The sequence below is a fragment of the Cetorhinus maximus genome, chromosome 11 (genome assembly GCF_964194155.1).
Source record: "Cetorhinus maximus chromosome 11, sCetMax3.hap1.1, whole genome shotgun sequence".
Lineage (NCBI taxonomy): Eukaryota > Metazoa > Chordata > Chondrichthyes > Lamniformes > Cetorhinidae > Cetorhinus > Cetorhinus maximus.
In genome coordinates this window covers 119148630-119270976 of record NC_135889.1, presented here as the reverse complement: position 1 = coordinate 119270976, position 122347 = coordinate 119148630, and the positions used below count along the sequence as shown (strand labels likewise).

At 45.3% G+C, this 122347-nt stretch overlaps 1 protein-coding gene across 1 annotated transcript; it reads left to right on the top strand.

Annotated features, from left to right (window-relative positions):
* The first annotated feature begins 662 nt into the window (after positions 1 to 662).
* On the top strand, positions 663 to 64501 carry wnt10a (wingless-type MMTV integration site family, member 10a). Its single transcript, XM_078551402.1, has 4 exons — positions 663 to 1164; positions 4874 to 5136; positions 30710 to 31083; positions 63438 to 64501. Exons 1-4 carry the CDS (start codon positions 1103 to 1105, stop codon positions 63906 to 63908), a joined length of 1170 nt encoding a protein of 389 aa, XP_078407528.1. The 5' UTR covers positions 663 to 1102; the 3' UTR covers positions 63909 to 64501.
* The last annotated feature ends 57846 nt before the right edge of the window (positions 64502 to 122347 follow it).

Here is a 122347-nt window from a genome sequence, read left to right as displayed (position 1 = left end):
CAATCTGTCTGGATCGTGCATTCTCTCTGCGCCTTTCTCTCATACTTGCTGTGTGCCCGTCCTCTCTGTGTGACTATCCCAGTCCATGTTCCTCTGAGTCTCAGAACCTTCCTCGCAGAGTCTCTCTGTACCACACTGCTCGCGAATCTTTCAGCCCCTGGTGACTGTCTCTCTCCTGTCAATGTCTCGCCCCTCTGTTTGTGTGTGTGTGTGTGTGTACCTGTGACTGTCTCTCTCTCTCTCTGCGACTGTGTGTGACCCTCTCCACCTCCGCCTGCGCCACTTTCTCTCTCCCTCCTTCCTTCCTTGTGCCTATGTGACTCTCCTTGCTCTGTGTGTGTGTGTGTGTGTGACTTACTGTCCCTCTGTGTGCGTGGGCGTCTCTCTCTGTCTCTCCTGTGTCTGACTCTCGCTGTGACTTTTCTCTCCCCTCGTGTGTCTGACCCTTTCTCCCTATGACTCTCTCTCTCTCTCTCTCTAACTGCCTCTCCCCCTGTGTGTGTGTGTGTGTGTGTGTGAATGTGTGTGTGTGTGAGTCTGCTCCGCTAGGGGTTTTTTTTTGGGGCGGTTTCTATCTTGCAACTTAAATCCAGTGACGTGTGAAAGTGGGCCGGTGTTTAAGTGCTCACTTTATGATACACTGTGTTCCAGTTAAAGGAGAACGCAATAACTTCACTCCTCACAACAGGCATTGAAACTGATTGTAAAGAGACCCACAGAGGAGACTTGGTGGAAACGGCAGTCATACAGAATGCGACAGCAGTAAGAGAGAGAGAGAGGGAGAGAGAGAGAGAGAGAGAACGGACCTAAAAAAAACCAAACATTGATCTGACTGAAGTGTACTGATAGGAAGGAGAACAGCGAGTCAGGAGGGACATTAGAAACAGATTTGGAACGGGACAAAAACTGGAGTGGGCAGAGGTTTCATTGGACAGCGAAGGGGGTCAGATAACCGTCCCTCAGAGGTTAAAAGGAAGATGTGTAGGAAATGACTGCATGTGCTTGGCTTGGTCTGGAGAGAGCTGTATGTGAAGAGTAGCAGGAAAGGTTACTTGGGGTTCGCCTGGAAGAGTGAGGCGTGTTCACTGATCGGGTGCTGAAGATGGGACTGCTTATCTCTCCGTGTACAATCGCCCTTCTCTCCTTAACCTTTTCCGTGCACAGGTAAGCAGGACATTTCATCCTCCCGTGCACTCTGGCTTCGTTAGCCAGAGGTCCTTTTAACTGTGATTACACCCACCCGTAACCTGAATCTTGCCTATATTAAATCGCAATGTTTGATCATAGTTTATTAGCATTTAATATTCAACATTCAATGCGGTCTAATTTTAATAATTGTCACTGTAATATTCAACATTGAATGTTATCTAATTTTAATATTCAACATATAATGTTGTCCAATTGTAATAAATTTAATGTTAATATTCAACATTTAATGTTGCCTGATTTTGATAACTTTAATTTTAATTTTCAAGATGTAATGTCTGATTTTAATCAGTTTAATGTTGTCTGATCTTGTAACTAACACAATTTCACGTTATTTCATTTCACGATTTTTCGAGGTACCTGAATTTCATATAATTTGGCGTCTCATAATTCATTTTCCTGGTTAACTTGTAGAAATTCCACAACTTTTAAAAACTATTATTATTTGGATTTGTCCCATATTTCCTACAATTTGATACAGCCCTAGTACTCAAAAAGTCAATTAAATTCAGGCATTTGAAGGTTAAGTTAACTTGCCAAGGATGGTAAGTGTCATTTCACTAACATATTCTGCATTACCTCTTCTTGCTCCAAACAGTAAAGTTATCATTCACATTGGTGCACAATAATCGCGGTAACTGGGACACTCCATCCCGCCCCGCCTCTGGGTGGGATATATTGCCTCCTTTAGGTTTGGATTAATTTTTAGATTAATCGAATTTTCTTTAGTAGCCAACCCCCGTGTGTCCTCAAACCGGGCAACAGCTTCTCTAGTCAGTCTAGAATCTCTGAGCTCTTCGGGTATTGGGGTGGAGTGTTCACGCTGCTCGAAATAAAAGCATTCGGCCCATCGCGCCCGTGCCAGCCCTTTGAAAGAGCTATTCAAGTAGCCCTCCCCCCCTCCCTTGCCCCTTACTTTCTTCAATATTCCCTTTTCAAGTGTCTCTCCAATTCTTTCGGCAAATTACTATTGAATCTGCTTCCAGCACCCTTACAAACAGCACATTCCAGATGTGCCTCTCCTCTCTTAGAGGTTGTCAGAGGTGGGTTGAAGCCCCCCCCTCAGCAAAACCATCACCTCCTCTCCTCCCCTCCAGGGTGTGGAACTTTATCGAGCCTCCGTCTCTGTCCTCCTCTACATAGCGAGATCTTGGGCTGACAGACTCCTGGTTCGGTGGTTTAGAATTCCTGTTAACCTTTTACTCCAGTCTCTCCATTGGTCGCGGTTGTGTTAACCTCTAACAGGGCGCCCATTGAAACCTCCGATAGATCCCTCCACAATCAGCAATTCGCCCGGTAAATTACAATTTCTTAATTATGTCAGTCCCTAATGAGAACATCCTGATTTTAACTTTCAGCGTCCCAATCGACCTTCCCCTTCTTGCTTCGTTGTTTCCCGATTTACAAACGCCAAGTTCCTCACTCGGAAATAAATTCGCCTCCACTTTCCCCCTTTAACATGTCAAAATGACCCATCCGGCTCTTTGCAGGATAATGTTTAGCCCTGAGTTTAAATTCCCTGTCCATTGTCCTAACTTCTCACGTTTGGCGTGTTACGATTCTCGTGTAACTTTCACCAATTTAACATGTAATTAGGATTTGGCAATCTCCACAAGTTCGCTTCCCTCCCTGGGATGATTTATTCATGGCTTTAACCCCACAGCCGCCAGTTTTCACGAGTTCACAGCTCGCCCGAAACCTTCAAATGATCTCTTCTCACTCCCGTTCCCCACCTAGCCTCCAGCTCACTGCATTAGCCAGTCTGTAAACGGCACCGTCCCGCAGCCCAAGAGCCACCAACCATTCCTACACAGCCGAGTTGTCACCCCAGTCCCTCCAACCTCCTGCATTCCAAACCCCGGAGGAAGATCCTTATGTCACTACACGAATGGCACAGAGGCAAAACGGGAGGGAGGGAGGGATGTGGATAGACAGAGCATCAGACACACACAGAGATGATAGAGGATTAAGGTAGAGGAGAGTAGGTAGAGGACAGGGTAGGCAGGCTCACACTTCCTCAAATAAACAGCCAGGCGGTTGGTAGTGGAGAGAGGGCCAGGTGATGAGTGGATGATGGGCGGATGGTGAGATGGAGGAACATAGGGATGGAGGGAATGGCTGTCTCTATGGGCGGAGGGAGGTTGCAGGATGGTTGCACAGTCTTGGGTGGATTGGCAGACTGGGAGATGTTAGAAAAGGACACCTTTCTATCACAGAAACTGAAAGAAGCAACTGGAGCCCAATAAGGAATGGTCGCTGGGTCTCGTTAGAAGAGGAGTTCCTGGTTAAACGACTGAGCAGTGCTTGGAATGATAACCAATATGGCAAAAACAATTGGATAACATGTTATTTCATTTTTTCCTTCTTGTACTATGGCCTGTGAGTGAGAGTGAGAGAGAGAGAGAGAGAGAATCATGATCTGAATTATAATCAGTATATAACTGTTGTTATATAATTCTGACACTCAAAGGACATGGTATTATGTACAGAGGATGTCTTATATCACAGATGATTGCAATGTTATTTGAATATGTTTAATCATCTACTGCCTATCTCATGTCATTAGAATTCCAGGATTAAAGATCCCAGTAGTCGAATCCAAACAATTAGCAGCCCATTCTTCCACCTCAACCAAGGTCACCAAGATTATTGCAGTTTTAATCCCGACATCGCTGTGATCTGTCTCACCCTCTGTCCTTTCTCTCTCTGTTTCTGTGTTTGGTTCAGTCTTCATCCTCTCCGTTTCTTCTACAATGCTGGGTCATGGGGATATGCTGACTGAATGAGTCAAGTTCTGCAATTTATTGCATGCGCGTTTGGGATAATTTTCCAATGTTTTGAGGGTGGAATTCGCCAATTCTGCCTACTTTTTCCACGAACGTTGCTAGCCAGCGGTGCTGCTGAGGTGTTGGCGGCCCTCTGGTTTATGAATCAGATGGTTGTGTGTTCGAGTCCCACTTCAGAGATTTGAGCACACAATCTAGGCTGGCACACACCCTGCAGTACCAAAGGAGTGCAGCACTGTCAGAGGTGCCATCTTTCAGATGACATGTTAAACCCAAACCTGGGCTGCATCTGCCTGCTTGGGTAGGTCTCATGGCACCATTTTGAAGATGAGCAGGGGACTAATCCCCAGCTTCCTGGACAATATTTATCCCTCAATTAACATCGCAAAAACAGACAGTCATGTTATTATCACATTGCTGTTTGTGGGATCTTCCTGTGTGCAAATTGGCTGCTGCACTTCCTGCATTACAACAGTGACTACACTTCAAAAATACTCCACTGGTTGTAATGTGCTTTGAGACATCTGGTGGTTGTGAAAGGTGCTATATAAATTAAAGTCTTTCTTTTCTCTTTACTGTTATCTCATTTCACATTGATGGGAGGTTGCAAATTGGTTGCCTCATTTCTTACATTACAGCACAGTCCACACTTCAGAAAGTACTTCAAGCACTTTGTTAAGTGCTTTGGGACATCCTTCAGCGCTATATAAATGCCAGTTTTTAAAAAAAATCATTCTTCATACGTTATTTCTGTCTCTCTTGGAGGGTTGCAATATGCAGTGAGATGACATTTGTGATGTCAAAGGTTTATTTTGAGCCTTCGTGGTTTCTGTGCACTGCTGAATGGTAACACTGATTTCCCACTCTACCTTTGCTGACAGGGTTCGGTGTAACGAAATCCTTGGGTTAAAGATCCCAGTGGACCCTGTCCTAACCGCGAACACGGTGTGCCTCACGCTGTCAAGCCTGACTCGCCGTCAGTTGGAAGTCTGCATGAAGAATCCCGATGTGACAGCTTCCGCGATCCAGGGAATCCAGATCGCCATCCACGAATGTCAGCACCAGTTCCGTGATCACAGGTGGAACTGTTCCAGCCTGGAGACCAAGAACAAGATCCCCTATGACAGTGTGATCTTCAGCCGAGGTACACAATTTTGCCTGTGTGTTTGTGTGTTTAGGCAACTATTCCCCCCCCCCATTTTATTTCGCATTGTGAACTGGTTGAGAGTTATATCTGCTTAAAGGCACAGTGCCTCTCATCCCATTCTGTGTAAGTACAGTAACCTCCCAGTGATCATCACCTTTCGGGATAGTCTCCTGAATCGGGATCATTCAATCACAGCTGGGATTAGCAGCAATGGTGGCCACTAGCAGGTTCAAAGTGGCCTTTGACACGAGATCCATTACATTTGATCTTCCTCCTCATCAGTTCTTCCATCCTCATTGCCAATTCGAGACTTGCTGTATCCTGCTTGACAAATTTCTTTTAAAATTCTCTATCACGAGGTTGTTTTTCCTTTGAAGTCAGCTTTTGTCAATTCCCCTATTGTATAATAATCTTTATTTATATAAAGAGAGACTTGCATTTATATAGCACCTTTCGTGACCTCCAGATGTGCCAAAGTCCTTTACAGCCAATGAAGTACTTTTGAAGTGTAGTCACTGTTGTAATGTAGAAAATACAGCAGCCAATTTGCACACAGCAAGGTCCCACCAACAGCAATGTGTTAAGGACCAGATTAATCTGTTTTTGTGATGTGGATAAATATTGGCGAAAACACCAGGGATAACTCCCGTGCTCTTTAAATAGTGCCATGGGATCTTTTACATCCACTAGAGAGGGCAGGCAGTTTAATGTCTCACCCGAAAAGCTGCACAATTCCAACAGTGCAGCGCTCCCTTAGCATTACACTATAGAAGGACCAGGCTAGGCTTCCATTCTCAAGCCTCTGGAGTGACTGTATTATAATATAGTCAGCCATATCACCTATGGATTTCCCAGAGACTCCCCCTCCTCAACAGCCCCCTCCCGCCGACCCGCCCCACCTACCTATACTTCCGACTCAGAGGCAGGAGTGAAACCATTCAGCTATAGCTGACTCCATCATCATTTCTACATCTAAATTTTTTTTTTCTCGCTAATTTGGTTAAGAAATGTCAATGCTGGAGATGAAAATGGAATAGCTTTCCACTTCGGGTGTCAGAATCGAGCGATCGCAATGCAGGCAGAGGTTGGTTGGAGAGTAACATTTCATCCATTTTACCTCGCCCACGCCCTGCCCTACTGGGAGAACTGAATGCCAATATGTGCCATTCTGGGCCAGTTCTCTGTGGCTGTTCTATGTCCATAAGTAACTCGGCCAAAATTGCTACTAAACTCATTTCACATAGGATCCTTATAGTTAGTACAGCTGTGCGACAACCCCAAAGGTGAAAAAAAAACTATGTCCCCCATATTCCCTTGCAAAACCTTTCCACCTCCCCTCCTTTTAAGATGTTCCTTAAAACTTAACTCTTGATTGCCTCTCCTAAAATCTTCTTTGGCTTGGTAAATCCTTGCTTATTGCTCCTGTGAATCACTCTGGTACATTTTACAATGTTAGAAGCCCTTTATATAAATTTAAGTTGCTTCTATAGTCCCCTTCGCACCATATACCCGTAATGTAATTTTCTCATGCAAGCTAATTACTATGAGAGAGATCTTCATGCAGTGAAGCTGACTTGATACAATTTAGGTCATTGGAATAATTGTATCTAAATGTATTGGTCTAGTGTCACCTATTGGCTGGCCTATATGAACAATACTGCAATTTGACCCATTGAATCAGTGCTGGCTCTTTCAAGGAGCATTCCTATTGGCCCTAATCCGCCATTCATTCCTCATTTTCCTACAAATGTTTCTCCCTCAAGTATCTATTCAATTCCCTTAAATTACTATTGAATCCGCCTCCAGCAACCTATCAGGCAGTGCATTCCAAATCCTAACCACTCTGAGTATAAAAGGCTTTTCCTCATGTTATTTCTGGCTCTTTTGCCAATCATCTTAAGTTTATGTCCTCTGGTCTCTTCAGCCACTGGAAGCAGTTTCTATTTATTTGTACCCGGATTTTCAGAAGGCTTTTGATAAAGCCTTCCACAGGAGTTTGATTAGCAAAATTAAAGCACATGGACTAGGAAATAACATACTGGCATGGATTAAGGGTTTGTTAACAAGCAGGAAACAGAGAGTAGGAATAAACGTGTTATAGGCTGTGACTAGTGGGGTACCGCAGGGATCAGTACTTGGGCCCTAGCTGCTTGCAATATATGTCAATGATTTGGACGTGGGGGTTAAATGTAATATTTCCAAGTTTACAGGTGACACAAAGCTAGGCAGAATGTGTGTTGTGAGGAAGATGCAAAGCAGCTACAAGAGGATTTGAACAGGCTTAGTGAGTGGGCAAGAACATGGCAGAAGGAATATAAAGTGGAAAAATGAGAGGTTATCCACTTTGGTAGGAGGAACAGATGCTCAGAGTATTTCTTAAATGGTGAGAGATTAGAAAGTGTGGATGTACAAGGGGATCTGGATGTCCTTGTCCATAAGTCACTGAAACCTAACAGGCAGGTGCAGCAGGAAGTTATGAAGGCTAATGGTATGTTGGTCTTTATCACAAGAGGATTCGAGTGCAAGAGCAGTGAAGCCTTGTTTCAATTGTATAGAACCTTGGTTAGACCACAACTGGAATACTGTGTGCAGTTTTGGTTCCCTTACCTCAGAAAGGATATTATTGTCAGAGAGGGAGTGTAACGAAGATTCACCAGACTTGTTCCCGGGATGGCGGGACCATTCTATGAAGAGAGGTTGGGGAAACTGGGCCTGTATTCTCTGGAGTTTCGAAGAATGAGATGTGATCTCATTGAAACCTACAAAAAGTTTAAAGGGATGGACAGTGTAGATACAGTAAGATATTTTCCCAGGCTGCAGAGTCTAGAACCAGGGGACACCATTTCAAAATAAGGAGGAAGCCACTTAGGACCGAGATGAGGAGAAGCTTTTTGACTCAGAGGGCTGTGAATCCTTGGAATTCTCTACCCCAGAGGGATGTGGAAGCTCAGTCACTGAGTATGTTTAAAGCAGAGATTGACAGATTTCTAAATGCCAATGATGGAAAGAGATATGGGGATAGTGTGGGGAGAAAGGCATTGAAGTGGATGATCAGCCATGATCATATTGAATGGTGGAACAGGCTCGATGGGCTGAATGGCCTACTCCTGCTCCAATATTCTATCTGAACCCTTCATCAATATAAACACCTGCATCAAATCTCCTCTTAGCCCTCTCTGCTCCAAGGGAACAGCCTCAGCTTCACTAGCCTTTCCACCTAACTGAAGTCCCACATCCCTGATACCATTCTAGTGAATTTCTCCAAAGCCTTCCCAAAGTGTCGGGCCCAGCACTGGACACAATACTGCAGCTGGGACCAAGCTAGTGTCATTGATACATTCGCCATAGCTTCCTGTTTTTGTACGCCCTGCCTCGATTTCGAAAGCCCCGGGATCTCAAATACTTTATCAGTTGCTTTGTTAACCTGTCCTGCCGCTATCAAAATTTGTGCCCAAGTACCCCCCCGGGTACCTCTGTTCTCCGCCCACTTCCATCATCTCTCCTTCCGTGTGATAAACAATTGCTACCATTCCCAATTACTGTTCAGTGAGTTGTTTTCTAATACTGATTCTGACAATGTAGATACAGCACTATGCCAGAACGAAAAATAAACAAGGCGTTGACATGATAACGCAATCAGCATTCTGGCCCTGTAATCAGCACTTTGAGTGACAATTCGCACTGACACAATTGTTCACTGAATCCCACCAACCTAGGTGAGATAGAATTGAACAGTGCAATAAAAAGTAAAAAAAGTAATTGAGAAGCCTAACTGAGTGGTGCAGGAGAGTGCCAAAGGAGCATTTTACATTATATAGCTGTACTGCTATAAAGCATAAAAGACTTTCATTAATATAGCACCTTTATACAGTGCCTTTCACAACTTCAAGACATCACAAAGTGCTTTACAACCAATGAATTAAGTTTGAAGTGTAGTCACTGTTGTTACACTTTTCACAAACATCAATGAGACAAATAACCAGTTGATCTGTTTGCAGTTGGTAGAGGCATAAATATGGGCTAGAATAGCAGGAGGACTCTCTGACATGGTATCTTTTATATCCACCTGAGGGGGCAGATGGGGCCTTCATCTGAAATAAAGTTTCCTCGGTATGACAATAGAGTGTCAGTCTGAACATGGGAGCTCAAATCCTGGAGTGGGACTTGAACCCAGATACAAGGGGTGAGAATGGTACCATTGAGCCAGGGTGGCATTTAAGGTAAGCATTGAGGAAAACTGTTCTTAAGCTGCATGCTGTCGGGCAGACAAGCTATGCCAAGACTTGAAAAGCTTTAGTTTATGATCGTACCATAGCAGACATATCAGCATTCACAATTTAATTAGGATTAAGGTCTGACAGTGATTTCAAAGACCTGGGAGCAGGGAGGGGGTATTAGTTGATGTAATGAGCTTGAATTCAGCTTATCTTGTTGGAATGCCATTTCTCACATTCTTTCTCTCCTCCCTTTCTCTTTCCTCTCTCTCTCTTCTCTTTCTCCCTCTCTTTCCTCTCTCTCTCTCCCCTTGCTCCCTCTCCCTCTCTCTCTCTCCCTCCTGGCACCAGGGATACCATGCGCATCCAGTTCCCCACTGGACAGGAGCCCAACATGAACCTGTCACAAATTGGCAACCCCAATCAGCAAACCCATAGAGTTAGCTGGAGCTTGAAATGGAAATGCTGTTCTGGATAGCCAGAGTTCTGGTGCTCTGCTGGGATGGAGCTTTACACTACAGCTTGGCAGTAAGGCTGGGCATCTGACATGGAAACATTTCCCAGGACCAATGCTCTTCACCCGAATGAGCATTAAATATTAATCAGAAAATGTGCTTAATGAAAGGGTAGGTTTGTGCAGTGGAGGAGGACGTCTGGCAGTATTCCAATTCCACTTGACCATGATGTGTTCAGCCAGCTCGCTTTATCAACACAGCGCCATGGATAAGTGGCAATGTCTTAACAAGATCATTAGAAAAGGCAATAACATTAGACAGTAGTTCACATGATTATCTGTACTAGTGGATTGTGAGAACGATTTTACAGTCTTTGCTGGCTAAAGAACCATCTGGTATTTTATCTTTTAGCAATCATTTTGTGATATTAGTTTATAGTAAAACTACATTTACAATGAATATCTTTCTATATTATCCTTATCTGGGAAAACGTTTATAAAATACCTAACTAAAAATATAGAATATGCGCATAGATATCTGACACTTTATTTGTATATGTGCAGGAGACACTATCTAATATATATGCCCAAAAAGGGGCTTATTCTGACTTTATGCTATATTGTAAGTCAGGTGGGACTGAATCAGTGACCTGTTTTAGATCTCTCACCATTTTTATTTCCATTGAAGCTCCTTGGGATGTTTTATTACATTAAGGACACTATATAACTGCAAGGTGTTTTTGTGATGTTAATTGAGGGATAAATGTTAGCCAGAACACCAGGCAGGACTCCCCCTGCTTCACCTTCTGTAGAGCCAAGGGGGTCTTCAACATCCACCTGAGATGGAAGACAGGGCCTCAGTTTAACTCCTCATTTGGAAGATGCCATGTCTGGCAGTGCAGCACTCCTTCCGTACCGCACCAGTGTGGCAGCCTAGATTTGTTCTCAAGAACCTGCTGTGGATTTGAATCCACAACCTTCCGACTCTGAGGCGGGAGTGCTGCAATTGACCTTAAAGCTAATACACAAAGATACATATATATCTGAAAGGAGTGTGATGGAATCCTTTCCACTTGCCTGGATGAATGCAGCTCCAACAATACTCGTGGAGCTGCACACCATTCAGAGCAAAGCAGCCTGCTTATTGGCACCCCATCCTCCACCTCTCATATTTGTGACATGCAGATATGCAGTATCTAATGTGTATGCAAGCATGTATCCTCTGATATTTGCTTTTGCATAATGTCTTATATCCAGACCCACACAGCGTCCTTTTTATTCATTCACAGGATGTGGGTGTCGCTGGCTAGGCCAGCATTTATTTCCCTGTCCTTAATTGCCCTTGAGAAGTTGGTGGTGAACCTCTGCAGTCTGTGTGGTGAAGGTACACATACTATGCTGTTAGGAAGAGAGTTCCTGGATTTTGACCCAGTGACAGTGAAAGAACGGCGATATATTTCCAAGTCAGGATGGTGTGTGGCTTGGAGGGGAACTTGCAGGTGGTGGTGCTCCCATGCATTTGCTGCCCTTGTCCTTCTAGGTGGTAGGGGTTGTGGGTTTGGAAGGTACTGTGAAGGAGCCTTGGTGAGTTGCTGCAGTGCATCTTGCAGATGATACACACTGCTGCCACTCTGCATCGGTGTGGAGGGAGTGAACATTGAAAGTGGTGAATGGGGTGTCAGTCAAGCGGGTTGCTTTGACCTGGATGGTGCCGAGCTTCTTGAGTTTTGTTGGAGCTGCACTCATCCAGGAAAGTGAAAGTATTCCATCGCACTTGTGACTGATATATATAGTATATATATGCATATAAGCAGTGCCTGATGTATGCACACTCGATGTTTCAGATTGCTCTGATTGTGCTGTCTGTTGTAACAATGGTATTTACAATTTTTGACACATCTTTGCTTAAATTTGAAATTATCTTTCAGTCTCTTACTTTCCTGGGTGAAGTGGACTTAAATGTCTTACAAATTATTCCCGCGTTTAGACATTTCCTCAGCAGGAAATCAACACCAACTTGCATTTATGTAGCACTTTTAATTGAGTAAAACAACCCAAGGCACTTCACTTAATAGGAAGGTGGTGGTGTAGTGGTTGACAATCCAGAGACCCAGGGTAATGCTTTGGGGATCTTGGTTTGAATCCCATTGCGGCAGATGGTGAAATTTGAATTCAAGAAAAATCTGGAATTAAAAGTCTGATGCTGACCATGAAACAATTGCTGTAAAAGCCCCTCTGGGTCACTAATGTCTTTTAGGGAGGGAAATCCGCTGGTCTGATCTCCATGTGACTCCAGACCCACACCAATGTGGTTGACTCTTCAATGCCCTCTGAACGAGCAATAAATGCTGGCCTAGCCAGCGATGCCTACATCCCACGAATGAATATAAAAACTAAAAATAAACGTTCTTTGGTTCTTGAACCAAATTTGACACCAAGGCAGTTAAGGAGATATTAGGACAGGTGAACAAAATCTTGGTCAACGAGGGAGGTTTTAATGAGCATCCCAAGGGAGGAGAGAGAGTTAAGTACATGGAAAGGTTATTCGGGAGTAAATTCCACAAAGGCGCTATATAAATACAAGTTGATGTTGTTGAGGAGGCGAAGCCATGTAGGGATTTGATGAGGTCTACGTTCGTGGGGGCGATGAGAGACTTAGATGCACAAGAGGCCAGAATCCATGCACATGTGGAAATTAACATCTGGTGTTTAGAGAATAGTGCAAAGGGACAGGGGAGCTTAATGCCATCCACAAGCATGACTTGGTGTGAAATCGCATGTTGCAATGTACCTGCACTGCAATTTTCCCAGTTAGGTCCAACCACCAGCCAATGTCAACATGCACTGTACTTTAAATTTACTTCAGGCTAAACATTGGGTTGGCATCCAAGTTTAATCAATACTTTTTATTGATATACTTACCAATATTCAGCGTTGTCTACCCAGCTTTTGCCTCTTTAGGCCTCTCCCTCCTCTGCCGCGTTTGCTCCCTCTCTCTCATTCTTTCCCTCTCTCCCCCTGTCCCTCTACAAGTATCGTGGAGTAGGAACACTGTTTCAACTGTGTTGCTGCATTCAGCACATTCCCATTTGCCACTAAGTGATTCTGCTCTCTTTGGCTCTCATGTTCCCTGTTCTTCTTAATCAGAAGTGACAGATTCCTTAAATGTTTAATTCATTTTCCCACTTTCTGCTGTTGTCAGTGCATTCGTGCATGTGTGCCTGTTTGAATTATTTGTTAGTCTGCCATTCTCACTCCCTCCTACCTTTTCGGCCCCCACCCCTCCAGTGCAAAAAAAAAGCAGCCCCTGCCCTGAGCCCGAAACATTGACCCAGGGTCCAGATGGGGATTTACAAATTGGGAGGGGAAGAGGAAGTGGCACAGAATGAAATACCGCAGCGAGAACCAGCGAAATACAGGAGTGACTCAACAACAACAACCAGCAGAATCTGTTTCCACCGACAGGAAAGTTGGTAAAACACAGGGCAAAGATTTAGGATCATTGGTTAAAAACTCCGGGGTGGGGTGGGGTGGGGGGAGGAGAGAGTGGTGGGAGCGAGTTGTTCTTAAAGCAGCTAAGTTGACATGATCTGGAGTGCACTGTCGGAAAGGGCAGCGGTAGCAGATTCAATAGTAACTTTCAAAACGGAATGAGAGATATATTTGAAAAGGAGATATTTGAAGGGTGATAGGGAAAGTGTAGGCCAGTGGGACTAATTGGATAGCACTAAGATGCAGCACAGACACGATGGACTGAATGGACTCCATCTGTGCTCAGTGATTCTAAGGACTTGCGTTTATGCAGTAAAACATGCCCGAGGTGCTTCACTTGACTGTAATCAGGCAATAATTAACACACCGGGACAAATTGGGAGATATTAGGTCAAGTGACTGAAGTCTTAAAAGAGGAGAGAAGTGGAGAGGCCCATCACCATCTGTGTCAAACTCTCTCACTCTAATGTATAAAAAGCACACACCCAGTGACTAACTCCATCCTATTAGTCCTGATCTAAATCTGAAATATTTCCAGCAGAGTTCTGATTGCCATGTTGTTGTTTTTTTCTGCGAAAGGGGGAAATCGCACAGCATTGGATTTATTTATTAAATTTTCCTTGGCCTTGAAGTCGTGCTGGGCAAGTTCCAATTTGCAGCAGTAGTTTATCTGGAGTGTTTCCAGCTGCTGGCGGACACCAGGTTCACTGCTAAATTATGATCTCCGAATAGAAGTGCCAGGACTTGTCAGGCAGGCAGCACTAGGACCCAGGGGGTGCGGTTGAGATCCGCTGGGGGATCCAGGGAACTACCTCCTCTCGGCTAGTGAACTGTCTCTTCACATAGCAGTCAGGTGTACAACAAAAACCTGCATTTATTAGCGCCTTCAAAGTCGTAAAATCTTCCAAGCCGCTGCACGGGCGTGATTATCAGTTAAGGGTTAACGCTGAGCCACATAAAGAGATGCTAGAACAGGTGATCAAAAGCTTGGTCAAAGAGGAAGGTTTTAAGGAGTCTGAAAGGAGGAGAGAGAGGTGGAGAGGTTTAGGGAGGGAACTGCATAGGGCCTAGGGAGCTAAAGGTACCTACGCCAATGGTGAAGTGATGAAATTTGTGAATACGCGAGAGGCCAGGATTGGAGGAGCTCAGAAGTCTCGGAGGGTGTAGGCAGTTACAGAGGAAAGGAAGATTTTAATTCCACACCTTTGGCGGCCGTGCCTTTAGCTGCCAAGGCCCTGCGCTCTGGAATTCCCTCCCCGAACCTCTCTACCTCTCTTTCCATGTCTAAAACACCCTTTAAAACCTGCCTTTTTTTCTGTCCAAATGTTTCCTTAAGGGGCCCAACAGGGCCAAATTTTGTTTGATCACGCACCTTGGGAGGTTTTAATATGTTAAAGGCGCTATATAAATACAAGTTGATGTTGTTGAGGAGGCAAAGCCATGCAGGGACTTGAAAACAAGGATGAGAATTTTAAAATGGTGGCATTGCTTCACTTACAGTCAATGTTTTTTTTTATTCATTCATGGGATGTGGGTGTTGCTGGCTGGGCCAGCATTTATTGCCCATCCCTAGTTGCCCTTGAGGAGGTGGTGGTGAGCTGCCTTCTTGAACCGCATGTGGTGTAGGTACACCCACAGTGCTGTTAGGGAGGGAGTTCCAGGATTTTGACCCAGCGACAGTGAAGGAGCAGTGATATATTTCCAAGTCAGGATGGTGAGTGACTTGGAGGTGGTGGCATTCCCATGTGTCTGCTTCCTTTATCCATCTAGATAGTAATGTCTACGGGTTTGAAGGAGACTTGGGGAGATGCTGCAGTGCATCTTGCAGACAGTACATACTGCTGCCACGAGGTTCCAGTGGTGGAGGGAGTGAATGTTTAAGGTGGTAGATGGGATGCCAATCAAGCGGTAAAAGCAAAATGCTGTGGATGCTGTAAATCTGAAACAAAAACAGAAAATGCTGGAAAAACACAGCAGGTCTAACAGCATCTGTGGGGAGAAAAAACAGAGTTAACGTTTCGACTCCGTATGACTCTTCTTAAGGCTGCTTTGTCCTGGTTGGTGTTGACCTTTGTGAGTGTTGGTGGAGCTGCACTCATCCAGGCAGTAGCCCTAGGTATCCTCAATACTGACTCCAGACCCCATGAAGTCTCATGGCATTCGGTCCAACATGGACAAAGAAACCTCCTGTGGACTGCCCTTAACGACCTCCTTCAGCTTATGAAGCAGTGCTCCTCCATGATGAACATGACTTTGAAGAAAGACTGAGGGCAGCAAGGGCACAGTGTAATGCAAGGGTGCAATGTCCTTCACTAGGAGTGGCTTAGTAGCACCACTACTGACTGAGTCCTGAAGGACATGATTGCCACCCGAGGCTTGTGGCAGGTGGTTGAGCAAACCAACACAAGGGAAAAAAGCAGATGCATCTGTCCTTGAAAGTGTTGGTAGAAGTGACCACTGCACAGTCCTTGTGGAGATGGAGTCCCTTCTTCACATTGAAGATACCCCCCGTCATGTTGTATGGCACTACCACTGTGCTAAATGGTATAGATTCGGAACAGATCCAACAACTCAAAACTGGGCATCAATAAAGAGCTGTGGGCCATCAGCAGCAACCACAATCTGTAATCTCATGGGCCAGCATATCCCCCTCTCCACCATTACCAGGGGACCAACCCAAGTTCAATGAAGAGTAGGGACAGCATGCTAGGAGCGGCACCAGGCATACCTAAAAATGAGGTGCCAACCTGGTGAAGCTACAAACAGGACTACTTGTGTGCTAAACAGTGAATGCCGCAAGTGATAGACAACTAAGCAATCCCAAACCAACAGATCAGGTCAAAGCTCTGCAATCCTGCCACATGGTTGGTGGTGGACAATAAAACAACTAACGGGAGGAGGAGGCTTCACAATTATCCCATCCTCACTGATGGGGGAGGCCAACACTTGAGTGTCATAGACAAGGATGAAGCATTTACAACCATCTTCAGCCAGAAGTGCCGAGTGAATGATCCATCTCGGCCTCCTCTGGAGGTCCCCAGCATCACAGATGCTAGTCTTCAGCCGATTCAATTCACTCCACGTGATCCACGTGATATCAAGAAATGGCCGAGGACACTGGATACTGCGATACTGCAAAGGCTACCGGCCCTGACAACACCCTGGCTGTAGTACCAAAGACTTGTGCTCCAGAACTTGCCGCGCCCCCTAGCCAAGCTGTTGCAGTACAGCTACAACACTGGCACCTACCCAGCTATGTGCACAATTGCCCAGATATGTCCTGTCCACAAACAGTGGAACAAATCCAATCTGACCAATTACTGCCCCATCAACCAACCTCAATCATCAGCAAAGTGATGGAAGTTATCATCAACAGTGCTATTAACACAGCATTTAACACAGCAACAACCTGCTCAGTGACGCTCAGGACCACTCAGCTCCAACCATAAGTAACATAGCCCCAAAGTGACTGCATGAATGCGTCCACTCAAATAGCCATCTATCAATTTTATTCATACGTCTATCCTGATGTGGCAATCTTTATCTGCAGACAACTCTCTAGTTAATTATCTACATGTATCTCTCACTTTGTATACAAATCTCTCTAACTGTGTCCAGCTGTCTGGATGGGTCTGGATATTCCTTATACATTTCCATGTTTGCACCTGCCTGTCTGCCTATCTTTCTATTCTTGTAGCTAGGTAGATGTATCTTTCTTTCTGTTTTAATCTGTTTATGAAATATGAGAGTCTGTGTCTATCTGCCTCTCTACTTGTTCTCGTCTCTCTAACTTTACTTCCATATTTCTGGCTCAATATGATCGTAGCTGTCTGAGATGGAATGAATAAAAGATGCAACTGCCAAAAATCTAAATTTAAAGGCGGAAAGTGCCGGAAGCAGGTACAAGCACCTGGGGAAACATGAGTCAGATTATTGCTTTAGATGCACACCCTTCACCAACAGTGGAACATGTCTTATAATGTCATAGAACTATGGAACTGTGCAGGTGGACAGTATGGTACATGCCCATTCAGCCCATCAGATCAGTGCTGACTCTATACTGGAACAATCTAAAACAAATTCCACAGTCCCGGGCTCTCCCTGTAACCCTGAAACTCCCTCACCTTCGGATAGTTACATTGATATGAAGACATTTAAGGAAATGTCTTCATCATAGGAACATAGAACTTAGGAGCCGGAGTAGGCCATTCAGCCCTTCAAGCCTGCTCCACCACTCAATAAGATCATGGGTGATCTGGTTGTGTCCCAACTCCACGTTACTGTCTGCTCCCCATGGCCACCCCCTCCCCCCACCCCCCACCCCCCCACCCCAAATAACCCTTGGCTCCCTTGGTCTATCAAAGTCTGTCTGACTCAGCCTTGAGTAAATTCAATGATCCGGCCTCCACTGCTTTCTGGGGAAGAGAATTCCACAGACTAACCACCCTCTGAGAGAAAACAATTCTCCTCATCTCTGTCTTAAATGGTAGACACTCTCATGACTATTGTATGTACTCCCCACAAGTATTTCAACACACCACAGGAAGCTTATTGAAGTGCAGACATTTTTTATATGTGAATGCCAAATTACATGGAATTTATATTATTATAAAAGGCAGTTCCACCCACATGGTCTCTGCCATTTTTTTATGCTCCACATAAACCATCTCCCACCCATCTTTATCTAACCCTGTCAGCATATCTTTCTATTCTTTTCTCCCCCATGTACTTCACCCAGCTTCCCCTTAAATGCATCTAAGCTATTCACCTCAGCCACACTTTGCATTACAAATTATTTTATCCATCAGGAATGCTTTAGCCTCTGGTCACTTCCTGTACGTTTAGACTAACAGGCCGTTATTTGGATGGTTGCAAATTTGGTGCACCCAACGCACTGTTTTAGTGGTTGGGGTAGGGACTATATCAACGTTTAAGATGAAGGGAAAAGAGGTGAAAGGGCATGGGAAGAGGATGCGTAAGGCGCGATTCAGACTATTTGATCGCTCGGAGGGTAAGCATGATCTGTTTGGGCTGAATGGCCATTTTCCTTGTTGTAACCTGCATGTATTGTTTACTGGAATGCTCATTTTGCATACCACACAAGCAGTTGCCGTAATGATTGTTTTCTTTTATTAAGCAGTCTAGGTGAAAGACCAAAGCCCATTATGCAGAGCACCACTAAGACTCATTAAGGAAAAGAGGTGGCGAGAAACTATAATTAGAAGGAGAGGCATGGGAACTATTTCCACTGCAGCAGGGATGGCAAAGAATAGATTTAATAGCGGGTTTTGAAATAATGATGGGTTTTTATAAGGTGAATAGGAAAAGACTATATCCTCTGTTTGAGGAGACCATGATGGGGGGTGGGGCAGTGACGAGGGGGGCAGGGGTAATTATTTAAAATGCCACGAGGGGCTAAAGAAGATTACATAAAATTTACAGCACAGAAACAGGCCATTTGGCCTATCCAACATGTGCTGGTGTTTATGGTCTGCACAAGCCTCCTCTCATCTCCCTTTTCTAACTCTGTCAACATATCCTGCTATTCCTTTCTCCCTCATGTGCTTATCTAGTTTCCTCTTAACTGTTGTGTCTATGCTATCCACCCAGTATTCACCTAGTATGCTATACTCATTGTGGTAATGAGTTCCACTCTCTTGGTGGAGAAAGTTCTCCTGGTTTACATATTGGATTTATTAGTGACTATCTACTAATGACTATCACTTGTCTGGATGAGTGCAGCTCCATCAACACTCAAGAAGCTCAACACCATCCAGGACAAAGCAGCCCGCTTGATTGGCACCCCATCCGCCACCTTCAACATTCATTCCCTCCACCATCGACACACAGTGGCAGCAGTGTGTACCATCTACAAGGAATTCACCAAGGCTCCTTAGACAGCACCTTCCAAACCTACGACCACTACCACCTAGAAGGACAAGGGCAGTAGATACATGGGAACACCACCACCTGGAAGATCCCCTCCAAGTCACTCACCATCCTGACTTGGAAATATATCGCCATTCCTTCACTGTCGCTGGGTCAAAATCCTGGAACTTCCTCCCTAACAGCACTGTGGGTGTACCTACACCACTTGGGCTGTAGCGGTTCAAGAAGGCAGCTCATCACCACCTTCTCAAGGGCAATTAGGGATGGGCAATAAATGCTGGCATATCATGTGCGCCCACACCCCATGAAATAATAAAAGAGAATTTCTATTTATAGCCCCTAGTTTTGTTCTCACCCACAAGTGGAAGCAATCCTCTACATTTATCTTATCAAGGCCTTTGGTAATCTTAAAGATCTCTATCAGGTCACCCCTCAGCAGTCTCTCCTCTGAAGAAAAATCCCAAGGCTGTTCAACCTTTCAGCAGCGAGTTTCAAAGAAACATCCTTACCCAGTGGGTTGCTGGAACACAGAGTGTTTTGCCACAGGCAGCGGTTGAAGAAGAAACCATTGCATCTCTTAAGGTTAATGTGGAAAAATATTTGTAGCAGAGTAGCTGGCGTGGGTAAAATGGGCTGAATGGCCTCCTGTGCTGGGGACCTCCGTGATTCTAGGGAACAAATCAGGATGTGGTGGTCAGTTCAAGCCAAGTTTCTAAGAATGTAGGAGGAGAGGAAGGTGAGATGCTGCATAGTCCTGGGATCCTGGGCAGGTGTGAGTTAGAGCAGGAGAGGGTTATTATGAGTCATGATTGGAGCTGTTGGAGAGGATGGGAGGGGAGGAAGCACTGTAGGCAGCTCCTGGAGGAGGTGTCTTTATGGGATGTTGGCTGTGTTATTACTAAACGTTAACAAGTTCAGATTATTCCACTAATCGATGGTGTTTCCCCACCCCGCCCACCCCATAAACTACAGTTTCATGTGCTCTGTCAGTTCTTTGAGGGTTATCCCTGGAGTGGCTATTTGACTCTGAACAGCATCACACTGTTGATCCTGCATTCACCTGACCATCCAGTAATCACCGAATAGAGATCAAGATTTCTGCGCCCCGATCGATTTCTTTTCCCTCTTCTTTGTCAATGGTTAGTGAGGTCAAATGTAGTTCCACAGCAATGAATACGACACAGGCTGGGTACTGCACCTGAAGTAAAGGAAGAAACTGTTGGAAATACTTGTTCTATGTTGCTGTATTATCTGTTAATATCTGTAAAGAGCTCAGAACTAATTAGCTTATTAATTGTTCTGTGTAAGTGTTCCAGGGGCTACATTTCACAGCTGCATTGGAAACTCATGTGTTTGTAACAGAACCAGTTCAAGCCAGCCTTTCCTTTGTACAAAGAACATCAGAACTAAGAACTGGAATAGGCAATTCAGCCCCTCGAGCCTGCCCCGCTATTCAATATGATCAGGGCTGATCCCATTTCGGCCTCAACTCCAACTTCCCGTCCTCTCCCCATCACCTTTCAACCCATTACCAATTAAAAATCTGTCTATCTCCTCCTTAAATTTATTCAGCGTCCCGGCATCCACTGCACTCTGAGGTCGTGAATTCCACAGATTCACCACCCTTTGAGAGAAAAAAAAAGCAGTATGAAAAATATTAAACATGAAGAGCTCTCATCTTTCCAAGCTTAACGTGTGATTATTGCCAACTTCAGGGATCCTAAAGGCAAGAAGAACACAGAACGATGCTCAGCAGGTCAGGCAGCGTCTGTGATGAGAGTGGACCGGAGTTAGGGAGAGAAGCAGAGTTCATGGGCAGGATTTTGCCCTTGGCGGGGGTGCTCGTTGGGGGTCCGCGGGGGGCAGTTGGGAAGCCGACCACCGCCTGCTATCGGCTCTGCACCGCGGTTTCACACGGGTGGGCCAATTCGGGCCTGCCCTGCGTGGATCGCGAGTGGCGGCGCTAAGTGGCTGCCTGTGCGGGCGGGGTAGGGGAGGGAGAGCCAGACCTGGCGCGCAGTTCATGCATGCACGAGAAAGAGCACTTCAATCTCCCTGAGACAGCTCCGTGCCTCAGGGAGACTGAAGTGCTGCGTAAAATAAACAACGGAGAGAATAAAAATTTAATCAACGTGTCCCCTCACGTGACTCTGTCACGAGCAGAGACATGTTTTTCATTCAAAAATAAAGTTTTTATTTAGTGTTTATTTGCTTTAGGATGTAAAGACCGCTTGGCCTTTTCACCTGCCCGCCACCCGTTGGGTTGGATGGGCAGCATAAATTTAAATTTAATTAGATTGTTAATGGCCTTTAATAGGCCTTTCATTATCGGCGGGTGGACAGCTGACTCCGCCGCACGAAATATTGTGAAACAACGCGATGGGGCCGGGATACACGCCCGACGTCATCTCGCGTCATTTTACGCTCGGGTGTGTCAGGCGCCCGCCCGCCCACCCGCCGAGCGTAATATTCTGCCCAATGTTTCAGTTTGATGATTTTTTTTATCTGTACTCTCCGTGGGTTAGCCTTATACCCAATTTGGTAAATTTACTGCAAATCATTTTTGTCATGTTGCCACGTGCAAAAACCATAATGACGCATTTCAGTGCAGCCTGCAGCAGAGGATTTTATGCTTGTCAGTAAATTTTAGAAGGGTTGTCAAACCCTTTCCCAGTTAAGACCACACCCCTTTTAGGTTTGAAGAATATAGCCAAAGTGTGAATTATTGGGTAACACAGAAATGCCTCAAAGTGAGTTCCGAAGAAGAGTCATATGTTGGACTTGAGACGTTAGCTCTGTTCCTCTCTCCACAGATGCTGCCAGACCTGCTGAGCTTTTCCAGCATCCACAGTATTTTGCTTTTATTGTAATGCCTCAGAGTGCTTTTCTTGCAACAAATTAATTTGAAGGGCCGTGATCTTGCTTGATTTCCTTAGGCAAATGTGTACCTTATCAGAGAATCACAGAATTTTACCAGCACAGAAGGAGGCCATTTGGCCCATCATGTCTGCACCGGCTCTCCGAATGAGCATTATGACCTAATGGCATTTTCCCCGTACCCCTGCACATTGTTTCTGTTCAAATAATCGTCTAATGCTCTTTGAATGCCTCGATTGAATCTGCCTCCACCACACTTCCAGGCCGTGCATTTCAGACCCGAACCACTCGCTGTCTGAAAAAGTTTTTTCTCACGTCACATTTGCTTCTTTTGCAAATCACTTTAAATCTGTGCCCTCTTGTTCTTGATCCTTTTACAAGCGGGAACAGCTTCTCCCTATCAACTCTGTCCAGCCTCTTCATGATTTTGAACATCTCTATCAAATCTCCTCATAGCCTTCTTCTCTCCAAGGAGAACAGTCCCAACCTCTCCAATCTGTCCTCATAACTGGAACCATTCTTGTAAACCTTTTCTGCACTCTCTCCAATGTGTTCACATCCTTCCTATAATGTGGCACCCGGAACTGTACACAATACTCCAGCTAAGGTCTAACGAGTATCTTACATAAATTCAGCATAGCCTTCTCTTGGACTCTATGCCCCTATTAATAAAGCCCAGGATACTATGTGCTCTATTAACTACTCTCTCCATCTGTCCTGCCACTTTCAATGATCTATGCACATATACACCCAGGTCTTTCTGCTCCTGCACCCCCTTCAAAATTTCACCCTTTATTTTATATTGTCTGTCCATGTTCTTCCTACCAAAATGCATCACCTCACACTTCTCCGCATTGAACTTCATCTGCCACCTATCTGCCCACTCCACCAACTTGTCTATGTCCTTTTGAAGTTCTACGCTATCCTTCTCGCAGTTTACAATGCTTCCAAGTTTCATATCATTCGCAAACTTTGAAATTATCCCCTGCACACCAAGATCTAGATCATTTACATATATCAGGAAAAGCAAGAGTCCCAATACTGACCCCTGGGGAACCCCACTACAAACATTCCTCCAGCCCAAAAAGTATCCATTGACCATTACTCTCTGCTTCCTATGTTTCAGCCTTTTGTTCCATGAGCAATAACTTTTCTCACAAATCTGTTGTGTGGCACTGTGTCAAATGCCTTTTGAAAGTCCATGTACACCACATCAACAGCATTACCCTCATCGACCTTTTCTGTTACCTCTTCAAAAAACTCCAGCAACGTAGTTAAATACGATTTCCCCTTCAGAAATCCATGTTGGCTCTTCATTATCAACCCATATTTTTCCATGTGACTACTAATTCTATCCTGAATAATTGTTTCTAGAATCCTGTCCACTACTGAAGTTAAACTGACTGGTCTGTAATTGCTGGGCTTATCCTTACAACCTTTTTTTGAACAAGGGCGTAATGTTTGCAATTCACCGGTCCTCTAGCACCTCCCCTGAGTCTAGGGAAGACTGAAAAATTATGGCCAGTGCCCCTGCAATTTCTACTCTCCCTTCCTTCAATATCCTTGGATGCATCTCGTCCAGTCCCGGTGCCTTGTCAACTTTAAGTGCCAACAGTCTATTCAACACTTCCTCCTTATCAATTTTGAACCTTCTAGTGACAGAGTTTCCTTGTTTGTCTACCTCCTTGGTAAAAACAGATGCAAAGTATTCATTTAATACCTCAGCCATGACCCCTTCGGCATATGTAAATTCCTCTTTAGGTCCCTAATTGCCCCTACTCCTCCTTTTACCACCTTCTTACTATTTATATGCCTACAGAAAACTTTGGGATTCCTCTTTATGTTCGCTGCCAGTCTTTTCTCATAATCCCTCTTCGCTTCTCTAATATGCTTTGTCACCTCCCCTCTGACCCTTCTGTATTCCTCTTGGTTCTCAATTGTATTTTCTACCTGACGCCTGTCATAAGCACACTTTTTCATTTTTATCTTAATTTCTATCTCCTTTTTCATCCAGGGAGCTCTGGATTTGTTTGCCCTATTTTTCCCTTTCGATAGAATGTACCTTGACTGTGCCCGAACCAATTCTTTTTTGAAGGTAGCCCATTGTTCAGCTACAGTTTTTCCTGCCAATCTTTTGTTCCAGTTTATCCGGCCCAGCTCCGTTCTTGCCCCATTGAAGTCGGCTCTCATCCAGTTAATTATTCTTACTCTGGAGTGTCTATCATCCTTTTCTATCATTATCCTAAAAGGTACAGTACAATGATCACTGTCTTCTAAATGTTCTCCCACAGACACTTGGTCTACTTGGCCCACCTCATTCCAAGAGCCAGGCCCAACAGTGTTTCTTTTCTTATTGGATTAGACACAAAGTGCTGTAGAAAATTCTCCTGAACACAATCTAGGAACTTCCTCCTCTCTCTGCCCTTTACACTACCACTGCCCCAGTCTACATTCAGGTAATTAAAGTCACTCATTATAACTACTCTATAATGCGTGCATCTCTCTGCAATTTCCCTGCGGATTTGTTCTTCCACATCCTTCTCACTAGCTGGTGGTCTATAGACTGCACCGAGCAGTGTAATTGCACCCTTTTTGTTCCTTAGCTCTAGCCAAATTGATTCTGACCTTGAATCCTCTGGGACATCCTCTTTCTCCAGCACTGCAATGCTCTCCTTAACCAACACGGCCGCCCCTCCTCCTTTCCTGTCTTTTCTGAACACCTTGTACCCAGGAATATTTAACACCCAGTTCTGTCCTTCCTTGAGCCAGGTCTCTGTTATCACCACAACATCATATTTCCACATGCCAATCTGTGCCCGTAACACCCCAATTTTATTTACTATACTCCATGCATTCACATACATGTGTAGTAACCTGGATTTAGATTTTGTTACTTTCTCCCTCACCCCAACTTCACCTATTAATTTACTATTCTCTGTACTAGTGCTATCCGTCCCTCCCGGTATTTTGTGCATCCTGGTATTCCTCTCTAATATTTTCTCTTGGCTCCCACACCCCTGCTGAGTTAGTTTAAGCCCTCTCAACAGCAGTAGCAAAACACCCCGCAAGGAACTCAGTCCCAGCTCTGTTCAGGTGCAGCCCCTCTGGCTTGTAAAGGTGCCATCTCCCCCAGAGCCAGTCCCAGTGTCCCAGGAATCTCTAGCTCTCCCTCCTGCATCATCTCTCCAGCCACGCATTCATATGCCTTTTCCTCCTATTTCTGTACTCACTGGAACGTGGCATTGGGACTAATCCAGAGATTATTACATTTGAGGTCCTGCTTGCTAATTTTCAGCCTAGCTCCCTAAATTCTGATTGCAGGACCACATCCCCCTTCCTACCTGAGTCATTGGTACCAAAATGGACCACGACCTCTGACTGTTCACCCTCCCCCAAAGTATGTCCTGCAGCTGCTCTGTGGCATCCTTGACCCTGGCACCAGGGAGGCAACATACCATCCTGGAGTCACATCTATGGCCACAGAAATGCCTGTCTGCTCCCCTAACCAATGAATCCCCTATCACTATTGATCTTCCTTTCTTCTTCCTCCCTCCTGTTAGCCGAGCCGCTCGTGGTGCCACAAACTTGGCTCTGACTGCACTCTCTGAAGAACCAGCGCCCTCACAAGCTTCCAAAATGGAAAACCGACCTGTGAGCAGGACCCCAGGGGACTCCTGCGCTACCTGCCTACTTCTCTTTTGGACTGCCTGGTGGTCACCCATTCCCTCTCTGTCTCCAGACCCTGAAGCTGCGGTGTGACCACCTCTCTGAACGTGCTATCCACGTAGCTCTCAGCCTCATGGATGCGCCACAGTGACTCCAGCCGCTGTCGAGCTCTGAAACCCGGAGCTCAGGTTTCTGCAGCTGGCAGCACTTCCTGCACACGTGGTTGTCTAGGACACCGGTAGCGTCCATGACTTCCCACATATTACAGGACCCGCATTCCACTCAACTGAGCTGCCCTGCCATCTCTTAACTCTACCTCCTTTATGTAAACTTTATTCTACTTTGGATTATTTATCTTGGCCCTAAATTTTCCTTATTCCTGGTGCTCCTCAGTTAAATCCAAGTATAGCTACTTGTTTAAAAATATTACACTTATCTAATTTGCTCACCAGGTCCTACTTACCAAAGCCGCCGCTCTTCTTTCTGAGGAAAGGTAGAAAGGGAAAGGACTACCTCCTCCCTCCTCACTGAACTCCCTCAGTCACCTCTGCACTCGAACTCTCACCGCTTCTCGCGCTGTTTTTTTTAGCTCCTCTGCTCTACTGTAGGTGCTGCTGACTGCCTTGCTGGGGGTCCTCCTCCTGCACTCCCCTCTAGGTGCTGCTGATTACCTGTCCTGCACAACAGGATCAACACAATCATGGGATAAAGCAGTTGATGTTGCTGTTTTATAGGAGGCCACTGGTGGAATATCCTCTTACTTATGTTGAGAAGCACCAGAACTTACAGACAAGACCTTACCTCAGCAGGGAGCTGGTGGTTTAGTGGTATTGTCATTGGACTAGCAATGCTCTGGGGACCTGGGTTCAAATCCCAGGGCAGGTGGTGGAACTTGAATTTAATAAAAATCTGGAATTAAAAGTTTAACACTGACCATAAAACAATTGTCATAAAAGCCCACCTTTCACTACTGCCCTTTTAGGGCAGGAAACCTGCTGTCCTTACCTGGTCTGGTCTACATGTAACTCCAGACCCACAGCAAATGTGGTTGACTCTTAAATGGCTTAGGAAGCCACTCAGTTTTGCAAGGGCAGTTAAGGATGGGGCGATAATAGCTGACCTAGTCAGTGACACCCATGCCCTGTGAATGAATAATAAAAAACCTTATTCTTTCATTGCAGGGAATCTAGCATCCTGTGCCACTTTGGAACGTTTTATTGCTGACAGTTGGGATATTTGCTTCCTGTAACATTTATTTTTTTGGCCCTCATGTATTTTCAATCTGAGGAAGCATTGGTAGTCGTACCTTGAGCTGTCCCGACCCTGAGCCATAGAATTTCCTCTCTAAACCTCTCCATCTCTCAGTCTCTCCCTCTCTTTCTTTAAGGTGCTCGTTAAATCCCTTCTCTTTGCAAATCCGGCCTAATAGCTCTTTTAAAGAATCTGTGGATGCTGGAAACCTGAAATGAAAGCAGAAAGTTCTGGAAAATACCCAGCAGGCCCGATGGCACCTGTCGAGAGAGAAGGAGAGCTTTTTTGAAAAAAATATACTTTATTCATAAAATATCTAAAGGAACATGGCAAAATATTTCAAAATGGCCATCACAGAGAGTGCATAGATCATGCTGCACTCTGAGGTGCTTCAATACAATTGGGATACATGTAATATTTACTGTATGCATTCAATACGGGTCATACAGCCCAAGGGCTTCTATACAATTTCCAGTCCCTCTGCGTACTCTGGCTGAAAGATCTTAGACACAGCGGCCTTTAAACAGAGTTACAGTCCAATATGACATCTTCAGAACAGAAGGATGGGCAAAAATGTGATGGGTTTTATACCAATGAAAGTTGTGGGTTGTGGGGAGCGGGGTGGGGGTGTGGAATGGGAGGAAGGACAAAGGTGAAGGTCTGGGATAGGGTAGAGGGCTCACACTCACTCTGGACAAATGCTTTTTTTCCCTGTGCTACAACCATTACGATTCCCTTTACCTTTTGTTCCATGACACCTTTGTCATTTAATCTCTCTGCCCTCGACCCTATCCCAGACCTTCCCTTTCGTCCACCTTTGCCCTTCCTCTTTGGTAGGCATAAATCCCATCACTTTTCTACCTCCCTTTGGTTCAGAGGAAGAGTCACATCTGACTCTGAACTTTAATTATCTTTCTCTCACCACAGTTGCTGCCAGAGCTGCTGAGGTTTTCCAGCACCTTTGTATTTTTGACATCCCTTTATGTGGCTAACTCTGTAATATTCAGAAATGTTATATCCAGTAACATGCTGGATTAATTTATAAAATACATAAATGTTATAGTCAGTAACACAGTGGGTTACCATATAGTATGCAGGAGGGCTATACCAAATCACGCATTGTATTAATTAAGATATACAGGACTATTAGACCCCATAAAAACAACAATGAGTTGCCTTTATGTAGCACCTTTAATATAGTAAAACTTTCCAAGGTACCTTACAGGAGCCCCATCAAGCACAATTTAGAACAGCAAATATTAAGACAGATTAGCAAAAGCTTAGCCATTGAGGTAGGCTTTAAAGAGACAGCGTTGGAGAGGCAGAGAGATTTAGGGAGGGAATTCCAGAGCTTAGGGCCAAGGTAGCTGAAGGCACGGCTGCCAGTGTTGGAACGATGAAAGCTGGGGATGCTTAAGAGGCCAGAGTTGGAGGAATGTAGAGATCCAGGAGGGTTAAGGGTTAGAGGAAGTTACCAAGATAGGAAATGGTGACGCCATAGAGGGATTTAAAATCAAGGATGAGAATTTAAACATTGAGTTGTTGCTTATCCAGGAGCCAATGTAGGTCAGCGAGCAAACTGACTGATCTCCCATGTCACTGGCCATGAATAGAATTCACAAACAAAACACAATTTTCCAACCAGCTACATAGGATGACAGAGGGTGTATGGTGCATAAACAGGCCATTCAGCGCATCCAGTCTTTGCTGGTGTTAATGCTGTGCCCGAGCCACTTTCCTTATCTAACTCTATTATTGTAATCTTCTGATCCCTTCTTCCTCACATACTTATCTAGCTTCCTGTTAATTGCACCTATACTATTCACTTCAACCACTCCCTGTGATAGCGAGTTCCAGATCCTCACCGCTCTTCAGGAAAAGAAGTTTCTTCAGAATTCCCTACTGGAATTCTTGGTGACTATCTTATACCGAGGGTCTCTAGTAACCCTCTTGTCCTGATTGCTGGAATACTCAGATGGGTCTTGATTGGAACGAGAGAGGGCAGGATTTGGTGGCAAACTAGATAATGGATATTGCTCTTGACAAAACTGCTGACAGCTCAAACAAATTTCAAATATAAAACCTAGGCCACGTGAGGAAGAGGTTTTCATGGAAGCGCTCAAAATGGACTTGAAGTTGATGGAATTGATGCTCTGTCTGCCCCTTGGTTCTGGTGTGCAGCATGAGCCATTTTCGGGCGTGGGGTGCGGGATGGGGCTGGGGCCTGGAGGGGTGATCTCGCAATGCCTGGGCAGAGTGTGCCTGGCATGGCTTTGGCCCAATGTGGACCCCCATTTGCAAATGTAAGCAGCCTCCCGATTGTTTGAGAAGGGCTGGCACAGCTGAGTTAGATACAGGCCAGAAGTGGGGAAATTCCAGATCAGAAAGGTTTTGAAAGGACAAAAAAAATTCTTAAAAATAAACTATAAGCAGTGATGCAAGCACATTTTGTCAGTATATATCTCAACTTATCTCTCTGTCCAATTATCATCTATCTATTAATCAGCTATTAGATGGTCCATCTGTCCTTTTATCTGTCCATCTATCTAACATCCATCTATCCATCCATTTGTCAGTCTAGATATCAGTCTATCCATTGCTGATCTATTGTCCATCTTTACCTAATCATTCATCCATCCATCCCTCCCCCATTCATCGTTCCCTCCCTCCACTCATCGGTCCCTCCATCCATCCTCCCTCCCTCCTCCACTGCCCACTCCTCCGTCCATCCCACCTTGATTCCCTCCCTCAATCATCCACCCCTCCATCTATCCCTCCCTCCACCCCTCCCTCCAGCCTTCCCTCCATCCCTCACCCATCCATCCCTCTCTCTCTCCCTCCCTCCATCCTCTGCCCCTGCCTCCAACCTTCCCTCCATCCATCCCTCCCTGCCTCCCACCAACCTTCCCTCCATCCCTCGCCCTTCCACCCCTCCCTCCCTCCATCCTCCAACCCTGTCTCCAACCTTCCCTCCCCCATCCACCCCTCTCTCCGTCCCTCTCTCCATCCACCTATCCATCCACCCCTCTCTCCCTCCCTCCCACCATCCATCCGCTCCTAACCTGCCCACTTTACCATCGCTTTCTCTTCCTCTGCTGACCTCTATGTGTATCTCTCTTCCTGCTGGCCTGTTCTCCTATCTGTTGAATCCCATTGTATTATTGCCAACACCACTGTTCAGCTGCAGTTCACTCTGCATTGATTCCAGTGCTGTGATATGGACGCTATTGTTAATTGTTCAGCCCCTTCTTCTGTTTTGTTTCTGAGGGGCAGCCATGACTGAGCCAGAAAGTTGTGGGTTCGTAGTACCGCACCGGGGACATGTGCACAAAATCCAGACTGGCTCACCCAGTGCACGACTGAGGGAGTGCTGCACTGTTGGCAGCACTGCCTTTTGGATGAGATGTTAAACCAAGATCCTATCTGCTGCTTTAGGTCACAGAGTTCTCCATGGTGCCCTGATTCAATATTCATCCCTCAATCAACCTTGCTAAGCTCTGGTCATTATCACATTGCTGTTTTTTTATTGGGATCTTGCTGTACACAAATTGGCTGCAATACATATGTTTCAACTGCAATACACCTCAGAAGTACTTCATTGGCTGTAAAGTGCTTTGGGAGGTCCAGAGGTTGTGAAAGGTGCTATATAAATGCAATTCTTCTCTCTCTGTGTAACTATCTGTGCAAGCTGTTCTAAACAACCTGTTTTGTCTTGGTCTGTGCGCAGGTTTTAAGGAGAGTGCTTATGCTTATGCCATCGCAGCTGCCGGAGTGGTTCACGCTGTCTCCAACGCCTGCAGCCTGGGCAAACTGAAAGCCTGCGGCTGTGACGACAAGCGGCGAGGCGACGAGGAGGCTTTCCGCCTCAAACTCAACCGGCTCCAGCTGGAGGCCCTGAACCGGGGGAAGGGTATGGTGCACGGGGTGCTCGAGCCCCTGCCTGGTGACCTGCCGGGGCCCCAGGACTCCTGGGAATGGGGAGGCTGCAGCCCCAATGTGGAGTACGGCGACAAGTTCTCCAGGGATTTTCTGGATTCCCGGGAAACCTACAAGGATATCCACTCGCGGATGAGGCTCCATAACAATAGGGTGGGGCGGCAGGTGAGTATCAGCATTGTAGATACACTCTCTCTCTATCTCTCTCTCTCTTTCTCCTTAGATCAGGAATACACCCCCACACACTGTGAAAACAGCAAAGGATTAGTGGTTGACAGTGAGACACCTGAATTAGGTACTAGGACTGGTAAGCCAGTAGCTCCCAGTTTTGATCCTACATCAATTTAGATGCAACAACTACACAGAATGACATGGTATGTACAGCACAGAAACAAGCCATTTGACTCAGTTGTGTTTGAGTTTATACTCTACATGCGACTCCGTCCACTCCATCTACCTCATCTCAGCTTTTCAGCAAAACTTTCTATTCCCTATTCTCTAATGCCCTCATTCAGTTTCCATCTAGGCACCTAGTGGACTTGCCTCAGTCACTTCCTGTGATACCGGGTTCCACATTCCCAGAGAGTGGCAAGTGCATGCCCTCTGGTTTTCCCACAAGTGGAAACATCCTCTCCACATCTACCATGTCCAAACCATTCACCAGTTTGGCTAACTCTGTTAGGTTTTCTCTGAGACTTCTCTTTTCTAAAGAAAACAAAAACGCAAACCTGTTCAATCTTTACTGATTGGTGTCATCTCTCAACTAGACTTAGTAAGCAAGCAGAAGGGAGGAAGAAAAATAGGTCAGAGTTCTCCCCAACGTCCTGACCAACATTATCCCTCAGTCAACATCACTAAAACAGGTTATCTGGTCATCATGACATTGCTGTTCATGGGAGCTTGTTCTGCACAAATTGGCTACCATGTTTCCAACATTATTATAGTGACTATACATCAAAAAGTATTAATTGGCTGCAAAGTACTTTGGGGAATCCTGTAAGGTGCTACATAAATGCAGAAAAATCTTTTTGATGCTGATCAAACTAAGGTGGGAAAATGGAAAATTTTGCACTCTATATCAGACATTGGCTTGGTATACAAAGCATGTACTAGCTCACAGTCCAGGCTGTACTGAGGGAATACTGAGGGAGTGCTGCACTGTTGGAAGTGCTGTCTTGAGGATGAAACACGGATGGCACTGTCTGACTGTTCCAGTGACCCAAAGCCCTATCAAAGAGGGGAAATTCCTCTCGGTGTTATGCCCTAACTTCCTCCACCAACAGATTAACTAGCCATTCATTTTATCCGTGGTTTGTGGCTCTGCTGCATTTTGCTCACTAGCTACACTTTAAAAGTAATTCTTTGGACACAAAGCACTTTTGGGCATCTCAGCAAGATAAGGAGGCACGGCAGTTTTAAGCCATGGTGCTCCTTTAATTAAAGAGCAAGTGCATATTCCTGAAATGCCCAGGTGCAGTAAGATTCTGGCCAGTTTCTTACTTTACTGTTGAGCGGAGGTAGACTTGGGGCAGACTTTCTGTTTGTACAATATGGGAGAAATCTTTCACAATCTGCCATTCCAACTGGTGTATATGAAGCATAAAAGCAGGGCAACTAAACTGACAAAGAGACACCCATCCTCCTTTACACCTTCATGACAGGCAGTGCCTCAAATTTAAAATCCTCATCCTTGTGTTCAATTCCCTCCATGTCCTCATCCTCTCCCTCTCTTTGTAACCTCCTCCAGCCTTAAAGCTTTCTGAGATCTCTGTGGTCCTCCAGTCTAGTCTCTTGTTCACCCCTGATTTATATCTCTCTACCATCCTGTGCCCATCTTATGCTTTATTGCTGGATATTTACTTTTTGTAACAGCTTTCTTTGGCCCTCATGTACCTTCTATCTGCTGGGGTATTATACAATCACCCATACCTTCAGCTGCCTATGCCCTAAGCTCTAAAGTTCCTCCCCTAAACTGTCTCGACTCTCTATGCTCCTTTAAAACACTCCTTAACTGAGGAGATGGTAATTGCCCTTGAGAAGGTGGTGGTGAGCTGCCTTCTTGAACCGCTGCAGTATGACTCCAACCAGCGGAGAGTTTTCCCTCCGATTCCCACTGACTCCAGCTTTGCTAGGGCTCCATGATGCCACACTCGGTCAAATGCTTGATGTCAAGGGCAGTTGCTCTCACCTCACCTCGGGAGTTCAGCTCTTTTGTCCATGTCTGAACTGAGGCTGTAATGAGGTCAGGAGCTGAGTGACCCTGGTAGAACCCAAACTGGGCGTCAGTGAGTAGGTTGTTGCTAAGCAAGTGCTGCTTGATAGCACTGTTGATGACCCCTTCCATTACTTTACTGATGATCAAGAGTAGACTGATGGGGCGGTAATTGACCGGTTTGGGTTTGTCCTGCTCCTTGATGCCACACTCAGTCAAATGCTGCCTTGATATCACGGGCAGTCACTCTCACCTCACTTCTGGAGTTTAGCTGTTTTGCCCATGTTTGAACCAAGGTTGTAATGAGGTCAGGAGCTGAGTGACCCTGGCAGAACCCAAACTGAGCGTCAGTGAGCAGGTTGTTGCTAAGCAAGTGCTGCTTGGTAGCATTGTTGATGATCCCTTCCATTACTTTACTGATGATGGAGAGTAGACTGATGGGTGGTAATTGGCTGGGTTGGATTTTTCCTGCTTTTTGTGTACAGGACATACCTGGGCAATTTTCCACATAGTTGGGTAGATGCCAATGTTGTAGCTGTACTGGAACAGCTTGGCTGGGGGCGTGGCAAGTTCTGGAGCACAAGTCTTCAGTACTATTGCCGGAATATTGTCAGGGCCCATAGCCTTTTGCAGTATCCAGTGCCTTCAGCCGTTTCTTGATATCACGTGAAGTGAATCAAACTGGCTGAATACTGGCATCTGTGATGCTGGGGACCTCCGGAGGAGGCAGAGGTGGATCGTCCCACCCTTAGGGAAGGATACCTGCTGGTATCCACAGTAACGTGGTTGACCCTTAGCTGCTCACTGAAATGGCCTAGCAAGTCACTCAGTCCAAGGGCAATTAGGGGTGGGCAACAAATGTTGTCCTTTCCAGTGATGCCCACATCCCGTGAAAGAATAATAGGCTAAATAGCTTTGGCTGGCACAGACACAATGGGCTGAATGGCCTCCTTTTGTGTATAAATGTTCTATCTTTTAATTGAACTTTTACCTCAGCACTAAGAGTCGGCATTAACTCTTGTTACTCTGGTAAATAGAAAGCCTCAGTCCCAATTACTATTCAGAGGTGCTCTGAAGAAAGAAAGACTTGCATTTCTATGTTTTTGTTATTCTTTCATGGGACGTGGGCGTCGCTGGCCGGGCCAGCATTTGTTGCCCATCCCTAATTGCCCTTGAGAAGGTGGTGGTGAGCCGCCATCTTGCTTTGAACTGGCTTTCGGCCGCCTGTCCTGAGACCTCCTTTTGTGTTTCTGTTTCAGACTCTCTCCCATCATGCTCCTTGGGATGTTTTCCGACATTAAGGGTTTTTTTAAAAAAAAATGCAGGTTGTTATTCCTTATGGTGTAATGCAGCGCTACTGCTTCCCTTTGAAATAAGAAGGCCGATTAGATTTATCCCCCTCTGCCTAAACAGAAATATTCTGTCTTTTGAAGGCTTGCGTGCTGCAACTGGCCTTGCCAGCTTTTGCTTGCTCCTGTACGTTGCCCAGTACTTTTGATTTCGCAATATCACTTATGTCGCTTCTAGCAACATGATGTCAATAAATCATTCTGTTTTTTTGTTTTGCACAGCCAATACCCTAAGTCATATTTCTCTGCGTAAAAGCAAAGGGCTACAGGGCTGGAGCTTAAAAGCGGGATGAGGCTAAATAGCTTTGGCTGGCACAGACACAATGGGCTGAATGGCCTCCTTTTGTGTATACGTGTTCTATCTTTTTATTGAACTTTACCTCAGCACTTAGAGTTGGCAGTAACTCTTGTTACCCTGGTAAATAGAACGCCTCAGTCCCAATTACTATTCGGAGTGCTCTAAAGAAAGAAAGACTTGCATTTCTATTTTTTTGTTACTCATTTGCAACATTTATTGCCCATCCCTAATTGCCCCTTGAGAAGGTGGTGGTGAGCCGTCATCTTGAACCGCTGCAGTCCGTGTGGTGTAGGTACACCCACCGTGCTGTTAGGGAGGGAGTTCCAGGATTTTGACCCAGCGATGTACATAACACTTAATCACTGGGCAGCTTGAGAAACTTTAGCCAACGAAATGCTTTTAAAGTGCAGTCATTGTTGTAAAGTAGGAAACATGGCATCCAATGTGTGCACAGCAAGCTCCCACAGACAGATAACCTGTTTTTTGTGATGTTGACTGAGGGATAAATAATGGCCAGGACACCAGGAAGAACTCCCCTGCTCCCCTTCAAAATAGTAATAATGGGATCTTTTACATCTAAGTGAGAGGGCAGAAGGGGTGTTATTTTAACATCTTGTCCAAAAGACAGCACCTCTGGCAGTGCAGCACTCAATCAGCACTGCAATGTCAGCCTTGTTTTTTTTTGTGTGTTCAAGCTCTGGAGTGGGACTTGAACCCAGAACCCTGCAACATAGAGATAAGAGTGCTACTGACTGAGCCAGGGCTGACACAAATGCTACAGGCACACACATGCCCAGCAGCTAATCAAATGATGATGTAACATGGGAAACTCAGCAATCATGTTGTCCCTTTGTAATCTGAACTGGATTAGGATCTCTTTTAACTGAACCTTCATCTGCTTCTCCAATATTTCACAAGTGGACTGAAAATGCTATAAGGGCAGGTACAAATTGTTACACTAATGTATTTTACGGACAGCCAATGAACCCACTAAGTGATAGCCACAATCAATAAAATATTAGCTTCACTTAACTTCAAACCCTGCCTCACAATTAAGGAAGCGAGTTTTATACCAGGAAACATACAACATTTTTGAAACATGTAGAATTCTCGAGAGGGTAGATGCAGGAAGGATGGGGTGGAGGTGCAGGGGGCGGGGGGTTCTAGAACCAGGGGACACAGTCTCAGAATAAGGGGTAGGCCGTTTCGGACTGAGATGAGGAGGAATTTCTTCACTCAGAGGGTGGTGAATCTTTGGAATTCTCTACCCCAGAGGGCTGTGGGGGGCTCAGTCATTGAGTATGTTCAAGACAGAGATCGATAGATTTCTAGATATTACAAGGGATATGGGATAGTGCTGGGGAGTTGGCGTGGAGGTAGATGAACAGCCATGATCTAATTGAATGGCAGAGCATGCCCGAGGGGCCGAATGGCCTACCCCTGCTCCAACTTCCTAAGTTCCTATGTGCCGCCCTACCCCGATGTTAGCGAGCTAACTGAACTTTTCCTAATAATCTTTCTAGTACTGACTGGGCCTGAGGCTTAAGATGAATGAGTTATTGTTAACAAGGCCCAGGTTCCTTGCAGAGATCTGACATGACATGAATGACTTTGCCTGTGTCCCTTTGCCTTCCTGACTTCCCAAGAAATGGGAGGGCGATTCCCTTCCCCCCACACCACCCCCCCGCCCGCCATGATTTCTTCTCCATCCAGGGATTCGCTAAAAGACCTGTCGATCAGACCTTTATTCCCCAGATATATATTCTCAGCAGAGGAACTCCTGCAGGGTACCTGAGATTACCATCCTGGAATGGATAACCTGCCTGTATTGTTCATTAATGCATCAATCCCCTTTCAGCCAGAGTGGCTGAACGGAAAACTTTAAACCTGCACTGACGCACTTAATTTTAAAATCCAAGACTTAAACGATTTGGGAACAAGTTATGTTTCTGTGGAATGGCGGCCAGAGAGAAAAAAAATAGTCCAGTAACATGTGACACCTGGTTCATATTGTGCTACAAAATCACTCTTGTCAAAATTAGCAATGGGGTGCCCGATGTGCCTGAGTGAGGTTCCTCTTATCCGACATCGACATCATAGGAACAAGAGCAGGATGTTTTGGTCCCTTGAGCCTGCTCTGTCATTCAATTAGAATGGCTGATCTGTACCTTCACCCCAATTACCAACCTTTGCCTCATATCCCTTGACACACTCTTCCAACAAATATCTACCGAGCTCAGTCTTATGAGCTCCAGAGCCCACTGGGGAGACGGTTTCAGAGAGATTTCCACAACCCTTTTTGTGAAGAAATGTCTCCTGATTTCACCCCTGAAATTGCTAGCTCTAACCTTAAGATTATGTCCTTTCATTCTTGTTCCACACCCCTCCACCACCCCCACCTCCCCAACCACCCTCCAACAGGACAAACAATTTCTCTGTATCTATCTCATCCAATCCTTTTAACATTTTAAGCACCTCAGTTAACTCAGCTCTCAATTTTTATTATTCCTTCACGGAATGTGGTTGCCACTGGCTAGATCAGCATTTATTGCCCCATCCCTAATTGCCCCTTGAGAAGGTGGTGGTGAGCTGCCTTCTTGAACCGCTGCAGTCCATGTGGTGTAGGTACACCCACGGTGCTGTTAGGGAGGGAGTTCCAGCGACAGTGAAGGAACGGTGATATATTTCCAAGTCAGGATGGTGAGTGGCTTGGAGGGGAACTTGCAGGTGGTGGTGTTCCCATGTGTCTGCTGCCCTTGTCCTTCTAGATGGTAGTGGTTGTGGGTTTGGAAGGTGCTGTCGAAGGAGCCCCTATGTGCCTTCAATATCCAATTAAATACAAGTTTATGCAACCTGTCCTCATAAATTAACCCTTTTAGCCCTGTTATCACTCTGGTGAACCTGAGCTGCATTCTATCCAAGGCCAACATGTCCTTTGTGATGTGCGGTGCCCAGAACTGAATGCAGTTGCTCCAGACGGGGTTTGACCAATGCTCTTTACAACTGAAACCTAACTTCCTCCCCTTTGTAATCGCACTAGAGAGGGTACAGAGGAGATTCATGAGGATGTTGCCAGGACTGGAAAATTGCAGCTATGAGGAGAGGTTGGACAGGCTGGGGCTGTTGTCCTTGGAACAGAGGAGGCTGAGGGGAGATTTGATTGAGATGTGCCAAATTGTGAGGGGCCTGGGTGGGAAGATCCTATTTACTTTAGCAGAGAGGTCAGTGACTAAGAGGCATAGATTTAAAATGATTGGTCGAGAGATTAGAGGGGAGACGAGGAAATTTGTTTCATCCAGAGGGTTGTGGGGATCTGAAACTCACTACCTGAAAGGGTAGTAGAGGCAGAGACCCTCAACTCATTTAAAAGGTGTCCGGATATGCACCTGAAGTGCTGTAACCTGCAGGAATACGGACCGAATGATGGAAAGTGGGGTTAGCCTGCGGGGCTCATATTTCGGCCAACGCAGACACGATGGGCCAAATGATCTTTTTCAGTGCCGTAAACTTTCTGTTATTCTATGCATTCCAGCCCCCTTGACATTAACACATTCATTGAAAAAGAATTCTTTGTGTTTCTTTTAAATTAGCATACAGAGAATTCCATATAAATGTGTTGTGTGCGGCTGCTAATTTTCCACCTCCCTGTCACTGTCCATAGATTCGCATCAAAGGGCGTGCAGTGACATTTCTAAACTAACATTTAGTATGGATTAATAATTAGCATAAACTTGGATCTGATTGGTATTTAATCCAATGAATGTTAAGCCCCTGCCTGGATCAGATTAATTTAGCCTCAGTCAGAATGTCCCCGCTCAGACCAGTCAGTCTCTGTCCCGAACTGTCACCTGCTTCCTCTTCTTCTGCTGATTTTCTTTCCCATTTTATTTTTTAAAGGTTTCTGCCATCGACCTCAGTCCCACCCTTTGGTTCTCACGCTGCCCAGCCCTGTTAAAAGCAGTAATTAGTTGCTGTCTGCTGCTCGGTAACAGATGTTGAGTGTGCAAACCATTAGGAACTTCAAAGAGACGGGAAGCAGAGAAATGCTCTGCCCCTTCCTTCCAAATCCCTAACTCACAGGCTGTTTCTCAAGGCTGGAAAATCACACACAAACGCAGGCGCACACGCAAACAGATGCCCACACACAGACGCGCGCGTACGACACATACACACACAAACACACGACACACAGGCACACACACATATACACACGCACACACACACACATACACACAAACATTGACACATACATACACACGTTCCTGCACACACACACACACACACACACACATATACACACGCACACACACACACATACGCACAAACATTGATACATACATACACACACTCCTACACACAAACACAGACACAAACACGCACACATATGCATACACAGTCAAACACACAAACACAGACACACACACACATATACAGACGCACACACACACACACAAACATTGACACATACATACACACACTCCTACACACAAACACAGACACAAATACGCACACATGTGCACACACAGTCAAACATACAAACACAGATGCACAAAAACACACACAAACATACAAACACATTCATAGGCACGTGGGTGCACTCACTGACACATTCACACACCATTGACACAGTAAAAGCGTATTAAACACACTAATTTGAATAATGATTTAGTATATAAGTATAGATTGCACTGATGAGACCTCAGCTGTATTCATACTTTTCCTGTCCATTGTAATCAATTAAACAAGACTGTTTCAGCTAGGCAAGTGAGGGACTCATTCATTTTCTGAACCTTTTCTTACTGCTGCCGTTCCTGATCACTCAGACTCAATGAATCAGATCATTTTTACAGTGTAGAAGGAGGCCACTCGGCCCATCATGTCTGCACCGGCTCCCGGGATGAGCAAGTTACTTAGTGCCATTCCCCTGTCTTCTCCCCGTAGTCCTGCGCATTTTTCCTTTTCAGATAACAGTCCAATTCCCTTTTGAATGCCTCAATTGAGCCTGCCTCCACCACACTCTCAGGCAGCACATTTCAGATCTTAGCCCACTCGCTGCGTGAAAAAGTTTTTTCTCACATCGCTTTTGCTTTATTTGCCAAGGACTTTAAATCTGTGCCCTCTCGTTCTCGATCCTTTCCCCGAGTGTTTCCCAAACAGTTTCTCCCTATCTACCCCGTACTGTATCAGTTCCCTTGACTTAAATGATTCTTAAGGAAGATTAATACATGCGTATATGTATGTTCCATATATCGAAGACACACTCATGATTTCAGGGGAACTTTGTAGTGTACAATTGTAGCTAAAGCCAAGGGGAAGCTGTACCAGCTGCCTCATCACAAATAGTTTATGTAGCACTTGTATCACATTTCACAGAAATGTCTGGAAGTGTGCCACAGGTAATGAATTGCTTCACGTTGATCGTTCTTGCTTTATTTCAATGGAAGGAGAAACTTGGGCAGGGTGCGTAACTGGCTTCCAATACAACATCATTCATTTCACACGTTCACCCATGATTAAAATTAACCCCTACCTTGTATTTAAAAACTGTTGCATTGTTTTTAATGAAAACATTCTCGGAATGTGGGCATTGCTGACAAGGCTGGCATTTAATGCCCATCCTTCGGTACCTTGAGAAGGTGGTAATGGTGGTTTGCATTGTTTTGATCAGACTGAGTGGTTCACTAGACCCTTCATGTTAATGGTATGTTAATTATATTGTTACGATACACAGGTGCAGGGCATTGTTTAACTAAGTACTTTGAGCACATATAAATAGGGGATCAGGGGCTGCTCCTCAAATTTTGGCTGCATTTCAGCCCCATGCTTCTGATCTTTGGTCTCACGGTGCAGAGGGCTGTGAGCAGGTTGGAGGACCTCCTCATAAGCCTTCTCCTGGGCCTGGCCAAATTGGCCATTGAGAGCACCAGGCAATGGGCGGTTGAGGGGGTTGTCTGACCCGACTGTCTGCCCCTCTACCATGGCCATGTTTGTGGCCTGGTGACCCTGGAGAGGGAGCGCGCAGTGTCCACGGGTACACGTGATGCCTTCAGTGTCTGGTGAGTGCCGTAGGATCTGGAGTGCATCATCAGCCCTGGGAACACTATGTTAATTTGAGTTGATAAGTTTCTTTCCGATGCTTTGTTTTGTTCTAGTGCCCTTGTAAGGGCTGTTAATTTGTTAATTAGTTTATTTTATTGATTTATGGGTCATTAAAAAGAAAAAGCTAATAGAATGTTATCTTTTATCATGAGAGGAATTGAATACGGAAGCAGGAAGGTTTTGCTTCAGTTGTACCGGACACTGGTGAGACTACATTTGGAGTACTGTGTAAAGCCTTGGTAATCTTATTTAAGGGATGATGTAAATGCGCTGGAAGCAGTTCAGAGAAAGATTACCGGACTAATACCCGGAATGGGCGGGTTGTCTTATGAGGAAAGGTTGGACAGGTTAGGCTTGTATCCTCTGGAGTTTAGAAGAGTAAGAGGTGACTTGACTGAAACATATAAGATCCTGAGGGGCCTTGACAGGGTGGATGTGGAAAGGATGTTTCCTCTTGTGGGAGAATCTAGAACTAGGGGTCACTGTTTAAAAATAAGGGGTTACCCATTTAAAACAGATGAGGTGAAATTTTTTCATTCGGAGGGTTGAGCGTCTTTGGAACTCTCTTCCTGAGAAGGTGGCGGAAGTCGAGTTTTTGAATATTTTTCAGGCAGAGGTGGATAGATTCTTGGTAAGCAAGGGGGTGATAGGTTATCGGGGGGGTAGGTGGGATGCCGATTTCAGGTCACTATCAGATCAGCCATGATCTTATTAAATGGCAGAGCAGGCTCGAGGGGCTGAATGGCCTACTCTTGCTCCTGGTTTGTTTGTTCATGTATGGGCTAAGGGGCTGAATCCTCAAATTTTGGTTGTGCTTCAGCTCCATGCTCCTAGTCTTTGGCCAGCTGGTACGGACAGGAATGGGGGGGAGGGGGTGGGTGTGGTGGTTGCAGGAAAATCACAGCACTGCCTTGTGGGTCTGCTCCGGGACCTGACCAAGGTGGTCATTACCTGGACCGTGGTGGTGGGGTCATTTGGACTGACTGTCTGCCCCTCGTCTGTGGTTTTGTTCACACCCAGGTATCCCTGGAGAGGGAGCATGTAGTGTCTGCCAGTTTGCTTGAGGCCTATGAGACCGGTGGGAACCACAGGGGTTGGAGTGCCCTGGGAATGACATTTTAATTGGATTTGTTAAGTTTCCTTCAAAGTTTTCTCTTTTTGTTACAGTGCCTCTTTAAGGGGCTGTTAACTGGTTAATTTGTTAATTAGTTTATTTTTTTATTGGTATACTCAAAAGAGTATGACTAGGGGATAGCTGGGACACTGGGGTGTGTAGAAGGAGAGCTGGGAGACTGGAAAAAGTCAATCAGCACACTCAATAAAGAAAAGCTCAGTGTCTTGGTTTCAAATTCACCAACTGGCTTGGATCTTATGAACACTTCAGAGGGCAGTTATGAGTTAAAACACGCTGGCTTGGGTCTGGAGATATGTAAAAGCCCAGACTGGGTAAGGATGGCAAGTTTCCTTCCTTTAGGTATTCTGGCACATGCTCATCCCTCAATCAACACGTAAAATGATTACTGGGTTATGTTCACATTGCTGTTTGTGGGATCTTGCTATGTGCAATTTTGCTGCTGCATTCCCTACAGTACAACATTTCGAAAAGAACTGCGTCATCCATAAAATGCTTTGGGACTCTCTAAAGCAGTGAAAGGTACTATAGAAAAACAAATCATTCTTTCTTTCTAATGGATATTAGCAAATCAGTTGGGTCTTTACATTAATTCAGCACATACCAGCATTTTATTTCCAACTTTAAAACCGAATTAAAATTCTCAAACCACCTGTGGTGGGGTTTGAACTCATGTCCTCTGAAATATTTGATGGGGAAGGGGCTTGTGCAGCCATAAAGCTGGGTCAGAGGAAGAACATAAACCCTAGAGTCATTGTGTAATATCTCTGGGTGCTGATGCAGCATCAGAGATATGCATAGTATTAAATACTTTTTATATTATAAAACTGTCCCCTACCATGAATGATAGGAACATGTGCAGTAACATAGAATACATGGCACAGAAACAGGCCATTCAGCCCAACCAGTCAATGCTGGTGTTTATTCTCCATCCCGAATCTCCTCCCAACTTCCCTCATCTAAATCTATCATCGTAACCCTCTATTCCCTTCTCCCTCATATACTTGTCTAGTTTCCCCTTAATTGCAGCTGTACTAATTGCTTCAACCACTCTCTGTGGCAGCGAGTTCCACATTCTCACCACCCCTCGGGTAAAGGAGTTTCTTCTGAATTCCCTGTTGGATTTCTTGGTGACTATCTGATATTGATGGCCCCTCATTGTGCCCTTCCCCACTTGTGGAAACATTCTCTCTGTATCCACTCTATCAAAATGGTTCATAATTTTGAAACCTCTACTAGATCTCCCCTCCACCTTTTCTTTTTAAGAGAAGAGATCCAGCCAGGCGTTGCTATGTAACGGGTGTGACTAGCACATCGTGTGATTCTATATAATGTATTTTTTTGGGGTCATGGACTTATTCTGATTTGGATGTAAAATGTGGTGAGAGTGAATTTTTGAGCTCTCATTAGAGTGGGGGCTGGGATTAGAGGATGCCATTGCTGCAGGAAGTGATGGTTAATCACTGGGACACTTCTGCGACCCAGGAGAAATGTCATAGGGGTGTTAAAAAGGGGGTGTTTACTTTACACTTCCTTTGAACATATTCATTTCTTAGCTGTGAAAAAAGATTGGTGATTAGGAAAATAGGCTGGTTGAGTGGGCGGGCAGTTGAAGGCAAGAAGTCATGTGAAATCTGCTGTGACACAACTAGCCAGGGTTGGCAACCCTGACTGGGAGAGTTTTCCACTTCTAGCGTCAACATGAAACGTTTTTGAGTTTGGAGTGAAGAAAAGGAAGAAAACAAAGGTTTGAATTTCAAGTCCTCAGCAGGCCTTAAAGCGGCTCACAGCCAATGGAATACATTTTTGAAGAGTAGTCGCTATTGCTGTGTAGAAAACGCGCTGCCGATTTGTGCATAGCAAGATCCCGCAGGCATGTTGAATGGCCGATGATCTGTTCGGATAGTGCGGTTTACTGGAGAGTGCTGTCCAGAGATGTTGTCTCCACCCCAGAGGGTTTTGGATGCTCCACCATTGGGTATATTTAAGGCTGAGATAGGCTGACTTTTGATCTCTCAGGGGATTAAGGGCTATGTGGAGTGGGCAGGAAAATGGAGTTGAAGCTGAAGATTTGCCATGATTGTATTGAACGGTGGAGCAGGTACACTGGGCCATGTGGTCTACTCCTGACCCTATTTCTGTTCTTAAGCAGCAGGAGAACTCCCAAGCTCCTGTTCAAATAATGCCAAGTGAACCTTTATACCCATCTGAGCAGTGCAGGTGGATGGGGCCTCATCCGAAACATGGCTTTTCTGACGGTGCCGCACTCTCTCAGTACTGCACTGAAATGTTAGCCTAGATTATGGGCGTAAGTGTCTTAGGCCTTGAACCAATAGCTTCTGACTTAGAAGTAAATGAAATTCCACTGGACATCACCACTGGACTGTCATGAGAATGGTTCCCGTACCAGCGACTTCAGTTATGTGGATTGATTGGAGAGGCTGGGGCTGTTTTCCTTCGAGAAGCGAAGTTTGAAGGAAGATTTGATAGAGGTGTTCAAAAATCATGAGTGTCCTGGACAGAGTAGATAGGGAGAAACTGTTCCCATTGGCGGGAAGGTTGAGAACCAGAGGGCACAGACTTAAGGTAATTAAGAAACAAGAGACCACACGAGGAAAAACATTTTTACACAGCAAGTGGTTAGGATCTGGAATGCACGGCATGAGAGGGTGGTGAAGGCAGATTCAATCATGACTTTCAGAAAGGAATTGAATGATGATCTGAAGAGAAACTAAGTTGCAGGGTTATGGGGAAAGAGGCAGGCAGCGGGAGCAACTGAGTTGCTCTTACAGAGACGCAGTACGGGCACAATGGGATGAATGGCCTCTTTCTATGCTGTAACCACTCTGATTCCGCTCCATAGATCCATAACATCCCACCATCCTTGTGTTTGTCTCCACTGCCCCCACTGGCACATATGGCCGCAGTCCAAAACAAAACGAAACCACAAAGCTTTGCTGGAACTAGAAAGCTTTTCAGTCAATTAATCTGTCAGCACCTGAAAGTGAACAGGTAGTTCAATGATTCGGGTGTAGCCCTTCAGGTGAATATAAGTTTTGCAATGATTGGCCTTCCTGACTTGTGCCAAGTTTGTGGTGGTTTTGAGCAGAAGCAGATCTCCACAGGAGCTGGGTCAAAAACTGCCCTCAAACCTATGTGCCACTTAGACCTCTTGTGGTAAGAGGAGACTTTATGGCAAATGTCCGGGCTGGCTTCAAAGACAGCTGTTGGGAACTAAAAGGATTCATATCATTAAGGATTGTGTTAAGTCCTTCCACAATCCTTTAACAATCCGCAGAGGGTAATTCAATTATTTCAACAAATACACACACAAGACACATTCTGGAGTAAATCACATGCAGTTAACACACAGTCTGCAGCAGATTTTACACAGATTAACACACAGGATGGAGCGCGTTACACACAGGTTAGAAACATTGGATTTAGGAGCAGGAGCAGGCCATTCGGCCCTTCGAGCCTGCTCCACCATTCTGTAAGGTCATGGCTGATCTGGATGTGGTCTCAACTCCACTTTCCTGTCCGCTACCCTGCCCATGATCCTTGACTCCCTTGTCTATCAAAAATCTACATAACTCAGCCTCGAATATATTCAATGACCCAGCCTCCACTGCTCTCTGGGGAAGAGAATTCCACAGACTACTGACCCTCTGAGAGAAAAAAAATCTCATCATTCCATTTTAAAAGTGAGACCTCTTATTCCTAAACCGTGTCCCCCAGTTCTAGTCACCCCCACAAGGGGAAATATCCTCCTGGCATCCACCCTATCAAATCCCCTCAGGATCTTTAATATGTTTCAGTAAGATCACCTCTCATTCTTCTAAACTCCAGTGGGTATAGGCTCAACCTGTTAATAGGCAGTCTGCAGTGAGCTATACACGGGTTAACACGCAGTCTGCCGTGGGTTACACACGGGTTAACATGCAGTCTGCAGTGGGCTACACACGGGTTAACACGCAGTCTGCAGTGGGTTACACACGGGTTAAAACGCAGTCTGCAGTGGGCTACACATGGGTTAACATGCAGTCTGCAGTGGGTTACACATGGGTTAACACACAGTCTGCAGTGGGCTACACATGGGTTAACACGCAGTCTGCAGTGGGTTACACATGAGTTAACACGCAGTCTGCAGTGGGCTACACATGAGTTAACACGCAGTCTGCAGTGGGCTACACATGGGTTAACACGCAGTCTGCAGTGGGTTACACATGGGTTAACACGCAGTCTGCAGTGGGCTACACATGGGTTAACACGCAGTCTGCAGTGGGCTACACATGGGTTAACACGCAGTCTGCAGTGGGCTACACATGGGTTAACACGCAGTCTGCAGTGGGCTACACATGGGTTAACACGCAGTCTGCAGTGGGCTACACATGGGTTAACACGCAGTCTGCAGTGGGATACACACGGGTTAACACGCAGTCTGCAGTGGGATAAACACAGATTAACACGCAGTCTGCAGTGGGCTACACATGGGTTAACACGCAGTCTGCAGTGGGCTACACATGGGTTAACACGCAGTCTGCAGTGGGCTACACATGGGTTAACACGCAGTCTGCAGTGGGCTACACATGGGTTAACACGCAGTCTGCAGTGGGATAAACACAGATTAACACGCAGTCTGCAGTGGGCTACACACGGGTTAACACGCGGTCTGCAGTGAGTTACACGAAGGTTAATACAGAGTCTGGAAGTTGATGGAGTGTTCATATTTGATTCTTTGGTCCTTTATCTCTTCTGCTTCTTACAGTGAGCCAGAAGCAGTTAGATCTGAATAAAGTCTTAGAACAGGTTGGTTCTGGTGCCTTCTGTGCCCAAAGCTATTGACTCCTGGGGAAAATCACTTTGAGGTCCAGAAACTGTTCTGGGTATTTATTTCATTGCACCATTAGATTTCACTGTTTTCAAGATCAAGGATATTGTACACAGTGGAATGGGCTAGATACTGACCTTTTACCTCTAACACTGCATTCGGATGGAATAAAAATCTCTCACTCTCCCCATAGGGAGATGAGAAAATTCTTACACCGAACAATTAATGATACCAGCAAGTTGTATTTGCCAAGCAGCTTCAACACAGTAAACACTACAAAGCGTTTCACTGGACTGTTATCAATCAAAATTTGCCAATGGCAATGAGTTCAGAAAGCAGGCTCATATTTTTAAACTTTTTAGGATTATGTATAGAACCTAATCGCATTGAAGGAGACCATTTGGCCCATCATGTTTGTGCTAACTCTCTGAAAGAGCTGTCCAATTAGTCCTACTTAGTCTTTCCCTGGAGACTTGCAAGTGGATCCATTTTTAAATATTTTCCCAATTCCCTTTTGAATCTGCTTCTACAATCCTTTCGGACAAATGTATTTCAGATTATAACAACGTGCTAGATAAATACATTTCTCCTAATTTCCCTCTAGGATTTTTTTTCTGCCAATTAGTTTAAATCTGTGTCCTTAGGTTAATGAGCCACTTGTGATTATATCATATCTTTCACAGTCTTAGATGACTTTGCAGCCAATTAAGTGCTTTTGCACTGTAGTTGCTGTTAAAATATAGAAAAGGCAATTTGTGCACAGCAAGTTCCCACAAACAGCAATGTAATGATGAGCAGTTCATCTAGTTTCAGTGTTGTATGTTTTATATATTTGATTTTCTTCAGAGCAATGCAGAGATCACACTAATTTCTATTTGTGCAACAGGTTCAGTCACAGGAACTTTGAAGTATCTTTCTGGTCGCAAAATGCTTACAGCTCAGCTTCTTGTAGCATCTGTTTACTTTGCTCTGAGTCAATGCTCAGCCTTAACTAATTGAGCACAGTGAACATAGATCAGTTACCAAACTCTCATAATCAAACACAGAGCAACTGAACACTACTTTCAGTGATGGCAGTTGAGAAGAATTTGCTGGTCTTCAAATTGCTCCATGGGATTTCTTTTAATCACTTCTACCTGAGAGGACAGGCAGGAGTTCTGTTTAACATCTCACCCTACAGACGTTAGCTCTAACAGTGAAACACTCCGTCACTATGTGCATTAGCCTAGATTGCCAGGAGTGGGACTTGAACTCACAAACCTCTGTGACTCAGAAGCAACAGGATTACCATGAAGCCACATCTGCCACTCAGCTTTACTGTTACCTGATCACTTGTTTTTTTGCCTCATCTTTTCTGCTTGAGATAGTTTTCCCAGTCCGTCACTCCCAGCAAGGGGCTGTGTTTGAAGAGGTCGCAGGTTGTTGATATGCAAACATGTGAATTAAGAGCGGGAGTAGGCCACTCGGCCCCTCGAGCCTGCTCCGCCATTTAATAAGGTCATGGCTGATCTGATTGTAACCTCAAACCCACAATCCTGCCTAGGGGAATGGCATTAAGTCATAATGCTCATGCGGAGAACCGGTGCAGACAGGATGGGCCGAATGGCCGCCTTCTGTGCGGTAAAATTCTGTGATAATCCCCCCACTTTTATATTCAGCTCCCTTGGAAATAAACAATAATGTTCTATTAGCTTTCCTAATTACTTGCTGTACTAACCTTTCGCAATTCATGGACTAGGACACCCAGATCCTTCTGTAATCAGAGCTCTGCAATCTCTCACAATTTAGATAATCAGCTTCTTTTTTATTTTTCCTTCCAAAACGTACAATTTCACATTTTCCCACACTTAACTCATTTGCCAGATCTTTGACCACTCACTCAACCTATCCATATCTTTTTGTAGCCTCCTTATGTCCTCTTCACATTTTATTTTCCTACCCATCTTGTGTCATCAGCAAATTTAGCAACCATGCCTTCTGTCCCTACATCCAAGTCATGTGTAAAAATTGTTAAATGTTGAGGCCCCAGCACAGATCCCTGTGGCACACCACCTAGTTACATCATGCCAACCAGAAAAGGCCCTTTGATGCCTACCCTTTGTTTCCTTTTTAATCGTCAATCTTCTATCCATGCCAATATGTTACCCCCTACACCACGAGCTTTTATTTTCTGCAATAATCTTGCAAGTGGTACCTTATCAAATACCTCAGTATGGCTTCAATATTCACCTTTCAGCGCACAATAGATAAATTTACTCTCTACTCTTGGGGGTGTCCTACACCCATGTGTCTTAGCCTTCAACCCTTCAGCCTGTCATCTTCCTTACAATTCCTCATTAAACCGCTCCTTGCCTTGACTCGACCAGCCTTTGCCACAGTTACTGACTATCCCCTCTAACTAGATCATGTGTTTTGGTGGGGGTACTGTTGGCTATTCATAATTACACTTTGGTGGGGGGGGGAGGTGCATGGAGCAGCATTCATAGAGTTGCCAACCCTCCAGGACTTCCCTGGAATCTCCAGGAATTAAAGATTAATCTCCGAGCAAAAACCAGGAGAAAAATCATTACTTCTTCTCCTCCTTTAGTTGTGTTGGCATCACAGACTAATATCCGCATTCCACCTACATTTACATGGGTGGCGCTAGCTAAACCAGGCATGACCTGCTGAGATGCTAGCCCTGATAATGAAGACTTATTGATGGGTTGTTGGTGTTGTAGTGGCAATGTCACTGGTTTAGTAATCCTGAGGCCCAAACTGATATGCTGGCAATAAGGGTTCAAATCCCACCCTAGCAGCTGGTGGAGTTTATATTCAATTGATAACTCTGGAATTGAAAGTTAATCTCAGTAATGGTGACCATGACAACTGCCATCAAGTGTTGTAAAGACCCACCTGGTGCACTAATGCCCTTCGGAGAAGGGAATTTGCTGTCCTTACCTGGCCTACATGTGACTGCAGAATTGCCCTCTGATATGGCCTAGCAAGCCATCCCATTCAAGGGCATTTAGGGATGAGCAAAAAATGCTGGCCTAGCCCCCATTGTATGAAAGAAGAAACAGCCTAAAGATGGGTCTTGAAGATTTCAAGTGATAGGGCTCTGACTATTGCCTTTAGCAGCTTATTCCATTGTGGGATTGCCCTTGGGAAGAAAGATTGTTGATACACCGACTTGGAGACAATTGGCCTTTGTAGTTTGTGTGGATGATAACTCTGTGTTTTGCCATTGTTAAGGGGGCAACAGGTACTTGTTTCTGTCAATTCCCACCAGCCCATTCCATATTTTTATAGAAGGTGGTCGGTCTATTTTTTCTCCCTGTTTTGCTGTAGTGATTCCCATTCCAAATCTTTTGTCCAGTATGTGACACTGATGTATTTCCCATACTGATTTGTGGATCGCTTCAATCTTATTTATATCCCTCGCCATTCCACCCACAACCTACTTACTCCAGAATAAAGAAGTGGGGTGTTTTATTTTCCTACTTTTCGAACAAAAAAGGGTGTGGATGCCAGGGATCTATTAAAGTTTTAAATACTGAGACTGTTAGACCTTCGTTATGCCAGGGCAGCAAGAAATAGGAAGAAAGGCAGGTAAAGGATACAGAATAGTCATGAACTCGTGGAATGTCAGAAGCAGCTCGAGAGGCTGAATGGCCTCCTTCCTATTCCTGCATAAACATGTTACTATTCTTTGTTTTCCAGCCCACTGTGACTCAGCAGATAGCACTCCCACTTCTGAGTCAGAAGATTGTGGACTCAGGGATGTGAGTACAAAATCTAGGCTGATACTCCAGTGTGGTACAGAATGCTGGACTGTCTGACAGAAGTCCTGAGATGAGATCTCCAGCAATGTATCCAATCAGGGCTGATGATATTCAATACAAAAGCAGGGAAGTTATGTAGAACCTGCATAAAGCTCTGGTTAGGCCACAACTTGAGTAATTGTGTCCAGTTCTGGTCACCATTACTTTAGGAAGGACGTGAGGGTCCATGAGAGGGTGTAGGGGAGATTTACCAGGATGGTTCCAGGGATGAGGGATTTTAGCTCCAAGGTAAGTTTGGAGGGGCTTGGGTTGTTCTCGTTGCAGCAGAGGAGATTGAGGAGAGATTTGATAGAGGTGGAGAAGATGATAACAGGTATACGTCAGGTAGACAAAGAAAAGTTGTTCCCATTAGCTGATGGGACAAGGACTAGGGGACACAGATTTAAGATTTTGGGTAAGTGGTTCCAATGGATGTGTGGGAGAACTTTTTTTTTTGATGCAGTGAAAGTTAATGACGTGGAACTGGCTGCCTACAAGAGTGGTGGGAGTGGAGAAAATGAATGATTTCAAAAGAAAATTGGATGGGCACTTGGGGGAACCAGCCAAATCAATAAGTGATCATTTCAGAAAACCAAAATGCAGATTTAACATGTGTCAGCTTAGCTCAGATTCTTACTTCTGAATCAGAAGGTTGTGCTTTTAGCCCCCACTCTCCAATTTGGGAATACATGAATGTGCTGGAACTGCAGGCAAGTACTGTGTTATCCAAGGAGATGAGACATCTGCTTTTCAGGTGGATGTGAAGGATCTATTTAAGGAAGACACAAATAGGGGGCGTTTCCCAACTCCAGAGAGGGTGCCCACCCAGCAGGGTCACAAAATGGAAATTGGCACACAGCATATATTTGACGTCCTGCTATATCATCCCAATGGCTGAGGCACTCTGACAGGGCAATGATGTTAATTCAATCCAAGCCACTTGTTGAAGCACTAAACTAAACACTTGGTTTATTCACAGAATGCAGCATTACATATGTCTGCCTACAACCTACCAACCCAGTGTCCCAGCGGTCTCTCTTTACAAATTCTCTAAATACTTAACTGACTAATGTCCTTCACCTTAACATATAATTAACACACCCATTAACACCCGATGATGAATAATTGCTTTTCTATTTAATAATAATTATCAAAAAAGGGAATTAGATATGTACTTGAATAGATTTATGGGGAAAGAACTAGCCCAGCCGTAATGGGCTGAATGGCCTCCTTGTATGTCATATTGTTCTATGATTACAGACTTTCCCTTATAGCTATATTTTGCCCTGGTCCCAGTGGAAGGTTCATTATAGTCAGCCAAACTCCATCCTCTGATAAGAAGAACTAATTGCCAATCCTCAGGATATGTGACACAAGGGTTAAAGTGGCTCATGAGAAAGTGCGGGGGAGGGCACGGTCTCACTAAGACATCTCGAAACGGTGATGTGCACTGGTACAAGCTATGGGATAGTGTGGTGGTGGTGGTGGGGGGAGGGAGAAAATGATCAAGAAGCCACAGCAATTAAAAGTCACCCGGCAGATGTAAGGCCACTGTTTTTTCATGGGAGACCTGAATCTGGCAGAAACGAGTGAAATCTGTGGCCAGGGTTTTGTCCTGTGTGCGGGTGCCCGCCCGACCCGAACGGGTGAGGAATAACGTGAGATGATGTCGGGCAAGTGCCCCGATGTCGTTTCACACTCGCGCGGTGTTTGGCTCCATGGGTGCGTGTGGCAGTCAGAAGCATGCCCGCCGGGCAATTCAGCCCATTAATGATGCAATCAACAGGATTTTACGTGGCCCGTCCACATTGACGGTCGGCGGACGGTCCATTCTCCCAGGCGACATTCACATGTTTGCTCAAACCTCGATCCGGGGCGGGATGAAATCTCCATGGGGGAAATGAAACAAGAGGAGATATTTGGCGACTGTTTTTATTTATGAGATTTGCTTTCAGTTGCTTGATTGCGCTGCACTGACATATTTTGCAGCGTTTTTGACGTTTCCTTTATTCAGTGGAGGCCTGCAGCTCCCCTGGGGCAGCTGTCTGCCTTCAGGGGGGGTCACACTAGAAGCGCTCACCCCCACCCTCAGTTAGGTCGGTGCCCACCCCTCTTCCCCCCCCCCCCCCCACCCCCCCAACCCCGGCAGCGCTGAGCGTTTTCGTTAATTTGGGCAGCCAGCATGAAATCGTGGCCGGAGACCCAGTTCCCAGCTGCTTCTCGGCCCAGCGGACAAACCAAAAACTCAGGCCCAAGCCTTTCTTTCTCTCTCTCTCTCTCTCTCTCTCCCTCTCTGAGGTCATGGAAGGTGCTAAATAAATGCAAGTTTGTTAGTGTATTCTTTGCTATTTCACATCTTTAAATCGTTGACAAACATTGACCGTGTAATGATGTGTTTAAGCGCTTGTTTAAAGAATGCACCTCTTTCTAATTATTAACACCTCGCCAGATTACACTTCCTCCTGTTACCTCCACCAGCTCAGTTAGCCCTTGCTTGCCATTTTCGCCCTGTAATTGGACTAATCACAGCTGACAATTGCTCCACAGGTATATACATTGAGCAATGAATGATGATGGCATGTTTAAAGGGGTAATTTCTCTCCGAGATGCTCTCTTTCTTGTTCCCTCCCTCCCTCCCTCCCTCCCTTCCCCTCCCTATAAAACATTCATTCTGTAAACAGTTGCACTCTGATCTCTTTGAAGTCTTCTGGGCTGTAATTATATCTACAGCTTGTTACAAATCACAGTATAGGGATGAGGCTTTTTGAACTGGCATTAATGCTTGGTTTTACAATCTATTAAGGCTGACTAAGACGGTCAAGCTATGGCCCTTTGATTTGAAACAATTGGCTGCCCGCCCGCTCACCACTCAGAAAAATATAGAGAATAGGAAGGTGTTGGTACTTGCTTGACTCCAATGAGCTCATAACCGAGTTTCACTTTAACCTGGCTCAGTTAACAGCATCTGCACATGCACCTCCGAACCAATAACCTCATGATTTTGAGTCCAACTTCAAGGCTGGAGTTCATCATTCTGGGGCTGGCACTGCAGTACAGCACTGGGGGAGTGCTGCCCTGTCTGAGGTCCTGCCAATGGGGGTGAAAGGTTAAACCAAGGCCCTGCTCTGCCTGACCTCGCAGGTGGATGTCAAATGTACTTGTTTTAGTCTTAACACTAGCCTGGAAGAAAGAAAATGCCTTCATTTCTAAAGCATCTTTCACAGACTCAGCATGTCCCAAAGTGCTTAATGAAGTACTTTTGAAGTGCACTCCCTGTTGTAGGGAATGCAGCAGCCTACTGGCGCACAGCAAGCTCCCACAAACAGCAGCGTGATGATGACCAGCTAACCCGTTTATTGAGGTTGTTTGAGGGATAAATATTGGCCGGCACACTGGGATGAACTCCCCTGCTCATTTTTGAAAAGTGCCAAGGGATTTTTCACATCCACCTGAGAGGGAAGATGTCTAACCTGAAAGACAGCACCTCTGACTGTGCAACACCGGAGCATCTGCCTGGATTCTGTGCTCAAGCATCTGGAGTGGGACTTGAACCCATGACCTTCTGACTGCGAGGTGTGAGGGGCACCCTTCAAGTCACAGGCCATATCTAACTCAAAGGTATAAGGCCATGATCCAATGGTCTCAGTGAGAAAGCTTCAGTCAAAGGGAGTGTGAGTCTTATTGAAACATATAAGATCCTGAGGGGACTGGATAGGGTGGATACCCGGAGGTGTTTCCTCTTGTCTGGGAGACTAAAACTAGGGAGACAGAGTTTAAAAATAAGAGGTCTCCCTTTTAAAGCAAAGGTGAGGAGAAACTTTTTCTCCCAAAGGGCTGTTGGTGTGTGGAATTCTCTTCCCCACAAAGTAGCGGTGGTTGGGCCTTTGAATTTATTCAAGGCTGAGTTAGAGGGATTTTTGTGAGGCAAGGGAGTCAAGGGTTATGGGGGGACAAGCAGGAAAGCGGAGCTGAGACCACAACCAGATCAACCACGGCCGTACTGAATGACAGAGCAGGCTCGAAGGGCCAAATGGCCTATTCCTGCTCCTATGTTTCTGTGTTATTCGAAGAGTGGACTCCTGCACTGCCCCCTCTGCTATTTTGACCTGAGTCCCCTGCAGTCGGCACCCTACCAGCAGGGCGAGTTTTCTGGATTGGCCCTGCAGAAACAGTGAGACAGGCACAAGCAGGATGTGAAGGCTGGGGGATTAGTATACATTGCATGGTTGTTAAACCATTTATGAGTGAAGTTTTGAATCTAATTGTAATCGTCTTAGATATTTTGCATATATATAAGCAATTAATTACACAAAAGCAAGATAACCAATTCCCGTTCGCACATTATCCCCTGTGATTGCATACCCAAATTGGCTCCTGGTCTGGCAATGCCTCAATTTTAATATTTTCATCCTTGCGTTTCAAATCCCTTCATGTCCTCGCACCCCCCCCGCTATCTCTAGTATGTCCTCCAGCCCTACAATTCATCGAGACCTCTGCACTCCTCCAATTCTGGCTCCACCATTGGCAGCTGTGCCATCAGCTGCCTGGTCCCTAAGCGATGGAATTCACTCCCTACATCTCTCCACCTACCTCACTTTCTTCCTTTAAGACACCCCTTAAAACCCTACCCCCTCTGATCAAAGCTTTGAGCCATCCGTCCTAAACACTTGCACCTTTGGCTTGATGTCAGTACTTGGTCTGAATAAGCTGCTGTGAAGAGGTTTGGAATGCTTCCCTATCTTGAAGGTGCTACGTAAATGCAAGTGGCTTGTTGTGCCCAGGGTTTTGGTACAGATCAGAAATGTTTTATAGACTGCAGTTGTTTGCTCAGAGCCGTCTGTTCTCCTGCGCATTGTTTGTTCCTGTGCATTAATTGGTTGCAAAGTGTTTGTTCTGTTGCTGACAGATGCCTGCTATTACAGGGGGTGGGGAGGACGGGAGCAGCGCAGGGTAAACACTGAGTGATGGAACACAGAGAGATCGAGGCCCTGGTGAAGTTACTTCAAAACTGACTGTCACGAGTTGCAGAGTCAGCACTTCTTTGCCCACGGAGAGATTACAATGTGCAACTAGCGACCACAGGGAGCTGAGGCAGACAGCACAGATTCACTCAAAGGGAAGCTAAGTACATGCGATGGAAAGAAAGCCAGAGCCTCTACCGTCACTGTGCATAGCTCCAGGCTACAACATGCATGTAAAAGTGCATGTTGTCACAGCCACTTGGACGCTGAGTGAAACTGTAACAGCAGCCAAAAACAGGTTGCAAGGAGACTGTCTAACCTCTTTGATCTCCAGTTGGTCTCCAGCAATGGTCAGCGATTTCAGAAGGAGCAAAACAAGGGGAAAGTACTGGAGAGGAAGGTCACTCACTGTAGCAAGGAGGATGTTCCTCTTGCCCCCTGTAATAAACAAAATCACCAAATAGTCTCATATTACACAGAGGTAAACAAGACTAGTGACAAACTCAAGCTACTTTAAGATCTTTGTTTTGCCTATGATTAGCTTGGATGGGTTAACTCTCCATCAAATTGGCATGAAGAGAGGCAAGGCTCTACTTGCATGATGCTGTTTGTGGTGGTCGCTTAGTCCTTTCTTCAGCTATTGGACCAGGTAGGGCTGGGGGAATGGCCGTGATGGTGAGCTAGGGTGAGTCAGTCAAGAGGCAGCAGCATAAACAAAGGCAAAAAGTCAGTGGCATTTGAGTAGAAAGCTGAAGCAAGATGAATTTAAAGCTACAAAACGTTGACAGGATGATGGACTTGGGATATTTTATCTGTGGCATGAATCATGTTCCCATCAAGGTAGGGCATTAAGAAGCAACATTTAAATGTTTTCATACATGGGAGGTGGGTGAACAGCACAGGGTACACTCAAGCTGGATAAGTACATGACGGAGAGAAGGAGGATGTTGCTGATGGGGCTAGATGAAGAGGGATGGGAGGAGGCTTGAGTGGAGCTTATACATCGGCATGGACCAGTTGGGCTGAAGGCCTGTTTCTGTGCTGTAAGTGTGGGATTCCACGATGTGAGCATCAGTGCCTAAGACAGCATTTATTGCTCATCTGTTTATTTATTGCCCTTGAGGAGGTGGGTGGTGAACCGCTGCAGCCCCTGTGGTGACGGTGCTCCCGAGATGCCAAAGGAGCAGTGACATGTTTCCGAGTCCGGATTGGACATGGCAGGGAGTTACACTTGCAGCTGGTGGTTGTCGGTGTGAGATGCCTCGAAGTGATAGCAGTATGCCATGGACTCTAAGGGAAGGGAGTCATGTGATCCAGCCTCAGTTTCACTTTGTCCTGGAGCAGGACACAGCAGACACGGCTCTGCAGCTCTGGTGTCCGCAGGCTTTCCATCCGTGTACATCTGTTCACATGTACCTCGAAGTAATAAGTGAACCCACAACATGTTTGCCCAATCCCTTATGAGCGTTTGATGGCTTTATACCAATATAACATACATGACAGCGGTGTTCCCATGAGTCTGCTGCCCTTATCATTCTAGCTGGTAGAGCTCATGGGTTTGGAAGGTACTGTCTAAGGAGCCTTGGTGAGTTGCTGCAGTGCATCTTGTAGATGGTACACTCTGCTGCTACTGTGCATCAGTGGTGGAGGGAGTGGATGTTTAAGGCAGTGGAATGGGTGCCAATCAAGTCCTGGATGGTGTTAAACTTTGAGTATTGTTGGAGCTGCACTCACCCAGGCAAGTAGAGAGTATTCCATCATGACTTGTGCCTTGTAGATGGTGGACAGACTTTGGAGAGTGAGGAGGTGAGTTACTCGCCACAGAATTCCCAGCCTCAGATCTGCTCTTTTAGCCCCAGTATTTGTGTGGCTAGTCCAATTAAGTTTACCAACGTGTTGATAGTATGGGATTCGACGATGGTGTTGTCATGAATGGGATGGGGTGGTGGTTAGACTCTTTCTTGTTGAAGATGGGTATTGTCTGTCAGTTGGGTGACGCGAATGTTACTTGCCACTCATCTGGCTAAACATGGATGTTATACAGATCTCGCTGCTTGGAGGGATCGAATGCTTTTCAATTCTGGCCAAGCAGTGGCCCATGAGGCAGGCAAAGTGCATCTTGGGGGAAATCAGTGCACATATGATGCATTTTGGGAAATAGGTGTTGATTAACCAGAGCAATTTCCTGATGTCCACTATGGCTCAGTTTGTAGCACTCTCACCTCTGAATCAGAAAGTTGTGGGTTCAGCTCCAGAGACTTGGGTCTCAGAGCAGTACTAAGGGAGTGCTGCACTGTCAGAGGGTCAGTACTGAGGGAGTGCTGCACTGTCAGAGGGTCAGTACTGAGGGAATGCTGCACTGTCAGAGGGTCAGTACTGAGGGAATGCTGCACTGTCAGAGGATCAGTACTGAGGGAGTGCTGCACTGTCAGAGGGTCAGTACTGAGGGAGTGCTGCACTGTCAGAGGGTCAGTACTGAGGGAATGCTGCACTGTCAGAGGGTCAGTACTGAGGGAATGCTGCACTGTCAGAGGATCAGTACTGAGGGAGTGCTGCACTGTCAGAGGGTCAGTACTGAGGGAATGCTGCACTGTCAGAGGGTCAGTACTGAGGGAATGCTGCACTGTCAGAGGATCAGTACTGAGGGAGTGCTGCACTGTCAGAGGGTCAGTACTGAGGGAGTGCTGCACTGTCAGAGGGTCAGTACTGAGGGAGTGCTGCACTGTCAGAGGGTCAGTACTGAGGGCGTGCTGCACTGTCAGAGGTGCCTTGTTCGAAATGAGATGCTAAACTCTGCCCTCTCAGAGTGTCAAAGCTCCCATGACACTGTGTTGAAGAAGAGCAGCGGAAATCTCCCCATCGACCTGGCCAATATTTATCCCTCATCTAACATCACTAAAGCAGGTTCTCTGGCCTTTATCTCATTGCCTTTTAATGGGGGATTTTGCAGCGGATAAACTGGCTGCCTTGTTTCCTACATTACAACAGGGGCTGCACCTGCAAAGTGCTTTTGGATCCTGATTTTTGATGAAACCGGAGCGGCTCCCTGTGCCATTTCAAAGGGAAATTAAGAGTCAACCTCATTATTGTGGTTCTGGAGTCGCATGTCAACCTGGCCAGATAAGGATGATAGGTTTCCTTCCCTAAAGGACATGAATGAACCAGATGGGTCTTTACACCGATCCAGTAGTTTTACAGATGTTTGCTCTTCAATTTGCAGCTTTCATTTAATTGAATTTAAATTCTCCAGCTGTCATATGGAATTTAAACTCCCGTCTCCAGATCATTAGTCTGGTGTCTCGGTTCACTAGTCTAGTAACATAACCGCTGTAGGGCTGTGCAGTAGCAAGAAACCCCCGCTAACATAAAAGCAAAATACCGCAGACGCTGGAGATCGGAAATAAAAAACAAAGTGCTGGGGAAACTCCGCGGGTCTGGCAGCATCTGTGGAGAGAGAGAAACAAGAGTCGATATTTCAAGTCCAACGTGACTACTTTGGGGCTGAAGAGAGGTAGAAATGTGATGGGTTGAAAAATGGAGGAGGGTCAGGTGGAGCAAAAAGGGGAAGGTCAGGGATAGGTCAGCGCACAGGGGGGATTAAATTACAAAGATGTCATGGAACAAAAGAGTGGGAATGGCAGTTGTAAAGGAGCAAAGCATTGGTCTAGAGTAGGTGCTAATGGCTGAGTAAAGGTCAGCTCTGTCTGAAAGCTAAGTAGCAGAATGTTGAATAGCAAATTAAAGGTAAGTGCTGTCTGAAAACAACACATGAGCAAATGGACAATAGTTGACAGAATTGCCTTGGACTTTATGAAGTTGGCTTTGACCTCATTCGGCAGACCCTGATTCTCCGAGGTGACAATTCTCTCAATTTACCCCTTGACTCACCCCAAGTTTCAAACCAAATTGAGCTGCAACTGTTATCACGGAGCAGTTTCTGACCTACTGAGATCACCTCTGACCTTGTTGACCAACCCCGTCCACCTTCCTTGATTATCTTCAACCTTGCTGAGCCTACCCTGTCCCCGCTGTCTCTGACGTGCTCTCCCCACCGCACCACTCCGCCTCACTTCCCCAAGCAGGAATGTGTCTGATCCCCCACCCCCCCCCCGCCACCCTGATCCCCATTGGCCGACCTTTGACCCTCCTGAACTGCATTCGATCTTAGTGAGTCATCTGTCACCCTGATGAACCCAGGAACCCCAGTGGGTCGCCATGCTTCCTTGGACAACCTGCTCTGTCCTCTGTGCCTACATTTTACCCCACAGAAATACCCCCAGACAAACTGAAAAAAAAAAGCTGGAAAAATATTTGTTTGCAATAAAATGCCTTTGATGAACTCGCAGTCACAGTGCAAGTTATAATTGACCACAGGTGGTTGTGATCCATTCTTTGGTTACTGCCCTCAATTACTGCCTCTTGCATTCCACACTATTACTTCATTAAGGCATCTGTAATTTACTAGACAAGCACATGCATCCAAATTGACGTAAGGTATAATTAGCAAAGTTACACCGTTAACATTTATATTTTCCAACAATAGGGCAAAGTTTGTGTGAGTTTTGCATTCTTACTTTCATTCTTGTGTATGGCCTGGTGCCAATGGGGCTTTGGCTGTTGTACAATATCCACCACTGACTCTCCATTCTCAGCATCGTATCAACAACTTTGGAGTGTTGCATCCAGTTCTGGGCCCCACACTTTAGGAAAGATGTGAAGGCATTCGAGGGAGTGCAGAAAAGATTCACGGAAATGGTTCCAGGGATGAGGTACTTCAGTTATGTAGACAGATTGGAGAAGCTGGGACTGTTTTTCCTGGAGATGAGAAGGTTCAGAGAGGAGATTGGATAGAGGTGTTCAAAATCATGAGGGGACTGGACAGAGCAGATAGGGAGAAATTGTTCCCACTGGTGGAAGGATTGAGAACCAGAGGTCACAGATTTAAGGTAATTGGCAAAAGAAGCAATGGCAACATGAGGAAGAACTTTTTCCAACAGCAAGTGGTTAGGGTCTGGAATGCACTTCCTGAGAGTGGTGGAGGCAGGTTCAATCAAGACATTCATGAGGGAATTGGATTATTAACTGAAAAGGAAGAATATGCAAGGTTATGGGGAGAAGATAGTTGAATAGCATTCGGAGAGCCAGTGCAGACACAATGGGCTGAATGGCTTCCTTCTGCACTGTAACAATTCTGTGGTTCTGTAAACTTTCATTCATATAGTGCCTTTAGCAGAGAAAAACACACAATAGTGACTAGACCTCAGAAGTACTTAATTGGCTGCCATTTGGGACATCCTGAGATTATGAAAGGCTTTATAGCAAATGCAAACTTATTTAAACATTTCTCAAGGCACTTTGAAAGCATTCGAAGAGAAAAATATCCCCGGTTGCTATGGTAGGGATTGAACCCGTGCCTGGTTTACCCTGTCAGTAACATAGCTGCCATGCTATCAATCTCTCAAAGGCCATTTTCTCCATTCAGGCGCCATTTTAGGCTCCCATAACCTTGAGTTGTCAGGGGACCTAGGGCTTCTTAATGCAAGTTACGCCAGTAAAAACTAATTCATACGTGCGTGTATGTGTGTCAAAAAAGGGGGAGATTTTTTGAATCAAGGAAAAGGGGTCACTTCACACAGACGGGGACCTTGCTACCTTGCCCCAGACTGGAGCATCTGCTTAAAGGGAACATTCGCCTGAGGCCCTGCTCCCCGTTTGGTTTACAATCAAAGCAGACGCTCACAGCTATTTCAGAACCGTGCACAACTGATTCTGTTTTCCTCTGACTTGGTGCTTTCATTTCTTTGCCAGGCCATTACAGGATCGGGGCACACGACTCAGCCTTGGCTTTCTGTGGGTGAAGTTGGGGTGGGGAGAGGGGAGAGCAACATTTGTGGATTAGCTCATGCTTGACTAGCAAAGGAAAGAGGCGCTAGTCAGTGCGATGAAAGTGGGGAGAGTGCGTGAGCTGGCTGTAAATGGTTAGGCTTCTGGGGTGAAGGTGGGCTGGAAACGTCTTTCTAGAGGAAGGAAAGTAACTCAAAGTGACTGGGATCAAAAGCAGCGGGCAGGAGCGTTGGGTTGTGAAACAGAGACTGAATTTGTATGTCCAAACATGCAACTTGAACATTCCACATAGGGTCTGCTCTAATCTTCCACCGTAACTTTGATAATCCCTTTGGTATCAGTGGCTGTGATGGCCACTTATACCTATTTTTACCCACAGATTCTGCTGATACCTTTCCTGAGTTAGAGCTGAACCACCTAAATCAATGCCTCCATATCTTAATTATCAGCAATTTGATCCTTCACTCTTACTTAACTTTAGACTAACATAGAAACATAGGAATTAGGAGCAGGAGTAGGCCACTCAGCCCCTCGAGCCTGCTCCACCATTCAATAAGATCATGGCTGATCTGATTGTAACCTCAACCCCACACTCCTGCCTACCCCCAATGACCTTTCACCCCACGGTTTGATAAAATACATCATGACGCACAATGATTCTCAAGTACCTGCTTATATAGAATTACAAAAAATAACAACAGCTTGTAGCTGCACAACAATTTTAATATAAATAGTCGTTTGTTAGTACAGAACTTGAGTATTGCTGAAAAAAGACACAGTTTTGAAGCTTTTTGTCTTGCACTCATCAGGACAATCGCAAGAATACCAAATGTAAAGGGAACAACAGTGGTGACTTTTAATATAGTAAAACATCCCAAGGCTCTTCACAGCTGGGAATGGTAGCACTGTGGTAGCACGTTGCTGGACACATGGTTCAGAGACATGAGTTTGAATCTCACCACAACAGCTGGTGGAACTTAAATTCAATTAATTAAACAAACCTGGAATAAAAGGTTAGTGTCAGTAATGGTGACCATGAAACTACTGGATTGGCATAAAAACCCATCTGGTTCACTAGTGGCACTCAAGGAAGGAAGTTTGCCATCTTTACCTGGTCTGGCCTACATGTGACTCCAGGCCCACAGCAATGGGGTTGACTCTTAACTGCCCCCTGAATTGGCCTAGCAAGCCACCCAGTTCAAGGGCAATTAGGGATGGGCAACAAACGCTGGCCCTGCCAGTGAGGCCCACATCCCATAAGAGAACAAAAATAATGTTGTTCAAAGTGACTGAGCTGCTGAGACTTTATAAGGCTCTGGTCAGACCACATTTAGAATATTGTGAGCAATTTTGGGCCCCGTATCTCAGGAAGTATGTGCTGGCCCTGGAGAGGGTCCAGAGGAGGTTCACGAGAATGATCCCAGGAATGAAAGGTTTAACATATGAGGAACGTTTGAGGACTCTGGGTCTATACTCGATGGAGTTTAGAAGGATGAGGGGGGATCTGATTGAAACTTACAGAATACTGAAAGGCCTGGATAGAGTGGACGTGGGGAAGATGTTTCCATTAGTAGGAGAGACTAGGACCCGAGGGCACAGCCTCAGAGTAAAGGGAAGACCTTTTAGAACAGAGATGAGGAGAAACTTCTTTAGCCAGAGAGTGGTGAATCTATGGAATTCATTGCCACAGAAGGCTGTGGAGGCCAGGTCATTGAGTGTATTTAAGACCGAGATAGATAGGTTCTTGATTGGTAAGGGGATCAAAGGTTACGGGGAGAAGGCGGGAGAATGGGGTTGAGAAACTTATCAGCCATGATTGAATGGCGGAGCAGACTTGATGGGCCGATTGGCCTAATTTCTGCTCCTATGTCTTATGGTCTTATGGTGACAAATTCTGATGCCCAAAGAGATATTTGAATCCTTATCCCTGAATGTTGGATGGTGCCTGACCTAAGTCCCTGTTTCTTTTGTCTCCCTGTTGCCCCCTCAGATGATTGCGGAGAACATGAAAAGGAAATGTAAGTGCCATGGCACGTCCGGGAGCTGCCAGCTGAAGACATGTTGGCAGGTGACCCCGGACTTCAGGACAGTGGGCACCCTACTCAAGCACAAGTTCTACAACGCCACGCTGATCAAGGCCCACAACCGCAACACGGGCCAGGTGGAGCACACCCACCACCACCCGCACCGGAGGAAATCCAGCGCCTGCGAGCTGGTCTTCTTCGAGGAGTCGCCCAACTTCTGTGAGAGCGAGCCCAAGTTGGACTCGGCGGGCACCCGGGGGAGGATCTGCAACAAGACCAGCCCCGGCCTGGACAATTGCGAGAGCCTGTGCTGCGGCCGGGGCCACAACATCTTGAGGCAAACCCGCCGGGAGAGGTGCAACTGCAAGTTCCACTGGTGCTGCTATGTGGCGTGTGAGGAGTGTCGAGTGACCGAGTGGGTCAGCGTGTGTAAATAAGGACTGCGGGGGGGGGGCTTGTGAAAAAAGAAATGACAAAAAAAACCAAGCTGGGAACAATATAAACTAAGAAAAAAGGACACAGATCAGCCAAAGAGATGTTGGACCCTCAATTTCTGCACTGCTTTATTTGGGAGTTTGTGATTGGAGAAGCGGTAGAGCGAGCTTTCACCCTGCCCCTTCCTTTCCTCGAACTGGGGCCAAATTATTTTTCAGGATTCCCCGGAACGAGGCCAGAATTTTCTGCCAATTAATGAATCGTTTCTCTGGTTTCTTTTCTCTTCGCACCTTTAACGGCGAAAGACGTTGGAACGTTTCACAGGACGGACTGGGAAGCAGCTCGCAAAATTAAGAGACTCAGGAATTACTTTTAAACTAAAAAAAAAAGTGTGGAGAAGAAGAAAGAAACAGCCAAGAGAAAGAAAAGGGGGAGATAAAACACAAACGTGTAATTATTTGTAATAGTGTGTTCACTTTTTTTTTTCTTATTGCCGTTGTTTAATGTATTATAAGTTATTTTAATATAACGGATACTTGTACATTTTGAAAGTATTCGATTAACGATGTGTTTAGTGTTAATATTAAACAGAACCTCAAAGTGACAAGCTATTGTCATCCATCGCATTGCTTGTGTGCTAGTATCAGGGACTGACCAGCACCTACTGTGTGGGTTTAAGGTCACAAGGGGTCTAATCTATCCTGAAATCAGAAAATGCTGGACAAACTGGCAGTATCTGCAAGAGGGAGGAAAACAGATTGGGATTGCCAGGTCCGGAAATTCTTACCCAAAGTCAACAGACTTTTGGCTGCTCTCCAAATTTCCCGCTCCCGCCTGTGATGATGCCCGCCGCTGGCAGGATTGGGAAATCCCGGCCAGGGTTAACGTTTCGGGTACAATATGCTTCTCCTTGGGAATGGACGAGAGGCAGGAATGTGAAGGGTTTTAGGCTGTTGAAAAGGTTGGAGTGTGGGTGTGCAGCTGGAGCTAAAGAGAAGGTCAGGGACAGGTTAGGGAGCAAGGGAGATAAAATGACAGGTGTCATGGAACACAGGAAAAGGGTATGGTAATGATGGTACTAAGGACACAAAGCTTGGTCAGTATAGGTGTTAACAGCAGAATAAAAGTGAGCACTGTCTGAAAGCAAAATAGCAGAAGGCGTTAATAAAAGAATCATCCTGGTCTCTGTCTGGGTGGTGAGATAATGATTTCCCTGGGTTTCCTGTTACAGGATCTTTGCTTCACTAAAGGGACAACAACAACTTGTGCTTATGTAGTTTAAAATAGTAAAATGTCCCAAGAAGTATTATTCGGACAGACAGAGTTAGATTTTAAGGAGTGTCTTAAAGGAGGAAAGGGAGAGATAGAGAGATGGAGAGATTTAGGGAGGGGATTCTAAGGGCCTAGGCAGCTGAAGGTGCCAGAAGAAGGCCATTCGGCCCACGAGTCCATGCTCCCTGCAAGACCAATTTAACTAGTCCCACTCCCCCACCCTTTCCCTGTGGCCCTGCAATTTTATTTTCTCTTCAGGTGTTTATCCAATTTCCTTTGAAAGCCATGATTTGCTTCCAGCACACTGTCAGGTAGTGGATCCCAGATCCTAACCACTCGCTGTGTAAAATCTCTTTCCTCATTTTGTATTTGGTCCTTTTGCCAAACACCTTAAATCTGTGTCCTCTAGTCCTCAATCTTCCACCAATGAGAGCAGTTTCTCTTTATCTACTCTGCCCAGGTCCTTCATCCTCGATCAAATCTCCTCTCAACCTTTTCTTGTCTAAGGAGAACAGTCCCAGCTTCTCCAATCTCTCCACGGAGCTGAACTGACTAATTGACAAACAAAGCAAGTTTACCCGAACATCTTTTCGTCTGGGGGTTAGAAGTAAGGATGTCAACTCGTGTGTCTGGCATGACTTACTGCTGCCCAATAGCAAATAGCAAGAGAACAGACCCTCCAATTAAATTGATTGGATGATTTTTGGCAGTTAGTCAAATAGCTTTTTTTTCACATCTCCAATATTTTATGACTAATAAATGAAAATTTTACAAAGAAAGCTTAAAAAACACATTTATATAGCGCTCTTAATATTTTTCATCTGTGTTGCTCACAGGAGTGCCCTGCAGATTAGTCATCATTTCAATGACGCCCTAATGCAATCCTGGAGGGTTAGCAACTTTACTGAGAAGTCATTTTTAGCACACTGGTATTTTATGTGGAGTCCTTGTGTATGTGGAGGCTAGGCTAGCATTCCTACCTCTGGGTCACAAACTCAGGGTTCAAGCCCCACTCTGGGACTTGATGGCTGTGGAGGGTGTGTTCATAATGTAGTCAAACAGATAGGTTATCAGCCTGTAAACGCTATGCCTGATGGCAGGTGGTAAGAATGGGAGAGCTTCCTTGTCAGCTGTGTCACACAAGACAATGGCAAACCACTGCAATACTTTGCCAAGCGCAATCCTAGACCAATCCAATAGTATACAAGTAATTAGGAAAGCTAATAGAACATTATCATTGATTGTGAGGGGAATTGAATACAAAAGTAAGGAGGTTATGCTTCAGTTATACCGGGCACTAGTGAGACCACATCTGGAGTACTATGTACAGTATTGGTCACCTTATTTAAGGAAGGATGTAAATGCGCTGGAAGAAGTTCAGAGAAGGTTTACCAGACTAATACCTGGAATGGGCGGGTTGTCTTATGAGGAAAGGTTGGACAGACTAGGCTTGTATCCGCTGGAGTTTAGAAGAGTAAGAGGTGATATGATTGAAACATATAAGATCCTGAGGGGTCGTGACAGGGTGGATGTGGAGAGGATGTTTCCTCTTGTGGAAAAATCTAGAACTAGGGGTCACTGTTTAAAAATAAGGGGTCACCCATTTAAAACAAAGAGGAGGAGAATTTTTTTCACTCACAGGGTTGTGAGTCTTTGGAACTCTCTTCCTGAAAAGGCGGTGGAAGCAGAGTCTCTGAATGTTTTTGAGGCAGAGGTTCTTTATAAGCAAGGGGGTGACAGGTTATCGGGAGTAGGTGGGATACAGATTTCAGGTCACTATCAGATCAGCCATGATCTTATTAAGTGGCAGAGCAGGCTCGAGGGGCTGAATGGCCTACTTCTGCTCCTTGTTCATGTGTTCATAAGTCCATGGTCACCAATGCCCTCTTACGGCATGGTACCTAAAGAAGGAGGAGGGGTTCTATGTGATGACTTGTGTCTGCACACATTGAGATCCCTGAGCCCCTCAAATCTATCTAAAGTGGGTTTCCTTTCCCTATCCTCACTACTAAAACGTTTTCCTTGAATTGTCCCTGTACTGAACTGCATCTACCACCCACCTGCCCATCCTGAACACGCCCTTCATTTTGTTGAAATTTCTGCTCTCTAACTTTCTTTATCCATATGGCCTGATTGTTCCTCATTCCATGCTCCAGAAAAGATGAATTTTACAGAGGGAGGCAATTCAGCCCATTGCTTGAGTGCCAACTCTCTAAAAGGCCTATCCATCTAGCCTTATTTTCCAGTTGGAGGAGGCTCATGTGGGCCATAAATGCTTGTATAGCAGTGCTGGGCTGAATGGCCTGTTCCTGTGCCCGAGGCTCTATGTAATTTCATTTCATTTATCTAACCCCTTCATTATTTCTTCGAACAATTCCATTAAGTTGGTCTGGCACAACCAGACATAGATCTGTACTGACTGGTCCTCATTAACTTAGGCTTTCCCACTAGTTTAGGAATTTCATCCCGGGCGCAGAGTGCAGGGAGTAGACTTTACAGATGAGGACCTTTGAGAATTCCTCATCTTAAACATTTCCTTTCTACCTACAACCTGAATGTGTGACTTAATTGAGGTCTTAAAGGATTCAAGCAGGTAATTAGAGAGAATCCACTTCCTCTTGTGGGGGAAGTCCAGAACAAAATGGCAGGACCTGAAATTCGAGCCAGGCCATTCAGGGATGATGTCAGGAAGCACTTCCTCAGGCAAAGGGTCGTGAAATCTGGAACTCTTTGTTGAGGTTGGGGCCGCCAATTGAAAATTTCAAAACGGAGATCGATAGGGTTTTGTTGGCTAAGGGTATTAAGGAAAATGGAACTCAGGTGGGTTGGTGGAGTCCAGATACAGATCAGCCATGATTAGATTGAATGACAGAACAGAGTCAGGACTGAATGGCTTCCTCCTGTTCCTATCTTCCTGTGATTAAATTAAAATGTAACATTCCATCTATTCTCATCCAATTTATCAGAAAAGGGTAAGTTAGCTGGGCAAAATGAGCTTTCTGTGTCCCTAAAGTGTGTGAGTCCTTTACATTGGAGTCTATTCAACAGCTAAAGGCTGTTGTTTAAATAGTCAACACTTTAAAGGCCGTGCTGTATCCTGAAGAGATTTTGGCCAATTTGGTATGGTACATACAAACATACGAATTAGGAGCAGGAGTAGGCCAATCGGCCCCTCGAGCCTGCTCCACCATTCAATAAGTTCATGGTTGATCTGATTGTAACCTCAACTCCACATTCTGCCAACCCCTGATAACCTTTGACTCCCTTGTTAGTCAAGAATCTATCTACCTCTGCCTTAAAAATATTCATTGACCCTGCCTCCACCGCTCTCTGGGGAAGAGAGTTCCAAAGATTCACGACCCTCAGAGTGAAAAAAAATTCTTATCTCCATCTTAAATGAGGGACCCCTTATTTTTAAACTGTGTCCCCTAATTCTAGTCTCTCCACAATCCTTTTAGCATCCACCCTGTCAAGTGACTTTAGCTGAAGTTAGTATGACTAGATCTAATTCTCGAGGATCTCGATTAGTTGTCCATTAAAACTAGCAGGGATCACTAACAAGTTAATGCACAACAGTAACTACTCATTGGCTCAGAAGTGCTTTGGGATATCCTGAGGGAAAGAAAGGTGTGACATAAATGTAAGTTCATTCTTACTTTAAGCATGAGTAGGATGGGCAGAGAGTAAATGCAGATGGTGAAAACCATTCCTAGTTCATCCATTCAGAAGCCACTAGGCTTCCCTATTGAAGCATTCAGCAGTTTTACAAACAATCTTCCACTATCCTATAATAGAAGTCAATCCCACGTGGCACTCCATGTGTGAAAAACTTCTTGAACTGCCTTAGATGAATCTTTTACTGCATTGAGCCTCTCTATCCTTGTCCTAGTCTCAGGATCGAGTCCGAAGTAACTTTCCAAATTCCTACAAACATATAAAAACGACAGCCAAGAAGGTGACCTCCAGGATCATCCAAGCCTGTTCCACACAATTGTGACACCAACCCGCCCAAAAACAATGTGATCCCTTGGGCGAAGCGGAAAACTGGATAAAAATGGGAAAATTCCTCTCTGTTTCACTTTGGTGATCAAACCAGGTCAAGTTGGATTTATATCCTCTTCTTGCACGAGGCGACCTTTCCTCCAATCAGAAACAAGTCCAGCTCTCGCTTGAGGAAATATAGAGAACCACCGTGAAGGCGGAGAGACGGTGGTGTAACACTATTGTCACTGGACTAGTATTCTAGATACCCAGGGTAATGCTTTGGAGACCTGGGTTCCAATCCCACCACGACAGATGGTGAAATTCGAATCCCATAAAAATCTGGAATTAAAAGTCTGACAATGACTGTGAAACCATTGCCAATTGTTGTAAAAACCCATCTGGTTCACTAATGTCCCTTTAGGGAAGGAAATCTGCTGTCCTTACCTGGTCTGGCCTACATGTGACTCCAGACCCACAGCAGTGTGGTTGACTCTTAAAAATGCCCTCTGAACAAGCGCCATTAGGGATGGACAATAAATTCTGGCCTAGCCAGCGATGCCCACATCCCATGAATGCCTCCTTTTAAAGCTGAAAGGTCCAAGATTTCCCCTCCTAGCTCTGATGTCAGGGATCAGCCATGCGACTCTCTCTATTGCTTCTTGTGTTTGAATGTCCTCTCCTGCCCTTTCTACTGTGTTGCAATCAGAACTGGATGCAGTAAATTAGCCAGCTCGAAGATGACTTCCTCCAACTGGCACTCCACTGCTTTGGATACGAGGCTCAGACCTAGAACAGTGACAGTGATAACATGGTAGCTGTGCAGATACAAATGAAAATGCAGTAACTGGTAGATCACAGAAAGTGCTGCGGTATCATAATAAGCGTATCTCTGTTTCAGAGGTGAAAGTATCATGTTGGTGGGCGATTATGTAAATGTTATCGATCTTCTTAGGTCAAAACAACCCCAAAGGCCACAGGGCTAGACTTGCAGTAAACTCAGTCCTTCTCTGCAGATGAAAGTGAGGACACATTTTATTTTCACAGAGAGTTGCTGCCACTTGGAATTCACTAATAACTAAACAGACCTTCTGGTCTTTATCACATGGCTGCTTATGGAACCTTGCTCCACTCCAAAAAGTATTTAATTGACTTTAAAGTGCTTTGGGTTGTGGAAGGCGATATGTAAATGCAAATCTTTCTTTCACTGCCTGAAAGTGTGCTGGAAGCAGATTAATATTCAAAAGGGAATTGGGTAAATGCTTGAGGGGGAGAATTTCACCGGGCTATGTGGAAAGGGCAGAGGGATGGGATTAATTGGATCGCTCTATCAAAGGATCAGCGCAGACACGATGGGCCAATTGACCTCCTCTGTGCTGTATTGTCCTGCGATTCTATGAAATATTGCGGTGTTGCTTATTAATTTTTCTTTGAGAATGTTGAGGGCTCCCTGATGTTCTCGTGTATAACTCTGAGTGGCTCCTCCAGGCAGAAAGAAACAAGGGAAAAACTTGCCTCTTGCTGAAAAAGGAGATATGCTGTTGAAGCTTTTCATCTTGCACGCATCAGGATAGAAACATAAGAATATCAAATCTCAAAGGGATTTATACTGTATGAGAAGAGGGTGCTGATTGGCTTGCAAGTAGACTCTGATTGTTAGAGGCATTGCCATGGAGAATGCACTAGGGAACAGTTAACTGCCAAGGTTTTGTTAAACTTCAAACCAGGCAAGTTGTCTCAGATTGGTCAAGGCATTGCCATGAGGAATGAACCAGGGAATGGCTGCCCCTGAAGCTTCTGTTTATTTGAAAAAAGGGGTAATGTATGGTCATGCCCTTTTTGTTTGCAAAGGACAGGTTCCTGTGTGTGAATATATGTAGCTTCTAGCATGTGTAAGTGAGCCACACTGCAAACCCGAATGATAATCTTAAATTGGTTGTTAGTGAAATTCTTAGCACAATCTGAATTGTTTAGTAAGTGTTGTCCAATTGCGGAATCACATCTAATGTTTTGAGTTTTTCAAGCATAGGATGGTTCAGTAGCCTATTGCAAACAGCTGAAGGGAGGTATGTGCCAATGATTGGTGGACCACATCAAACAGAACGTCCCTTTGGCTGTTCACAACAGATCATCCCAAAGCTCTTTAATTGGACAATTTAGCTTTGAAAGCAGAGTTAATCTTATATAAGATAGCAACCGACAAGGAAATGAAAGGACTAGATTGGCTTTATGTAGTTCAATGATTTCAGCTCAGTGGGTTAGGGAAGATCAGGGGTTGTGCTTACTAGGGCGGATGTAGGTAGGATGTTAAGTGGGTCCTGCTTATTCAGGGAATCATGGCCTGTGGAACAGATTCTTGGCTTTGTGCAGTGAATGATAATTTGCTGTATTCCTTCAAGCGAGTGGTGCCTGTTTCTGACTCGTACAAGAGGTAAGTAACCTATAATGTAAATGGGACCTGTGAGATCTCCTGGACTAGTTTCAATTGTGTGAGGGGGTCGGAGGGAATTATTTTAAGTCTATTTTGCCCCTAATCTGATTTTTCACCTTCCCCAGGAGGTTTGTACAGCTGGGAACTGGGGAGTGTATGCATTATGATGTGAGTTCGCTGTCTATGATGACAAGGTGAGAGATAAACGGGTGCTTTTGCAAAATCACTGGCCGGCCACTGTTAGATAGAAAATCAGGGGAGGTGTTCCACTGATATGCCCTTATATGTGACCAGGGGTAACACACATTTGCACACCACCCCTAATAAGGTCTAATGGTTTTTTTCTATTCCCTGAAGTTCTTTGCCTCAATGACATGTTGTGAACTCAACATCTTCTTCTGCCCAACTGATGAACCTTCCCAGTCAACAACATGAAGATGTTGAAAGCTTTTCTGCTGTGTCTCCTGGCTGGTTGGTCAACTTCCACCATCCATAAACTTCAGCTCATCCAAAACTCCGCTGCCCCTTTCTTCACTTGAACCAACTTCATCCATCCAGTGCTCGTTGACCTCCATTGACTCCCAACCTGGCAATGCCTCCATTTAGAATTTCTCTTCCTTCTTTTCAAACCTTTCCATGGCCGCGCCCGTCCCCATCTCTGTCTCCTCCTCCAGCCCTACAGTCCGCTGAGATATCTGCACTCCTCTAATTCCGGTCTCCTTTGCATTCCCAATTTAATTGATCCACCATTGATGGCTGTGCCTTTGGCTGCCTGGCCTCTGGAATTCCCTTCCAAAGCCTTTCTGTCCGTCTACCTCTCCGTCCTCTAAGGTGGCCCTCAAAACCTATCCATTTGACCACTCTTTTTCTGACCTATTCTAAGATCTCCTCGTATGGGGCTTGGTGTCACATTTTGTCAAGTAACACTCCTGTGAAGTGCCTTGAGACCTTTTACTGTATTAAAGGTGCTACATAAATGTAGGTTGTTGCTGTTGCATCCACATTGTAGGCAGATTACTTCCTAGACAAAGGCTTTTTTCAATCAGTTATCACGTCCTTGAGTTGTGCTGAATGCCAAGGTATTGGTGTCAGTTCGGTGCAGTACCTCAAATCCAACTTCCAAGAACCAGCGGTGTCCGAAAACCCTGGACATTTCTTTTTTAAGTGGGCCGTACATGAATTTTAAGTCCCATTAATTGAGAGAAAGGGCTTACTGGCTTGTTTGGGGAGTTGCTGCATTGGCGCCATAGCGTTCCTGAGCCTGACGAGTTCGGAGCAGGAGTAGGCCATTCGGCCCTTTGAGTCTGCTTCGCCATTCGATAAGATCAGGGCTGATCTGACTGTGGCCTCAGCGGCACATCCTGCCTATCCCCCCCGCCGACAACCTTCGACTCCCTCGTTAGTCAAGGATCTATCGACCTCTGCAGTGCCCATTGAAGAGAAGACTACACAAGTTAAAATCAAGCAGAAGATGGAGAATTTATCAGCCTGCTCTAAAAGTAAGAAAGGTCTGCCTGAAAATAAAACCAGATGCAGCTCTGATCGCACCAATAGAGAAGACAGGTGAAGCTCCTTAGCAGGGAAATGTTCTAGAAAGGCTAGAAACTCAGATAGATAGAACAGATGTATTCTAAAGGAACTCATTCTCTTGGTTTCACGTGTCCACTGCTCATTGGATTAAGGTTCCAATTCTTTTTTGAAAACAGCAAGATCTGAAATCTGGCATGGACTCGGTCCCAAGGTTGCAGGTCTTCAGACGCTCTACCTGTATTACTTCCCCCCGGCCCGCACCACGCCCCACCTATCATTCCACATAATGGTTTCTGTAATAACATTCTGGAAAATTTCAGCAGCTGATAAAATGCTGAAAAAATAGGAAAAAGAAATAAGACTTCTGTTTATGTCGCATCTTTCATATCCCGAGGTCAGAGGCTAGGAATCCTGCAACGAGTAACTCGCCTCCTGTCTCCCCAAAGCCTGTCCACCATCTACAAGGCACAAGTCAGGAGTGTGATGGAATACTCCCCACTTGCCTGGATGAGTGCAGCTCCAACAACACTCAAGAAGCTTGACACTGTCCAGGACAAAGCAGCCCGCTTGATTGGCACCACATCCACAAACATTCACTCCCTCCACCACCGATGCACAGTAGCAGCAGTGTGTACCATCTACAAGATGCACAGCAGGAACTCAGCAAGGCTCCTTCGACAGCATCTTTCAAACCCACGACCACTACCAGCTAGAAGAAGAAGGGCAGCAGACACATGGGAACACCACCACCTGGAAGTTCCCCTCCAAGTCACTCACCATCCTGACTTGGAAATATATCACCGTTCCTTCACTGTCGCTGAGTCAAAATCCTGGATCTCCCTCCCTCACAGCACTGTGGGTGTACCTACACCACATGGGCTACAGCAGTTCAAGAAGGCAGCTCACCACCACCTTCTCAAGGGGCAGTTAGGAGTGGGCAATAAATGCTGGCCTGGCCAGTGACACCCACATCCCATGAATGAATAAAAAAACAAAGACCCAAAGTGCCCTCCAGCCAGTGGAATATTTTTGAAGTGTAGTCACTATATTGTAGGAAGTCTTGTGCTGCAGTGGGTAGCATCTCTGCCTCTGATTCTGGGTTCAAGTCCCACTCCAGAACTTGATAGCCATAGAAGGTGCGTTTGTAGCAGGTTGATTATCAGCCTGAACATCCTTGTAGTGTGCCTGGTGCCTGGTAGGGAGAGTGGGTGAGTTTCCTTGTCTGCCACTGCAGTACTTTGCTAAGCATAATCACAGGCCAATCCAGTGCAAGGCCATGGCTGCCAACTCCCTCTAAGGGCGTGGAGATGGAGACTGAAATGTGGTGACCAATTTGTGCATCACAACTTCTCACAAACAGCAATGTGACAATGACCAGATCATCTTTATTCTTCCATGGGCTGTGCTGGCACTTGCTGCCCATCCTGAATTCCCCTCAGGCTGAGTGACTTGCTAGGCTAGGCCATTTGCAGAGGGCAGTTAAGGTTCTGGAGTCACATATAAGCCAGATCTAGCTAGATTGGTGATCCAAATGTGTTTGTATGACAATCAATGATATTCTCATGGTTACATTCCAGATTTTTATGAACTAATTGAATTTAAATTGCATCAGCTGTATTTGAACCCACATCCCCCAAAACATTAGCCTGGGCCTCAGGATTACTAGTCCAGGGGCATTACCACTAGGCCGTTATCTCCCTTTAGCTTTCAGTGGTGTTGATTGAGGGATAAAATCCCCTGCTCTTCTTTGAAATAATGCCATGGGATCTTTTGCATCCACTCTCCACTGCTGACAGGGTTTAATGTCTCATCCAAAAGACAGCACCCTCGACAGTGAAGTCCTCCCTCAGTACTCCCTCCCTGGGAGCATCAGTTTAGATATTTGCCCATTTGTAAATCCAGAGGCCATAGGGTTCCTGAATGCGTGGAGCTCCAGCTGGCATTGGCCTCAGTTGAAGACCAAATTGGCTTTGTGCAGTGTAAGTTAATTTGCTGTATTCCTTCAAGTGAGTGGTGCCTGTTTCTGATTTGTACAAGAGGTAAGTAACCTATAATGTAAAGAGGACCTGTGAGATCTCCTGGACTAGTTTCAATTGTGTGAGGAGGTCAGAGGGAATTTGTATGCAATTTAGATCAGAGATTGTGCCGTGCATTATAGCTCTCATGATGTCCTGAATTGGGGAGTTAGATGCCAGCACATCATCTCCAACATTAAGGTAAAAGCAAAAAACTGGAAGTCCAAAACAAAAACAGAAATACCTGGAAAAACTCAGCAGGTCTGACAGCATCTGCGGAGAGGAACACAGTTAACGTTTCAAGTCCGTATGACTTTTTAACAGAACTAAGGAAAAATAGAAAAGAGGTGAAATATAAACTGGTTTAAGGGGGGTTGGACAGGTAGAATGGGATAGAGGGCCAGTGATAGGTGGAGATAACCAAAAGATGTCATAGACAAAAGGACAAAAAGGTGTTCAAGGTGGTCATCTCTAACATTACCAGGTAGCTTTGACTCCAGTGGTACAACAATAGATGGATAGCTAAAGCCATGGCTCGATGATTTTGAGGGTTTCCAAGGGAATTGCCAATTCTGCTTCACATGCAGTAACATGGCTCCAATGGGCTTTGTGGAGCGTGTGTTGTTTAATCAAAATGTTACTTAAAATGATCATGCTCCAGCCTTCAGGTCAATTACAGAGGGAGTTAACTTACATACCAGAGCTGTTCAGGAAGCAGTTCAGCCTTGCTCATCTAAAATCCAAAACAAAGGTGTGGCAATTGCTCATCAGAGAGTTGCTGTACCCTGGTGATGCGGCACTAACGTTACACACTGAGGAACATCTCCAGCGGCAAATGGACAGACTTTCTCACATCAGTAAAGAGTTTGGTTCGATCATCAGCATCAGGAAGACAAATGTCATGGTTCAGGATGTTGCCATTCTGTTATCCATCAGCATTGACAATGTGGCGCTGGAGGTGTTGATAGCTTCACATACCTAGGCTCCACAATCGCCAGCAATCTGTCACTTGATGCTGAAATCAACACACGCATCACAAAAGCTGTAGCTGTTCTGTCCAATCTGAGTGAGAGAGTGAGGAACAACAGCAACCTGACTGAAAACACCAAACTGTGAGTCTACCAAGCCTGTGTCCTCAGCGCACTCCTCTACAGTGCTGAGACTGGGACAACATGTGCTAGAAAGGAGAAAAGACTGAACAGTTTCCACCTTTGCTGTCTCAGAGGTATCTTCTGCATCTCTTGGCAGGACAAGATCACCAACTCAGAGTTCCTGGAGCATGACAACTCCATCATCATAAACCCATTGCTAAGCCAATGGTGGCTGCTGTGGCTCGGTCAAATTCATTGGATGGATGGTGGCCGTATACTCAAGACCTTCCATATGGTGAACTGGTCACGGGGCCATGATCTCCTGGGTGTCCATACCTCTGCTACAAGGGCACCTGATAGTGAGATATGAAGATAGCGGGCATTGACACTGACAACAGGGAGACCGTCGCTGGCGGTCATGATCTCTGGAGGCTGACTGTTCGAAAGGGAAGTGGAAGAGGTGAGCAGAAACAAAAAGCTCAGCTGGCCGAGACGAGGGCCCAGTGAAAACAGGGGCCAGTGAACCATGCACCTTCTCAGCCCCACTGTCGTTCTCTGCAGTAAATGTGGCAGAGGCTGCCATGCCAAAGAGGGTGCTCCTGAAATGCACCAGGTGATCCTTAACACAGAGTTGTCTACCATGGAGCAATTTGTGTTATGAGATGGAAGTCTGCCACATAGTCCTTCAGTTTACTAATACCGTATCAGCAGTTGGACATATATTGATGATTTGAGGTTGACAGTTATTAGCAATATTGTAGACCACTTGCAGAAGTTTGAAGCTAATCGCAGTGTTGTGGGTAATGCCATATGCCTCTACCTGTGCCAGCTGTGGCTCAGATGTTAGCACCCTCGCCTCAGAGTCAGAAAGTGCGACATGAACACAAAGTACAAGCTGACATTCCAGTGTTGCAGTGTTCGGAGGTGCCGTCATTCAGATGACTCTTTAACCCTAACTTGTCTCTCAATGACACAAAAACGGAAAAAGCTGGGAAAACTCAGCAGGTCTGACAGCATCTGTGAAGAGAGAAAAACAAAGTTAACGTTTCAAATCCGTATGACCCTTCTTCAGAGCTGCCTCTCATTTGGAAGAGGAGTTCTACCCAGTGTCCTAACCAATATTTATCCCTTGACCAACATCACTAAACTAGATTATCTGGTCATTATGAACATATGAATTAGGGGCAGGGGTAGGCCATTTTGCCCTTCAAGCCTACAGCTCCGCCATTTGATAAGATCATGGCTGATTTGATTGTGACCTCTAACTTCCTGACTATCCCTTACACCCTTTGACTCTCTTGACAGTCAAGAATCTATCTAACCCAGCCTTAAAAACATTCAATAACCTGACCTCCACTGTTCCCTGGGGAAGGGATTCCATTATCACATTGTTGTTTGTGGGAGTTTGCTGTGAGAAAATTGGCTGCCATGTTTCATGTGAATGGCAACAGCAACATGAGGGAAAACATTTTTACGCAATGAGTGGTAAGGACCTGGAATTCACTGTCAAAGAGTGTGGTATGTGTAGATTCAATAGTTTCTTTCAAAAGGGAATTGAATGAGCACCTGTAGAGGAAAAAAAATCAGGGCTACAGGGAAAGGGTGGGGGAATGGGACTGGCTGAGTTGTTCTTGCAGGGAGCATGGACTTGATGGGCCGAACGGCCTCCTTCTGTGCTGTAACTATTCTATGATTCGATAATTCTGTTACCAGTAACAAATCACCAACATCAACATTCTGGGCGTTACTATTGACCAGAACCTGAACTGGATCAGCCATATAATACTGTGGCTACCAGAGCAGGTCAGAGGCTGGGAATCCTGCAGCGAGTAACTCACCTCCTGACTCCCCAAAGCATGTCCACCATCTACAAAGCACAATTCAGGAATGTGATGGAATACTCTCCGCTTGCCTGGATGAGTGCAGCTCCAACAACACTCAAAAAGCTTGACACCATCCAGGACAAAGCAACCTACTTGATTGGCAGCACATCCACCACCTTCAACATTCACTCCCTTCACCACTGATGCACAGTGGCAGCATCTACAAGATGGACTGCAACTATTCAGCAAGACTTTTTCAACAGCATATTCCAAACACCTGACCGCCAACACCTAGAAGGAAAAGGGCAGCAGATGCGTGGGAACACCACCACCTGCAAGTTCCCCTCCATCACACCATCCTGATTTAGAAATATATCATCTTTCCTTCATTGTTGATTGTCCAAAGTCCCAAAACTAACAACATTGCGGATTTAACTTCACTGCACAGACTGCACGAGTTCAAGAAGACAGCTCACCATCACCCACTCAAGGGAAATTAGGGATGGGCAATAAATGCCTGTGATACCCCCATCTTGTGAATGAATAAAAGAAAAAGTGCCCTCTGAAAAATTGGGGGCGGTGATTATGATGTGAAATGTTTGAACTCAGTGTTGAGGCCTGAAAGCTGTAAAGTTTAATGATGGTGGGGAAGCTTCTAGAAACAATTATTCGGGATAGAATTAATAGTCACATGGAAAAATGTGGGTTGATGAGGAAAAACCAGCATGGATTTCTTAAACGAAAATCACGTTTAATTAACTTGCTAGAGCTTTTTGAAGAGGTAACAGACAGGATTGTTGTGTGGCACTGTATTCAATGTCTTTTGGAAGTCCATTCAATACAGTGCCTCACAACAGACTTGTAAGAATAGTTATAGATCATGGAATAAAAGGGACAGTAGCAACGTGGATACAAAATTGGCTGAGTAATAGGAAACAGTGAGTTAATGGGTATTTTTCAGGCTGGAGGAAGGTTTGTAGTGGAGTTCCCCAGGGGTCAGTATTGGGACTCTTGCTTTTCCTGATATATATTAATGATCTAGATCTTGGTGTTCAGGGGACAATTTCAAAGTTTGCGGATGATACGAAGCTTGGGAGTGTTGTGAACTGTGAGGAGGACAGTGTGGAACTTCAAAAGGACATAGACAAGTTGGTGGAGTGGGCAAATAGGTGGCAGATGAAGTTCAATGTGGAGAAGCGTGACATGACGCATTTTGGTAGGAAGAACATGGAGGGACAAGATAAAATAAGGGATACAACTCTAAAGGGTGTACAGGAGCAGAGGGACCTGGGTGTATATGTGCATAAGTTATTAAAGGTGGCAGGACAGGTGGAGGGAGCAGTTAATAATGCATACAGTATCCTAGACTTTATTAATAGGGGCATAGAGTACAAGAGCACAGAGGTTATGCTGAACTTGTATCAGGCACTAGGGCACTAGTTAGAGTTTAGCTGTGTGCAGTTCTGGGTACCACACCATAGGAAGTATGTGAACACAATGGAGAGGGGAAGGCTAAGAAGAGATTTTTTAAATATTCATTCACGGGATGTGGGCTTCGCTGGCTGGGCCAGCATTTATTGCCCATCCCTAGTTGCCCTTGAGAAGGTGGTGGTGAGCTGCCTTCTTGAACCGCTGCAGTCCATGTGGTGTAGGTACACCCACAGTGCTGTTAGGGAGGGAGTTCCAGGATTTTGACCCAGTGACAGTGAAGGAACGGCGATATATTTCCAAGTCAGGATGGTGAGTGGCTTGGAGGGAAACTTCCAGGTGGTGGTGTTCCCATGTATCTGCTGCCCTTGTCCTTCTGGATGGTAGTGGTCGTGGATTTGGAAGGTGCTGTCTAAGGAGCCTTGGTGAATTCCTGCAGTGCATCTTGTAGATGGTACACACTGCTGCTACTGTACTGATTGAGGCATTCAAAGTCGTGAGGGGGCTGGATAGGGTAGATAGGGAGACACTGTTCCTGCTTGTAAAAGGATTGAGGCACAGATTTAAAGTGGTTTGCAAAAGAAGCAAATACAATGTGAGATAAAACATTTTCACACAGCGAATGGTTCGAGTCTGGAATGCACTGCCTGGAAGTGTGGTGGAGGCAGGTTGAATTGAAGCATTCAAGAGGGCATTAGGTGATTATTTAAATAGAAGTAATGTTTAGGGTTACGGGGCAAAGGTAGGGGAATAGCACTGAGTCATAATGCTTATTCGGAGAGCTGTTGCAGATACGATGGGCCGAATGGCTCCGTAACAATCCTGTGACTCTGATTCTGTGAAGCGCCTGATTGAAAGATGTAGTGTTGTTTCTCGAGCTTGTATTAAACTTTATGTATATGTTACCGGACTGGATATTCGTTGAATAACTTGTGTGGTTCTTTGATGCCTTTTGCATCTGCAAACATTTGCAAAATTGTTGCTCATTAGCAGCTGCAACATTCTACACCTTTTAGTGTGTGTTTGTCTGGGGTCGGTAGGAGGAGGTTGGGATAAAGTTTCTGTGCACATGCGTGTGAGTGTGTGTATGTGCACGTGTATGTGTGTGTGTGAATGACGCTTGTGTGTATGTGTGTGTCAGTGTGTGTGTCAGTGTGCGTGTATGTATGTGTGTGTGTGTGTGACTGTGTGTGAGTATGCATGTGAGAGTCTCTGTGTGTGAGTGTGTGTTTGTGTGCATTTGTGTGCATGTGTGTGTGTGTATGTGTGTACATGAGTGTATGTGTGTGTGTGTATGTATGAGAGTATATGTGTGTGCGCCTGTGTGTGTGAGAGAGTGTGTGTGTGTGAGTGTGTGTGAGAGAGTGTGTGTGAGTGTATGTGTGTGCGCATGTGTGTGTGTGCGCATGTGTGTGTGTGTGCGCATGTGTCTGTGTGTGCACGTGTGTGTCTCTGTATGAGAGTGTATGTGTGTGTGTGTGAGAGAGAGAGAGAGTGTGTGTGTGGTGAGTGTATGTGTGTGCGCTTGTGTCTGTGTGTGCATGTGTGTGTGTGTGTGTCTGTGTGCGTGCGCTGTGTGTCTGTCTGTGTGTGTGTGAGTGTATGTGTGTGTGTGTGTCTGTATGTCTGTGTGTGAGAGTGTATGTGTGTCAAGCAAGGTATTTGGCTTGCCAATGGCATTCTTTTTAATCTTAACCAGAAAACAATAATATGTAATTTTCCCCACAATAAACCCAGCCGACATCACTAGAGTCACATGTTTAATTGTGTATCTGACATTAACGGGCAGACACTTCTGGTGAAATGTAATTGGCTGCAGTGAGACTTGGAAACTGGCTGGCACCCTATGGTAAAGCCTATTTTACCCTTCAGGCCATTGGGAACACGGGAGGTTTCTGTTATGCTGAACAACATGTTACAGTGAAGATCTGGCCTTGTTATACAGCCTTTTATCTGGCTTGGTTTGGGGAAATTTTAACCCTCAGATCAAGTGGGTTTGTTTTACCTGAAAGCTAAAGACACTAAGGCCGGGATTTTCCTGGCCTGTTGTGGTGGGACCCGCTGTGGGAGATTCGGCGGCCCAGCCAAAAGCCCATTGATTTTCAGCGGGACCGGACAATCCTGGTGGTGGGTGGGCCGGAAAATCCCACCCTAAGTCTCTGAAACAAGAACCCAACTCACTTGGAACCCGCCCACATTTGGTTTTACCAGAGGCAGGCCATGGAATGGACAACCAATTCGCTCTCAAGAAGCGGGTTGGCTATTTAAACATTTGAATGAGGCTGTGTGCCTTTATTATGACAGTGGTTCTAGTCCAGGCCTGAGGAAACCTGGCAGGTAAAAGGAGACAAGAAGGCCTGCGTGTATGAGGTCAGTGGTTTTATAGCATTGCCTGTGTGCCAGGAGGAGCAGAGTGTCTCCTGCAAGTTTAAGAGTGAATGGATCCCCCCACGGCGATCTGTCTGCTCCTCATCCCCCATCCACAATCGAATAACCCCTGACCACCAATCCCCCTGCCATTCCCCCCACACCTCCACCACCCCACCCCACCCCCTCGCCATGCAACCCCACCCCCCCAGACCTACCTGCTCTCAGGTTGGCAGTGGCCCTGTGCTATCTTACCTAATGGCCATTCAGCCCATCAATCAGGCCGGTTGTGGGTGGGAAACTTACAGGAAAAAGAAACGAAAGACATCCCACACCTAAAAGCTGTAAGACGTTTGGGAAACTATGCTTCTGGCGTTTCCATTCCTAATTTCACTCGACCATACCCCATACATACAAGTGGGTGTCTTTGCTTCAATTAAGTGGTTTAACTGCTAGAAAATGGTTTGAGATTTCATCTGTAGCTCTTGCAGTCACAGAAGTGTTTTAGCCCATTCGACCTGACTGGAGAAAGGACACTAAAACCAAAGCACAGATTGGAGGCCCTAGCAATCTGCCCTTTGACCTCCAGACCACCAGCCATTTTGGAAGTTATGACCTTGGAGGTCGGAAGACGGTTATTTACCATGGTTTCTGCTCCACTGATGGGTACATCTGTGAGCATCAAGCTCTGTTTGTATCTGCATTTTGAGGCATGTGTGTGTGTGTGTGTGTGTGTGGATTGATGAGAACATGAACTTGATTGTGTCACGCTCAAACCTTCAAGGTGTATGACTAAAAGGCGCCCACCGACAAGAAAATCTAGGTCCAGCCTGCCACAATCCTCTTTGTCACCTTGTTCCACATCAAGACGGGTAGTTGAGGTGGGGTAGAGATCAGCCATAGTCTAATAGAGAATGGGCAATCACGCTCAAGGAGCTGAATGACCCTACTCCTGTTCCTAAATAGACATTAAAGCAGGCGAATGACACATCACAAAGGGGTAGGGTGCAGGGTTGCCAGAAGATGGCACCAAGCAGTTGACATGTTCTCACCTGATGCTCTTCCTCTTAAGACACACACTCATCCTAGTGCCGGCCTTCTGACCATCTTAACCAGCCTTGGCAGGAGGGTTACCAACAGCGAGGTACAGGTAGGATACTCGGTCACCTTGGTATGTGTGGCTGGGGAGGAAATGTAAAATCATGTGGAAAAATGAGTCTGGACAAGTAACAAAAATGAAACGTCAACTGATTTCTTCTCCGCCGATGCTGCCAGACCTGCTGAGTTTTTCCAGGTAATTCTGTTTTTGTTTTGGATTTCCAGCTTCCGCAGTAGCTTTTAGCTTTTTGTTTTTAACAAAAATTAGGACCTGTCCTGTCCTTCAACATAACAGGGACCCAATCGACATGACATTTACGCCCCCGGTGGCCTAAGAGATAAAACATTAACTGTGCCACAGGGATGGCAGCAAAACCGGTTTCCAAGTCTGACAAACCGAACATAAAACTTGTGTAAAAAGTCACACAGTTTTACACAAACAGCAAATCTCAGCTTGACGATCTCAGATACATAAGTAAGCGCGTGAATGTATCAATATCGGTAAGTTTTATCCCGATTAAAAATGACACCTTTTTTTTTTACTGAGATAAAGCAAGTGCTGTTGAATGGCACAGGAATTCATCATGAAGAGGAATTTCTCACACAGTCACAGTCAGATAAAGAGAATCGGTAATGTGGGAATGATGTTTGGTTTGTAATTTTCATTTCCTTTTAATTCAACATTAACCTTCCTTCAATATCCTGTCCACTCCTCCCCTGTTACCTGTTGAATTTGTTTGTCCATTTTTGTTACTAAATGATTGCTGCATGTTTGCATCTTTTTAAACCTGATTACTTTGTTTAGATATTAATTTTTTAGATTTTTAAAAATTCATTCACGGGATGTGGGCTTCGCTGGTTGGGCCAGGATTTATTGCTCATCCCTAATTGCCCTTGAGAAGGTGAGCTGCCCCCTTGAACCGCTGCAGTCCATGTGGTGTAGGTACACCCACAGTGCTGTTAGGGAGGGAGCTCCAGGATTTTGACGCAGCGACAGTGAAGGAACGGCGATATATTTCCAAGTCAGGATGTTGAGTGACTTGGAGGGGAACTTTCAGGTTGTGGTGTTCCTATCTATCTGCTGCCCTTGTCTTTCTAGATGGTAGTGGTCATGGGTTTGGAAGGTGCTGTCGAGGGAGCCTTGGTGAACGTTTCTTGAATAAAATACCATGATTATAAGCGATGACACTTTTCTGACTTCCTGTGCACTTGTGTTCTAAATGCTCCCACCTTCCCAACAGTCTGTTATTCCTTCTAGGATTATGGTCGGTCCCAATCTTTTTAATTGGTTCTGTTCTGTGAATATATTACTGCCACATGCTGTTAGCGAAGGAGTCCCAGGATTTTCACCTAGCGGTGGAATGGCAATTTAGGTCTAATTCAGGTTGGGCAGTGACCTGGAGGGAAACGTGCAGGTGATGGTGTTCCCATGCACCTGTTTCCTTTGCCCTTCTAGGTGGTAGAGTCTGTGGCTGGGATTCTCCAGCCCTGCAGTGGCAAGATGCAGGGGGACAGAGGGACAGCCAAAAGTCCGTTGACTTTTTTGGGGGGACGGGAAGATCCTGGCAGCGGGCGGGGGTGGAAAGCCTCGGCCTGTGGGTTTGGAAGGTGCTGTTGCAGAAGCCTTGGCAAGCTGATTGCAGCGCATCCCGTAGCCTGTACACAATGCAGCTACAGTGTGCCAATTGTGGAGGGAGTTGTTTGAGCTGGTGCATGTCAAGCGGACTGCTTTGTCCTGGATTGTCAGCTTCTTAAGTATTTTTGGAGCTACACTCTCCCAGGCAAGTGGAGAGTATTCCATCACACTCCTGACTTGTGCCTTGTAGGTGATAGAGATGCTTTGGGGAGTCAGAAGATAAGTTACTTGCTGCAGAATATCCAGCCTCTGACATGCTCATTGTGGACAGCAATTATGTGGCTGGTCCAGTTAAGTTTATTGTTGATGGTGATCCCAAGGATGTTGTTGCTGCTGGGGGATTTGGTAATGGTAATGCTGTTGAATGTCAAGAAAGAGAAGTTCATTTTGTTCTCTGTGATTTGGACCTTAATCCAGCTTAGAATGATGAATAATTCTATCTTTGCTGTTTTACAGGGTTCTATGCAAAAGGAAGATGGGTCCTGCAGAACCAAGGACCTCATGGGTGCCAAATAATATTATAAAATATAATTTATTTCACTTGTTGCGTTGGGTCATTAACATTCCTCTGAAATATGAGACATGGCCTTGGTTTAGCATGTCATCTGCAGGACGGCATCTACAACACTGTAGCACCCCTTCTGTACTGGACTGAGTGTCTCAGTTGTCCCAGTTGGACTTGAAGCCCCTGTGCTAGCTTCTAAAATCAATGCCCGGAAGGAAAAACAGTAAAAACAAGGAAATAAGAATACTGGTCCGAACTGGTCGTGGAAACCTTAAAATAGAACACCAGTAAAAACTGGGGAATAAGGGCTGTGCTCTGAACTGTTCTTCCCTTCTGGGTAGGTGAACAGCATTCCCAATATCCCCTGAGTTGAGGCACTGGCAAAATTTACTTGGAAAATTAACACCTAAAGCCAACTTCATGCTGATAGTTTGTCACTAACTGGAGCCAAATTGGTTATCTCATTTAAAGGTAGACCCACAGGAATAGCTGCTGATAGAACTGGAACTATCGTGCAGTAGGGGGCACCTTTCTGAGATTGAGGGTTTAATGTGCATTGATTTCCAGAGCGATGTTCCATCTTGACATCTCCAACTCAGCGAGCCATCTGTGGAACAGGCTTCTGAGAGACAATGGAAGTGGTTAGTGTCGATTCATTCAAATGCAAGTTAGATTGACTTCTTTCTGAAAATAACACCTTGATTTACGTTACAGGAGGAATAGGCGAGTTTGAACTTTACAGTTCACAAAACTCTCCTCATGCCTGGCTCCGTTGCAGATTAATTGATAGTGATTGATTACTGAGGTTAGTCAACGATTCCCATTCTCGTTGTATCTTGTGACTACTCAGGGTGGCAGAGGTAAATTAGATGGACTTTGGTCTTTTATCATCCGGCATTTCCTACATTCCTACCTTCAGCGGATGAGTCGCAGAGACTGGGAAGAGTTGTAAATGGTGTTTCGGCATTTTCTTTCACTTAGACATTTTCGTGACTAGGCTTCTGTCGCTGTGCTGCCAATGCTCCAGTGGGACACCTATTGAGTCACGTCTGACACCCTGGGGTGGGGGGGCGGGGAGTGGACTGGAAAATAGATAGAAAAAAAACAGGAGTGAAAAGGGTCAAAGAGAAAGAAGTCACAAATGCAAGACATTCGTTTTGGGGTGCTTCGCTTGGATAGATCAATGTGGTAACCACAGTCATTTTGACAATTTGAGACATCATCACCCATGTCTACAAACACAATTTACATGCAAATATTGCCTAATTACAGTTTTGATAACTGCAGCATAATCATTAACCATAATTGCCTCTTAAATGGGATTACGTTGACACTGGTGGTGATGTGTAGGGTTTGTCAGCACGATTATGGGCAACAACATAGCAGTTGTTACCAAATTCTAATTGGCTGTTGATATCATTTGTATTTGCTTGAGCTGGTTCAGCTATAAATTTGGTTATTCAGTATTCCCCTATCATTTGAGTCTGGCTCATTTCCTGCCTTTCACACACCTGTATGTTTTATATGAAACTAGATGGCGAGGAGTCATAGGAATAACGGGAGGCCATTTAATCCCTCAAGCCTATTCCATCAGTCAGTTAGATCATGGCTGACCCATTTTGAAATTTTCAGTTGATCAGGCTTCCGCAACTTTAGACACAGGGAGTTCCTTTGGCACAGTACATCCTCCGTGACCATTTTATCCTTCCTGAGATGCAATGCGCAGAAATGAATGCAGTACTCTAATACTCAATCCAGAGCTTTATATAACATCCACCCAGAGGGTAGATAGGGTTTTATAAGTTGGTGAAAATCATTGTCTAATTTAAGAACACTATGAATGACTGGAAAATAATCCAATTACCTAGACTTTATTAATAGTGACATAGAGTACAAGAGCAAGGAGGTTATGTTGAACTTGCATGAGACACTAGCTGAGCCTCAGCTGGAGTGTTGCATCCAGTTCTGGGCGCCGCACTTTAGGAAAGATGTGAAGGCATTGGAGAGAGTGCAGAAAAGATTCATGAGAATGGTTCCAGGGATGAGAAACTTCAGTTATGAAGGTAGATTGGAGAAATTAGGACTGTTTTCCTCTGTGAAAAGGCTGAGGGGAGATTTGATAGAGGTGTTCAAAATCATGAGGGGTTTGGACAGAGTAGTTAGGGAGAAACTTTTCCCACTTGTGAAAGGATCGAGAATGAGAGGGCACAGGTTTAAAGTCATTGACAAAAGAAGCAAAAGCGATATGAGAAAAATCTTATTCACGCAGCGAGCAGTTAAGGTCTGGAATGCACTGCCTGAGAGCGTGGTGGAGGCAGGTTCAATCGAGGCATTCAAAAGGGAATTAGACTGTTACCTGAAAAGGAAGAATGTGCAGGGTTACAGGGAGAAGGCGGGGGAAGCACTGTAGGAATTGCTCATTTGGAGAGCTGGTGAAGACATGGTGGGCTGAATGGTCTCCTTCTGCACTGTAACAACTCAGTGATTCTGTGAATCATTAATAAGGAGCTGGGGTAGAGGTCAGGACGTTATGAATTGTGAATTCATATCTCATTGTGGTATCGGTGAGTTGCCAGAGTTGGAAAGACATATGTTAATGGCCCGCTGTAAAGACTCGAGCACATAACTTAAAGTGACACTTCAATGCAGTACTGAGAGAGCTCTGAAGTGCTGGAGGTGTTGTTGTTTGAGGGGGACATTAAACCACAGCCCTGTCCGTGCTCTTCAATGGACTTGGCTATGGCACCATTTTGAAGAAGAGCAGGGGAGTTATCCCCAGTGTCCTGGCCAACATTTATCCCTCAGCCAGAATTGCTGAAGAAAAAGCAGATTGTCTGGTCATTATCACACTGGATTTTTTTTGTGGGACCTTGCTGTGTGCAAATTGGCTGCTGCTATTCCTACATTACAACAGTGACTACCTCAAAAAGTACTGTATTAGCAGTGAAATGCTTTTAGACATCCTGAGGATGTTGAAGGTGCTATACTAATGCAACTCTTTCCTTTTATTGCAAGTTAGGAAACTGAATTGAAAAGAAGCATAGTCCAGTCCCTGAAAACCGTAACGAAAGCTGCTGGAACACTTTTGCAAACACAAAAGGGTCACAATTCCTTCAGGAGGTCCGGCTGCCTGATCTGGGCAACATGCGACTCCATTGTCACACTCTCGTTGTTGACTCCTTACACATTCTGCAGTGAACTTGCAAGCCACAGAGATAGGTAACAAATGTAGCATTACCGACTTTGTCTCAGTCCCTTGGTAATGTTGTGATGCAATTTACTTGTGTTTTACTGGAGCTCTGTCATCTTTTCTCCCCTGCCCGGTCAGACAGCTGCTAAAGGCAAATACCAAACTTCATGAGGGTTGCCAACTCTACCTGAGTCTATTCCTGGAGGTTTCATCACGTGACCTCTGACGACCAACTGAAGAACAAACAATGTCTGTGACACCTGACTGGATTAATCTGCTTTTCACTCCCACATCTCCAGTATGTTTATAAATTAAAGTATTTAAAGAAAATGATTTTTATGAAAATTATTTTTAATGTCCTTATGATTTTTCTCCTGGGCGCTTTTTAAATGTTTTTGATCTCAGGGTGTGAGTATCATTGTCCACCCCTAATTGCCCTTGAGTAGGTGGTGGTGAGCTGCCTTCTTCAATCATTGCTGTCCATGTGGTATAGGTCTGTTAACATCACTGTGAGTCTTAGATGGGGTTGTTCATGATCTTAGCTTATAGATACTGCTGGGGGCAAGGCTGTTGGTAAACTCTACCTTTTATTCAACACTATGATAATCAAGTACAATCCAGACTCAGCACGAGGCTCTACATAGAACTATCGCTCTCCATGCTCTGTAGTCATGTGATCTTATGTCACTGATGATGTAGATGATTTATTTACATATTTAATATTAACCCTTTATTCCACATGTCCCCCAAGTGGCTCCCATAAATACATTATTCACATTATCCTACGGTAGGTACACCCACAGTGCTGTTAGAAAGGAAGTAGCAGTGTTCCAGAGATTGAATTTCAATTCAAATCTTTAGAGGCTCCAGGGCAATCCTGTAAGTTTGGCAACTCCAAGCCTTACATTGCTTGGGTGTGGGATTGCAGTCCAGTGAAATGGGGGCATGAGTCAAGGGGAAGTGGAGGTTGGTGGTGGGGGGTAGGTAGCGGATGGGGAGGGTGTGGGCAGGTACAGTTAAAACTATAATAATAGCGAGTGGAACTTTGGTAGCAATTTAAACCACTGCACCATAACCTCAGAACGGGATGGAATGGGGGACTTTAAAGCATATTGCTGGGCTGATGAAATTCCAGACCATGCAACATGAGCAGAGCAGTGTTTCCTCTCTCTCTCTTTTGCTCTCTCTCCAAACCCTTGCAGAGATTGACAACTTAAGGCAACTACTGTGTTGGGAAATGCTAGCACAAAAATGTACCTTTCTTTCCAAACGAAGAAATATTTTTGGTTGTTTAGCCTATCAGGCACAAGAGTGAGCTGCCGTTGTGTGTTAATTGGTATTTTAGGACTGGGTGTGTTGCATATGTAGCCAAGTCAGTGCAGCATGTGAGGAATGCTGTAATTAATTAGGAAAGGCTTCTAATTCTACCTCTATTAGCTTGTTAGGTGATGTGAAGTTCCTTGTTTTTTTTTAGACCACCCATTCTCTTCATGTGCACAGTGAGCCAGTGGAATGGAGATTCTGACTAATCAGCCCTTCCCCATGAGCTCCTGGGCAGGAACATTGGCAGTCTAAACAAGAACAACTTCTTACAGTCCCGCCAACCTCCACATGGCGTCAGATCAGAAAGACATGGAAGCCGTGATGGAGTCTGTACGAAAACTTCCACCTCTGCCTGTCCCACCCATTCTTTTACTCTTGCTTTCGCCAATTCTCTCCTGTTCCTCTTCACATGGGAGATCAGACAGCAGAATGGCTGCTAATTACAGTCATGCCTACAGCTTCTCTGGCAATGATATCTGAACTGAAACTGCCTGAACATGAAACTGTGGATATTTGTTTTGCTTCTTTAACTTGTAAGAACAGGGCACAAATAGCCTGAAGTGACCTTCTTATTGTGAATTTTAAATGCCTGGTTTCCTTATATAAGTCAAAATATTCACATGTTTTCCATTCTTTAAGTATCTCTTTCCACACCCCTTCTGATGCATTGTTTTGTTGGTGTTACACTTACACTTGGGGTGATGGATAGTGGCTTGGTTTCCCTGGTTTTGTGAAAGGATAAAATTCCAGTCTCGCTTCCTGCTTCTGATCTAGTGATTCCCTGCTGAAAGAGTGATTGGGTGGAAATTGGACAAGGATTGAGTTGGGTTCAGCTCCAATTTCCTCAAAACCCATTGACATTCATATTTGAGAGATCACTGAGTATAGAGAGACAAGTGGAAACCCATCATCATGTTTAAGAGTATCCTAGCCAATCTATTGGGAGATCCACAAAGGTAGAGTTTCTTTGTTTGATGTGGTGGATACCTTCTCTTGGTGGTCTTGTGGTGCAGTGGGTAGTGTCCCTGCCTCTGAGCCAGAAGCTCTGGGTTCAAGTCCCACCCAGGGCCTGATGGCCAAGGAAGGTGTGCTCATAACATGGCCAGCCAGGTTGATTATCAACCTGCAAATCCTTCTAACACATGCCAATGGGCATGGAAGAGATTCCTGGTCAGCCATTTGATGGAAAGAAAGTTGGAGTCTTTACCATCACTATATATAGCTCCGGACTACAACATGCACATAAAAATGTACATGTTGCTACAGCAACTCAGATACCACCACCACAACTTTTCTTCCTGTAGGTACCATGTCTCCATGTGCACCATCTACAAGATGCACCACAGCAAGGTTTCTTCAATGGCATTCCCTAAACACAAGACTAGGATGAACAAGTTGGGCAGGAACACCATGACCTCCGAGTTCCCCTCTAAGTCCACACACCATCCTGACTTGGAACTATGTATCATTCCTTCTTGACCACGGTGTCAACATTATGTGTATTGTGTGAGAAGCTTCACCACATGGCCTGCAGTGGGTCAGGAAGAGGCCTCGCTTTCTCAAGGGGAACTCAAGATGGGGCGATAAATGTTGGCCTTGCCAGCAGCACCCACCTATCAAGAATTAAAATAAAACACTATCCATCCAAGTCCAGGTACATTAGGCATTGATTGACATTGCTGGAGTTGAACTAGCTGAGCAGTTTATTGGTACAAAGTCAAGACAATGTTGCCCATTAAATTATTGGCTTGCAGGGTTAACTGGAGCTGAGTGGAAGGATCTCAGACTGCAGTACTGGGACCACCGCTCCATGTCCCATTAATGGCCAGGCATTGGAGGAATGAATCATGCCTGGTCCAAATTTCAGATCCATGATGGAGTGTCGATGTTGTTCCAATCTTCCATTGCCAAAAAAGAATGACTTGACTCCCAAGAGGCTCCTCTCATCTTCCTCACAACTAAGGTGGATGATCATTACCTGATCATTAAGACACCATTAAACCTGAACCCTTGCTGTTTGGACAGCCGATCCTAATGTTGGCTGCATAAGTCACCATAAGATGTGTGAACATGGAAACAGGAGGAGGCCATTAGCCTCTTGAGCCTGTTCTGCCAATCATTTATGTCATGGCTGATCTGTATCGTAACTCCATTTACCCACCTTGGCTCCATATATCGCTTAATACCCTTAGTTAACAAAAACCTATCAATCCCACAGTTCTCAAATTTTCAGCTGACCTCCAGTCTCAATAGCTTTTAGTAAGAGTTCCAGATTTCCACTAGCCTTTCTGTGAAGAAATGCTTCCTGACATCACTCCTGAACAGGCTAACTCTAATTTTCAGGTTTATGCGTTGTCATACGAACATACGAAATAGGAACAGGAGTAGACCACTTGGCTCCTCGAGCCTGCTCCACCATTCAATAAGATCATGGCTGATCTGATTGTGGCCTCAACTCCACTTTCCTGCCTCCCCCTGATAACCTCATCTCTGTCTTAAATGAGCGACCCCTTATTTTTAAAAAGGGACCCCTTGTTCTAGATTCTTTCATAAGATGAATCATCCTCTCCACATCCACCCTGTCAAGACCCCTCAGGACCTTAAAGATTTCAATTAATTCGCCTCTTCCTCTTTTAAATTCCAGTGGATACAAACCTAACCTGTCTAACCTTTCCTCATAGCATCCGCCCAGTCCTGGTATTAGTCTAGTAAACCTTCTCTAAGCTGCTTCTAATGCAGTTACGTCTTTCTCTAAATAAGGAGACCATTCCTGTACACAATACTCCAGATGTGGCCTCACCAGTGCCCTGTACAACTGAAGCATAACCTCCCTACTTTTGTAATCCATTCTCCTCACAATAAATGATAACATTCTATTAGCTTTCCTAATTACCCGCTGTACCTGCATACTAGCCTTTTGTGATTCATGCATTCGGACACCCAGATCCCTCTGAATCCCAAAGTTCTGCAATCTCTCACCATTTAGATAATAAGCTTTTTTAAAATTCTTCCTACCAAAATGAACGATTTCACATTTGCCCACATTATACTCCATTTGTCTTTGCCCACTCACTTAACCTATCTATGTTAATTTTTAGCATCCTTACGTCCTCTTCACAATTTACTTTCCTACCTATCTTTGTGTCATCAGCAAATTTAGCAACCAATTCTTCAGCCCCCTCATCCGAGCCATTTATATAAATTGTAAAAAGTTGAGGCCCCAGCACTGATCCCTATGGCACACCACTCGTTACATCCTGCCAACCAGAGAAAAGACCCATTTATGCCAACTCTCTGCTTCCTGTTAGCCAGCCAATCTTCTATCCGTGCCAACATGTTACCCCCTACGTTATGAGCTTTTATTTTCTGCAATAACCTTTGATGTGGCACCTTATCAAATGCCTTCTGGAAATCTAAGTGCAGGACATCCACTGGTTCCCCTTTATCCACAGCACATGTGAATCCTTTGAAGAACCCCGATACATTGGTTAAATATGATTTCCTTTTTACAAAACCATGTTGACCCTGCCTGATTGCCTTGAATTTTTCTAAGTGCCCTGCTATAACATCTTTAGTAATAACTTCTAACATTTTGCCGATGACAGATGTTGGGCCAGCTGGCCTATAATTTCCTGCTTTCTGTCTCTCTCCCTTTGTGAATAAAGGAGTTATATTTGCTATTTTTCAATCCAATGGAACCTTCCCTGAATCTAGGGAATTTTGGAAAATTAAAACCAGTGCATCAACTATCTCACTAGCCACTTCTTTCAAGGCCTTAGGGTGAAGTCCATTCGGTCATGAGGATTTGTCAGCCCGCAGCCCCAACAATTTGCTCAATACCACTTCCCTGGTGATTGTAATTTTCCCGAGTCCCTCCCTCCCTCCCTTCCATTTCCTGATTTATAGCTATTTCAGGATATTACTTGTGTCCTCTACCATGAAGACCAAAGCAAAATATCTGTTTAATTCATCTGCCATCTCCCTACGTTCCATTATCAGTTCCCCAGGCGCATTCCCTATAGGACCCAACTAACACTTTGTTAACTCTTTTCTTATTTAATAGAAACTCTTGCTATCAGTCTTTATGTTACTAGCGAGTTTTCTCTCTCACACTCTTTTCCCCTCCTTATTAATCTTTTCGTCATTCTTTGCTTTTGTTCTTTATTTTCTTTCCAATCTTCTGACCTGCCACCGGTCTTTGCACAATTATATGCTTATTCTTTAAGTTTGATGCTGACTTTAACTTTTTTAGTTAACCACAAATGGTGGGCCCTCCCCTTGGAACTTTTCTTTCTCATTGGAATATATATATTCTATGTATTCAGAAATATCCCTTTAAATATCTGCCACTGAACTTCTATTGACATATCCCTTAATCTCATTTGCCAGTTCACTTTAACTAGCTCCGATTTCATAACCTCATAACTGCCCTTATTTAAGTTTAAAATACTAATCCTGGATGCACTCATTTCTCCCTCAAAATGAATGTAAAATTGTCGCGATGATGTGATGTGTATATGTGTAATATTAATCTTTAGTTCATCGACTGCTCAAATATATATTGGGCTGCTTTAAAAGGACTTTAAAAAAAAACAAGCAAAGGCACTGACTTAAGATGGCTGCCACAGGTCATCTGGCATGCCTGGTAGTACAAGTTGGCCAGTTTCTGGAAGTTTCCAATGTGAATTACAATTAGGACATGCCAAGGCAAATGTCATATGGAGTTTCTCACCTGCTGACGTCAAGAATCACTTCAAAGATGCATTGAAACTGTATTGGTTCTTACTATTTGCATTTCTATAGCTACCTTTCAGGCAGAGACAGAAAGTTTACCAGGACAATGCTTGTATAGAAGCTGTCTTTCCTAGCTCATCACAAGGAAGAGTGGTCCATTCAGAAGTGATAGCTGGGTAATCACAGAAACTAATCACCTAGGTCATAACACAATAGGCAAGGTATATCCAGACATGATCTACCCAATTACCTTTTGTAGAATACTCATCATTATGGGGAGAGAAGTCATGTGACCAGAATAACCATCTTGAAATGTCTTTTATTATGACACCCAAGCTGCAAAGAGACAGAGTTAATGAAACCTGCCAATGGTACGGTAACACCATCTCGCGCTGCCCTTCTCTGTCAAGTTCATGACCCTCTCTCTGATACATTTTGGAACTGCCACAGAGATAGATAGAGAATTTCAATCAAAAAGAACCTCAGGTACAATTGCATCGACTTTTTGGAAAAGATGGATTATAGTTTAAAAGGGACTGTCTCCAGAGTTTGCAGTTTGCATGGCTTTCAATGCCACAGGAATTTCAAGACCACCAGGGAAAAATCTGCCTCAGCCATGATTACCAGAAAAGGGCTTATAAACAGTGAGCTCTATTTTTTAACCTTCTTATTATTGAATCCTTAATTTGGCCAAGAGATAACCTCCTGCTGCATAACTTGTCTGTGTTTCTGTGTGTGTGTTTGTGTTTGTGTGTGTGTGTGTCTCGAAGGTTGGGATGTGTTTTACCTTTCCAAATATTTTAATGTCTTTACCTGGGTGGATTTTTAGCTTCATAAAAATTTAACCCTTTTACGTTTAAATCCTAGAAAACCTGTCGGACTGAGATCTTTGCCATCAGCATGTAAATGGTTAAGTATGGACACTGAATTAATATCTTCATCCTTCTGAATTACAAAAAAACCCTGTCACAATCAATCGATGGGTGGGAAAGTCAGGTTTGGCCCTGAAACGTGTCCTTACCAGATGTAACAACATTATTACCATCCCAACTGCAGCTCACATTATACCCTAGTGATAGGAGAGCTTCTTTTCTTGTATCTGACCTCTAGGCTATAGCTTTCCTACAGCTACCTTTCAAAGTCTCCGAGCTTCCTCATCATCCACTTGGCGTGCCGGCTGGGCTGGATTTCACGCAGCTGATGGGAATCTCGCCCACTGGCTGGAGAGACAATCGGAGGCCAGCAGCTCCATTGGATGACAGCATCACTGCAGAGGAGGTGGCTGCTGCCGGTATGACCCGAAGCCGAGTATTATCGCTGGATAACAGGGCGCAGGTAACTCATTGTGGGAGGGGGTACATGGGGTGAGGGTCACGGAATGGGGGCTACAGGGGAGAGGGAGGAGGAGGGTCCTCAGCAAGAGCAGGGGTTGACTCTCAGCAGGTCCCCCGCTTCCCAGTGCCAGGTTCCTTGATCAGGCACGGAGTGCCTTTGAACGAGGCATCCCCTGGGAGCCCGCGAGCAAACGTGCTAGTGTTTGCTTGTCATGTTCCCTGCATGGCGAGCCCCTTGCCCACTGCTGGGTTAATACCAGCGGCAGTGAGATGAGGCCCTTAAGTTGGCATTAAGTTGCCCATTAAGGGCCTCAACTGGCAGTGGGGCAGGGGGGTTGCCCACAAGCCTTCCAGCCCCTGACTTAATCGGGTTGGAGGTGGGAAGGAGGAGAGGTCCCCGCCCCCTTACCCTCCCACCCAATTAAATGCCCCCCCACCACCTAACTCGCCATAGGGGAAGGCATTAAATTCCACCCAGGCAGTACAACTTGCAACATTTTAACTACTTGGATGCTCTAGAGGCCCATTTTCCAATTACATGGAATATGCAGCACAGAAACAGGCCCTTTGTTTCAGCCAGTTCCTGCTGGGTCTAACTAGGTTTATTCACCACTTACCTGCTTATCTAAGTGTTCGTGAGTTGGATATTGCCAAAGATCCATGCTTGTGTGAAGTTGGAGGTAGATTTCTCTTTTAATAAGATGTTGGTTTTGGCCGCAACCCTTTCTCCCTCCAACCATTTCCTATTTTTTTCCATAGCTCCCTCCCATTGATCCATTCTGCATCTTACAGAAGATCTAAATGACTCCCACCGCTTCATGGCCAGGACTCCTGCACCATCGCAGAGAATTGGTTGGGCATAAATCTCACATGTCACAAACTGAGTCTACCTTGGGACACCTGGGTATCACTGCAAAGAAGGAACCAAGTGATCTTTCACCTTTCGAAACATTGTTCTGGATGGGCTAAAGTTAACATTAACATTAGCACCAATACAGGTAGACACTCTATGTTAAGTCCTACACATGAAGAATGCATGGCAAGATAAATGATGAGGAAAACCAGAACCCAGTTGTTAAGAATAAAAATGAGAGCAATATTTTTATGTGTTTTATTTAAACTATGAAGAAAACAGATATTAAAATATAATTTATGGCACACTTCTGATGTTTGGAAAAATTAATATAGTTTTTGCCTAGTTGGAATGAGGTAGCACGAGTGACCTGTATAAATGTCGATGCTGATGGAGCGCTGTCTTTTGAATGAGACATTAAATCAAGGCCTCTGCTGCCCTCTCAGGTGGACATAAAAGATCTCAGGATATATTGTGAAGAAAAGAAGGGAGGTTTTGTCCGGTGTTCTGGCCAATATTTATTGGGCCACCAACATGATAAAAAATGGATTGCCTGGTCATTACCACTCTGCTGTTTGTGGGAGCCTGCAAATTGGCTGCTGAGTTTCCCACATTACAACAGTCAATATATTTCAAAAGTATTTCATCGGCTATTGCTTAAAAGAGAGACATGTTGCTGAAGTTTTTCATCTTGCACTCATTAGGGCAAATGCAAGAATGCCAATTTTCAAATGATCGCAACAATTTATGCTGGAGGAGAAAAAGGGTGCTGATTGCTTTGTAAGTGAACTATGATTGGCTGAGGCATTGCCATGGAGAAAGCAAGCAATCTATAGGCTCCCCAAGCTCCTGGGTAACTCAAAAAAGATGCAAGGTTTGAACATATTCCTTTTGTTTGCAGAGAATGCGTCCCTGCATATGAATATATGTCACTTCTGGCAAGTGCAAATGAGCCATGTTATGAGCTCAACTGATTATCTTAAGTTGGTTGTTAGTGTAGCTATTAGCACACTCAGGATTATTCAGCAAGTGCTGCCTGATTGCGGAATCACATCTAACACCAGATGTTTTGTTTTGGGTTTTGAGAGCACGGGCTGACTGAGTACGGTCTGCCTCTGCTTAGCGTGAACAATGGAAGGATCACGCTGTTTGATTCGATCAGCCAATCGTCATTAGCTATTTCATTGTCTGCGAAGCGTTTTGGGATGTCCGAGGTCAGAAAAGGAGAGACATAAATCCAATCTGGAATGTGCTCTGTGGATGGGTGGTGGAAGCAGGTTCAACAGTAGCTTTCGAAAGGGAACTGGTATATACCAGAAGAGGGAAAAAAACCTAGGGCCATGGAGAAAGACAGGAGGAGTGGAATTAATTAGATAATTCTAGCATAGGGCACGATGGGCTCAGTGGCCGCCTTCTCTGCTGCAACACACTATGACTCTCAGCCCTTTTTATGATTTTCCTTTCTCCCCTCCACTTTGGCTATATTGGGTGTGCTCTACTTGTCGGCCCTGGAACCAACTCACATTTGTTAACATAAAAGCAAAAGCCTGCGGATGCTGGACACCTGAAGAGAAGAAACAAAATGTTGGAAACGCTCAGCAGGTCAGGCAGCGCCTGTGGAGAAAAGAGCAGATTTATTGGGTAGAATTTTCTGCATGACGGGCGGGCGGGCCCGACCCAATCTCCGGCGGGCGGGGAGCCGATCCCCGCCAGAGAAGCGGGCCCCGCCGCCATTTTTAGTGGGCGGGCCAATTATGACACTGCCCAGCATGACACCCAGCGGGAAGCGCTATGCGCTCCCTGTGCGGGCGGGGAGGGGGGGTGATTCCCCAAATGCGAGAGTGCGCTCTTTCGCACATGATGGAGCGCACATCTCCCCAAGGCTAAGTGCTGCCTCAGGGAGATCGCTGACAGTTGTTCAACTATTAACAATAGAGAAAAAAAAAATCCTTAACATGTCCCCCTCATGTGACAATGTCACACGAGTTGGGACATATTCATAACTTTCACTAAAACATTATTAAAGTTTTTTAAACCCGACATGAAACCTCATCCTGCCTGTGGATGAGGTTTCATATTTTTTCTATTCCCCGCTGGGGCTCCTGGTCTGCTCGCCAGCCTTGAGGCTGGACAGGCAGGTCCTTTAATTGTTTTAATTATCCTGTTAGTGGCCTTAATTGGCCATTGACAGGTTGGCGGGTGCACAGCTGATTTCACTGTCCACCCACCTTCCTGAAAATTTAAATGGGGCGGGAAGAGAGGTCGGGAGTTCCCCCTGACGTCATCCCGACATCATCCCGCATCATTTCGCGCGTTGGTGAGCGGGCCCCGCCCCCTGCTCACCAGCGGTAAAATTCAGCCCATTGTGTCAGGTCAACGACCTTTCATCAGAACAGAAGAAAGGTGGAAATGTTAGAGTTTTTAAGCCAGTGGAAGTGGGGCGAGGGGGCAGGAAGAACAAAAGGGAAGGTCTGTGATAGGGCAGAGGGCAGGAGAGATTAACCACAGAAGAAGGTTTGATGATGCAAAGCCAAAGAGAGCAGAAATGGGTAAAGTAAAGAAACAAAGGTCATGTCCAGATGAGGTGTAATTGGCTACATAACAACCGGCTGACAGCAACATGAAGGGATAAAGAAAGAAACAAACCAGCCAAAAAACAAACAGAAAATGCATCAAGAACAAGATGGAGGCAGTGGTTATGATCTAAAGTAGTTGATCTCAATATTGAGTCCAGAAAGCTGTAGCGTGCAGAGACAAAAGATAAGGTACTGTTCCTCAAGCTTAGTGTTGAGCTTCATTGGAACACAGCAGCAGGCCAAGGACAGAAATGTCAGAGTGAGAGCAAGGTGCAGAATTAAAATGACGGGTGACCAGAAGCTCAGGGTCATGCCTGCAGACTGAATGAAAGCGGACACTCAGTCTAAGTTTGGTCTCCCAAGTGTAGAGGAGACCACATCGTGGTCAGATAGTACAGAACAGTAAGTTGGAAGAAGTACAAGTAAATTGCTGTTTCTCTTGGAAGGAATGTTTGGGACCTTGGATACTGAGAAGGCTGGAGGTTAAAGGACAGGCGTTGCATCTCCTGCACTTGCATGGAAATGTGCCATAGGGAAGGGAGCGGGTGATAGCGAAGGAATGAACCAGGCCCTCCAATGTCCCCCCTAGCATAAAAAAAACCCATCAGAAGTTAGGAATTGTGCTCATGTGAGGGAGCAAAATGTACCATCGTTACAGGCCTCTTATGCTTACAGGGAAGGAGACACACATCAGCTTCAGGACACCTGGCTACTGTCCATAAAAAACCCTGGCAACCTGAAGCCCGCTGGCCCAAGTGCTGGCCGTCCTTGACAATTGATAGACAGAGGCTGTTTCACCATGAGGCTGTGGAACGCGCTGCCTGAGAGGGTGGTGGAAGCAGAATCACAGGGAACTTCCAAGAAGGAATTGGATAAAGATTCGAAAAGCAATAATATGTAGGGATCTGGGGAGCGGCGTTACTCGGGGAATTCTTTCAAAGAGCCAGCACAGGCGTGAAGGGCTGTGTGGTTTTACGAAAGGGAAAATGAAAATGCTGGAGACACTCAGCAGATGTGGCAGTGTCTGTGGAGAGAAAATCAGAGTTAACTGGCTCATTCGATATACCCCCCCCCCCACCTAATCCCCACCGGGCCTGTTTTCAGTGGTGGGGGGCATGTAAAATAGGGTGGATCCCGACCACATCACCTTCCTGCCCTCCCCCCGAGCTCACCCTCTTAATACGGTGGTGGGTGAGTGGGATGGAGGTGCCATATTTGGCAGCCCATCCGCCATGTTTAAATGAATAAGCAAGGGTCGATTGGGCTTGTTAGCCAGCCAACTGACCCTGAAAATACCCTTCCCGCGGTTGGCATGGTCAGTCAGGCACAAGCGGGCAGGCTGCTTTTTAAATAAAAAACATTTTCAAAGGGTGGGAAGGGGGGTCATACTTTCTTCGGGTTGTTCCCTTTGCCAATCAGAGGACAGCTCTCTAATATAGTGCCCCTCCCCACCCCCCTCTTCTTTCTACCCTTCTGCTGCTGAAAACACACCACCCCAACCCCCACCCCCCACTCCCTCCATAAACTGCCCAAACCCTCCCTGCCCAAGGCCCCAGACTGACCTGGGCCCCGGGATCCATGGGCCTTCTTCCTGGGCCTGCTTGCAGTGCCATCAGCGTGTGCCGCTAATGTGCTCTTGGCGCTACTGGGGACTGATGGAGCCCGCCACAACCAATTGGATTGTCTGGCAGCTCCCAAGGGTGGGACCTCCTCCCCGGTGAGGGGCGGGAGTCCCGCTCGGCCCTTGTTTACCCCGCCCGCAGTGCGCTATGGCCGCGGGGGCGGGCTGGCGTGGAGTGGGCGGGCTCCACACTGACTGTGCTTCCAGGAGAGGGGGGGCAAGCCTTCCGCCCCCCACCCCCCATCCCCCCCATCCCCTCCCCCTCCCCCTCCCCACCCCCTGTAATATTCAGCCCAATGTTTCAAGTCAGTAATGTTTCATCAGAATGATAACATGTAGGTTCTTCTTTCCTTCTGTTTTATTATCGATGTGACAAAAAAACCCTGTATTTATATAAACATCATTAATGTAACCAAACGGCTGAAAGTACTTCACAGGGGGTGTGACAGAGTAAAATCTGACACTGAGTCATATAATGAGATATCAGGGCAGTTGAATGAAAGCTTAGTCAAAAAGTCAGGATTTAAAGTTAAAACAGAAACTTAAAGTTGATAAAGCACCAGGACCAGATGAGATGTATCCAAGGACACTGAAGGAAGTGAGAATAGGCTTTACAGAGGCACCAGCCATAATTTTTCAGTCTTCCTTAGACTCAGGGATGGTGCAGGGGACGGGAGAATTGCAAAATGTAACACCCTTGTTGTCAAAAGAACATAAAGACAAGCCCAGCAACCATTGGCCAGACAGTTTAAACTCAAGGGTACACAAACTTTTAGAAACAATAGTTTGGGACAAAACCAATAGTCATTTGGGAAAATTAAGGGAGCCATCACGGATTTGTTAAGGGAAAATAGTTTTGAACCAACTTGCTAGAGTTTTTGGGTGAGATAACAGTGAGGATCGATGAGGTTTGACATGGTGCATAAGGATTTCCAAAGGGATTTGATACAGCGCTGCACAACAGACTTGTGAGTGAAGTTATAGCTCATTGAATAACAGGGACAGTAGCAACGTGGATATGGTTTGGCTGAGTGACAGGACAACAGAGAATAGAGGCGAACGGTTGTTTTTTAAACTGGAAGATGGTTTACGGTGGAATTCCCCTGGGGTAGGTGTTAGGGCTCCTAGTCTTCCTGATTATATTAATAACCTAGACCTTGATGTGCAGGACACAACTTCAAAATTTGCAAATGATACAAACCTTGGAAGCATTGTGAACTGTGAGGTGGATAGCGTAGAACTTCAAAAGGACATGGCCAGGTTGGTGGAATGGGTGGACAAGTGGCAGATGAAATTCAATGCAGAGAAGTATGGAGTGACTCATTTTGGTAGGAAGAACGCAGGGAGACAATATAGAATAAAGGGTACAATTCTAAAGGGGATGCAGGAGTGTAAGGCCCTGGATAACTCATTAAAGGTGGCAGGACAGGCTGAGAGAGTGGTTAATAAGGCATATGGCACCCTGGGTTTTGTCAATAGGTACACAAGAGTACAAAAAAATGGAAGTCATGTTAAACCGAGTTCGGTGTCAACTGGAGTATTGGAAGGATGTGAAGGCATTGGAGAGAGTGCAGAAAAGATTGGTTCCAGGGATGAGGAACTTCAGTTGCATAGATAGATTGGGGAAGTTGGGACTGTTCTCCTTGGAGAAGAGAAGGTTGAGATGAGACTTGATAGAGGTATTTAAAACCATGAGGGGTGTGGACAGAGTAGATAGGGAGAAGTTGTTCTCATTGGTTGAAGGATCGAGAACCAGGTCACAGATTTAAGGTAATTGGCATTAGAAACAATGGCGACTTGAGGAAAATTTTTTTGACGCAGTGAGTAGTTAAGATCTCGAATATACTGCCTGAGAGTGTGGTGGAGGCAGGTTCAACTGAGGTTTTTGGAAGGGAATTGGATCTTTCCTGAAAAGGGAAAAGCTGCAGGGCTATGGGGAAAAGGCAGGGGAGTGGCACTAGGTGTGTTGCTCCTTCAGAAGGCCAGCACGGACAGGATGGATTGAATGGCCTCCTTCATTGCTGTAACCATTCTATGATTAAAGAGTGTCTTAAAGAAGGAGACAGAGGTGAAATTGTTTAGAGATTGGATCCCAGAGCCTAGGACTAAGACAGCTGAAGGCACAGTCACCAATTACAATTGTGGTGGCACAAGCAGCCAGAATAGGAGAAGTGCAGATATTTCAGAGGGTTGTAGGGTTGGAAGAGATTAAAGAGATAGAGAGGGGACCGAGGCCATAGAGGAATATGAAAATAAGGATGAGAGTTTTAAGATTGAGGTGTTGCTTGTAACCAGAAGCTGATGACACAATTTACTCCCTGCCCCCATTCCAAACTGTACTGCTTCCTAACCAGCAGCTCTCAGTGTTGCCACGACGAATGTAACTCTTGAGGTGGTAACACCAAACCATGGCCACCAACTGCACTTCTCGTCAATTTCTCGTGTCATTGCTACCCTCAAACTCTGCGGCCAGGATCAGCCCAAACTCTGCATTAACTTACTGTCAGCCGATGGTAAATTGTTAATCACGTCATTACTTACCAACCAGCCATCCTGGGAATGCAAGAAAAACATGTGGCAACGAATAATAAATATGTTGTCGATCGTGCATCATCACATCAAAGCATTGCAAAGCGTTTCATATAGCGGGGTTACTTCCTGGAGTTGTTTTGCAGACAAGCACACACAGCCACTCTGAACAGCAGCATCTCACCAACAGCAAATGAGATGAACAGCCACTTACAGCTTCTTCTCTAGTGGCTGCTTTTTTGCTAGAAGGTGGTTAGCTGACCAAGGTCTGACGGGAACCTCATGCATTTCTTCAAACTGTGCTGCAGAGTCCTTAATGCCCGTCGGAACAGGCAGGTGGGACAGTGTCTCAGCATCTGGTCTGAAGGATGTGACTCCAGACATGGACCCAAACGTAATCCGTGATTTGGAAATATTTATAGCTGTTCCTTCACGGGGTCAAACTCGGCACTGTGGGAATACCTCCACCACAGGGCCTGCAGTCAAGATGGTGACTCACCACCGCCTTCTCAAAGGCAACTAGACATTGACAATAAATGCATGTGACATACATACCCCTTGAACAAATTTTAAAAAAAACACAAGAGGTGACAGTGCTCCATATGGGACCAGCCCAACACGTCTAAATGGTATAAAAACCGGTTTAGAAGCGGATGCTAGAAAATGGTGATGATAAGTTACATTGAGGCAGTGTTTTGGGGAAATAACTGGGGGGGGTGTGGGGGAGTGGGGGGGGACTAACCCGAGCAGCTCTTTCCCAGAAATAGTAGAGACATGACTGGCTGAATGGCCTCTTTCTGCATAGTTGAAATTATATGGTTCAATAAATGGAAAAGAGGTTGTTTTCTGGGAAGGTAATCGCTAAACAAGGTCCTTAAGAGTCTTAACGTTTCGAGCCCTCATGACTCTTCTTCAGAGCCAAAGAGAAGTAAAATGTTATGAAATTTATACTGTTTAAGTGGGGGGGGTGAAACCCCCCCCCCCACCCCCAGCCTTAAACAGTATAAATTTCATTACATTTTACTTCTCTTTAGCTCTGAAGCGGAGTCATACGGACTCGAAACGTTAACTCTGTTTTTTTTCTCCACAGACGCTGTTAGACCAGCTGAGTTTTTCCAGCCTTTTCTGTTTTTGTTTCAGATTCCCAGCATCCGCAGCATTTTCCTTTTATCCTTAAGAGCCTGTTCTGGCCTTGTGCTTGCTCTCCGTACTATCTATATCTTTATCTCCACATCATGGAATCATGAAATCTTACAGCACGGAAGGAGGCTTTTGGGCCCATTGTGTCTGTGCCAGCCCTATGAAAGAGCTATCTAATCAGTCCCACTTTCCTGCTCTTTCCCCATTGCCCTGTACATTTTTCCTTTTCAAGCTAATTCCCTTTTTGAAAGTTACTGTGAAATTTCACTCCACTACGCTTTCAGGCAACCCATTCCACATTGCTTTTGTCTTCAATGATCTCAAAACACCCTGCAGCATTTTTGAAATGTAGTCACTGTATTAATGTAGGCAATTGGCAGCCATTTTGCCCATGGCATGATTTTTGTTCCTTTATTGTTCCATGGGATGTGGGCATTGCTGGTAAGGCCAGCATTTGTTGCCCACCCATAATTTCCCTCGAACTGAGTGGCTTGACATATAGGCCACTTCAGGGGGCAGTTAAGAGTCAACCACATTGCTTTGGGTCTAGAATCACACGTAGGCCAGACCAGGTAAGGATGGCAGATTTCCTTCCCTACTGGACATTAGTGAACCAGATGGGTTTTTACAACAATCAATGATAGTTGTCATGGTCACCATCAATAGATATATTCCAGATTTATTAATTGAATTTAATTTCCACCAGCTACTTTGGTGGGAGTTGAACTCATATCACCAGAGCCAGGGCCTCTGGATTACAAGTCTTCAGTGACAATACCACTATGCCACCATCTCCCCTTAAGTAGCAAGGGCCTGCAGATAGCAATGTGATAATGACCAGATAATCCACTTTTAGTGATTTTGATTGAGGGATAAATATTAACCAGAACTTAGGGGAGATTTTTTTCTTTTTGTAGTATTTATCCAACTCTCTTTTGAAAGTTCCTATTGAATCTGCTTCCACTGCCCTTTCAGGCAGCGCACTCCAGATCACAACAACTCGCTGCGTAATTTTTAATGCACCATCTCACCCTCTGGTTCTTTTTGCCAATCATCTTAAATCTGTGTCCTCTGGGTCACTGACACTCCCGCCACTGGAAACAATGTCTCCCCATTTACCCTATCAACCCCTTCATGATGTGCAACACCGCTATTGAATCTCTTCACCTTGTCCGCTGTAAGGAGAACCCATCCCATCTTCCGCTCTCTCTTTTGAAAGTTGCTCTTGAACCTGCCTCCGCTGCTCTTTCAGGCAGCGCGTTCCAGATCACAACAACGGACAGAGAAATCCTGACCCTCTTCCCCTCTGCCAAGGGGAGAACTAGAACCTAACCAATCCCTGGCAATGGGCACTACAAGGCAGTCACAAACATTGCCAGCCACCACCAAGCAGAGTATTCTTCTGAGGAACTAAACACAATATAAACGTCCCCACTTCCTAAAAGACTCATTATCAGATCTTCAAACTACAGCATGAATAATTGATACCTGGGGACGAGGAACAGATATATCCACTTGATCTGACGGATTTCTTTAATCTTTACCTCTGATTTTCTACAAATTTTTTTCCCTGCTAATAAACCACTTTATTGCATTATGGTTTGCGATTGTTGGTTTGGAGCATTTCCCTTTTTGGTGAAGAAATTAAAAATGTTTCAAAAAATACTTTGAAATCCCTGGTTTGAAATATATTAAGGTGGCAAGATGAAAGCTCTCACATCAAAGTGCTTCTGCTTTGAAAGGTTTTTGTGTTATTCCCACAGCATTTCCGCTTTTGGCTGAGACAGACTCACACTCTACTGTCATTGGAATTCCCCAATTAGGCTCCGCTTGGATTTGCTTTCTTCTTGTTCAACCAATTTAGGTCAAACTCTGAGTTTTCTCTGACGGCTGAGCTGTTAAGTGTGCTCTCCTCTGTGGTAAGATAAGAACGTCCAGGCCATTGTGGTCCCGTCACTAGGGTTACCTATGGAGTTGCGGCTCAGTGTGGATCACCTTTGCCTTTGGAGCAGATGGTTGTGGATTCAATTTCCACTCCAGGCACGGAATCTTGAGCAGACGATTGGGGTCTCCCATTGAGAGCCCTGCTTCACCTCTTTTCGGGAAGGCCTGCTGCCCCTTGTTCCACTCAGCCCCAGTGGTGGGCCTTCCCTCGGGGTCAAGGACCTCGGAGGGCAGAAGTCCCACCCCGAACATTGAGGGCCAATCAGAGGCCAGCAGCTCTATTGAATGGCAGCACCACCTGAGGTGGGCGGGGGGGGAGGCGGTGGCTGCTGCCAGTATGACATCTATCCGAGGCCTAGTTTTGCTAGATTCTAGGCCGCAGGTGAGTGGTGATGGGAGATGGGGGTCACAGGGTGGGCCTCCTCCCCCTGACTGTTTTTGAACCAGGGCCCACCCCTGCCTTCAGCCCCCTGGGAGCCCACAAGCAACCTGGTTTGCTTCTCCTGTTCCCTGCAATGGGCGAGCCCCCGGACCTGCCATTGTGTTAATACCAACAGTGGCGGGTTGAGGCCCTTAAGTGGGCATTAACTGCCCACTTAAGGGCCTCAATTGGCAGCAGAGTGTGAAGGCTGTCTACAGGCTTCCTTGCCACGGACTTCATTGAGGTGGAGGGCGGAAGTTAGGGCGGTCCCCACCCATCACCCTCCTACTTGACTAAATGCCTCCCCCACCACCAAACCTGCCATGTCATGGGCACAAGTCTTCACCCCAGGACCTTAGCACAAAAATCAGGATTGACTTTGAGGGAGCATAGCACTGTCAGAAGTGCTTTCTTTCAGATGAGATGTCAAACTGAGACCTGTCTACTCTCTAAGGTGCTTGTAGGAGATCCTATATTACCATTTCAAAGAAGAGCCAGGAATTTCCCCCTGGTGTCCTGGCCAATACTTATCCCTCAGTAAGCACCACTAAAAAAAGAGACAGATTACCCGGTCATTATCACATTGCTGCTTGTGGGAGCTTGCTGTGCACCAAATGGCTGTGATGTTCCCTACAATACAACAGTGACTACAGTTCAAAAACACTTCATTGGCCGTAAAGCACATTTGGACGTCCTGAGGTTGTGAGAGGGTCTGTATAAATGTAAACTCTTTCTTTCAACAGTAAAGGTTAATACACGGTTCTAAGTAAAACCAAGGAGAGAAATTAAAGGCACCTACATGAATAAAATGGTATTTTCCTCATTTGATTTGAAGGTTTTCCTATATTTTTTATTCAAACAGTTGGAGTTGGGGAGAAAAGGCTGGCTGAGCTGCATTAGAGGGGGGGCAACAACGTGATGAAACCCCCCAGGACTATGCCCGAGCACAGCTGGCAACCCTGCCCATCATGCTCACTCTGTCCAGAGTCCATGATTGAACTGTCCTAACCTGGAGCGCACACCCACCACCCACTCGCACTCCCCCCCCACCACCCCCTCAACCCCGACCCACAGCCTGACTCGCCTCCTGTGACTTCCCTAGGAACACAAAGGAACACAAAGTTCCTTCTCTGAAAAAAGTTCCAGTAGTGCGATTAAAATGTCTCCCTTTTGAATAGTAATGCTAAAATAGCATAAGTGGATTGACAGCCTCTTTTACACTCCACCTATTTTGTTTGACAATTGAAGGTGTTGGGTGGCAAAGAGTTGTACATACTTGGAAGGCCCATTGCCATTGCTTGGCCTATGCTACACTAGCTGGTCTCTGGAGGGTAGTGTGTGATAACAGAGCACGAGAACAAGAGGTTATTTTAAAGCTTGTATAAAACACTAGTTCGGCCTCACCTGGAGTATTGCATCTTGCTCTGGGCCCCACACTTTAGGAAGAATGTGAAGACATTAGAGAGAGTGCAGAAAAGATTCACGAGAATGGTTCCAGTGTTGAGGAACTTCAGTTACGTAGATGGATTGGTGAAGATGGGATGGTATTCCTCGGAGAAGAGAAGGTTGAGAGGAGATTTGATCGAGCTGTTCAAAATCATGAGGAATCTGGACAGAGTAGATAGAGAGAAACTGTTCCCATTGGTGGAAGGATCAAGAACCAGAGAGTACAGAATTAAGGCTCAATGGCAAAAGAAGCAATGGAGACATGAGGGAAAATTTTTTTCACACAGTGAGTGGTTAGGATCTGGAATGCAATTCCTTAGCATGTGGTGGCGACAGGTTCAATCGAGGTATTCAAAAGGGAATTCGATTATTATGTGAAAAGGAAGAATGTGCAAGGCTACGGGAAGAAGGGGAGGGAATGTGATTGAAACATATAAGATCCTGAGGATTCTTGACAGGGTGGATGTGGAGAGGATGTTTCCTTTTGTGGAGAATCTAGAACTAGGGGTCACTGTTTAAAAATAAGGGGTCGCCCATTTAAGACAGAGATGAGGAGAAATTTTTTCTCTCAAAGGGTCTTTGGAACCCTCTTCCTCAAAAGGCAGTGGAAGCAAAGTCTTTGAATGCTTTCAAGGCAGAGGTAGATAGGTACTTGATAAACAAGGGGGTGAAGGGTTAATAGGGGTAGGCGGGAAGTTACAGTCAGGTCAACCATGAACTTGTTGAATGGCGGAGCAGGGTCAAAGGGCCAAGTGGCCCACTCCTGCTGCTAACTCATATGTTCGTATATTTGATTCCAATGGCACTAGTTACATTGTATAGAGCTGCCGCAGGGAGATGAAGATTTTGAACAATGAAAATAAAGAATTTAAGAATGTTTATAACATGTCCCCTCATGTGACTCTGTCACATGAGCAGGGCCATGCTAGAAATTAGCTTGAAAATGTTTAATTTTTTAATCACTGGCTGAAAACTCATCCCGCCGAAGGCCACTTGGCCTTTTCGCCTGCCCGCCAACGATGACATTGGACGGACAGTGAAAAATTTAATCCAATTGGTACTTTAGTGGCCTTAGTAGGCCTGTTAATTGTCGGCGGGCGCACTGCCCACTCCCGTGTGCCCGCTGACTGAAATATCATGTGATGACGTCGGGATGCTCGCCTGACATCGTTGTGCATCATTTTACGCTTATTTGGGTCAGGCGCACGCCCGCCTGAGGAGAGGAAAATTCTGCCCCGTATTTTTTGATCACATCTCAAAGGAACATCTTGGATGTTTTTGTTCCTGTTAAAGATGAGGTGAAAAAGCAAGCTGCCGATTTTGTCTTTCACCTCCATGACAAGTGGCGTCTACTTCAGATATAATTTGTTTGTAATGAGCCTTAGGGTAATTTGAGAATATGATGGGTGCATTTTTGCAGGGAAATTATTTCCATTCTTCAGTCAAAGAACTGCCAAAGCTCCAGGCTTAGCTGGGCATATATTAAAACACAAAACTGGGAGAAAGGATCACACAACAAGGTCAGAGAAAGAAAAATCATCTCAGCCTATTTAGTCTCACTCTTTCATTAACAACAGCTTGCATTTTTATAGCTTCCTTAAAATAGGGAAATGCCCCAACGTACTTCACAGGACAGATATCAAACATGGTTTGACACCAAGCCACATATAGAGATATTAGGACAGATGACCAAAATCTTGATCCTAAAGTAGCGTTTGCACCACATGAAGTGCCAGACAATGATCATCTCCAACATGAGAGAGTCCAACCATCACTCCATGACATTCAATGGCATTACCATCGCTGAATCCCCCACTATCAACATCCTGGGGGTTACCATTGACCAGAAACTGAACTGGACTAGCCATATAAACACTGTGGCTACAAGGGCAGGTCAGAGGCTGGGAATTCTGCTGCGAGTAACTCACCTCCTGTCTCCCCAAAGCCTTTCCACCATCTACAAGGCACAAGTCAGGAGTGTGATGGAATACTCTCCGCTTGCCTGGATGAGTGCAGCTCCCACAACACTCAAGAAGCTTGACACAATCCACTTGATTGGCACCACATCCACCACTTTAAACATTCACTCCCTCCACCACAGGTGCACAATGGCAGCAATGTGCACCATCTACAAGATGCACTGCAGAAATTCACCAAGGCTTCTTCAACAGCACCTTCCAAACACACGACCACTACCACCCAGAAGGACAAAGGTAGCAGATAGATGGGAACACCACCACCTGGAAGTTCCCCTCCAAGTCACACACCATCCTGACTTGGAATTATATCGCTGTTCCTTCATTATCACTGGGTCAGAATCCTGGAACTCCCTCCCTAACAGCACTGTGGATGTAACTACACCACATGGACTGCAGCGGTTCAAGAAGGCAGCTCACCCCCACCTTCTCAAGGGCAAATATGGATGGGCGATAAATGCTGGCCCAGCCAGCGACGCCCACACCCCCTGGAAGAATAAACAAAAGATTGTAAGGAGCATCTTACAGGAGAGAGGTAGAGAAGTTTAGGGAGGGAATTTCAGAGCTGTGGGCCCCTTAATGAGGAGGCCGTGGAATAGGGTATTGTCACTGGACTAGCAATCCCAGGTACTGCTCTGGGGACCCAGGCTCGAATCCCACCTTGGCAGATGATGGGATTTGAATGTAATAAAAATCTGGAATTAAAAGTCTAATGATGACCAAGAAACCAGTGTCGATTGTTGTAAAAACCCATCTGGTTCACTAATAACCTTTAGGGAAGGAAATCTGCCGTCCCTACCTGGTCTGGCCTACATGTGAATCCAGATTCATAGCAATGTGGTTGGCTCTTAACTGCCCTCTGAAATGGCCTAGCGAGCCACTCAATTGTGTCAAACTGCTAAAAACAAGTCAATAAGAAATAAATCCGGAGACACCGACCGGCATTGACATTGGCACAGGAAACAACAACAGCAAACTCAGCCCTGCCAACCCTGCAAAGTCCTCCTTACTAACATCTGGGGGCTAGTGCCAAAATTGGGAGAGCTGTCTCACAGACTAGTCAAACAACAGCCTGACATAGTCATCCTCACGGAATCATACTTTATAGATAATGTCCCAGGCACCACCATCATCATCCCTGGGTATGTCCTGTCCCACCGGCAGGACAGACCCAGTAGAGGTGGCGGCACAGTGGTATACAGGCAGGAGGGAGTTTTCCTGGGAGTTTAAAAATGAGTTGTCAACCTGGTGAAGCTATAACACAGGGCTACTTGCGTGCCAAACAGCATAAGCAGCAAGTGATAGACAGAGGTAAGCAATTCCACAACCAATGGATCAGATCTAAGCCACATCCAGTCGTGAATGGTGGTGGACAATTAAACGACTCACTGGAGGAGGAGGCTCCACAAATATCCCCATCCTCAGTGATGGAGGAGCCCAGCACATCAGTGCAAAAGATAAGGCTGAAGCATTCACAATAATCTTAAGCCAGAAGTGCCAAGTGGATAATCCATCTCGGCCTCCTCCGGAGGTCCCCAGCATCACAGATGCCAGTCTTCAGCCAATTTGATTCACTCCATGATATCAAGAATGGGCTGATGGCACTGGATACTGCAAAGGCTGTGGGCCCTGACAATATTCTGGCAATAGTACTGAAGATTTGTGCTCCAGAACTTGCTGCACCCCTAGCCAAGCTGTTCCAGTACAGCTACCTACATGGCATCTACCCAGCTATGTGGAAAATTGCCCAGGTATGTTCTGTACACAAAAAGCAGGACAAATCCAAACCAGTCAATTACCACCCCATCGGTCTACTCTCGATCATCAGTAAAGTAATGGGAGGGGTCATCAACAGTGCTATGAAGCAGCACTTGCTTAGCAACAACCTACTCACTGATGCCCAGTTTGGGTTCTACCAGGGTCACTCAGCTCCTGACCTCATTACAGCCTTGGTTCAGACATGGACAAAAGAGCTGAACTCCCAAGGTGAGGTGAGAGCTACTGCCCTTGACATCAAGCATTTGACCGAGTGTGGCATCAAGGAGCCCTAGCAAAACTGGAGTCAATGGGAATCAGGGGGAAAACTCTCCACTGGCTGGAGTCATACCCAGCACAAAGTAAGATGATTGTTGTCGACAGAGTTGTAATCAATCATCTCAGTTCTAAGACATCACAGCAGGAGTTCCTCAGGGTAGTGTCCTCGGCCCAACCATCTTCAGCTGCTTCATCAATGACCTTCATTCCATCATAAGGTCAGGAGTGGGGATGTTCGCTGTTGATTGCATGATATTCAGTGCCATTCACGACTCCTCAGATACTGAAAAGTCCATGTCCAAATCCAGCAAGACCTGGACAATATCTAGGCTTGGGCTGACAAGTGGCAAGAAATCTTTGCGCCACACAAGTGTCAGGCAATGACCAACTCCATCAAGAGAGAATCTAACCATTGCCCCATGACATTCAATGACATTACCATCACTGAATCCCCCACTATCAACATCCTGGGGGTTACCATTAACCAGAAACTGAACTGGACTAGCCATATAAATACTGCGGCTACAACAGCAGGTCAGAGGCTGGGAATCGTGCGATGAGTAAATTACCTCCAGATTCCCCAAAGCCTGTGTACCATCTACAAGGCACAGGTCAGGAGTGTGATGGAATACTCCCCACTTCACTGGATGAGTTCAGCTCCAACAACACTCAAGAAGCTTGACACCATCAGGGCAAAGCAGTCTGCTTGATTGGCACCCCATCCACAAACATTCACTCCCTCTACCACCAACACACAATAGCAACAGTGTATACCATCTACAAGATGCACTGCAGGAACTCACCAAGCCTCCTCAGACAGCACCTTCCAAACCCACGACCACTACCATCTAGAAGGACAAGGGCAGCAGATAGACGGGAACACCACCACCTGGAAGTTCCCCTCCAAGTCACTCACCATCCTGACTTGGAAATATATCGCCGTTCCTTCACTGTTGCTGGAACACCCTTCCTAACAGCACTGTGGGTGTACCTACACCATAGGGATAGCAGTGGTTGAAGAAGGCAGCTCACCACCACCTTCTTGGGGCAGTTAGGGATGGGCAATAAATGCTGGCCCAGCCAGCAAAGCCAACATCCCATGAATGAATAAAAGAAAGGAAGCTAAGGCACAACCACCAATGGTGGATTGAAGAAGGCATAGAATATGCAAGAAGCCAGAATTAGATGGAGAACAGGGATCTTGGAAGGTTGTTGGGCTGGAGGAGGTTAAACAGGTCTGGGGGGTGAGGCGAGGTTATGGAGACATCTAAAAATTGAGAATATTAGCACAAACCTGAGTTGCTTTTTGATGTTCCAGAAATAGGACAGATAACTTCCTTAAGCCTTTCGGAGATGAAGGCTCTTGTGGGTCAGATGCAGTGTCATGGGTGGCAAATCTGGGTGGCATTACCACAGCAATGCAGCCTTAATGACGACTTCCTATAACCACACATTTTTTAATATGAACTTAAATGGTACCGCTTGACTGTTAGCTTGCCAAGAATGCAGCATTATTAATTAGTTTGAATTAAGAATGTTTTCGCTGTGGGTGTGTCTTGACAGGCCCCGGTCAAAGACATGGTGGAATGTCAGGTTTAATGAACATTTCCAAGGTGTACACTTGGCGATGCCGCTCTCTCTCAAACCCAAAAGAGTCAAGACGCTAAAACAATAATTTCATTTCATCTGAAGAATTCAAAAGCACACATTAAGATAGCAGGAAAAAAATGCTATTGCGCTAATGAGGTTGAATCAAAGTAACAAAGCGATTGTTATTGGCAAACGTCAAAATATTTTCTCGATTTGTGTTTGTGTGTGTGCAGGTGGAATATTTTAACCTCCTGTTTCTTAGGGAGGACTTAAATGTGCAATTACAATTCTCAATTTAATCGGAATTTTTCAGAAATTATAGACATTGGGAGCTGAACTTACAGGTGTTCCCACAGGGACGATAGCCCAGAATTTGTTGGAGTGAGGAATTCTCATAGTGAGGCCTGTGAATTTGATCTCCTTTCCTCATCTTTCAGCTCTGATTGCTTTCAAATTTTAATTCATTCACAGGATGCGGGCGTCGCCTGGCTGGGCCAGCGCTCATTGCCCATCCCTAATTGCCCCTTGAGAAGGTGGCGGTGAGCTAACTGAGTGGCTTGCTTGGCCATTTCAGAGGGCATTTAAGAGTCAACCACATTGATGTGGGCCTGGAGTCACATGTCGACCAGACCAGAAAGGGATGGCAGATTTCCTTTAGTGAATTAGTGTACCAGATAGGCTTTTGAGGCAATGGTTTCATGGTTATCATTTGATTTTTAATTCCAGATTTCGATTGAATTCAAATTCCACCATCTGCTGTGGTGAGATTTGAACCTGGGTTACAAATCCCGGTTCAGAGCATTACCCTGGTTGTCTAGGTTACTAGTATCAGTGACAATGCCACTGTGCCACTGCTGCCATTGCCACTGCCTCCTCCTCCTCCCCCTTTTGCCTTGCTGAGGGTGTGAGCTGAGGGCACCCAGCGAGGGCAACAGGGCATCTGGACCTTGGAGAATGGGTTAGGGTTAGGCACACCTCCTTCACCCATGAGTTTCAAGGATAGAAAAATAAACAGAGCCAGTGACAAAGAAGGAAATAAGATAAAATACAGATGGAAATTAAGATTATATACAGATAGAGAAATAAAGATAGGGATAAAAAGAAAGTCTTGCATTTGTATAGTGCACTTCATGACTAATGGTCATCTCAATGTGCTTTACAGCCAATGAAATACTTTTGAAGTGTGTTCTTGGTTTGTAATGTAGCAAACACAACGGCCAATTTGTGCACAGCAAACTCCCATAGACAAATTGTGATAGTGACCAGATAATCTGTTTTTGTGATGTTGCTTGATGGATGAATTTTGGCCAAGATGCCAGGGATAACTATGCAGCTCTTCAAAATCGTGCCATGGGATCTTTTTACATCCACCTGAGCAGACAGGCAGGGCCTTCATTTAATGTCTCATCTGAAGGACGGCGTTCCTGATAGGGGCTCATTCCCTCAGTACTGCACCGGAGAGTCAGCCTTGATTTCTGTACTCAAGCCCTGGGTGGGTGAGGGGGTGGTTGTGGATCCTGAAAATGGAACCTTGTGATTCAAAGGTGAGAGTGACTGAGCCACAGCTAATGAGGGATGGAAGAGAATGGGTTGAGAGTGAATGAATGGAAAAGCAGCAGAAAGAAAAAGTAAGAAATGTGTTTCAAATTAAAAACAAAACTCTGCTACCTGCAGGAGTGAGATTCCGGTGGGGATGAAGTTCCAACTGCGTTTTCTTGGGGCCTCCAAGGGTCACAAAGGGGTCCATTGACAGGGTCCTTACAATACGAATCACTCCTCTTAAATGGCTGCAAAGGGACTCTTTCCTATCAAAGGCACAAATTCAGCAAATTCATCACACCTAAGGGAAAGGGTCATGGTGAGATGGGCAGTTGCTGGGTTTGGGTGAGGGTGATGGTGGTGCAGTTCAAATTGGCCAGCAATTTGTCCCAAATCAGATCACATGATGTATCTCTGCTGCAATAAAGACAAGGATCCGTGAACTCACCATTACATTCCCAGCAATTCCTGAGTCAAGATACTGGTGCAAAACTAGCAGCTTCAGTTCAGACAAAGTGCAGCCTGGAACAGCGCAGGAGGAGGCCATTCGGCCCATCGTGCTTGTGTCTGCTCTTAGAAACAGTGGGCGGAATCCTCCCAGGTTTGCACTAAGTGAGGTAGTGGGCAGTAAAGAGGATGTATTATCTGCCGGCCGCAATTGCAGCTTTCAACACTGTATTGTCCCGTTCCCAGCCTCATTAATTATACATTCACGGGGAACACGCTGGGTTATTGGTGGGCAGGCTTGGATTTACCAGCCACACCGTGACCTCAGCGCTTCCTTGCTCCGGGCGCCACATTTAAAGTGGACCTGCATGTCTACTTCATGTCTACAGACCAGGACTGCTCCAGGCGACACTTGGCCCCGAGAGCAAAGAAGATGGCAGCCTCCAAGTTTAGTGACGTCTCCCTGGGGCACCTGCTGGACACAGTGGAAGGCCGTCGCGATGTCCTCTACCCCTGCACTGGCCGCAGGAGGTCCACTGGAGTCACCAATCCGGCCTGGGAGGCGGTGGCAGCGGCGGTCAGTGCCACCGGAGCACAGAGGAGGTCAGCCACCCAGTGCATGAAGAGGGTGAGTGCCCACATCTGTTCTGCCAGAGTAAGTCACCAACGCATCACTGTGCTTTCTAGCTGGCGTGAGAATGATTTTTGGCCTTCTTGCCATATTGTTCCCCCTGCCTGACGCCAATGGGGTCGGAAATTTCCGGCCAGCCATTCGATTTGTCCCACTCCCCTGTTCTTTCACCGTAGCCCTGTAAAATTGTTTTTTTGTAAGTCTATGTCACATGGTATTACTCACCACAGAAACAGCCCCTTCGGCCCAAGCAGTCCATACGTTTATTCTTCACACAAGTCTCCTCCCATTTTTCCCCATCTATATCATCATAACCCTCTATTCCCTTCTCCCTCAAATGCTTGTTTACCTTCCCCTTAAATACATCTATTCTATTCACTTCAACCGCTCCCTGTGGTACCCAGTTCCACACGCTCGTCATTCTCTGGGTAAAGAAGTTTCTTCTGAATTTCCTCTTGGATTTCTTGGTGACTATCTTATATTGATGGCCTCTAGTTATGCTCTTATCCAAAAGAGGGAACATTTTCTCTGTACCCGCTCTATCAAAACCTTTCATAATTTTAAAGACCTCTATTAGGTCACCACTCAGCCTTCTTTTTTCAAGGGAAAAGAGGCCCAGCCTGTCCATTCTTTCCTGATATGTTACCCATGCATTTCTGGTATGACCTTGTAAATCGTTTCTGCACCACCTCCAGTGAATCTACAGACCTCTCATAACATGGTGACCAAAACACCACATGGCTCTCTGAGTGTGGTCTAACCAGCATTCAATATAGGTTTAACATAAACTTCCCTACTTTTCAATTCTATCCCCCTTGAGATAAAGCCTAGCTCTTGGTTTGCTTTTTTTATGGGCTTGCTAATCTCCGGTGTAGCTTTTAGTGATTGGTGTATTTGTACTCCAAGATCCCTTTGTTCCTCCACCCAACCTAGACTTGCGCCTTTCTAGTGATGTGATCTCCCTACTCTTCCTACCAAAATGCACCACCACACATCTATCTGAGCTGAAATTCATTTGCCAACTATTTGCCCTTTCTGTAAATTTATTAGTGTCCTATAATTTGTTGCAGCCCTCCTCAGTATTGACTATCCACCCCAATTTGGTGTCATCCACAAATTTAGAAATTTCAATGTCCAAGTCGTTAATGTAAATTGTGAACAGCAGTGATCCCGGCACTGATCCTTGTAGAGCATCACCTCCTACCTTCTGCCACCAGCCTTTACTTCCACTCTCTGTTTTCTGTCTTGTAGCTAGGTAGCAATCCATTCTGCCCATTGTCCCTGGCTCCAAATTCTCTGACCTTATTCATTGGGCTAATATGGGGCACCTTATTGAAGGCCTTTTGAAAATCCAGATAAATTACATCTACTACATTACCATTGTCTACTCTCTCTGTCATCTCCTTAAAAAATGCATAAGGCTGGTCAAGCAAGATTTTCCCTTTTGAAATCTATATCTAATTCCCCTTTGAAAGTTCCTATTGAATCTGCTGATACCACCCCTTCAGGCAGCATATTCCAGATCACAACAACTCGCTGTATAAAATATTTTCTCTTCATCTTCCTCCTGACCTTTTTGGCAACTAACGTAAATTTATGTGCTCTGTGAAGTTGTGTTTATATTGTGCATTATTCAGTCTGTCCCAAAGTTGTTTACAACCAGTTAATTGCTTTTGAAGTATAGTCATTGTTATTGTAGAATCAAATAACCACAAATGTTTACAGCAAAGAAGAAAGCCACCTGGGCCATCAAGTCTGTACTGATTCCGTGGAGAGCAACCCAATACCACTCCCCCTCTCCTGCTCCCTTCCCAGAGCCTTGTATCTCTCCATGCTTCAAATATTTTTCCACTAAAAAATATCAATTGTCCCTGCCTCAACCGATACCCATAACAAAGCACAGCTCGGAGTCATAATTCCAATCTGACAACCCCACATCACCGAGATTCCAAGAAGAGGAAATAGTCTTCCTTGATTCATTTAATCAAAATTCTCCATAATTTTAAAAACCTCTATAAATTCTGTTCTATGCCCTCTCTGCTCCAGTGAAATGTAGGTTATATGTCGGGAGATTCAGAAGCCAGTTATAAACACTGAAACGGATTAGCCAAGTAATCATTTATGGCAGTGATGTTTGAAGGATGAGTGATGCCCAGACAGCGGAATATCCTTCACCTCTTTGAGTAGTTCTCGCATGCCTTGGCTTAACATCTGATCCCAAAGATGGTCTAACATCTCTCCATAGCTTTGATAATATTATGAAGAACAGTCTCTCTAAGTTGCAATGAAAACCTAGTTCATCAGCTCAATGGTGCCATCCCCATCCCCCTCATTGGCAGTAAAACCTAGCTAGGCTAACTCACAATACGACAGCAACTTTCTAACTTACAGTGCCACTCAGCCCCTTTAAACCCACTATACCACCCAACCCCCCGCCCCCTCTTAACTCCAGTGCCAACCTTTAACCTGTGGAGATCAAGAATGGGCAATAAATGCTGACTTTGCCAGTGACACTCAAATCCCATGAATGAATTAAAAAAATGTGGCCCTGCCCATAACATTTACAATGCCACAAAATCCCGCCAACTGGCAAAATGATGGCATAGTGGTAATGTCACTGGGCTAGTAACTCAGAGACCCTGGGACATGGGTTCAAATCCCACCATGGCAGCTGGTGGAATTTAACTTCAATAGTTAAAGCAAAATATTAAATTGAAAGCTAGTCCTAGTAATGGTGACTGTGACAACTGTTGTAAAAACCCATCTGGTTCACTAATGTCCTTTAGGGAACGAAATCTGCCGTCCTTACCTGGTCTGGCCTACATGTGACTCCAGACCCACAGCAATGTGGTTGACTCTTAATTGCTCTCCGAAATGACAAAGAAAGCCACTCAATCCCAGGGTAATTAGGAATGGGCAACAAATGCTGGATGCCCAAGAAAGAATAAAAAATTGAATAATTATTAACAATAATCTAGTCAATCAATTGCTCTATTTTGTTTGATTTTTTAAAAATTTGTCCATGGGATGTGGGCGTTACTGACGAGGCCAGCATTTATTACCCATCCCCAATTCAGAGGGCATTTTTAAGAGTCAATCACATTGCTGTGGGTCTGGAGTCACATGTAGGCCAGACCAGGTAAGGACAGCAGATTTCCTTCCCTAAAGGGACATTAATGAACCAGATGGGTTTTTACAACAGTTGACAATGGTTTCATGGTCGTCATTAGGCTTTTATTTCCATTTTAAAAAAAAATTGTATTCAAATTCCACCATCTACTGTGACAGGATTCAAACCCTTGTACCCAGAGCAGTATCCTGAGTTTCTGGATTACTAGCCCAGCAACAATACCACTGTGCTATTGGGGGGTGGGGAGGGGGCAGTTGCGGAGGGGGTGGGGGGGGTGGTGTGGGGGGCACCAGTTCAGAGATGAGAGCAAAGGTTAAAGCTAATGGTTTTCGGTTGTCATGATGGAAAGTGGGGTGTGGAGGGGTGTTCGACAGCACAGCTGGTTTATAGCCATCTTGCAGAATAACACTCGAACAGAACCCATAACCATTGTGCATTTCTCAATCATCTATTTAACACTTATCAGAGGGGGAAAAAGAGCAGAATTGCACAGCCTGAGGTGATACTGCCTCAGTGTCAGGACTTGGCTATTCTCCCTTTGTGTTCAGTGCCAAGAGAAAGCTACCTTAGATGCTATACCTGTTCCTCAAATTGAATTTATTCGCTTGATGGTGATATCATGCCCACATCTAGTTATATTCCTGATATCCAACAGCTCTGTGTGCCTTGGCAGATTGACCAAAGAACCTTGTCCTCAGACTTGGCTCTACCCTGATCCGATTGGTCACAATCCCTTAAACATCCTCCCTCTGGCACCACGCCCAACTGAGAGAGACTATTTTGCCATCCTGCCTGGCCCATTTCTCTCGATTTCTATCCCAGAATCTCTGGGCTGTGCCACCTCCCCTTGCTTCAAAAGCATATAGAAATATTTTCTTCTCCACAGCCCTGCTCTCATCTCCCAGCTCCATTTATTCTCCTTTACTCCAGTTCTGGGCCCCACTTGGATAAAATAAATGCAAGGCTTGCATTTATATAGCACCTTTTATAACCTCAGGATGCCCCACAGCGCTTCAGGCGTTATGGGCTAGTCCAAAATTGAAAATACTGTGGACGCTGGAAATCTGAAACAAATAGAGAAAGTGCTGGAAATACTCAGCCAGTCTGGCAGCATCTGTGGAGCGAGAAACAGCTCACATTTCAGGTCGATGACTCTTCATCAGAGTTCTGATGAAAGGTTACAAACTCTCTCTCCTCATATGCTCCCAGGCCTGCTGAGCATTTCCAGCATCTTTTGATTTTCTTTCAAGACTTTCTGGATATGAGGTAGGTTTGCTTGGCCAGCGAATCTTTTCAATCACATCATTCTCGGACGCTCATATGTGACCATGAGTGCGTGTGTGTGTGTATGAATACATGTGGGTCAGTATGTCAGTGTGCATATGCAAGAGTATGTCAGTATGTGTGTGTGTGTGTGTGTGTGTGTATATGTGTGCGTGTGTGTGTGCATGTGTATGTGTATATGTGTGTGTGTGTGTGTATGTGCATGTATGTGTGTGTGTGTGTGTGCATGTGTATGTGTATATGTGTGTGTGTGTGTGTATATGTGTGCGTGTGTGTGTGTGTATGTGTATGTGTGTGTGTGTGTGTGTGTGTATATGTGTGCGTGTGTGTGTGTGCATGTGTATGTGTATGTGTGTGTGTGTGTATATGTGTGCGTGTGTGTGTGCATGTGTATGTGTATATGTGTGTGTGTCTGTGTGTGTGTGTGTATATATGTGTGTGTGTGTGTGTGTGTGTGTGCGCGTGTGTGTGTCAGTGTGGGAGTATGTGTGTGTCAGTGTGTGCCTAAATGAATGTATGCGTCGGTGTGTGTTATAGGGTCAGTTTATGTGTCAGTATATCTGTCTGCATGAGATGTCTGTGTGACTCAGTGTATGCATGTGCACGTGCACGTGTGTGTGCATATGTGTATGTGTGTGTGTGTGCTAGGTTTTGAAACATGAGTAAGTAATTGGGAGAATAAAAGTATATTAGTAATTGAATACGTTACATCTCTGGCAGTGGCTGTGCTGTAAGCTATTATTAAAAAGCTCAGTGGGAGCTGTTTATAGAGTAAACAAAGTCCCCTAAACTTTCATTTCTTCTTTTGAATTTACAGTACAAAGAAGATAAATATTTTTACAGTAGTACTGACATGTCTCAGTCAGCATGGCTCTCGTTCCAATCATTCTTTTCAAATAGCGGATACTATATCCCAGGCTAAGGAGAAAAACTATTTTCTTTTAAGAGTACTTTCTCTGTCTTTATTTGGCTGTTTTTTTTGTTGGAACTTTTATTGTTTTTTTGTTCCTTCTAACCATAGGATCCTATAATCCTACAGAGCAGGGGAAGGCCATTCGGCCCATCTGTGAAAGAGCTATCCATTAGTCCCACTCCCCATAGTCATGCAATTTTATTTACCCCATTTAAGTGTTTACCTAATTCTTATTGGATGTTATTATTGAATCTGTTTTCACATCAACTCGTTGTATAAAAAGTGTTCCTCTCATTTATCCTGTCTTCTTTTGTCAAGTATCATAAATCTGTGTCCTTTGGCTACTGATCTTTCTGCCAGTGGGAAAAAAAATCTCCTCAATGACACTTTCAAAGCCTCATGTGATTTCAAACGCTTCTATTCAATCTCCCCCTTAACCTTCTCTTCTCTAAGGAGAACAATCCCAGCTTCCCCAGTCTCTCCACATTAACTGAAGCCCCTCATCCCTGGGGCCATTCTGGTAAAACTTCTCCGTGTCCTCTCCAAGGCCTTGACATCCTCCCTAAAGTGCAGTGCCATGAATTGGACTCAGTACTCCAGCTGATACCT

Coding starts and splice junctions, on each gene's coding strand:
- wnt10a (XM_078551402.1), top strand. CDS start 1,103: ATGGGACTGCTTATCTCTCCGTGTACAATCGCCCTTCTCTCCTTAACC. Junction 1,165..4,873: donor TTAACCTTTTCCGTGCACAG/GTAAGCAGGACA, acceptor CTTTGCTGACAG/GGTTCGGTGTAACGAAATCC. Junction 5,137..30,709: donor CAGTGTGATCTTCAGCCGAG/GTACACAATTTT, acceptor GTCTGTGCGCAG/GTTTTAAGGAGAGTGCTTAT.